At 40.5% G+C, this 141,389-nt stretch overlaps 2 protein-coding genes across 15 annotated transcripts; both read left to right on the top strand.

Moving 5' to 3' along the window:
- The first annotated feature begins 34,536 nt into the window (after window positions 1–34,536).
- On the top strand, window positions 34,537–120,604 carry LOC118934031 (zinc finger protein 772-like). 14 transcript variants are annotated; one of them, XR_008995102.1, is made up of 6 exons: window positions 34,537–34,700; window positions 37,796–37,916; window positions 51,623–51,830; window positions 100,157–100,203; window positions 109,506–109,566; window positions 111,921–112,178. XR_008995102.1 is itself a non-coding variant. In XM_057495554.1 (5 exons), exon 5 carries the CDS (start codon window positions 114,896–114,898, stop codon window positions 115,970–115,972), a length of 1,077 nt encoding a protein of 358 aa, XP_057351537.1. In that variant the 5' UTR covers window positions 34,537–34,700; window positions 37,796–37,916; window positions 100,157–100,203; window positions 109,506–109,566; window positions 112,659–114,895; the 3' UTR covers window positions 115,973–120,604. The 14 variants fall into 14 exon arrangements, 11 of the variants coding, with proteins under 11 accessions (XP_057351537.1, XP_057351534.1, XP_057351533.1 ...); XR_008995100.1 differs by lacking the exon at window positions 100,157–100,203 and having other exon boundaries at window positions 111,921–112,177; XM_057495554.1 differs by lacking the exons at window positions 51,623–51,830; window positions 111,921–112,178 and adding an exon at window positions 112,659–120,604.
- Window positions 120,605–130,214: 9,610 nt separating this feature from the next.
- LOC130681773 (zinc finger protein ZFP2-like) lies at window positions 130,215–132,449 on the top strand. Its single transcript, XM_057495344.1, has one exon. The coding sequence runs from the start codon at window positions 130,215–130,217 to the stop codon at window positions 132,447–132,449; it is 2,235 nt and encodes a 744-aa protein (XP_057351327.1).
- The last annotated feature ends 8,940 nt before the right edge of the window (window positions 132,450–141,389 follow it).

Here is a 141,389-nt window from a genome sequence, read left to right as displayed (position 1 = left end):
GATCTAATTGACACAGTGAAGACATGGGCTGTGCTCAGATACTTTTCCTTATCTAGAGAATATTCAAACATTCAAGGCCAAGTTTTGTTAGGTAGAAAGATAGACATGAACAGCTGGGGAAGGGGAGCTTTAACTGATTAACTCATTAACTCTGAGTCTTTTCTGGCTTTCTAGTTTTAACTGGTTAAATGAGTCCTCTCTAGGGGGCTTTACTGACCTTGTTCTCTTTCCACCGCGCTCCTATCTATTTTCCCGCCTAACATGAAGGCAACAAATGCTGTGCAAGGAGGTAATTTCCTTGCCTATGGGGACCAGGCCAAACCGGCCCCAGCTAGGTCCCAATGCAGGCACAATCAAATAAAATTGTGCATGGCCCAAGCCACACCTCATCATTATCTCATTAAAATAAAATTGTGGTTTTGCTCCCCATCATGGGCTTTTCTGTGTGCATTTTGGGGAAAGCCAGGTGCACCAAGAGATATGGGTGTATAACTAGAGCTGTCAATCAAATGGCATCACCCTGTCAATCAAAAAAGTACCTCCCAGCTAGGTTGGGGTAAACAGACCCTCCCCTAAAAGTTTGGAGCCTTTGTCTATCTTGACTCTGGCCCACTCCTCCCTTGGAGTGTATTCAGATAAAATTTTCATTCTGTTTTGCTATTGTGTCTCTGCCTTTCAGTTCCTTGCTGGGGAAGGGACAAGAACCATGGAGAGCAAACTCAACCTCTAACAGATCAACCGAATTTCAGCAAAGGCCAAAGGTGTGCTTAGGGAAAGTTTCAAAAACTCCCAATGACGACTGGAGTTCACAGTTGCATTGTTTTGAGATTCAGTCTTATCAGTCCCCTCTCACTTTCAGGGGAGAATCTCAGCTGAATAGACCATTTTCTATCAACATCATAATCACACTCTATTCTTCGCATTCTTTTTACTGAATTTGCATTGTAGAGACTGACAGTGATGTGCACTTACTATGCCCCAGGTGCCACAGACAGTGTCCTATTAGATCTGCACCATAAAGGAGGCATCAGTGAGGCATTATTTTCACTTTACAGATGAGGAAACCAAGACTCAGAAAGGTAAACTTGTAGGAGATTCTAGAGCCAGGAAGCAGTGCAGCAGAAACTTAAATCATCCCAATTTATTATATTTGACTCAAAACAACCTACTCTTTCAATTACAGCATAATGCTTCACCACATCCCTAAATATATCTTCAACATCACAAAACATTTATATTTTCATTCTTTCTTCTCCATATGAAGGTAGAGCAGGGACATGGGACGAGCATCATGATTAATTTTTCCTGCCTATGATGAGAAATGCCAAGAGATGAATAGCATATTAAGAATAGGAGGGACTCCATCTTAAGGCTTAGATTCCATTTTAAAAACTAGGGAGTTAGGAGGTAATAAGATTCCTCACATGTGTTATGGTAATTAGCCAACAACCGACCCTATGTTAAGTTAGGATGAGTGTCCTCAATGGTATGTCTCCACAGCTTGAGGGTAAACACTGTCTTGGAGAAGAACAGAATCGATAAATTCCTTGTGTTAAGTTTATCTTGCAGAGTATCTGGGGACTGCCTGTGGGTAATTACATAATGTGTCTCACTGGAGATAGACATCATGAGACTGCATGTCAAGCCTAAGCCCTATGCCCCTGGCTCTTTGCCCTATTATTGAGAGCCTTAAAAGACAGAATCCTAAGCTCTAAGCACATCTCCTCTCTGAGGTTGCCTGCACTCCCGTTTTTGAGTGTGTACTTTTCCTTAAATAAAGCCTTCTTACTGCTCAACTTACTGCATTTTGTCTCTGTGCTCTTCCAGTGGTAAGTGTCTTAAGCCAAGTCTCCACTCCCCCTGTCCTACTTCAGCCAAGTAGGTTGGGGCTACTGAGATCTCTGATTTGGGCTTGCAAGTTCCCATCATCTGGGTGGCCCAGACAGGACTACAGCTGTATGATCATGCTCTTTAGTAGCCTGCCTGAAAACTCCTTTCTTTGCTTTGGGAAGTTCTCAGAAAATCTCACTCCATTCAGTGCTCTGTGGCTCCCCCAAATCCTGGGGTGGTAAGGGCTTTGTTCCCAGGCTGTGCAAATTCAAGTGGACACTGGATGCCAGGTGACTCTGGCCTCAGTAGTTGGCAAGGGATCTGCCCTATGCCTAGCAGGAGTCCAGTGAGCTTCCCTTTCCTCCCTCTGTTCTTCTCTGCTCTCTGCTGCCTGCAGGACTGCTGCCATTCCCTGCTGCTTTTGCTTTAGTGAATTCCTTCTTTACCTACACTCATCAGACTTGTTCGATAATTCTTGGTTGGAGTTAAGAACCTGCCCCTATCCAGGTCGAGGTTTCACCTAGTGCACAGGGAGCAACCACCCCAGACACAGCTCCTCAACAGCAATATCTATATAAGTAGTACTAGTTTATAGTCACTTGTTGCCTAACCATGTTATGAAGCCTATTCACATATTTTGTCTCACTAGTATATTCTCAATAGTTCTGTGAAATGGTCCAAATGATAATATTTTCTTCATTTATAGATGAACTATTTGAAGTTCAGATTGAATAAGAATAAGGAATTTTTGTAAAGTAAGACAGCGATTAAAATAGTATAAAATGTTAAAGTAAGACAGCTATTAAAATAGTAGCCTCCAGATCTGAACATAAAACTTAAATTCCAAGTCCATGACCCTCAAACATACATCACATTTTCTTGATTAGTTCTACGTTTCTCTTTGGATATTCTGGTATCTACAGAACACATGATAATTTATTAACACATTTTTCATTGTGAGATGAAGTACACACTAGAGATGAAGCAACAGGAGAGTATGAATGTTATACACAGCCAACAATGGAACCAGAGTAAAACTAGTGTATTCAAAAGATATTTGACATAAAATCTGTTTTTAAAAAAAATTTGTCAATTAGTTAATTAATATAGAAGAGTACATAAAAATAAAGGCAAAATTTTAAAATAGTTGAAATGCAAACACCTAGTCAAAACTGGAACATTGACAGACATTTAGGCTATAGGCATATTCTGACAGAAGGGAAAGGATTCCAGGTAGAAGATCTAAGATGTAAGAAGGGAGGAAGAGCACAAAATAGTAAATACACATGTGGATTCACATTGGCTGTGTTAAAATATTAATAATGTTTAATAGGTTTATAAACAGAATTCCATGCAGGGCAGTGTTCCATGTTAGGATGAGCTAAATTAAAGTACACAAGCTTATTAAATGCAACAAACATATAGGAGATCCATAAAACATCAAAGCATAGTTTAATGGAATATTGGAAGGGAATACCTATATAACCATCCCTTTCACTAATAGGTTACAACCCCCCAAACTTCCCCTCAGAGAATAAAGCCTTACCTGACTTTTATGATAATTATTTCCTTTTTTATGTTACTATTAAATTAAGTGTGTCCACTTTGTGGTATTTTTAAGTAATCTATGTGTAATTAAAAATAACGTGTATTGTGTTGTTGGGTGAAGTAATTTATATGCACACACATATGCATAGCCATTAAGCTGTGTTTTTTTATGGTGTTCATATATTCTATAACCTAATATTTCTGTGTGTGGTGATTCTAAAAGAGGCATGTGGTAAAATCTCTCACAATTATTATTGGATTTTTCCATTTCTCATTGTAAGTTTGCATCCTTTGGATTTATCTGTCTAATTGGTTTTATCTACTTAATGGAATGAGCATTTCATCGTTATGCAGTGACTCTTTATTTCCTGTGATTTATTTTTTGCCCTCACTAATTTACAGTAAAGCTGACTCATGGCCATGTGTTCTTGATTTTTTTGCTTTCCCTTTTTCTCCCACTCTGCTCAGCACCAGGATGACTTTCCTGCATCCCTGGGAATGAGTTTAGTTCTGGTTTATTTTAACACTAAGGCTGTAACCCTTTTAGACCCCAGACTTTACTGCTTAGGCAGGTCCTGGGTCCTGATTTCTATACTCCTTCCTTCTTTCCTTTAAGGGTAACAGTACACGCCACCTCAAAATGTGCCGTTTGGCATGTGCACTGTTTTGAGCAGAAGGCAATTAAGACCCAGCAGAATCAGAGAAAGCTTTTTATAACTCCCTTGACTGCCTAAAAGAATTTATATAGGGGTTCTGTACCAGGAAGAGAACTGTTAAAAGAGATAACTTTTTCTATCAGAAAGACTTACCTGCGTGACATGCAAACATCTGATTACCAAATACTTGATCTTCTCATCTTCCTGCTAACTGTCTCCCTCCCCTTTGAAACCCGTCTCCTACCTCATCTTCTTAGCTCAGGATGATATATAAGCCTCAAATGCCTGTGAGTCTCATGTTTTTGTGGGGCTCCTGTACATACATAATTAAATTTGTTTTTCTATTTATCTGTCTTATATAAATTTAATTATTAAACTGGCCAAAGAACCTGCAAGGGAGAAAGAGAAAGTTTTTCCACTCCAACACTCTTTATCCCTACTCAAGCCAGAGAATCTCGCCCCCAGAATAAAGGAGGCTCAAGTCTTTGGGAGTGATGGAGGGAGACGTGAGATTAATTTTCCTGCGTTCTGCTAAACTCCCTGAGCTCTCATTTTAGAAGACAACTTTAGCCTGGAGTTTTTCAAAGTCTTCTCTTTTCTTTGATGCTTTTAAAGTGATGTTTAAAAAATGTTGTCCAGACTTTTGTGTTGTTTTTAGTGGGAAAGCCATCTAAATACTTTTAACCTAGCATTACCAGAAAACAAAATTCAACAGATATTGCACTTCAGCATGGAACAAAAAAAATTAGCTACTTTTCCATGGAACTTTAAGAACTCAGACAAAATATTTGTTCTTGATACCCAAGGCTTTTGACTGTAAGAGGCAGGCTCTTTGTATTAAGGGAATAATTGAAATAAAATTTCCTGCCAACCCAGAAAACCTTTTCACAAAAGTAGAAGAGAAAAAAAAAAGGTTTTATTATTGACTATGCAGGAAACCAACTGTAGTGTGCATCATAGACACGAGCTAGTGTGATTATGAAGACAGAAATCTTACCATTTTATAGAGCCAAGCAGATAAAATACATTACATACATTTTCTTAAGATAAGTAACTAATCCTCAAGTAAGAAGACACAGCAGCACCATTTATTATACACAATTTATCCTAAGTTTACTCAGCAGTTGAGGTGGCCATTTGTATTAGCTAACTGCTTTTATCCAAAGAAATAATGTAACTTCTCATATGTATATAACAGGCAAGTAGTTACAACTTATGGTCAGATGCCTAAGTAAGTCAAACTCTCAGGGAGACTAGAAGACAGGGGCGGTATCTTTCCTGGTGTTTATATTTCAAAGAGATGTCTCCAAGCCTTGCCTGGGTTATAAAACTGGCAAAAGACTTATTTAGCCTTTAAAAAGCCTGTGTACATCTCAAAGGGCAGAAAATATACAGAATTAAAAGTTTTCTAAAGGAAATAATCTAAGAAAAAGAAGGAGAAAGCTTACTTCCTTTTTTTATATCAGGGAGAATACAGTTTTTGTTCTGATTTTTAAATTTTTATTTACCCTAACATTTGAAAGAAGACATTTTCTTCCTGTGTTCCAAAATCTCGGCTTTGAAAATTAGTGGTAAGCCTCCAAGCACTGAACAACAAGTTTGAAATAACCCATAATATTGAAAAGGCTGGTCTTGTCTACGTCTAGGAACACAGGTCCTTGGGAGAGACAATAGAACTGGGAGAGGAGAGTCATATTGACGTAGGTCCAGAAGGGGATGCCGCTAGGTGGAGCCAAAGTGTTCCCAATTCATGATGAGACAGGATTTTAGACAAGATGTAGTCCCCGTTTTCTATCTGGATTTCCAAGGGAGCAACATGCCAACATCTACGCCCTCATACTAGGCTAGCCACAGGGAAGGTGTAATTGTGGAGAAATCCTGAGACTGTCCTAAGTTTGCCAGCATTCCCAAGTTTCTTGCAGCCCAGGGTGGCTATCTGAGAATGCTGCAGGTTTTGAACCACTGATTTCTGGTTGTAGAGAAAACAGAAATTGTGACCAGGATACTCGCTGGGCCTTCATATTGCCCACTGTGTACATCGAGAGCCTGTCTGCGTATTCATGGGCAGCAGGATGCTTACTGGGGACAGAGTAGCTGGTCAGTTACAGGAGTCGTGGAGAAGGGGTGGAGGTGAAACACCCATCCTCTCTTCTCTTCAGTTCCTGGCATGTAATTGGTTGGACGTCAGCCAGTCACCATAGAGACCCACCCACAGAGTACCTCCTGGTGCTAGGGGTGCGGGAAGGGAAGAGAATGAGGGAGCAGAGAAGGGAAGCCTGGAGGGAGAGTCAGGAGAGAGCAGAGGCTGGCAGAGGGAAGCCATGGAGCCCTAGTGCTAGGAACGGAGAGACTAAGCTGTTTTTGCCACTTGTACATAGCCAGGCGGATGAGACTCTAGCACTCAACCTACTGCTGTGAGCTGAGAATGAGCCCCTTTTAACCCCTCACAATTTGCTCTTGTCTATTTGAGCTCACTGAATTCACAGTGAACTTGCCTGGAACAGGGAACACCCTCCTCCCAGAGCAACACTGGTGAACTGAAAGGTGTATGGAAATAGTCTGAGGAACACTGAGTAGGTTTGAAGAGACTCAATGTTTAGGCGAGGAAGATAATGAACGCCCCCTATAATTCTGGCATCAGAGAGCAGGTATCAACACGTCATCACGGGAGTGGTGACAAAGTCAGAGAGGCATCTTAGTAGAAGCTATAGTGCACAGGAAGTGGTTTTGGATAAAAATATAAAACCTAACATGACAATATAAAGTATCCTACAGTAGGGTAGGAAAAATGATTTCCCCTCTATCCTACAAGGTTCTTGACTGAGACACCCAGAATAAAAGGTAGATTAACAAGAGAAAAACAAACCGAAGTTCAATAACATGTCTACCTCCTGTATACATGCGCAAGACCCAGGAAAACTGAGTAACTCCACAAAATGGCCCAAGGCGCCACCAGCTAAAACCAAAAGAAGTGAGGTGGTGGGAGGGAGTCAGTTACGGGACGTTTTCAGGCAAAGCACGGTAAACAAGGGTAAGGTTGTTAATGCAAATTGAAATTGCTGTCTTCTTCATTGATAAGATTCTCTTGTGATTTAAAGCCATCTTCTCTTTCTGGTACAGAGAAGGAGATGCCCTTACAGATGGACATTTCCCATGTAAATATCTCTTATGAAAGGGTAGCTTCTACTCAGTTTTCCTGTCTGCTGTTTCTTATGAATAATCAGTCTAAAATCATGTTTATGCCAAACAGACATATTTTGGGGTGGTACCTTCTCCTCCCCATTCACCAACATGCACAGTAGAGGCAGGTCAGAGGAAAAAGATGAAGGTGAAAATCCAGAATTTCCTCTCTAAACAATTGAGTGAAACCAAGAAGTGGCTGAGTTTACCAAGAATGTTAAAGTTTGGTTGCTTTCCTCCGCAAATTGGGAAATGGACAGTAAAGTTTGCTAAGATGTAACTGATGTTCCATCTTTGCACACCAGATTTTATAACTTTGGAAATTGTATTAGCCTAGGTGGAGCCTGATCTGAGTTTCCAAATAATTTTTGTGTGGTATGTATCTATCTAAAGAACTAATACTACCATGGACGAATACAGGCATGTTGTGGGTTTGCTTCCAGATCACTGCCATAAAGTGAATGTTGCAATAAACTCAAATGAATGTTTTGTTTTCCCAGTGCATATGAAAGTCCTGTCTACACTAGACTATAGTCTATTAAGTGCACAATAGTATTGTGTCTAAAAAAACAATGTATACACCTTAGTCAAAAAATATTTTATTGCTAAAATATACTAGCCATCATCTGACCTTTCAGCAAGTCATAATCATTAATCACAGATCACCATAACAGATATAATAATGGAAAAGTTTGAAATATTGTGAGCATTACCAAGATGTGACATGTGACACGGAGACATGCAGTGAGCAGATGTTGTTGGAAAAATGGGCTAATAGAGTTACTCAGTGCAGGGTTGCCACAAACCTTCAATTTGTGAAAAAAGAAATGCATTATCTCTCAAACAAAATAAATACAATAAAATGAGGTATGCCTATGCTAAACCTGGATAAGACAGGAAGTCAGCTTGAGGCCATCTCTCTGAGTTTGTGAGAAAAATGAGATTGACTTTCAGAAGTCATAGCTGACTTGCAGAGAGCGGACTATAATGAGACTGAGTTGAAGAGTTCTTTAAGAGCATAACCCATCACCTCCTCTGGCCGACACAGGAATGTCAGTATAAGGAAAAACGCTATTGGAAGAAGTAGGAGTCCGCATCTGAACTAAGAAGCCCAGTCAGTTCCTGGGTGGGAAATTAGAAGTTCTGGTCACCAGTTCCAGTGTGCGTGTTTGTGCCTGACAAGCAATTCGTCAACATGAGCTGGGTGTCCTACAATTAAACTCAACTCTGACATTATCTACCTATCAGATAATATCCGATCCCACAGGATAAGGAGTCAGTCCTAATAAGACTGCTCCCGTGTCCACCTTAAAGTTAAAACAGCTAGTTATGTCACCACCAGAATGGGTTTCTTTGAGAACTGCAGAAGAATTGCAGTTTGGAACAGGTAAGCTATGGCAAACCATAGGCACATCCAAAGATCAAAGGAGAGGAATGTTACTTTATGGAGAAAAGGAGGAAATTGGGAAGGCCTATTTTAGACAAAAGTCCCTTGAAGGAAAACAAGAGTTCAGAGTATGACAGTTCTCATTGGCTGAGTTGTGGTATTTTGTTATTGGCTGAGCTTGTTGCTGGGCAAGGACAAATTCTTCCTTCTCCCTGCTGGAGAAGTAAAGTAGGCTTTTTCCTATTTAGAATGTAAGGTAAGATCTCTGCCTGCTGGCGTCTGCACTTGATGACAAGTGCTAAGGCATGAGAGCTCTCCCTTCTGGTCTCTGAAATCCATTTCAACTGAGATTTCCTTTATTCAGTTTCACAAGTGCCAGTGGCAAGTCCAGGTTGTCACCTGTGCCTCTGACCACCTGGCTATGGAAATCCCCGTGACGCCCTCCTCAGGTTTGATTAATTTTCTAGAGCAGCTCACAGAAGTCAGAGAAACATTTTACTTACTAGATCGCCAAGTTTATTACAAAAGGATATAACTCAAGAACAGCCAGATGGAAGAGATGCATAGGATAAGGTAGAGGGAAGGACGAGAGGCTTCCATGCCCTCTCCAGGCATGCTGGTCTCCCAAATCTCCACACATTCATCAACCTGGAAGTCTCTGAACTCTGTCCTTTTGGGTTTTTATGGAGACTTCATTACATAGGCATATTGACTCAACCTCCTGCCCCTCTTCCTTTGCTGGAGGTCAGGGGGCATGGGGCTCAAAGTTTCAACCCTTTAATCACATGGTTGTTTCCTCTGGTGACCAGCTTTAGGTGCTCTCCAAAAGTCAGCTTATTAACATAATGAAATACACCTGTATAGTTTTCATCACTTAGGAAATTCCAGGGCTTTTAGGAGCTCTGGGCCAGAAATAGGACAAAGAACAAATAAATACATGTTTGTTATTGTAAATCACAACATCACAAGAATGGTAGAACATCTCCCATGACAGCTGAAGCTCTCACTAAACCTAGTTCTTTTCTTTAGAAAACAAAAAGAAATCAAAAAAGTTATGTAATAAGCTATAGCCATTAAGAAAACATGTCCAGTAATAGGAAAGGTGAGGCAGGATTAGAAGGTCACTGAGTCCCAAGAGACGGAGAGAGTCTGAGGGTTGTCCTTGCCTTTGTTCCTTTGGAGCCAGGCAACTAATGCCAAGAGACAGACATGACCCTCCTGAGGCAAAAAAGCCTGGCTAGAGATGTGTGGTTTGGAATCAGACCACTTTTACATGCACTTTCCAAACAAAGATAACATCCTGTGCTGTTTTCTCAAGGTCATTTAACACAGAACACTACCATTACTAGGATGGAAATTTCTTTGTCGAGGTGACAGGAACACAAAACAAGTGCAGCAGTCTCATGGGAGAACCAAATATCAACTCCCAGCAGAAGAAGTTGAGACTATTCACTCAAGAGTTGAAACTGGAAGAGTTGAAACTGGCACCCAGAATCCAGATTACCTCTGTGATGACAGTAGGCAGGGGCATTATGCTTTCTACATTTAAAATTCTACACACACATGTGCACACAGATGCACACACATATAGGTAGTATGTGTATTATTTAAGTAGTTCAAACACGAACTTGGGTCCAGATATTACAATGCACAGTCTAAGCGTGGTCAGCTGGAAGTCCATACACAGGAGGTAACTACTGAAAGTGCCTCTGCTTCTTGTTTTTCAAGTAAAGCTTTGCAAATTTACATTGCCAAAAATGGAATATTATTGGTGAAATAGGCATGTTGATGAGGACGATGATTTTTGTAAATGGCCTCTCAGAGAAATAAAAAGTAGTTAAAGTTCATGGACTGGCTGAATCTAGTTTAAGAGATACTGCCCACCTCCTCACAAAGAGGTTTTAGGAAACTATTGAGGTTGGTGACAATTATAATGTTTGCAGATTCCAGTCTCTGTGATGGTTTTGGACCTGTCTAGAGTCATCTTTTCATGCAAGGAGATAGTCGAAGCATCTGAAGCCAGAGTAATCCGGACTTCACGGAGCCCACAGAATAGGTATGAAGACAGTATCAACTGTTTGGTGCCTGCCTGAAAATCAATGTTCGATTGATCATCGTCTGTGTATGTGGCAGAATTTTTTCTAAGACTTAATATATCCTGGCAGAAAAGTTTATAGAAAAGCAACTACCCTTACCCACCTCCACCTTTTGGGTTTGACGTGGGTTAAATGTTGAATAGGGCTCACTTCCAGGTTATAATAAAAGCAGGCTTCAGAGAAAATTCTAGTATAAACCCGTTTATCCATTATCAAGTGTCCATAAGGCAGTCCATGCATCTTGGGAGTGGCACCTGACAATTACATTTTTTGACGAGTATCCCAGATGATCCTGAAGCACACAGGGGTGTTAAGACCACTGCCATAAGCTGTGCAGCCATTTGCACTAATGCTTGCCATAGCTGCCTCTCATCTGAGTTTTGGGAGCTGGAAGAGCCCAAGAAAACAGCGCTGGAAGGACACCCAGGGCAGGTAACATTGGAGGCTGAGTGGATGTGCATTGTGCATGCTCGTCAGCTTTGTTTATTTTATAAAACATAAGAATTATCTGTGGAGATTATTTTTAACTGCAGAGGCACGGAATCTAATCCAGCCCTCGTAAATCTGTATGCTTGCTGGGGGAGTCTTGCGTATTTTGCAAACGCTCTGTGGTTAACTGTAATGTACAGCCATGTTTGTGAATCACTGATACTGAGCTAGCCAAGAGCCACTTTCCATTTCTCCAACCCAAGTTCAGAGTTTCCAAGAACAGAAAAACACTATACTTTTCTGTACCCATAGCTGCTACTAATGAGCACCGTGAACCCAGACATATCACTTAACTTATCAGAGCTTTGGTTTTCTCATAAGGCACCCTAAACACAAGCAAATACAGATATCCTGGTGAAATATTATCCCAAGCCCAGCCATCCAATTAGCCACAAAGCAACATTTGCCCATCTCAAACCCTTTGGCTGCCCTTGTTGTGTATCTACCCGAAATAGCTTCATAAATGTGCATGACGAAGTTGATTTAGGTCATAGGACTTATTTACCCAAGAATTTGCCTCTAGTGATTGAACCTTCCCTCCTTTGGAAGCTGCCAACAGTCTTATTTCCTGGCCTTGCCTTTGGAACACAGCCTGTCAATGAGTAGAAAGTGAGCATATGTGTCTATTGGGGGGATTTGGTAGGAAGGCTTGTAAAAACATTTCCCCAAGTATAGAAACACCAACATTCTTCCACACGATATCCCAGCTGTGATATTTGTTAAGCGTTGAGTTTGAAAGCACTCAGTTTGCTAACTGATAGATGCCTGTTTGGAGAACAGAGAATCCCCACCAAGCACAATCTGCCACCCAGTTTTCAGGGAATACAGATGACAAGAGTGTTTGGACCTTGAAAGCTCTGATGACCCAGAGGATTTGTTTGCAGTTCAATTATTTTGCAGGTAAAACAGGGGACAGATGAATCACACTAGATCCAGCAGCAGGATGAACGTAGGCATTGGCCCAAACCACCATCTTCCCTTGCATGAATCCCTGGGAACACAAAGGTAAGAGTCCAAAAAATCTGTGCAGTGAGCCACATGTCCTGTACTGCCAGACAAGGCAGGTGAGAGCCATTAGAAGAAGTGCATCTGTTAGGATAATTATTAGGGCAGCCTCCTTACCAAGAGAAGTTGACACCCAATGGGGAGAAATTCTGAGAGGGGACAGAAAGATAAGGGAAATAAAGCTGAAGAAGAACTGGAAGTTAAAACTGCAAAATTAAAGGTGATGCTGGCAAAGACACTAAGGAGATCCTGTTTTAGCCAAGGACAGCATACGTCCTTCTTCGCTTTCTGTCTGCTCCAGATCCAGAGGAGGCTAATAGTAGTGGAGAAGTCAAGACATAAAAGAAGCGACACCTGAAAAGCACTGAAAGGAAACAAAACAGGACAAAAAGCACTTTCTTACGGAAAAAATACCGTCCTCTTTGTGACTAGTTTTCCTCACTGAAGTGACAGCAATGTAATTGTCTTTTTTTACAAATGACACTAACTGCACTCTGAAAACTTGGAACGAAGGCACAAAGGGATATTGATTGTGGTATCCCAACACAAAGCATAACATTTACAAATGGTAGGTGCTTAATACATGTTTGTTGAATGAATGGACATACTGAAAACGTCTCTGTTTAAGTGGAAGAGTAGAACCAGGCCAGAAGATGAGATAAGAATCTAATGGTATATGTAATAACACCCACATTTCTAAACATGTGTCTCTTTGTTCCTTATTTATTGCTTCCTTCCTTCTTCCCTCCATTACTTATTTCCTTCCCTTCCTGTCCCTTTGTTTGCCTTACTTCTTTCTGCTCTCCCATTCATTTCGTTCCTTCCTTTGTTGCCCCCCTTCCTTTCTCTCCCCACTCTTCTGAAATTGAAAGACCCAAGGTTGAAAGGGGCTAGATGACATTTCCAAGTTCCTCTATTGAGGTGAAGGCAGAGCTGGGACAAAGGCAACCTCTTTTGTCACCCAAACCAGGTCTCTTTTCGCTACATTATACACACTGCCCCCAGTTGAGATTTATGTCCAGTTGAAGAGAAGCTAGCTGTCACAATGGCACCAAAAGAAGCTCCCAACGGCACTCTATGCATTGCTCTGAAATTATTACATTTAAAGAAATTAGTGGCACTTCACACTCTTCTGTATCTCAGGAAGAAGAAATGCTTAGCCGCAATGGCCATTAAAAGGACAGACGAGTGATAGGAAGCAAATTTTGTTAGTAAGTATGTGTCAAAAAGTACAATATGCACGGGTTATCAACACAGTAAGTGTTCTCTAAAACCGACTGCTGTGAATTTCAGTTACAGTACGGAGCTTTGTCACACTTCAGCTGTATCCTCACAACACCCACATTAATTGAAAATATGAAAAATCTGTCAGTTCATACCGGTTTCTGTGTACAATTCCATAAACGCGCATGTAGGTTCTCCAGTTAAATCAGTCTGTTACTTTGGTATCACGTAGACATGGCCACAATTATAATTTTATTTTTTCTATTGGCCAGCGAATATTTTGGGAGGAACAAAACCTGAATACCCTTAGGACTTTGGCAGCCTCTCGGCCTGGAAACAAGTTAGTTAGCCATAGTCCCACCCAATAACATAAAAACTAATCATAAATACCCTTAGAGTATTTCACAGGGGTTTATGAGGGTCGGTTAAATGACAATCAATGCATAGAGGAAGTTTCCAAGGACAGTACAAAGCATTAGTCATTTTATTTTTTAAGTGTAGTGAAATGGTAATATTTGCTGAGGAAATAGGAAGTACTGTGAGGACCTGACCAACTTTATTTTCCGCCATGCACATTCTTACTTTTCCCCAGTGTAAGACCCACCGGCCTTATTCCGACGCCTTATTCCGGTCTGCGCTTTCCCCCCAGTGAGGAGACGAAGGCCACGGTAGATCGATGCAACAAGCAAGATGTTTATTGTTATTCCAGCTAGCTGGGGTCCAAGTGTCTGCCCGACACAGCGGGTTTCAACAAGGACCCCGAGCACTTAGAACTAAGGGTTTATATAGCATTTTCAAAGCATTTAACTCAGAGTAATTTCCCACAGCTATTATTCTTGCAAAACATACATCCTGGGGTTAGGCAGGATAAGACCATTCTTCAATTGTCAGGGCTGATATACATCCTGCGGTTAGGCAGGATAAGACCATTCTTCAATTGTCAGGGCGGTTCCGCCTTATTCCGGTGTTTATGATTGATTAACTTGTTTTTCTAGGCCTTACCCAGCTCCAGTTTTTAAAACGGCTTCTAGGCCCTTAAAATGGCTACTCTTATGCTTATTTCTATTCTTACACCAGAACTAATGAGCCCTGATTCTGGGAACAGTGAATAATCACATCTGAGGTTCTTCTCAAATTTTGCTCTACTGTTGACTTTTTTGCCTGCATTTGTACCTTCCATTTAAATGTACTTTCTCATATATGTTTCACTTATTAGAAACTGCTTTAGGAAACCTGTTTTAATTTTTTATTTTTTTACCTTCAGTGATGATTATTAGCAGATGCAATTTCATTTAAGGAACTGGAAGGGGAGAAGCTGTAGGCAGGAATGATAATTTGGAAGCTACTGCTTGTGACTCAGTTAAGTTCTTGATGAGTGATAATCAAGAAAGCCATAAGGTATAAATAAGGAACATAGTACTGTTTTGTAAAATTCTGACCCAGAGTTATCTTTCAGTTTTTATCGGCTTTTCTAAAACATGATGAGTATTAATGATAAATTGGTATTTCAATAAAACATGATAAATTAGTATTTTCTAAGAACTGGAATTTTAGAACAAAGGTTATATCTAATGATAATGTCCAGCCAATGTACCTCATTTTTCTTTTCCATATTGATAGGAAGTGCTGAGATTGCAAAAACAACAAAAACTATAGAATAGAATAAGTCTAATAGAAAAAGTGTGTAGTTGAAGACAATTTATTGACATAATCTGCCTTAGAAATTCTTTACTACTTGTAATGAAGAGAACATAGCAAAGTTGAATCTTAAATATTGGAGATAAAATTCCAAGTCAATGTGCATCATGGGAAAGTTGACTGAGATGTGAGGTGGAGAGGACAGGGGTGGATGGAACCAGCTTGTGGGGCTTTTGCTGGTTTTGGGGGGTCTATCTTGAAGTTATACTGGGGGGAGCTAATATGTCATAAACCTCTTCAACTGATTGGGCTTGGAAACTTACCCCTGAGCATGTATGGAGGTTTCCTAATGCACATCCAGGATTCCTTCAGATGCAGAACTACAATCCCATGTAGCAACTAGTAGAAATCCATTTCTCCTTGAATGGTACGCTTAATCAGATTTAAATCACCTTTAAGGTAAATATTCTACCTTTCCCAAAGTCTAAGAACTCCTGAAAATATTTTGTATGTATTGTATTGTTTTATTTAATGCTTTATTACTTGTGACTTTGGTGTCCTATGACATTAAGCAAAAAAATTCATGTTAACTCACTAAACTACTTCCTGGCTTTTGCTTTTTTGTTTGTTTTTGGCTTTTATTGAATCCTACAATTTTAACTACTAAAGGCTTTGAAGCAACTTGTTAAACCAAGAGGCCATGGGTTTGGATTGCCTTGTTGCAAATCCCACTCCTGCTTTTGACTAGAAAGGCAATCTTAGGCAAACTTGATGAATTCTTTCAGTTGTATTTGGTAACTTGTGGGAGAGAAGTGTTATTTGGACTCCTTATTGACACAGTTGTGAGATTTTCATTATATACCATAGCTCATAGTAAGCATGGTGTTGAGCTCATAGCACCATTCAAGAATGATTAGCTATTATAATAACTACAGAATATAAAATGTATTTCTCTTCTCCCAGTGACTTGACTCTTACCATAAAACATGAATGGAGACTGAGGAGTGATGTGAGCAAGATGGCACAATAGGAACCCTCAGACCCCATGCCCTACAGAGACACCAACTTAACAATATATGGTCCAGAAAGACTGTTTAAGACTCAGTATCCCAGGAAAGGACAAAGCCAAGAACAACCACACTGAAAGGAGTAAAAAAACAAAAAATGGTGTTGCATTTCACCTGCAATAGCCCTTCCCCCAAGCCACTCTGGAAGCAGCCCAACCCACCACCTTAAAAAGTATCTCCAGCTAAAAACAGAAGATGCTGCTGGTGGGGAGCCAGTTATGGGAGGTGACCAGGAAAAGCACAGTGAACAAAGGTGTGGTTGTTAGGCACCTTTAATGTCATTGCCTTCTGCATTGATACAAGCTTCCAGAGCTGTATTGCACGTCCACTTTCTGGTACAGAGAGGGAGACACTCTTACAAATGGAGATTTCCCTTATAAATGTAATTTATCTTATAAAAGAGTAACTTTGACCCAGTTTTCAGAGCTTCTCCTGTGTGTGCTGTTTATTAAAAATAATCAGCCCCTAAAATCCTTATGCCAAAGAGGCATATTTTGGGCTGACATGTTTTGTCCCTCTTCAGTATAAACCAGTTTTAAAACCAGGAAAGGTATAATAAAATATACCTTCAAAGTTAGTAAAGGCAAAAAATACATTATAGAAAACAAAAAGTAAACCAAACCATGAATTGGGTGTGCTTATTCAAACGTTAGTTTTTCTATTTGGGTGTTTTTATCTTTTTACCAGTTGCCTCCCTTCTCTCTTTGAAACCTGTCCTGTAGATTTCCTTTATCTTGTGTGAAATCTTGCTCGGAGAGTAGAGAATGTAAGTCTGACCTCCTATGCAAAGTAAATTTCCCAGTGCCATTTAGAAGTTATTGTTTTGCTGGGGTTATCAGTGTATTTAGCATATCACTTTACCCTGAATATTCACTCACTGAAGCAGGAAGAGGCAGTGGGCAGTATTTGAGGCCACTTTTTATTTTTTATGTTTTTATTTTTGAGTTTCTATGTGTCGCTCCAGGAGGAGTGGGTTCCCTGCTCTGCACAAGTTCACTCTTGTGGGTAAAATTGCAGTATTTCCATAATGTCTCGCCTGGCCTTTGTGCATCTCCATATCAATAGGTGTTTACAAGGGGTGGAAAAGAGGAGCCATCTCCATATCAATAGGTGATTAAAAGGGTGGGGGAGCAAGGGTATATCTGGACCAGAGAGGGTTGCTGGGGTCTGTTTGTATGGTGGGGTTGCAAAAGACACAGGCAAGCAGAAGTGGATGACTTGGATGACTGCTTGTAAGCAATAAATGAGTTTCTCCCACTTTATTTCTCCCTTTGACTGATTTCAGCTTCAGAGGTAATTTGCCCCAGGCTGGGAACTTATTTTCCCCTGAGAGTTACAGCTATGTATTCAGGAAGACCAAATGTAAGTCTGGGGAAAGGAAATTCCGGGGAAAAATACCTCTAAAAACAGAAATCTCTCAAAGGGAGAAATAAAGTTTAAAATCCGCTTATTGCTCACAAACTGCAGTCCCGGGCTGTCACTCTTTCCTGCTCCAGGAGAAGCAAAACCGGGCCTCCCCTCAGCTCTCAGGTACAGATAAGCCCTCCTTGCCCAGGTAGTTGCCCAGTGATACGGAGATGAACTTCTCTCCACCCCTGAGGGGTGATGCAAATGCACTAAAGCCATACTTCTTTCCACCTTTGAACACCTATTGATATGCAGATGTACCAAAGGCAGGTGAGATAGTCTGGGAATGTTACAATTTTACCCACACCAAATAACAACAATGGAACATTGGGGTAAAAAGGGATTCATACCAAGCTTTATTCTCACAGCTATGTACAAGCAGCAGGCCCGCTTCTGTCTCTGGCCCAGCTACAGCCTCTGCTCCCCAGGCGCTACCTCCGCTGGTGGCTCTGCCCTCATTTCCTCCTGCTTCCCGGCACCAGGCTCTCTTCTCCCTTCTTAGAAACAGGGCTCCAGGTCTTCTCTCCCCTACTTCCTAACATGGGGCAGAACTCTGTGGGCGAGTCTCTCTGGTAACTGGCAGATGCTATGCCCAATTACATCCAGGTGCTTGTGTTTTCTCTCCACCCTTCCCACTCCCCCCACCCCTCCCCTTTACTTCTGTGACTTGACAGTTTGCCCTGGGCAGCTCTAGCAGCCAGTAAACAGCTCACTGCCAATGGGCATGGAAATAGGCTAAGTATCTATACAATGGGTGATATTAGAGTCAGGCAGAATCCTGGCCATAAACTTTCCATTTTCCTTACAATATGCCATGTCAAACACTGTATTAAAGAAACAACAAAGACAAAAACAAAAGATCACACGGTCCTTAGTTTTCTTAGGGACTACTATACTAGAAACTCAATTTGAACAAATGTAGGCACAAAGGGGACTTTACCAACTCCACCAACTGTAGGAAAAGGGGGAAGTGGTATAGCCAGGCCTCAGAGAGAGTGGGAATAGTGGCATGCTCTTTGCCAGGCTCCATTTCTCTGGGTTGGTGATGCCGGGGTTCTTGTTCACGAAGCCGAGGAATGAGCTTCACAAACACTCAAGGTAGGAGAGCAAGGTACGGGCTTTTATTTAGAAATAAAGTGAGAGAATAGAGCTCCTGGCTCATGCCAGGAGGGGACAAGAGAGCCCGTAGTGGTGCGTTGCCTAGGGGTTTTTATAGGCAGCTGAGGATTTTTCGAGAACATCAAAAAAAGGCTTAGGGGTGTGGATTTGTACCTCCTGCCCTGCCCTCAAGGTGGGCTGGGTCATAGTCTGATTGCTGGGGCTGACACCAGAGTCATGGGTTATGCTGATACCCTTGAGGGACACTCAAACATTCCAGGCCAAGTTGCTCCTGGCCTTTTGACCTGTAACTGATCTCACTGAAGATGTCTATATCTTTACCCTAGAGGATTAGTGTGACCTTGACTTTGCATAATGCTTAGCACAGAGTTTCAGTAGGGACTTCTTTGCCCATTGTTACATCGCTCTGACTGTAAATATTCCGCCCTGCTTTTCCCCGGAGGCCCTCACCCTACTCTGACTACACCCACGATCCCTATCTCAGTGGTCTCCCTTCATCTTCTGTAAGCCAGCTTTATCCACATGTTTTCTAGTAGCCCTCCCTCTCCCCCTTTTTTTGCATGGTTACTTATTTTTTATTCTCTTCTCTCTTTTCTTTTTCTCCCTCATTTCATTGAAATAGTTGATATCCAATATTGTGTTGGTTTCAGGTGTACAACATAGTGATTTAACAATTATATACATCACTAAACAGTCACTAGGATAAGTGTAGTTGCTGTCAACATACAACAGATATAATATTACCTACTATGTTTTGTATACTGTACTTTCATCTCTGTGACTATTTTATAATTGGATGTTTGTACCTCTTTATCCCCTTCATCTGTTGTATCCATCCCACATCTCCCTCTCCTATGGTAACCACCAGTCTGTTCTCTGTGTTTACCAGTCTATTTCTATTTTGCTTGTTTTGTTCTGTTAAGTTGCACATATAAATGATATCATATGTTTTTGTCTTTCTGTGTCTGACTTATTCACTTAGCATAAGATTCTCTAAGTCTATCCATGTTGTTGCAAATGGTAAGATCTCATTCTTTTTTATGGCTGAGTAATATTCCACCGTATATATGTACCACTTCACCTTTATCCATTCATGTATTGATGAACACTTAGGTTGCTTTCATATCTTGGCTACTGTAAAGAATGCTGCAATAAACATAGGAATGTATACATCTTTTCAAATTAGTGATTTTCTTTACTTCAGGTAAATCCCCAGAGGTGGAATTACTGGATCACATGGTGTTTCTATTTATTTTTCAGTTTTTTTGGAAACCTCCGTAGTGCTTTCCACAGTGGCTGCACCAATTAACATTCCCACCAACAGTGTAGGAGGGTCCCCCTTCCTCCACATCCTCACCAACACTTAATATTTCTTGTCTTCTTGATTTTAGCCATTCAGGCTGGTGTGAGGTGATCTCTCATTGTGCTTTTGATTTGCATTTCCCTGGAGATTAGTGACGTTGTGCATCTTTTCATGTGCCTGTTTGATCAACTGTATGTCTTCCTTGGAATAAGGCCGATTCAGGTCCTCTGCCCATTTTCTAATCAGATTACTTTATTATTTTTGGTGTTAAGTTGCATGGGTTCTTTATATTTTTTCGATGGTAACCTACCTTATTGGCTATATCATTTGCAAATATCTTCTCTCATTCAGTAGCTGAGTTTTCATTTCTGTTGGTGGTTTCCTTTGCTTGGCCTCAACAGCTCTTGCCCTCACAACCTTACCACTAGTGAAGGACTGACCAGAGCTAAAGTCCCAGAACACATTGTACAACTGTGATTGGCAGCCTCCACTAGATTCCATTTTTTGCAGTGAAAGTGCAAATGACTGAGCTGTGGTGTGTGCTTTCAAGTGGATTAGTAAGTATTTTGTTGAATCAAAATAGATTTGGAAGAAAGTCCTCTCCCCCCAGGCCTATATCAGTTCAGTAAGATAAAATGGTGTGGATGGATTCAAATATTATTCCATGGGGCATTTCCCAAATTTATTTTTCACCCATCTATTACTCCCTTTCACAGAGAAAGTTTAAAACAGCTTTGTTTGGAGTAAATACCGAGTTTTCTGTCTGGATACGATCATTTTTCTTTGAATGACTACTCGTCTATAAGTCCTTGATTTAAAATTACTGCTTGGATCCTGTAGTTTTCTCCTCCTCCTCTCCTCCTTCCAATATACAGCTAAATACTGCTTGTGATATTTTATGTCTAGGTATCTATTCAAGTCAATTTTGTTAACTTATTTCTCCATAGGAAGGAGAAAGCCGTGCCCCTTCTGGCTCATGGAAGGATTTTATCTCATTTTACAGAATGTTCTATGCAGCATTCATTTTAGTTTCCCTTCATACGATGGATTGCAGATACCTCTCTTCCTAGGTCATGTCAGTTTGTCGCTAAAGTATAAAATGTGAAGATTTGCAGGTGTCTTTCCAAAATAAATATTTTCCATTCACCCTAAGGCAATTATAAAGATCACTGGAAAATGTAGAATGAGGGAGAAATCTTTATGGTGGGAAAAAAACCAGAAATACCCTTTGGTTTATCCGACCAAAGGGGACGGTCCGAAATGGTGAGCAGCATAGTATGCTGAGGGATTTGTTACAACATTATGCACTAAAAAGTGAACCTCCCCATGACAGGTGTTTAAACCAGGTCATAAAGGGCCAATTTGGACATGAGAGACTGATTTCTGCATCACAGAAACATCCTCAAAGAGTTTGTGCTGAGGAAACTACCCCATACAGGCTGATCTGCAAATGCGCGATGATTTCCAGTCCCCCCTCGAGGTATAATCTCCTGCAGCCAAGGAATCCCTTTCCCCCTGGGAATCACAAGCGGCTTTAACAGTGACGTTCTGTTCTGTTACTTTCCCCTTGATTTGCTAAAGGTGGTTGTGAAACGATGAATCATCTGTGAGCACTGTGAGGCTATGAAACTCAAGACTTCAGTGCCTGGTTTACTGAGCACTACACGCCGGGTACAGCAGCGCCGATGGCAGCAAGGGTCCAAGGGTCGTTCCAGGGAAACAGAGAAAGCCTGTTTCCTTCTCAGTCTTGTAGATGGAACTCTACCTTCAGCTGCCAACTGCCGGGCTGCTACACTACCTGGTTAGGGTGGGAAGTGCTTCTTCATAAGAATTAACTGACGAATAATAAGTCATAAGAACATCCCTGCAGCCAAAACCTACCAACACATATGCCCAGCAGGTAAGGCTCCCCATTGCTTATCTTACAAAGGCGTTTGGTATGTCCTCTGTTCCTGGAAATAAAACTAGATGTGGGCCACCAACTCGGGCAACTTACCTTTTACTTGTGCAATCAAACAAGCTTTTTTTTTTTTTTTTTTTTAATTCTGAAAAGGGTGTAGAAGTTTAGTGCACTATCCCAAGCCAATTTATTAGTTCCCTGTTAGCTTCTTTCTTCTTGTACTTTCTGTCCCTTCATTCCAAGAGCACTTCGAAGGTTTTCCTTACTCTTCACCCTTAGCCTCTCATTCTTCAGCATCACTGGGTCACACATTCATTTAGTACATATTAAAGACCAGGTACGGAGCAGCCCTGACTTTCAAGATGCTCAGCATAGCATTAGGGCCAAGGGCAGTCTGTCCTAAATAGAGCACTTTGGCATATTTATTATTTTGAATTAAAAGTTACTTAAGAAACAGCCAGTGCAGGAGCAGCAGTCTGACCCACCTCTGTCTCCAGAAAGCAGGAAATAAATCTCCCTTATGAAAGGTACCCTCCCTGTACCAAGAGGTAGAGAGACATCCTTATCACCACAGATCAGGGATTCTGAGCCAAGAAGCCTGAAAAAACGAACCTGGTTACTTTTTACTAATTTATGACTTTAGCCCAAATTCTGTTTAGAATTCCTTAAGCTCCCAAACGTAAGTTTCCTTTGTCCTGTCATTTCCTCACAGATTTTTTTTGTCTCTTTGTCTAAACAGTATAAAAATTACCTGCCTTGGTAATTTCTTGAGGTCTCAATATCATGATTGGGCCTCTGTGCCCGTGTAATTGAACTTTGTTTTTTCCTCCTGTTAATCTGTCTTATATCGATTTAATTCTTAAATCGGCTAGAAGAACCTTGAAGGGAAGAGGAAAATGTTTCCTCTGCAACAGGAGAGAAGAGGACACGGGGAAGAGAATCAGCCGTTGCCCTGCTGTACGAGGAGACTAGAACAAAGCATCTCCTGCGTCAGCCTGAGGACGGTGAGGACGCCTCAAGTGAGCTGATTCTTGAGGGACAGGCAAGGACTAGGCACAAAGATCAGCATACAGGCAGAGGAGGAGAAAAAATTCCAGCAAGCGGCATTGCATGGCCAAAGCCTCAGAGGTTTGAGGGACCTCAGCACAGTGAAGAAAGATAGACAGTGGGTCTGAAATAAGCGGGGTGTGTGTTCGTGTACGCATGTGCATGCTCACACACATGCAGTGATGGTGGTGGTGATGGTGATAATATAGTGGAAAGTCTGTGACCTTATCAGCCGCCTGCCTCAATACAGCTTTCAATGTTCTCAGGGATGGGGATAAGCCCACTGCCCACAAGGCACATGAAAACATTTCCATTCTCCCATGAATATGGGCATCAAACTGGGAAAAAAAAACCAGAACCAAGCATGTGATTGCCTTTATGCAGGCATAAATCCAGAGAGAGATGGGAGACGTTGAGGACTGAGGTAGAGGGGCAATTTCTAAGCCCTTCCTGTGCTGGATTTCTGCAGTGTGACTTCTTATTACCAGTATTACTGTACCTTTTTTGAGGTGCTGCATGTTTACACTGCTTCTAATAACCTCCAATGTTCAACTAAAAATCCAAATATAGATGGACACCAATTTATAAATGCACTGTGCCCCCACATCCCCTTTCTCAGTGAGCTGTTTTATCCACAGTGCGCTTGCCCATAGAAGCAGTGTCACAAAAGGCAGCAAGCCCTTCACTTCAGCTTATCCACTGCACACGTAAAGCCTCCCTCGTTCTACTGAAAAGTCCCATGGGTTTTAACAAATGAGTAGTGTGATGCACCTAGCATTACATTACACAAAATCGCTTCACTGTCCCCTCAAATCCCCTTTGCTTCACATATTGACTCCTCACCCGCACTCTGAACATCTGGGAATCCCTGATAATATTTATTATTTCTATAGTTTTACCTTTTCCAGAACATTATATAGATGGAAAGATTCAGGATATCTCCTCAACCCCCTTCAGCCCCCACCCCATTTTCCCTATTTTTAATATCTTGAATTAGTATGGTACACTTGTTACAACTGATGAACCAGTATGGATACATTATTTTTAACTGAAGGCTCATTGCTTGTGTTTTATATTCTGTGGGTTATGAAGTATGTATAATGACATGTATCCATCATTACAGTATCATACAGAATAATAATTTCACTTCTCTAAACATCTCCTGTGCTCCACCCATTATCCTACCCTCTCTCTCTCTGAGAATCCCTGACAACCACTGATGTTTTTACTTTCTCCACAGTTTTGCCATTCCAGAATGGCATGTGTTGGAATGATACCTTACATAGCCTTTTCAGATTGGTTACTCTCATTTACCAATATGCACTTAAATTTCCTCTATGTCTTTTGGTGGCTTAATAGCTCATTTGTGTTTTATCACTGAATAATATTCCACTGCATGGATGTACCACTTTGCTCTTCCATTCTCCTATTGAAGTGCATCTTGGTTGCTTATAACTTTGGGCAGTTATGAATAAAGCTGCTATAAACCAATTTTTGTGGGAAATAAGATTTCAAGTCAATTGGGAAAATACCAAAAATATGATTATTGGATCTTAGGCTTAAACCTTGTTTCTATAAGAAGCTGCCAAACTGTCTGCCAAAATGTCTATACCATTTTGCATTCCTATCAGTAATGAATGAAGGTTCCTATTGCTCCACATCTTCACCACTACTTGATCTTGTCAGTATTTTGGATTTTAGCCATTCCAATATTTGTACAGTGTTTTAATTAGTGATTTCCGAATGACATAATTTTTAAAATTTTGGTATCATTAATCTACAATTACAGAAAGAACATTATGTTTACTAGCTTTCCCCCTTCACCAAGTCCCCCCCACATACCCCTCCACAGTCACTGTCCATCTGCGTAGTAAGATGCTGTAAAATCACTACTTGTCTTCTCTGTGTTGCGCAGCCCTCCCCGTGCCCCCCACGCACTGTACATGCTAATCGTAATGCCCTCTTTCTTTTTCCCAGCCCTTATCCCTCCCTTCCCACCCATTGTCTCCAGTCCCTTTCCCTTTGGTAACTATTAGTCCATTCTTGGGTTCTGTGATTCTGCTGCTGTTTTGTTCCTTCAGTTTTCCTTCGTTCTTATACTCCACATGTGAGTGAAATCATTCGGTACTTGTCCTTCTCCGCTTGGCTTATTTCACTGAGCATAATACCCTCTAGCTCCATCCATGTTGTTGCGAATGGTAGGATCTGTTTTTTTCTTATGGCTGCGTAATATTCCCCGAATGACATAATTTTGAGCTTACTTTCATATGCTTTCTTCTAATCTGTATGCCTCTTTTGGATGAGATATTTACTCCAAACTTTTGCCTATGTTTTAGATAAGTTTATGGTTGAGTTTTAAGAGTTCCTTGCATATTTTAGATTTTATCATATATGTCCTTTATCTTATAAATGTTTTGTGAAGATTTTCTCTATGTGTGTGGCTTTTCTTTTCATCTACTGATAGTGTCTTTCACAGAGACGTTTTACTTTTCAATGAAATCCAATGTATCAATTTTTTTCTTTCATGGATTGTGTTTTTGATGTTTTATTGAGAAGGTCATTGCCAAACCCAAGGAAACTGAAACTTTCTCCTATGTTATTTACAAAGAATTTTATAATTTTGCATTTTATATTTAGGTCTTTGATCCATTTTGAACAAACTTTTGTGAATGGTGTAAGGTTTGTTTCTGGATTCAGTTTTTTGCACATGAATGTCCAGTTGTTACAGCATCATTCGTTAAAGAGACTATTTCTCTCTATTGTATTGCCTTTACTTTTTTGTCAAAGATTTGTTGATTATATTTGTGTGCATTTATTTCTAGGCTATTCTCTTCCATTGATCTATATATTTGTTCTTTTGCCAATACCACGCTATCTTGATTATTATAAGCTTTGTATCAAATCTTGAAATTGAGGAGCATCAAGTTCTCCAATTTTGTCCTTCTTCAGTATGATGTGGGTTTTTCCAGGTCTTTTGCCTTTCCACACAAATATTAGAATCAGTATCCCAATATTTACAAAATTCCTTGCTGGGATTTTGGTGGGATGGCATTGAAACTACAGGTTGAGCTAATAGATACTGTAACAGTATTGAATCTTCTAAATCGTGAACATGGCCTAACTCTCACTTATGCTCTTCCTTAGTTTCTCCAACAGTGATAATTAGTTTGCTTTTCATTTTTATTAAAGTATCATTGATTTACAATCTTACAATGATTTCAAATACACAATACAGGGGGTTCAACATTCACCCCTATTATCAAGTCCTCACCCACTCCATTGATGTCACTATCAACAAAGTAAGATGTTATAGAGACATTAATTGTATTGTCCGTGCTGTACTACTCTCCCTGTGACCAACCTGTAATGCGATTGTGAATTATACCGCCCCTTAATCCTCTTCTCCTTCCCTCCCCACCCTCCCCAACCCCTCTCCCTTGGTGATGACTAGTCCCTTCTTAGTGTCTATGAGTCTACTACTATTTTGTTCCTTCTCTTTTGCTTTGTTTTTATTCTCCACAAATGACTGAGATCACTTGATATTTGTGTTTCTCTGCCTGGCTTATTTCACTGAGCATAATACCCACTAGACCCATCCTTGTTGTTGCAAATGGCAAGATTTCTTTTATTTTACGGCTGAATAGCATTCCAGTGTGTACATATACCACCTCTTTATCCATTCGTCTATTGATGGACACATAGGTTGCTTCCATATCGTGGCTATTGCAAATAGTGCACTGTTAAACTTAGGGGTGCATATGTCTTTTTTTTTTATTAAGGTGTTATTGATATACACTCTTATGAAGGTTTCACATGAAAAAAAATGTGGTTACTACATTTACCCATATTATCAAGTCCCCACACATACCCCAATGCAGGCACTGTCCATCAGTGTAGTAAGATGCCACAGATTCACTATTTGCCTTCTCTATGCTACACTGCCTTCCCCGTGACCCCTCACACTATGTGAACTAAACATAATACCCCTCAATCCCCTTCTCCCTCCCTCCCTACCCGCCCTCTAAACCCCTCCCCTTTGGCAACCCCTAGTCCCTTCTTGGAGTCTGTGAGTCTGCTGGTGTTTGGTTCCTTCAGTTTTGCTTTGGTGTTAAACTCCACAAATAAGTGAAATATTTTGGTGTTTGTCTTTATACACAAGGCTTATTTCACTGAGCATAATACCCTCTAGTTCCATCCATGCTGTTGCAAATGGTAGGATTCGTTTTCTTCTTATGGCTGAATAGTATCCCATTGTGGATATGTACCATCTCTTCTTTATCCATTCATCTACTGAAGGACAATTAGGTTGCTTCCATATCCTGGCTATTGTAAATAGTGCTGCGAAAAACATAGGGGTGCATATGTCTTTTTGAATCTGAGAACTTGTATTCTTTGGGTATATTCCAAGAAGTGGGATTCCGGGGTCAGATGGTATTTCTATTTTTAGTTTTCTGAGGAACCTCCATATTACTTTCCACAGTGCTTGAACTATTTTAAATTCCACCAACAGTGTAGGAGTGTTCCCCTTTCTCCACATCCTCGACAACATTTGTTGTTGTTTGTCTTTTGTATGTTGGCCATCCTAACTGATGTGAGGTGATATCTCATTGTGGTTTTAATTTGCATTTCCCTGAGGATTAGTGATGTGGAGCACCTTTTCATGTGCCTCTTGGCCATTCATATTTCTTCCTTGGAGAAGTGTCTGTACAGGTCCTCCACCCATTTTTTAATCGGATTATTTGTTTTTTGGATGTTGAGGTGTATGGGTTCGTTGTATATTTTGGATGTTAACCCATTATTGGATAACTAATTTATGAATATATTCTCCCATAATGTAGGATGCCTTTTTGTTCTACTGATGGTGTCCTATGATGTACAGAAGCTTTTTAGTTTGATGTAGTCCCACTTGTTCATTTTTGTGTTTGTTTCCCTTTCCCGAGGAGATGTGCTCAGGAAAAATTTGCTCATATTATATGCAAGAGGTTTTTGCCTATGATTTCTTCTAAGAGTTGTATGATTTTGTAACTTACATTCAGGTCTTTTATCCATTCTGAGTTTACTTTTGTGTATGGAGTTAGACAACAATCCAGTTTCATTCTCTTACATGTAGCTGTCCAGTTTTGCCAACAACAGTTGTTAAAGAGGCTGTCTTTTCCCCACTGTATATCCAGGGCTCCTTTATCATATGTTAATTGGCCATATATGTGTGGGTTTATATCTGGGCTCTATTCTGTCCCATTAATGTATGGTTGTGTTCTTGTGCCAGAACCAAATTTTTTTGATTACCGTGGCTTTGTAGTGGAGCTTGAAGTCACGGAGCGTAATCCCCCAGCTTTGTTCTTTCTCTGGATTGTTTTGGCTATTTGGGGTCTTTTGTGGTTCCATATCAATTTTATAACAATTAGTTCTAGTTTGCTGAAGAACGCTGTTGGTATTTTGACAGGGATTGCATTGAATCTGTAGATTGCTTCAGGCCAAGGCCAGATGGCCATTTTGACAATATTAATTCCTCCGATCCATGAGAACAGGATAGATTTCCATTTATTGTTGTCTTCTTTAACTTTTTGCTTTATCTTTGTTTTTGTGCAGTTTAGATATGATGTGCATAGATGTGGCTTTTTGGTTGTTGTTTTTGTTTTTTGTTTTTGGGTTTGTTTTTGTTTTCATTTGGTATTTAGCCTGATTGGTGTTCTATGAGCTTCTTGAATCTGTGGTTTGGTGTCTGTCAATAATCGGGGGCTTCTAGGCCACAAATATTTCACATATTTTATTTTCCTGTACTCTCTCTCTTTGGCTTCTGATACTCCAATTACACATAATGTACAGCTTTTAATAGTGTACCCATGCTCTTAGATGTTCTGTTCTATTTGTTCTTTTATCTCTTTGCATTTACACTTGACAAGGATCCAATATCTCCTGATAAGCCAGTGAAAGTTTTCTTAATTTCTGATACTTTTTTGTGTCTAGCATTTACTTTTGATTTTCTTAGCATTTCTAACACTTGTCTTATTCTACCCATCTGCATCCATTTTTCATATTGTCATTGTTTTACCACTACAACCATGAGCTTATTAATCACAGTTGTTTTAAATTTCCTTTCAAATAACTCCAACATCTATGTCATATCTAAGTCTGGTTCTGATGCTTGTTTTATTTCTTCAGACTGTTTTTCCTTGTCTTTTGGCATCCCTTTTAATTTTGTGTTGAAAGCTAGACATGTTATATCAGGTAATAGAAACTGAGGTAAACAGGCATTTAGTGTATTTATGTTAATCTTGCTAGGAGTTTGGCTGTGTTTAATGTTTGGTGTAGCTACAGGTACCAGAAATTTCAAAGTGGTCTACTATCCTTGGGTTTTTTTCTCCTCTGGACTTTAATTTTCCCTAAGAATTCTCCCTCAGAGAGACTCTGTCTTGCAGCTCTTTCAACTCTCATCCACTGTTACTATACTGGAGCCCTGTTAGTAAAGTGGTAAGATATGGGATTGGGAGCATATTCTACAATATTTTGATTAAATCTCAGTCTTTTAGCAGCACTGTGTGTCATGGCCTTTGCAAGAGTGTCTTCAGTGATATAGCTTCCCCTCCCTGCCTGAGATCTGTATTCCCTTCCCTGGCTGCATCATCACAGTCTGTTCCTGTGAAGCCCAGAACCTTGTTGACTATGTTTTTTCCCCGTTTCTGTGAGATAGGAATAGCAGAGGAGGCTGGAATGGAATTCCTTTCTCTTAACTGTGATAAGGCTCTGGAAAAGTCTTTTTTCCTCATAGAATCATTATAGAGAAGGCTCAGAGCATATTTCACGATGGTTACTCTTGTCTTTTCCTTGCCAGAGCCATGAGGGGATGTTTTTTGGATTTCACTAGGACAGCCTAGTAAGGTTCCTGGAGATAAAGCCCACAAAAGCATAGAGGCTCTCCTAAGACTGTGGCCCTCCAAGAATTTCCTCACTCTCATGCTAATCCATGCCTAGCTTCCAGCTGTTCATCAAAGTTACTATTTACATGTTCATACCAATTTATGATTCCACCAACTTCTTGTCTGGTTAAACAGATCTTGGCTGTGTCTCTCTGGATATGCTTGCGTCCTCAGATTTTGGGATAGCAATTTGCCCTGTGACCTTAGTTCTCTGGTGCATCCAAAAGAAGTCATTAATTTTCAATTTGTGCAGCTTACTCTTGTTGGAAAGATGGGAGCAACAAAGTGAAAACATTTCTATGCATAGATTAGGCTACTTATATTCATGAAGGTCAAATAGAGAATATGTAACTTATTCTAGTTTATTCATAGAGTTAATATTCAAAGTTGAAATATTTTTAGGAAGAAAGTTTTATATGCAATGAGAACATACATGGCAAACCTGAAATAAAACTAAGCTTGCATTAAATTTGTGCCAGTATAATTCCATCTGTGTGAATTTGGTTCCCAGCAGATATTTACATACTTCAGACTATGTGTGAAACATGCCCCACCAATACCCAGATGCACAAGAGTAAAACCGCCCAACTCAGGGAGCTGACATTCAGTTGCAGATAGACTAGTGAATAAAGAATATGACAAATATGGTATAAGGAAATAGCAGCATGATATGGGAAGCATGCAATGATTCTCAATTTGAAATTACAATTTTAGTGTGAGTTTTCTATATATTCATTTAGATTTCTGTTCTAAGCACTTTGCAATGCACTTGGCAAAGAGGTTTGTCCCCAGGAGACCATGTGACTTTGGAGGATACTAGGGACAATGTAATGAGGAGTTCTGCACATAAACTGCATTAACATCAGTGTTAATCCCCATTTCCCTAATCAGCTTATTGAAAACCATCTCCAATACCGATATTTGTCTATGTTATCTTCTAAGAACTTTATGGTTCCATTTTCACAGGAATACACTTATTTAATTCTCAAGAAAAGGACATAGATTTTAGACATCACAAGCTTAAATGGTAGAAAACAAAACCAAAACTGTTATTATTGTTTCCTTGGAGAACTACATATAATATATTGTCTCAGAAAGCAGAGCTTGGCACTCTACAAAGAATAACAGAGTCACCTGACTAGCACCAGGACATGTGTCGCCCTGATTTCCATTGATTAAATCAGCAGGCTCCATGGTATCCAAGGCTTAAGGAAATCTCTGTACTGTGCTGTAAAATCGTTACTAGTTTTTTAAGCTCCTAAAGTTTGTACTCAATTATTTCCTTTGCTTTTATATTGTCCTCCTGATCTGGACCTAGACTGATATGTGAATCTCCTTTGCATCTTGACAATACATACGTACCACTTGCTGACAAAAAAGTGCTATAACTCTGAGCTATCTCTCAGGCCACTTAATGAAACTCATTTTTTCTATGCCTCTATTATTTTAATTTTCCTTTTCTCAGACCCTCACATCACAGACATTATGTGTCTCACAAACTCTATCAGGGGTACTGATTTTTCTTAATAAACTAATAGTAGTGCCTCAGATTTTATACTCTCTAAAAGGCTAAGGAAAGGAAGACTAGGGCTTAGAAGAAAATACTGAAATGCTTCCGTAATGTAAAGCAGAGTCACATATCTTATTTTTATCCTTTAGGGAACTACCATTTGTTCTTTTTGCTAGACCAAAGAAATAGGACAGACAGATGTGTGCCCAAGTACATGACTTAACAGAGTCCTTTTCAAGAGAATAGTGGTGGTGTTTTAGACTCAGTGTTTATGTTGTTAAAGCCTCCTGATGAATAAGCAGGGTCCCTTCTCTGCCCTCTTTTCGTACATGAAGGCTGTGAAAAATTTTAAAGGACCAAAGGTTTTTATAATTCATGGCACATGGTGTTCCTCTCTGTGTGTGTCTGTAATCTTAAGTGGCCTTTAAGATGTCTCTTTACCTCTGGCCTCCCTGTTTTAAATGCTAGAGCATGAAACCTGAATGGCTTCTATGGCAGTCCCCTGGCCTTGCCTTGCAAACACTGGCCGGCCAGCCAATCTAGTTACAACAGACCTGATGCCGACCTTTGTGATAGTCAGTAATCCAAGGTGTCACACCTGAACTCAGTCTCTCCATTGAGCACCACACTGGATAGAGAAGGAGTCCAAAATGGTGGTATAGGAAGACCCTTCCATGAACACACTGTACCTACACAAACATCTGGGGCAATCCCTCCTGTAGAAGATCTGAAGGTTGACTGAAAAGCTTCCGCACAACAGAGACTAGAGACACCACATAGGGAACAGCAGGAGAAACGGAGACACGGTAGTGATGCGAACCCCACTCCCAACATGGCGACTTGCAGTAGGAAGGGGTATCACTGAGGAAACTGTACACGGATTCACCCACCCTGGGACATAGAGAAAAATAACTGTGTTTTAAAGGCCAACTGGTATATAAGTAAAGGAAACCAAATGGTGGGTGGGGGAACTGCTGGACTTCTCTCTAGGGTCAGAGGTGCTGGTGAGTGCCATTATATACATTCCCTCTCCACCTTTAGTGTGATGGGGAGTAGGGTCCAGGCCCTCTAGCTAGATTGCTGCCTCAGTGAGCTCTAGGCCACTAGCCTGCAACTCCAGGCCACCCCAACTGCACCCCAAGTTGGCTTCCCTGCCAGCACCTACCCAAGCTTCAAGCTCCAGGCATCCCACCAGGATGGAACCAGTGCAGAGCACACTGGGACACTTCTAGCCCATACCAGGTCCAGCCATAGTGCCAGTGTGCACCCTGCACAGAACACCCAAGTCCCCCCCCGAACCATGCCCAATTGGGTCAGCTTCTGCCATCCCACCGGGGTACCTCCTATGCAGAGTGCCCTGGGATCCCCCTAGCCTATGCCTGCTTTGGCTTCAGCTGTCCTGCCAGGGTACCCCCTATGCAGAGCACCCCCAGATCCTCCAGTTCATGCCTATTTTGGCACCAGCCATCTTGCCTGAGATCTCCCTGTATGGAACACCCCTGGACCATTAGCCTAAGCCCATCTTGGCTCTAGCTATCCTGCCAGTGTGCCCCAGGACCCTCTGGCCCATGCCTGCTTTGGCTCCAGCTGTCCCACCAGGGCAGCACCAGCACAGAGCACCGTAGACCCCCTAGGCTGTGTCTGCTACAGTTTCAGCCAGCCAGCCAGTCAAAGCTGCGAGGCACACACAGTCTACACAGGAGATGTTCCTATACAAGGTCACTGCTTGAAAACTGGGAGAGGTAGCTATTTTGCCCAATTCATAGAAGCTAACACAGAATGTCAACACAAAAAACAAAACAAATGTGAGACAGAGAAATATGCTTGCAATGACAGAACAAGACAAAATTTCAGGAAAAGAGCTATAAGTAATCTACCTGATAAGGAGTTCAAAGCAATGGTTATAAGATGCTCACTTGACTTGAAAGAAGAGTGGATAAACTCAATGAGAACTTGAATATAGGGACAGGAAGTAAAAAAAGAACCAGTCAGAGCTGAAGAGTACAATAGCTGAAAGAAAAAATATACTAGAGGGAACCAACAGATTAGAAGATGTAGAGAATGAATCAGTTATCTGTAAGGCAGGTAGTGGAAAGGAACCATGCTAGACAGCAAATAGGAAAAAAAACATAGTAAGGAGGGTTAACGGATCTCTGTGACAACTGCAAGCATAATAACATTTACATTATACAGGTTCTACAAAAAGAAAGTCAGAGAAAGGGGCAGAAAACTCATTTGAAGAAATAATAGCTAAAAATCTCCCTAGCCTGGGAAGGACACAGATATCTGGGTCCAGGAAGCACAGAGAGCCGCAAAGAAGATTAAGTCAAGGAGGTGCACACCAAGCCACATGACTAAAATGCCAAAGGTTAAAAATTAAGAGAATCTTAAAAGCAGCAAGAGAAAGGCAGACAGTTACATACAAGGGAAAATCTCATAAGGCTATTGGCTGATTTTTCAGCAGAAACTTTGCAGGCCAGAAGGGAGTGGCATGATATATTCAAAGTTCTTAATGGGAAAGGTTATGACCAAGAATATTCTACCCTGCAAGGTTATCATTCAGAATTGAAGGATATAAGGAGTTCCTTAGACAAAAAAATTAAAGGAGTTCATCTCTAGTAAACCAGCTCTATAATAAATGTGAAAGGGACTTCTTTAAACAGGCCATAACTAGGAGTAAGAAAATTATGAAAGGTTCTCGGAAAGAGGGCAGTGGTCAGCCTGCTCCGGTGTCTCTGGACGAACACAGTAAGCCCGATCTGGGAGTGCGGAGCAAAAAGCTGGAGACTGGAACCAGTGTCTCGGTCTTGGTGAACGGCTGTCATCGGGATGGTTTGCTTCGGCCAGCAGAGAGCGAACTGGAAGGAGTACCGCCCCTTCCAATCCCCGCCTCCCTCGCTCCTCCCCCCCGCCTCCCCCGCCACTCCTCCTTCCCGCCTCTCTCCGCCCCTCCCTTCTCCCCCGCCCCTCCCTTCTCCCCCGCCCCTCCCTTCTCCCCCGCCCCGCCCCCTGCACGCCTCTCCCCGCCCCTCCCATCGCCCCCCGCCCCGCTTACTCCCGCCCCGCCCCCGCCCCGCCTCCTCCTCCCCCTCGCCCCGCCCCGCGTTCAGCCGCCCCTCCCTTCGCCCCCCGCCCCGCATACCCCTGCCCCTCCCTTCGCCCCCCGCCCCTCCGTTCTCCTCCTCCCCGCCTCCCTCCGCCCTTCCCTTCTCCCCCGCCCCGCATACCCCGGCCCCTCCCTTCTCCCTTCTCCACCTTGTGCCCCCGAGCCTCGGTGCCGAAGTTGGAAACGCCAGCAAAGCTTCTCGCCGGAAATGTGGTTTGCGGAGTCGCAGCCATGGCGTCGCAAGGCATCGACATTAAATAGAACGTAGAAGGTGAGTGTGAGACGATATCTCAACATCTGGAACTTAATTGTTGGCACAGAGGATCATAGTGAAAAGGCAGGGTTCTCTCGTCTCCTGCGCTCCCCCCGCCATTAATATATGTGGAACTGTCGGTGACGCTTACGGCAGAAGAAACGAGTATTTCTGTGGGAGGTGGAAGTATTTTAAATCCCCGTTTCTGATCCTCAGAGGATCTCTTATACGCCTTTTGGCTTAGCGGATCCTGGCTTCTGTTACCATCGCTGTATTGCGACTGCTCTAAGATCATTTCATAACCCTTCGCTAAACCCAGCGGCTTCTTTTTGACGCTCATCCTAATTTCCTTTGGCAAGTAATATTGTCAACAATTTCCTCCCTAAAACTCTTTCCAAAGCACATATCCCGTTTTGTTTTTTTCTTCCTAGTGCCATCTTTTCTCAGCTTTCCTTCCGCCTCCCCTCTGCCTACCTGCCAGGGCTTGGTGTTTCTTGGTGTTCTGGCCTAGATTTCTTTCTGTTTTCACCTTTCTTGGGTATCTCAGCCAGTCCTACACTTGAAGCTACAACCTATATATCAACGACTGTCTGTATTGGAAACCCAGACTTCTTCCTTGAAATGTGATTACGTATGTCCCTCTACTGAATAGCTCTACTTAAATGACCCATTGCCGTCTCAAACCTAGAATGTCCCAAACAAAACTCATTATCTTCTCTCCATATGAAACCTCTTCTGCCTCCAGCATTCTCTTTCTTTCATTAATAATATCAACACCTTATTAAATCACCCAGGCTAGAAAACTTGGAATCATTTTTGATGAATTTCTCTCTCCCTCAGCTCCTGAATGCAATCAGTCATCAAGTCTATTGATTATCCTGTCACTTAAATGCCACTTGATTCTGTTTCAGCCTTTTCATTCCTGCAGGCCCTGCTTAGTTGAGGCTCTCACCATCTCTTGCCCCGACTTAAAATAACCCCCTAACTGGAATTCCTGCCTCCAGTTTCTCTCTTCTCCCAGACATCGTCCATATTATTATCAAAAGTAGTTTTCTGAGAAACAGCTCTGGTCGTGCTGCCCCCCTACTTTTAAAAAAGTCACAGCTCCAATGTTTTGCACTTCCTAGAGAGGAAATTATTATAAAGTCCCTACCAGCGTTTCGTCATGGCTCTGCTTTGGCTTGTATTAGCATTCATCCCTTTGAATTGCACTTACTGTTTTACCTGTCTGCTACCATGCTTGGACCTATGAGTTCTCTAAAGGGCAAGAACCTTGTTTCAAACTGTATTTAAACTTAAATACAACTTAGTATTCACAGCATCTGACATAGTGCCTGGACCCTTCTGGAAACTTAAAAATACATTTATTAAAGGAATGAATAAATGCACTCATTCTTATGTACCATGGGACAATCTCTGGGAACAAGTTGAAACCTCACCCAACTTTTCTCTTCCACTCAAGAGAGTATATTGGAATGCAAGTGAGTGGGAATAAGTATGAATTGGCTCATTAAATAAATCACAGATTTTCCTTTCTAAAAATATTATTAAAAAGATACTACTTGCAGCATATCTCAAAATTGATCTGTGCCACAGTGATGTGTCCTGGAACATAATCTCATGGTTGAGAATGGCCCTAAAAAACCAGGGAAGTGCTCTTCCTCTCGGTTTTTCTGAAAAATGTAGATCCAGTGCTTTTTAGGTTTGGGAATTAAACCTTAATGTATACCTTTTAGAGGTTTTTTTTTTTTTCCCCCATGCTTTGGTGCTTTGTGCATACACACACCCTGAAGCCTCTGATGATGGACGCATTTTTAAAAATCAAATACATACATCATTGCCCTTTCTCATAAATGCAGCCCTCCAGGTCAGCACTAAAGTCCACTGCAAGATGTTTGCAGTATTTTATTTCTTGTAATGCTTGTTCTACGTGCAAACAGCTTTTTTGCACTTCCAGTGTTGTCATTGCAGGTTCCTCAGAACATTATGCAATTTTCCAAAGACATAATGAAAATAGCAAATTGTTTTTAAAGAGAACTTAGCGAAAGGGTTTATAAAGTTTTATCTGTACTTAGAGACTCCAGTGGCCCTCCTAACTCTAAATCCTGTGATTTTATGATTAAACTCTTGCTTTAGGCTAAAGGGAAAGGATCATTTCTTGTTCTGAAAGGAGAAACTAAGTCAAGTAGAAGTGACATAGGCAGTGCAAAGTCTTTGATTGCATTCAGTTGCCCCTCTAGAAAGTGAGAATATGACAGTACAACTTCCTATAATCGCCCCTCTTGCGCTATTCACAAATAATGTGAACTTTAGTATTTTGTATTCTTACTAAGGTACATTCATGCAGCGGATTTTGAGCCTTGAATACATATTGTTTGCAGGAAGTACCTTCTTTCTTGAAGAGAATTCTATTTTTGGTGTGCCCATCTATGTGTGTAAGAGAGGATTTGGCACAGGCAAACTGTCTACGGATTTTTCTGAAGATTTTCAGAAGGCTTTTAGAGAACTTGCTCTGTTTTTTAAGGGAAAAAGTAAGAAGCTCAAGGATCTCCACTGAAGTAAACAACATGTAAAGATAATGCACAGAGTCCTTTTCTGAAGGGGAGGGGCAGCACACATTAAAGCAATTGTTTTTCTTCCCTGGATGAAAACTAGAAGATGCCACTGAGTTCAATGGAGTTATTGTATAATAAACCACTCACTGTGCTCCAAAACTGGGAGCTCTTAGGTCAGGTGCAACTCTCCTCCAACAGGAACCGTGCGTGAGCAGGTGAGATTAGGAAGAGTTTTGCTGTGAAACACTGGGCACCAGACAAATGGTGGTCAGTTAAGTAACATCTAAGGGACCTTGTACTGGAGCTCCCACTGAATTCAGCCCACAAGGAAAGGTCAGGAAAGGTGGGAAAACTACACATCGCACCTGCCACTTGATTATTAGAACTCTACTAAAGGAAGCTTAGAATTTCCCCTGTAGCAGTCTAATAAGGGCTTGGCATTTGTGTTACATGATTTTATTTGGTAGTGTGAAGTAACTTAATAGACTCATTATACTGAGAAGATTAAGGCAAATAACTTTGATTTCGCTATCCTAAAGAATGTACTGTTTTTCCTAGCATATTGTGGACACAGTGCAGGCTCTATATTATTGGCACCGGGCACTTACTGCAGCTAGGAGAGCTACCCATGGTGGAGGCAGTACCTTGGCATCAGTGAGGCGTGCACGTGTGTATCCAGGTTGGTATTCACCTTCGACAGCTTTCATGAAGGAGCCAGAGAGCTCTTTTCAGTTCTACACATTTTGTAAATGCTCTGCCTTTGAAGAAGCTGATATCCTTGGCCCCTTCATGGCCTTGTATATTGGTGCTTGTGGCGACAATCTCATTTTGAGGACAGAGGGAACAAATTCTCACCAATCGGTGCATCTTTTGACCGTCCTAGACCTACATATGAAATCACTAGATTTCTCGGTACAGAAGAACTGATAAAATTGGAATGGCTTTCTCCCCTAGTTGTGTCCTGTAAAGGGTATGTTGCTTATTTAACACATTAACATTAGATACTGCCCGTGGGAAGAAAAGCAGAGGGAAAGTCGGAATCATGGACCTTCCTCCTCTATAGTGCCTTACTGCAGGGTTAGTATGAAGAGGCTGTGAGATGCAAGAGCCGTCTTTGAATGTCACGGCTCATGGGTTACAGTCTGCCAGTGAATCAGACTCCCTTGCCTTAGAAGTATTTCTTTGGTGCTTCCTGGTTCACAGGACAGAAAGAAGTAGGGATAATTCATTTTATATATCTCTCTCTCTATATATTTTTTTCAATTTTCTTATTTTTCCATTTTTCTCCTACCTCTCTCTTCTTCTGCCCCTCTCAGTTTTTGGCTTTCCTCATGCCCCCTCCAGCTGTCTTCCCACGGGAATGGTTGGCTCCTAAATTTAAATGACTAGTGCTGGGTGGATAAGCAAGTAGATTCTGGGTCATGTGACCTCCACTCCAAGCAACAATAGTTTCAGTGCTTATCCATAGAGTCTTACAACATATCTGAACTTCTCTGGCCTACCCAAATCTGTCAGACTGGAAATGCCTGAAGACTGGGCTATCCTGTAAGATGTATGATTCTCCTCGTTTGTAGTCACAGGGTCTGCGTCTATCTTCTGGTAGATAAGTATTTTCGATTCCTCTGTAGTCTGAAACAAGATGGTACATTTTTTTTTTTGGTATCATTAATCTACAGTTACATGAGGAACATTATGTTTACTAGACTCCCCCCTTCACCAAGTCCCCCCCACAAACCCCATTACAGTCACTGTCCATCAGCGTAGTAAAATGCCGGAGTCACTACTTGTCTTCTCTGTGCTACACTTGTGTTCACTGTGACCACCCCCCCACACCATGTGTCCCAATCATAATGCTCCTCAGTCCCCTCCTTCCCTCCCCAGCCCCTTTAAAAATCGCTAGTCCCTTCTTGGAGTCTGTGAGTCTGTTGCTGTTTTGTTCTTTCAGTTTTGCTTCGTTGTTATACTCCACAAATGAGGAAACTCATTTGGTAATTGCTGTTCTCCACCTGGCTTATTTCACTGAGCATAATATCCTCCAACTCCATCCATGTTGTTGCAAATGTACGATTTGTTTCTTTCTTATGGCTGAATAGTATTCCATTGTGTATGTGTACCACGTCTTTTTTATCCATTCATCCACTGATGGACACTTAGGTTGCTTCCATTTCTTGGCTATTGTAAATAGTGCTGCGATAAACATAGGGGTGCATCTGTCTTTTTCAGACTGGGCTGCTGTATTCTTAGGGTAAATTCCTAAGAAGTGGAATTCCTCGGTCAAATGGTATTTCTATTTTCAAGATGGTACATTTTTAAAAGAGACAGTGCAGTATAGAGAAAAGGGCTTTGGCCTGGAAACCAGTGCTCACTCAGCTACGAACTATTCATGTGAGTTTAGTAACCTTGGATTAGTCACTTACTCTTTGTGGGACTCAGTTCCCTGATGTGAGAAGAAATATCTGCATCAGTCTGGGTAAATTTTAGATTGACATTCAATAAATACTTTACAATGTCAGCAATTGATCTTTCCTCTACACAGATTGAATCTGAACTAAAATTAGGTGCCTATCGTACAGGATAAATAGAGTACGTATTGGACACAGCCACTGGGCATTCCAACAGGAAATAGGGTGTGTGTGTGTGTGTGTGTGTGTGTGTGTGCGCGCAAAAGTGCAGGTACAAGTGTGTTATAATGCCTTTAAAAATAATGTTGTTTTCATATTATATGAATAATACATGTTCTGTTTGGTTATTCACTAAATAGCCTGCTTATAAAAAAAACCTCATAAATAAACTGCTTCACAAATTGCCAACATTTAGTGTTTTCAACAACGGTACTTTATTTTTTATCATCTTTTTGTGAATGACTTGACCTCACATGAATGGTCCTTCTGTTCTATATACTGGGGCTGTAGTCATCTCAGAGCTTGACTGTGTTGGGGAATCTACGATGGCTTCACTCACATGCCTTGGAGGGCCCAGCTGGAAGGGTGCGCTCAGCTACGACACTGGGCTCAGCTAGGACTCTCCTTGTAATCTGGGGCTTCTCTTCTTCCATATTCTCTCTCCACTTAGCGTCTCCATGAGGATAGCCAGACTTATTAAATGGTGGCTCAGGGCTCCCCAAATCACAAAAGTGGGCACTTCTAGGCCTTCTTAAGTCTTAGGTTTTGTAACTCACGCATTGTCACTACTGCGTCATTCTTCAGTTCAGGAGAGTAACGGAGGAAGCCAAGATAGATGCACAGGTAGAGTTCATTGGGATCGACTTTGGAGATAAACTGCTGTATGCTAATTTTTTTTTTAATTGGAAAATACAGAAAATTACAAATAGGAAAGTAAGGTAAAAATTATCCAGAAATATCTTAAGCTTTACTGTAAGAAAATAGTTACCAAATAACATGCTCCCTATAATGCCATTTTGGGTTAGAAAGGTGTGTGTGTATGTGCATATCAGGTAAAAAAAACCTGCAAGGAAAAACAGCAAAGGATTTAAAATAGTTATTTTTGTTTTGTGGAATTACGGATGATCATTGTCTTATTTTTATTTGTCTCTATTTTCTAACATTTTAATAATGCACGTGCATTACTTGTATAAAACATTGAATCAATTTAAGTCTCACCCCTCTTAGTGATAACAACTATTAATATTTGGTGAATTTCTTCCTACTCATTAAATATTCCTTGATAATGTGATTTTACTTGTTATATCATGTGTTAGATAGATGTATTATGATGTATCTAATCATTTCCCTACTGTTGCCCATTTAGGTTGTTTATCTATGTATGTGTATATTGTTATTTTAAACAATACGTGAACATTTTGGTACATATTTGACTGTGTCATTTATCATTTTCTTAAAGATAAAGTAATAGAAGTGAAGTTTCCGGGTGAAGAGGTATGAGTTTTCAAATCTTTCAGTAAATGTTGCCAAACTACTTTCTAGAAAGTTATAAAAATGTGTCCTACTTTTTTAGTCAGTGGTAGAAGCCCTAGCGTGACTCAGGACCAATAGTTGTAGATTAATTGAAAAAATTAGATGATAATAAAATATATATGTATACATATGTAAACATACATGTATACATGTTTTTTTGATTTTTTAAATTTTTTTAGGAGAACAAGGTACAGGCTTTTATTTAGAAATAAAGTGAGAGGAAAGACCTCCTGGCTCACGCCAGGAAGGGACAAGAGAGCCCCCATATGTATATAGTAGCATTTCATTTTAAGCTAAAAGTTATAAATGCATGTGTGTTCATTTGCCAGCCTTTTGCTGTATGGTGAAGGATTTTTCTTTGAATGTGGTCTCATTTACTCAATATTGCTTTTGTTTAGTGGTACGATGATAAATGTTTAACAACCAACTTTGTGGAAAAAAATAGCCCTGATTATGGCGTTTGATGGTTTCTGTGGTGTAAATACTCCCACTGTGGCCACTTTTAAGTTATGACTTGACACTGAATGTGGAATTGGGAAGACATGGAACAGCACCATTACACTGTATTTCCACTAGCGAGAGAATGAATATAAATAACCTTAAGAGTATCGATCATTGTACAATGTAAAATATTTACAAACTGATGAGTCTTCAGGATTTAATAAGTTTGTTTTAAAATACAACTTAATTCTAAGTTTGTATCATGTAATTATTAACCTGGCAGTTGTTCAACAACAGCTCAACAAATTCCCAGAAACTTGATAATGGGCTCCCGTGAGCTAGTACAAGCTGGCTCCAGCACACTGCTCGTTTTGTCTTTTCCTGAAACCACAGCATAATGCGTCCTCTTTGAGTTCCAGTTTGGGTGTCTTTGAAGTAGAAGGCCGATTTAAAAACACTTGCTATGAAATTTGAGCATAGAGTCCTCCTCTCCAGCTGCTGTTCCCAACCAATACTTTATGGTTGTTTCATCCACAACTAATTTGACATCTGTTTTTTGGAATTGTGTTTATTGAGTTACAATTTAATTTTCATGGAAGTGAATCATTTCTTTTTTTCTTTGTGCTTATACTTCGCCATCACCATTTTATGAATATATAAAGGAAAGCTGTCAACAGCAAGCTTATGAATAATCACAGCTGGTTCTTAGTAAACCTCTAACTCAATTGAGGGGAGCAGAACTGCCGTGGCATCCACGACCATGAAAGTCTCTTGGCTCTGCGCATTCACATGCCACGGACATGGGCATAAGGTGGGCAAGTACTGTATTTTGTATTCTGTTTCTTTCATCTGAAGGACAGTTTTTAGTAAAATACCTGATACTGAGCTGGGTAATGCAGATTTCTACCATATTCTTTCCAGTGGGGATTTATTTTACTGATTCATCCATGCTGTTTCTTCCATGACCAAAAATCGGGGTTTGTGAGACGGCTAGGCAGAGTCATAGGGACGGTATTTCACAGCCAAGTAGTCCAGGAAACAGTCACATGTCTGACCCTGTGCTCTAGGGGTCACTAACACTGAATTCTAGCAAAGTGAGCTAATGAGGCTCTTGACATTATGTTTTTCTTGACATTTGTTTGTTCTCCTGCTTTCCATTCCACTCAAGTAGTTATTAAGTCAAACAATGTGAGAGTCAGGGTGCTCCTTACAGGGCAGTGCCAGTGACCTCCTTTGATGGAATTTCTCTCAACCTCTGTTCCAGGTCCATGCTTCTGTTATATCGATGTGTATATCTTGGGAGCTTAGAGTTGTAATGCTAGCAAAGAATTTCTTACAGAAGATTGGTAATTTGTGTTAACATATCTGAGCTGCCCCCTCAAATGCGTGGACGGAAAACTGAGGTTTAATAGTTAAGCCACTGGAGAAGACTCCAGTGCTATTTATCGGGAACCTTGCAATCGTATTAGGAAGGTAAACAAGATTCCACTCAGTGAAAATGTCAAGAGATATTTGTGAAGCTTTCAAATTTCCCCTAAGCCTCAAGGTAGCCAAATGACCAAAGGCAGTTTGAAAGTTTAGTGACTGGTTCCTTTGTTTTAAGTAATTGTTGCCAGAAATGCCATTTCCTTCCGGCTTTCTGGCTGGAGGCTTCTCCATAACCTTCTGTAGAAGAGGTTTTAAGAATTCTTGGAACTTGAAACATACTTTTTGTCTCCGTGTTCCCCACTTCAGTGACCCTTACTGTTTTTCTTTTCCTGCTAATTCTGTCAGGTCGGAGAACTAGTCAAAAAGAGCTTTTTATAGGTCAAAGACATTTTAATAAGTGTTGACTTTAATGATAAGTTTCAACTGTTTCATCTGTTGAAGCTATTAAAATTCATTTTTCTGTAGGATCCATATCTCAGAATTCGCTCAGTAAGTTTCAACATTTTATCCTTTGACTTTTCTATACACAATTGCTAATTCCAGTCTTATCTTTATTCATGTCATTCTCCCAACCAGGTAATTTTTTTCCTTATCAGTCATTCTTTTGATTTTGACAGGATCCTTTCAGTGTGAACCTGAAGTAAAAGTAAAGTTTTTAGCACAGCTTAAAGAGTTAGTCTAACTATGCTGTTTAAAGTCAAGATGGGACATAAAAAATGATCAGGGCCCATGAGGTATCTGTGGTGGTAAATGCTTCCTGGTCATAGCCAGGAAGGCTCACAAAGATAGGTGCTCCTTAGGACTGAAAAACTGGGAACGAGACACCAGTTTGAGATGGCCCAGTTGTGAATCTCTTGAGAAAAATTACATTATATTATTCAATCCTTGTGGCTTTGAGGGTGTCAGAGTCACATAGCTATTAAGAAGCAGTGCCAGGACTCAAACTTAATTTTATTTTTATTTTTATTTTTATTTTTATTCATTTTTATTTATTTTTTATTTGGTATCATTAATCTACAATTACAGAAAGAACATTATGTTTACTAGGTTACCCCCTTCACCAAGTCCCCCCCACATACCCCTCCACAGTCACTGTCCATCTGTGTAGTAAGATGCTGTAAAATCACTACTTGTCTTCTCTGTGTTGCGCAGCCCTCCCCGTGTCCCCCACGCACTATACATGCTAATCGTAATGCCCTCTTTCTTTTTCCCCACCCTTGTCCCTCCCTTCCCACCCATCCTCCCCAGTCCCTTTCCCTTTGGTAACTATTAGTCCATTCTTGGGTTCTGTGATTCTGCTGCTGTTTTGTTCCTTCAGTTTTCCTTCATTCTTATACTCCACATGTGAGTGAAATCATTTGGTATTTGTCCTTCTCCGCTTGGCTTATTTCACTGAGCATAATACCCTCTAGCTCCATCCATGTTGTTGCGAATGGTAGGATCTGTTTTTTTTCTTATGGCTGCGTAATATTCCATTGTGTGTATGTACCACCTCTTCTTTATCCATTCATCTACTGATGGACATTTAGGTTGCTTCCATATCTTGGCTATTGTAAACAGTGCAGTGATAAACATAGGGGTGCATCTGTCTTTTTCAAACTGGAGTGCTGCATTCTTAGGGTAAATTCCTAGAAGTGGAATTCCTGGGTCAAATGGTATTTCTATTTTGAGCATTCTGAGGAACCTCCATACTGCTTTCCACAATGGTTGAACTAGTTTATATTCCCACCAGCAGTGTAGGAGGGTTCCCCTTTCTCCACAACCTCGCCAACATTTGTTGTTGTTTGTCTTTTCGATGATGGCGATCCTTAGTGGTATGAGGTGATATCTCATTGTGGTTTTAATTTGCATTTCTCTGATGATTAGTGATGTGGAGCATCTTTTCATGTGCCTGTTGGCCATCTGGATTTCTTCTTTAGAGAACTGTCTATTCAGCTCCTCTGCCCATTTTTTAATTGGATTATTTGCTTTTTGTTTGTTGAGGCGTGTGAGCTCTTTATATATTTTGGATGTCAATCCTTTACCAGATCTGTCATTTATGAGTATGTTCTCCCATACTGTAGGATACCTTTTTGTTCTATTGATGGTGTCCTTTGCTGTACAGAAGCTTTTTAGCTTGATATAGTCCCACTTGTTCATTTTTGCCTTTGTTTCCCTTGCCCAGGGAGATATGTTCATGAAGAAGTCACTCATGTTTATGTCCATGAGATTTTTGCCTATGTTTTTTTCTAAGAGTTTTATGGTTTCATGACTTACATTCAGGTCTTTGATCCATTTCAAGTTTACTTTTGTGTATGGGGTTAGACAGTGATCCCCCCCACTTTATTCTTCCTTCTCAGAATTGTGTTGGCTATTCGGGGTCTTTGATGTTCCATATGAATTTTTGAACTATTTGTTCCAGTTCTTTGAAGAATGCTGTTGGGAATTTGATAGGGATTGCATCGAATCTGTTGTATATTGCTTTGGGCAGGATGGCCATTTTGACGATATTAATTCTTCCTAGCCAGGAGCATGGGTTTTGTTCTTGGGTAGTTTTTTGATTACCGCTTCAATTTCGTTGCTGGTAATTGGTCTGTTTAGATTTTCTGTTTCTTTCTGGGTCAGTCTTGGAAGGTTGCATTTTTGTAAGAAGTTGTCCATTTCTCCTTGGTTTTCCAGCTTGTCAGCATATAGGTTTTCATAGTATTCTCTAATAATTCTTTGTATTTCTGTGGGGTCCGTCATGATTTTTCCTTTCTCGTTTCTAATTCTGTTGATGTGTGTTGACTCTCTTTTTCTCTTAATAAGTCTGGCTAGAGGCTTATCTATTTTGTTTATTGTCTCGACGATCCAGCTCTTGGTTTCATTGATTTTTGCTTTGTTTTATTCTTCTCCATTTTATTTATTTCTTCTCTGATCTTTGTTATGTCCCTCTGTCTGCGGACCTTAGGCCTTATTTGTTCTTCTTTTTCCAATTTCGATAATTGTGACGTTAGACTATTCATTTGGGATTGTTCTTCCTTCTTTAAATATGCCTGGATTGCTTATATACTTTTGCTGTGTCCCACAGAAGTTGGGGCTTTGTGTTATTGTTGTCATTTGTTTCCATATATTGCTGGGTCTCCATTTTAATTTGGTCATTGATCCATTGATTATTTAGGAGCATGTTGTTAAGCCTCCATGTGTTTGTGAGCCTTTTTGCTTTCTTTACAATTTATTTCTAGTTTTATACCTTTGTGGTCTGAAAAGTTGGTTGGTAGGATTTCAATCTTTTGGAATTTACTGAGGTTCTTTTTGTGGCCTGGTATGTGGTCTATTCTGGAGAATGTTCCATGTGTAGTTGAGAAGAATGTGTATCCTGTTGCTTTTGGATGTAGAGTTCTACAGATGTCTATTAGGTCCATCTGTAGATGTGCCTCTGTGTCCTTACTTATTTTCTGTCTGGTGGATCTGTGCTTTGGGGTGAGTGGTGTGTTAAAGTCTCCCAAAATGAATGCATTGCGTTCTATTTTCTTCTTTAATTCTGTTAGTATTTGTTTCAGATATATTGGTGCTCCTGTGTTGGGTGCACATATGTTTATAATGGCTATATCCTCTTGTTGGACTGAGTCCTTTATCATTATGTAATGTCCTTCTTTATCTCTTGTTACTTTCTTTATTTTGAGGTCTATTTTGTCTGATACTAGTATTGCAACACCTGCTTTTTTCTCTGTGTTGTTTGCATGAGATATCTTTCTCCAACCCTTGACTTTTAATCTGCGCATATCTTTGGGTTTGAGGTGAATCTGTTTTAAGCAGCATATAGATGGGTCTTGCTTTTTTATCCATTCTATTACTCTGTGTCTTTTGATTGGTGCATTCAGTCCATTTACATTTAGGGTGATTATTGAAAGATATGTACTTATTGCCATCGCAGGCTTTAGATTTGTGGTTACCAAAGGTTCAAGGTTAGCTTGTTTACTACCTTACTGTCTGACCTCACTCGCTTATTGAGCTGTTATAAACACAGTCTGATGATGATTTCTTTCCCTTCTTTTTCCTCCTCCTCCATTCTTCATATGTTGGGTGTTTTGTTCTGTGCTCTTTTTTGGAGTGCTCCCATCTAGAGCAGTCCCTCTAAGATACCCTGTAGAGGTGGTTGCTGGGAGGCAAATTCCCTCAACTTTTGCTTGTCTGGGATTGTTTAATCCCTCCTTCATATTTAAATGATATTCGTGCTGGATACAGTATCCTTGTTTCAAGGCCCTTCTGTTTCATTGCATTAAATATATCATGCCATTCTCTTCTGGCCTGTAAGGTTTCTGTTGAGAAGTCTGATGATAGCCTGATGGGTTTTCCTTTGTAGGTGACCTTTTTTATCTCTCTGGCTGCCTTTCATACTCTGTCCCTGTCCTTGATCTTTGCCATTTTAATTATTATGTGTCTTGGTGTTGACCTCTTTGGATCCCGTCTCTCAGGAGTTCTGTGTTCCTCTGTAGTCTTAGGAACTATTTGTTCCCCCAGTTTGGGGAAGTTCTCAGCAATTATTTCTTCAAAGACACTTTCTATCCCTTTTTCTCTCTCTTCTTCCTCTGGTACCCCTATAATGTGGATATTGTTCCTTTTGGATTGGTCACACAGTTCTCTTAATATTGTTTCATTCCTGGAGATCCTTTTATCTCTCTCTGCATCAGCTTCTATGCGTTCCTGTTCTCTGGTTTCTGTTCCATCAATGGCCTCTTGCATCTCATCCGTTCTGCTTATAAATCCTTCCAGAGTTTGTTTCACTTCTGTAATCTCCCTCAGGACATCTGTGATCTCCCTCCGGACATCTGTAGTCTTCCTCCGGACTTCATCCCTTAGGTCTTGCATATTTCTCTGCAGCTCTGTTAGCATGTTTATGATTTCTATTTTGCATTCTTTTTCAAGGAGACTGGTTAGGTGTGCCTCTGCAGATCCTTTCTCAGGTGTAACTATCTTGGTCTGGACCAGATTTTTTTGCCTTTTCATGTTGATTGCAGTGGCTGTAGGCAGGTTGCGGGTGTGTCAGCTGGGAGAAGAAAGTCCTTTCCTGCTTTCTGGATGCCTTGCCCTTCTCCGCTGCCTTTGACGGCTACCTGCACTCCTGGAGCATCCACCGAGTTAATCTCCTAAGCTGCTACGGGCAGGGTGTCCGTCAGAGCAGCGCGGAGCCCTGCGGGGAGTGGCAGTAACGCCAGGTGCGCTCCTCCGTGCTAGTGGCGACCCTGCTGGGCAGCTGTGTAGCAGCAGCGGCCTTTGGGTCTGGCCCGGGCGGCTGTGCGTTGGGCTGGGATTCCGGTTGGCTCCTGGGTGCGCGCCTGCTCCCTCTGTCTCCGCTGCTGGTGCGCGCGGGGCTTTTCCGTGCAGCCTTCTACCGGGCTCTGGCTTCACTGCCGCCGCTGTGCGCAAGCCGCGCCTGGGCTGTTTGGTCGCGCCGCTGCGGGCTAGCCCTGCGGTGCACGGATCTGCTCTCGGTTTCTTCTAGCGCTTCCGTCCCCGGCGCGCTCTCCCACTCTCCTGCTAGTGGGCCCGTTTGTCGGGGTCTGCGCCAGTTGCAGGAACGACTGGCAGGCTGCCTAGTCCTGTGAGGGGCTTCAGAGGTGCACTGCCTCCATTTAGGGCACCTTAGTTTCCCCAGTATTCCCAGCTGCCGGGACAACTTCGTCCAGCTATGGGGTCCCTGTCTCCTTAAGACTTGCAGAAAGCACTCGCTTTTCTTTTGTCTCAGGTGCGCCGGTTGCAGGGACCTGCCCACAGGTTTTGCTTTTCCATTTCTCTAATATCCAGCACCCTGTACACCTTGTGTCTGCGTTGCGGGTGCGAATTTCTAGAGCTGGTTGTTTAGCAGTCCTGGGCTTTCACTCCCTCCCCATTCTGACTCCTTTCTTCCCGCCGGTTTTTGGGGTGGGGGAATGTTCGGGTCCCGCCTGGCCGTGGCTTGTATCTTACCCCCTTCATGTGATGCTGAGTTCTCGCAGATGTAGATGTATCATGGCTGTTGTACTGCATCCACTGGTGTCTCTTTTAGGAATAGTTGTATTTTCATAAATATATATGTTTTGGGGAGGAGATTTCCTCTGAACTACTCATGCCGCCATGTCCCCGTGATCCCTCAAACTTAATTCTTTCAGCTGTCAAATTCATCTTGCTTTCTAATTTTCAGTTACTATTGCACTAGTAGATAGTAAATGCTGCTTTGTACTGCTTTGATCTGATTGTTTGATTTTGTAAAAGAGGATTTGCAAGTTTTCTTTATAATGACTCAGGCATCCCATTTGAGGGCTAGGCAAGATTGGCACATAGGAATCATAGATCTGTTCTGCCCCATGCACTGAATCTATAGCGGGAAAGAAAAAAAGGCACTTCTGGTATCCAGGAACAGGTCTCCCAACATGGTCTCACACATGCTTCTTTAAGCTGGACTATCACTAACAACTAGGTCTTGTTCTAGAATGCCAACACCAGACAAGGTCACTCTGAGACTGGAATGAGAGGAGAAGAAAACAAGCTTACTGTGCAACTCACACAACACCAAAGGCCTCCCTCTCTCAGCTAAAATGAAAGATTGCTACTCAATTAACCAATTTTAGCTTTAACCTTATCTGGCTTGCCCTCCCTCTAGGTAGAATTCATTGAGACACCCAATCATAGAATTGCCTTGCTTCTGGTAGCTCTAATCTAGAGGAATGTCCTTAGACCCTTCTGGGCATCATCAGCTGTGGTTCCACGGCTGGGTCTCTTGAGAGAGGAGAGGCTCCCAGTGGGAAGGTGGGATTACAACACTGGACAGGTTGTCAGAAAACAACAGTTTCTCTATTCTTCTGCATTTTCTCACTTCTGTTTTTATTTTAATTTCCTTGTTTATTTATCAGGACTTTTTTTCCCCCCCTTTCCCTTTTAGTTTTTCATTAAAGAAAGCCAGGCTCATAAAAGAAAGGACAGGGCTCGAAATAGAAATCTGGAATGGGAGATTTATAGGTTTGTATACAAGAACCCATCATTGCAGTTGTGGTTGGCTTCATGCCAAGAAAGTAATGTATAATAAATCATAAGAGACTAAATTAATGCGAAAGCCTTTGGAAATAATCAGAAAAGATTAAGTTCTCAAAAACTGACAGTAGAAAGTAAGTAGTTACCTCTGAATGATGTTCACAGGGATAGATAATATTTGGAAGGCATCAGTTAGAAGAAACTCTCTCTCTTTATTCAGCCTACATTGCAACTCAGCATTTGGGATGTCCTAGCAACTTGAATACATTCGTTGTTTGAAGTGATTTTTGGTTAAGCAGTCATAGAAGGCTTTTATACACTTGTTACCATACATTACATAGGCGCTTCTGTCCTCAGTTTCTTCAGAACAAAATTACATTTCATTTCTCATCTTTTTCATTATACTAAGACTAAAGTACATTTTGTCACATTGTGCATAATGTACAAGTCTATCAGATGATGCATTTGTTAAATAGTTGAACTTTGCCATCTCAACGGATTAGAGCAGTGGCTCCTCAGTTTTTAAGGATGAAGATTTCATGCACATGTCAAAATAGTTCTCCCCCCTTCACCTTTGCCTCCAAGAAAATAGCTACCATATTCTCTTTTTCTGTTACAGTGTCATACAGCTTCTTTTAATTCAGTATTATTTTAAGGAGTTTGTCTTTTGTTAATAACTGTAAAAACTTCTGCATATATTGAAAAATATTAGCACATATTGTTCACCACTTAGCAGAGTAGTGTACTTGTGGGTTGACAAACTTTGTAAGAACTGATTAGTATCTATGGTACTCAGATTGGGAACTGCTGGTTTAGAGCTTGACAAGGCTAAATTTTCACCTCCTTGCTTTTGCTGATTTAATTTCCAAAGTAGCTTACTGGACTCTGCCTGCAAATCTGACTATGTAATTTTAGGTGGTCGGTTAACTAAAATGGCAGTAGTATGGAACAATATTATTGGGCACCCTCCTATTTTTGATGTTTGTTGTGGGAGGTAGGTATGGGAAGGCTGGCCCAGACGGTCACCAATCAATGGGAAATGATGAAGGTCAGGTACTGTGTGTTTTGAGCTGAAGCAGGGCATTTCTTCCCCAAGAGAAAAGGAGTTGAAAAGAGCAGGGTTGGAGAGCCAAGTAAAATGATGTGGATGGTCAGTTGGAGTTTAAACATTGAGAAAAGCGCAAACAGATCCCAAGGTCGAGTCAATGGCAGGATGGCTGGGACAAATGTTCAAGAGTTGAGTTTGCAAAGGATTGGGGTAGAAGCAGGAGCAAGTATGATACTGCTTTTTATTCATCTGCTTTTTGAATCCATCCGGATTTGGTTGTTTGTTTTTAATGATTGGCTTACTGTGAAATGTTTTCCATTTGCTTTCCCAAAGTATACTTCTCAACTCTGATTAGAAACTAGGTTAGTTTGTTTTCCTTTTTATAAGTGAAAGCCATAACATTGGTTTGATTATATCAGAGGACGCAGGATAACAGGCGTTTGGAGTGGAAAATCCATCTCCTGATCCCCAATTCTCAAACCTACACTTTACACAGTTTTTCTAATACAAATTAAATAGTTTATCTTTTCTTAAACCCTCTCCTATGGGTTTTCTCTCCCACAGGAAAACAATCTGTTTTCTAGCTACAGGCTGTTCAAACATCTGCATCTAGTGGTCATGCGGATATGTGATGTTGGACTTCAGGGGATTCTTTGTAAATTTGCGATCACTACTCTGATCCTTCTTTTCTGGTGTGGAAGCTGAGACTGGTTCAGATGAGTTCACAGGGCTGGATCAGCAATGAGAACCATTTCTCTCCCACAACTGTGATGTATTGTGCCAATAGATGAATATCAAACCATCTGAATGTCAAAGGGCAAACCTAGAGAGGTGAGTGTAAGTGGGATGTTAGAGCAAGAAGGCCTCCGTTGAGTGATGTTAAATGGATTTCTATACTGCATTCCTATGATAACGTCAAGTGTGACTCTTCTGGATGGGGATAGGTTATGCCCTCTTTTCCAGACTTATTTGATCATTAACACGGGGCACAGTTCCACAGAAGATGATATGGAGAATGCTGCCATAACACAAATAAAATTTAAAACATAAGTTCCACTAGCAGGGCAGTCATGTTATTTTTGAATGTGGAGAAGTAGCTTTGCTTTGAAATGAGCAGAGCAAAAATTATATAATTTAATTTGTTAATGTCTGTGAGGTGATATGGCACATCAATATAACATACTAAAACTGAGATGGTTGGATTTTGCACCGTTTCAGTAAATTTCAGATAATAGGGAACTGGGATGGTGGCCACAGTTGAAACGGAGACACACTTTGGCCCCCCTGGACATCATGACTTGGTCCCTATTAGTGTAAATAGAAACTCAAATTTAATTTCAAGCAAAGCCTTAGTAATAGTGGTGAGAGTCCAATAAAATTCACTTCTCAGATTCAAATTAGTTCCTTTCCTCGAAGTACAACAAAACATTATTTTAAATTCCCAAGGTGTTCTTTTTTGTACTCAAATATCTCTCAGTGATTGTGTTTTTCTAGGACAAAGACAAATCTGTTTACATTGAAACATACTGCTTGAAAGTCCTATTTACATCACTCACACCAGTAGGTCTGGAGGCACTTTTCCCTATGAGAACTTACAAATGTCACAGTCTTCTTTACTTCTCTCTAGTCATCTTTCAAGGACAAAATTCCTCTTAATTAAGATTTTAACTTGTGAAGTGGAATGTTTCGTTGTCCGAATTAATGTCAGTATGCGTTAGTGTGCTGATACATCTGTTCAGAACACAGGTCACCCTCCTGTCCAGTGAATTTACACTGCTAGGTATGGCTTCTACTTTCTCTTTCTAAGGAAATCATAGTTAGCTGCAGGCAACCTTACCAGTGGAGAGTACCATTCTGCATATTTCCACACTGTTTTCTTTTTTTTAAAAAATTTTTATTAAAGTATTATTGATATACCCTCTTACGAAGGTTTCACATGAAAGAACCATGTGGTTACTACATTCATCCATATTATCAAGTCCCCACCCATACCCCGATACAGTCTCTGTCCATCAGTGTAGTAAGGTGCCACAGATTCACTGTTTGCCTTCTCTGTGCTACACTGTTTTCCCCGTGACCCCCCACACCATGTGTACTAAACATAATATCCCTCAATCCCCATGTCCCTCCCTCCCAACCTGCCCTCCCACACCCCTCTCCTTTGGTAACCACTAGTCCCTTCTTGGAGTCTCTTGAGTCTGCTGCTGTTTTGTTCTTCAGTTTTGTTTCATTGTTATACTCCACAAATGAGGGAAATCATTCGGCACTTGTCTTTCTTCGCCTGGCTTATTTCACTGAGCATAATATCCTCCAGCTCCATCCATGTTACTGCAAATGGTAAGATTTGTTTCTTTCTTATGGCTGAACAGTATTCCATTGTGTATATGTACCACACCTTCGTTATCCATTCATCTACTGATGGACACTTAGGTTGCTTCCGTATCTTGGCTATTGTAAATAGTGCTGCGATAAACATAGGGGTGCATATGTCTTTTTGAATCTGAGAAGTTGTATTCTTTGGGTAAATTCCAAGGAGTCGGATTACCTCTAGTCAGATGGTATTTCCATTTTTAGTTTTTTGAGGATCCTCCATATTGCTTTCCACAGTGGTTGAACTAGCTTACATTCCTACCAGCAGTGTAGGAGGATTCCCCTTTCTCCGCATCCTGGCCAGCATTTGTTGTTCTTAGTCTTTTTGATGCTGGCCATCCTTAGTGGTGTGAGGTGATATCCCATTGTGGTTTTAATTTGCATTTCCCTGATGATTAGTGATGTGGAGCATCTTTTCCTGTGTGTGTTGGCCATCTGAATTTGTTCTTTGGAGCACTGTCTCTTCATATCCTCTGCCATTTTTTGATCGGGTTATTTGCTTTTTGGGTGTTGCGGTGTGTGAGTTCTTTATGTATTTTGGATGTTAACCCTTTGTTGGATATGTCATTTACAAATATATTCTCCCATACTGTAGGATGCCTTTTTGTTCTGTTGATGGCATCCTTGGTGGTACAGGAACTTCTTATTTTTAGTTTGATGTAGTCCATGAGTTCATTTTTGCTTTTGTTTCCCTTGCTTATGGAGATGCGTTCAGGAAGAAGTTGCTTATGCTTATATTTGGGAGATTTTTGCCTATGTTGTCTTCTAAGAGTTTTATGGTTTCATGACTTACATTCAGGTCTTTGATCCATATCGAGTTTTCTTTTGTGTATGGGGTTAAACAATAATCCAGTTTCATTCTCTTGCACATAGCTGTCCAGTTTTGCCAACACCAGCTTTTGAAGAGGCTGTCATTTCCCCATTGTATGTCCATGGCTCCTTTATCATATATTAATTGACCACATATGCTTGGGTTTATATCAGGGCTCTCTAGTCTGTTCCCCTGGTCAATGAGTCTGTTCTTGTGCCAGTACCAAATTGTCTTGATTACTGTGGCTTTATAGTAGAGCTTGAAGTTGGGGAGCATAATCCCTCCAGCTTTATTCTTCCTTCTCAGGATTGCTTTGGCTATTCAGGGTCTTTTGTGGTTCCATATGAATTTTAGAACGATTTTCTCTAGTTTGTTGAAGAATGCTGTTGGTATTTTGACAGGAATTGCATTGAATCTGTAGATTGCTTTAAGCAGGATGGCCATTTTGACAATATTAATTCTTCCTATCCATGAGCACAGGATGTTTCCATTTATTGGTATCTTCTTTAACTTCTCTCATGAGTGTCTTGGAGTTTTCAGAGTATAGGTCTTTCACTTCCTTGGTTAGGTTTATTCCTAGGTATTTTGTTCTTTTTGATGCAACTGTGAATGGAATTGTTTTCCTGATTTCTCTTTCTGCTAGCTCATTGTTAGTGTATAGAAATAGCACAGATTTCTGCATATTAATTTTGTATCCTGCAAGTTTGCTGAATTCAGATATTAGATCTAGTAGTTTTGGAGTGGATTCCTTAGGGTTTTTTATGTACAATATCATGTCATCTGCAAACAGGGACAGCGAAATGTCTTTCTTGCCAATCTGGATGGCTTTTATTTCTTTGTATTGTCTGATTGCTGTGGCCAGGACCACCACTACTATTTTGAATAGAAGTGGGGAGAGTGGGCATCCTTGTCTTGTTCCCGATCATAAAGGAAAAGCTTTCAGTTTCCCGCTGTTCAGTATGATGTTGGCTGTGGGTTTGTCACATATGGCCTTTATTATGTTGAGGTACTTGCCCTCTCTGCCCATTTTGTTGAGAGTTTTTATCATGAATGGATGTTGAATTTTGTCAAATGCTTTTTCAGCATCGATGGAGATGATCATGTGGTTTTGGTCCTTCTTTTTGTTTATGTGGTGGATGATGTTGATGGATTTTCAAATGTTGTATCATCCTTGCATCCCTGGAACAAATCCTATTTGATCATGATGGATGGTCTTTTTGATGTATTTTTGAATTTGGTTTGCTAATATTTTGTTGAGTATTTTTGCACCTATGTCCATCAGGGATATTGGTCTGTAACTTTCATTTTTTATGGTGTCTTTACCTGGTTTTCATATTTGAGTGATGGTGGCCTCATAGAATGAGTTTGGAAGTGTTCCCTCTTCTTCTACTCTTTGGAAAACTTCAAGGAGGATGGGTATTAGGTCTTACCTAAATGTTTGATAAAACTCAGCACTGAGGCCATCTCGACAGGGGTTTTGTTCTTAGGTAGTTTTTTGATTACCAGTTCAATTTCATCACTGGTCATTGGTATGTTCAGATTTTCTGTTTTTTCCTGGGTCAGCCTTGGAAGGTTGTATTTTTCTAGAAAGTTGTCCATTTCTTCTAGGTTATCCAGTTTGTTAGCATATAGTTTTTCATAGTATTCTCTAATAATTCTTTGTATTTCTGTGGTGTCCATAGTGATTTTTCCTTTCTCATTTCTGATTCTGTTTGTGTGAGAAGACTCTTTTTTTTGTGCTAAGTCTGGCTAGGGGTTTATCTATTTTGTTTATTTTCTCAAAGAACCAGCTCTTGCTTTCACTGATTCTTTCTGTTGTTTTATTCTTCTCAATTTTATTTATTTCTGCTCTATTCTTTATTACATCGCTCTTTCTACTGACTTTGGGCCTCATTTGTTCTTCTTTTTCTACTTTCGTTAATTGTGAGTTCAGACTGCTCATATAGGATTGTACTTCTTTCCTGAGGTAGGCCTGCATTGCAATATACTTTCCTCTTAGCACGGCCTTCTCTGTGTCCCACAGATTTTTGCGGTGTTGAATTATTTTTGTCATTTGTCTCCGTATATTATTGCTTGTTGTCTGTTTTTATTTGGTCATTGATCCATTGGTTATTTAGGAGCATGTTGTGAAGCCTCCATGTGTTTGTGGGCTTTTTCATTTTCTTCGGGTAATTTATTTTTAGTTTTATACCTTTGTGGTCTGAGAAACTGGTTGGTACAATTTCAATGTTTTTGAATTTACTGAGGCTCTTTTTATGGCCTACTGTATGATCTATTCTTGAAAATGCTCCATGTGCACTTGAGAAGAATGTATTCTCCTGCTTCTGGGTGTAGAGTTCTGTAGATGTCTGTTAGGTCCAGCTGTTCTAATGTGTTGTTCTGTGCCTCTGTGTCCTTAGTTATTTTCTGTCTGGTGGATCTGTCCTTCAGAGAGAGTGGAGTGTTGAAGTCTAGAATGAAAACATTGCATTCTATTTCCCCTTTTAATTCTGTTAGTATTTGATTCACATGTGTAGGTGCTCCTGTGTTGGGAGCATAGATACTTATAATGGTTATATCTTCTTGTTGGATTGATCCTTTTATTATTATGTAATGTCCTTCTTTGTGTCTTGTGACTTTCTTCGTTTTGAAGTCTATTTTGTCTGATGTAAGCACTGCAACTCCTGCTTTTTTCTCCCTATTGTTTGCATGAAATATCTTTTTCCATCCCTTCACTTTTAGTCTGTGTATGTCTTTGGGTTTAAAGTGAGTCTCTTTTAGGCAGCATATAGATGGGTCTTGTTTTTTTTATTCATCCACATTGTTTTCTTAGTTTCTTGCAGAATGGAAGAAGAGCTAGCAAGTACAGATAGCTCAGTATTAATGGACTTTCTTTGAACAGGTCCATTATCTGGGGGTCTGTGGCCAGCCTCACAAGAAGGTCGAAGATCTGCTGCAAACCCAGTTTGATTTGAGGTGTTGCTGATAAGGCACTGTACCTATTCCTTCCAGTGCTCAGCACAGTACCAGCACTTCTTCTGTTGTGGAGTTTATTCCTTTGGCTCTTGAAAATTTCAGTCTCTCAAAAGATCTTTACTGAAATGGAAATACACCATGCAGGGGGTATGTGATAAGGTTTCTTATCATCTAATAATTTAAATTATTTGGGCTTGACTCTCTTTGCAAGTAGGGTCCAGAGCAGGGATGCATCCAGGTATTGTGGGACCTTAACTTACACAGTTTAGAGGAGGGCTCTTTAAGAAAAAGAATAAACATTTACCAATACAAATTAGGTAAAGGGTCTTGGAAGGGATTCAGGCACGTTGGGAGCCCTGAAGCTTCATTACCCTCATGGAACATCCACCTCTGCTCTAGAGTAGTGATTATGAAACTTCAGGGTACAGTAGAAGCATGTGAGTGGTTCCTTCTAAGTATAACTTCACGATTCACTTTGAGTAGATCTGAGTTGGAGCCCTGGAACCTTGTAGCCCAGGAGAGTCTAATGTATATACTCTATGCCGTACTTTGAGAAACTTTGTCCAGAAAAGTAGAACACAGAGTAGGCACTTGAGGGAAGGAGTAGGACCTCGCTGTCCAGGGAAATGAGAAAGTAAGAAGAAGCCCAAATGAAGTCCTAAATAAGGTGGTGGTGATTACAGCTCTCTGGCTCCAGAGTCACATCCACAATCACCATCACCACATATGTCCCCTTCATGTCTTGATCTCCTCTGAACTCAATATACAGATTCCCTTAGATAGCCACAGAAGTGAATGTAAGCCACAAAACGTCTCAATTTAGTGAATTTACTTACTGCATTTATTTTTATTTTTTGCATATCTAGGAAAAACAATGGGAAATGTAAGTTTTTCTCATTAAAAAGTGTTTTTATTATAGTAACGAGGACCTGTATGCTGTTATATGGTATATGCCTTCCTTGGAAGGTTTCAGGAAGGGTAGATGAAGGCTGTGACCTTACTCTCTGCAGTGAGACAGCCGATGGGCAATGTGCCTGACTTGTGGCCCAAGATACTCTCCCATTCTTGGAAAACTGAGTCAACTGGGCTCTTGGGAAAGTTTCCCTAACATTTGGGGATAGCGGGAGTTTTATAGTTATTTGCCCTGGATTATAACTACTAAAAGTAAGATGGATATATGGGTATGCATATGTTAAAACAATGTAAGAAGATGTAAATTGTAGAATGTAGGTGGCTATATCGGCAATTAAAAAAAGTTGGAGCATGCCTTCTAAACAGTAAATACTTCATGTACATTATCTTATTTATGTGTTATAGGTATTAATGGTCTCATGTTACAGATGTGGAAATTAAACCTCAGAGAAACCTTCCTAAATCCAGATAGCTAGAACATAGTTGAACTATGATGGGAACTCAAGTTTGTCTGCCTCCCCAAGTTCACCATAGGTGAAAGTGCTTGCTCCTGTTGCGCTTTTATACCCCTAGGACCTGAACTTCTCACAGTTGGAGAATGATAAGGAAAAGCTGATCATTTGTTTGACTGGTGTTATAGTGAGAGGCACATATGATAAGAAACATCGTAGTTCCTGGACTCTTATTATCATATATTACTCTTATACACAAATCTGAGCTGCATGCTGCATGCCAAGGACTCATTATAATTAGCCAGGGTTCTCCAGAGAACCAAAAGGGTGAGAGTGTGTGTGTGTGTGTGTGTGTGTGTGTGTGTGTGTGTGTGTGAAGATTTACTATAAGGTACTGGCTCACGTGCTTATGGAGGCTGGCAGGTCTAAATTCTACAGTGTGGGCTGGCAGGCTGTTGATCCAGGAGAGCTGATGATGCAGAAAAAGTCCAAAGGCGATCTTCTGGAGAATTCCTTCTTGCTCAGGGAGGCTGGTCTTTTGTTCTGTTCAGGTCTTCAACTGATTGGATGAGGCCCTCTCTGGTTATGGAGGACACTTTACTCAGAATTCACTGATTTAAATGTTAATGTCATCCAAAAGCACCCTCCACATTGGCATAAAATTAGCCATCACAGCCATGTAAGTCTTGGTCTTAGAGGTGGGTGGGGCAGTGGGCCTCCCAAAGCATCCATTGGAGTCAGGTCCCTGGCATATAAACGGTTTCTACAGTTGGCAGAGACCTTCTGCTCCTGGTTCTGGACATTCAGAAACCACCCAGCAAAAGTAGGTCCCAAACTCCTGAATGCTTTCTTGTCCCTGAGGTCACTGTAGTAAGCACTGGCATGCTTCCCAGCAGTCACAGTGCTGAGGTACTCATACTTTTTCCTAACTCCTGTTTTTCTCCCTACCCAAGTATGATTTATCCTGCCTATCCATAGAATATCATTTTGTTTTCACATTTGTTGTGTCGTTTATCACACTGTATGCTCTAATACAGGTGGTTCTAAGCATATTATCCTCCTTTCCCTCCCCCACCATCCCCATCAGCCACTAATTTATAAGCCACTTGAGAGCAGGTTTATGTGTAATTTTTCTCTTTGTCCCTCACTGTATCTAGCCATGGGCTGTACTCATAGTAGGTGCTCAAAGGATATTGGTTAGAATTACTTGGAACATATTTGTGGGGCTCCAACACAATGCTGACCATTGCCTACTCGAAGGAAATTGGAAAGGAAAGACAGACTTAGCAGTGACCCACATCTGGCTTTTTCAATCTTGTTCCTGTAGCTCCCCCTAGTGGGAAGGTTGCAAAATCTCTTGGCTACAGGATTACTTGTACCATCACTGCCAGAAACAACAGAAACCACCAAAGGAAACACAAACCCTTTGTAGGAATCAGATATTTTTAATCTTTAAAAAAGTATTTTTAGATTTATACCTGGGCCTTAAGGTTCTAGAAGGTCTATTCAGCGTCTGTGAGAAGCAACTTGGACTATTTGCAGGGGGAGATTTAATCTGAGAATATTGTTATAGACCATGGCATTCCTTACAGGCTGGGAGCCAGGCATAGTGGTAAGAAGAGAGCTATTTGGCTACCTCTTAGAACTTAAGTGGGATGAGCAACAAACATCTTTCCCCATGTCCCTGAGCTCCATCCTGCATTGCAGCCCAGCTGGGGAACAAGGAAGCTGCTGCGGTATGCCTCTGGCCCTGCACGTCTCCCGCCTTTCCCCCTTAGGCCTCGGCAGTACCTTCTGCTTTGGTCCTGACAGGTAGAGGTCAGTTTGTTGCAGTCTGCCTGACTGACAGATGCTGCTTAAAAACCCTTTAAGCTTATGCTTCTGGTAGTCTATACTTCAGATGAAAGACAGTATTTTTGATTTTTACATTTCTCTGTAGAAATCATAGCCTCTTTTCTTTAATCCCAATGTTTTGAGTGGCTGTCTGGGTGTTCTGTATGCATGTTTAATGATTCATACTCCTAGGACTTTGCATTTGTTCTTAACTGAACTGTATCTGTTCTTTTATGGAATTTTAGAAATATTAAAAATAATGTAATAAGCCTTTGGAATGCCTGCTTTGAAGAGGTTGATCGTAACAGTTCCTTTTTTTTTCCGACCGACTGATCCACAGAACTGCACATTCCCCAAACCTACTATATATAGAGTAAAAATCTTCAAATGGAAAAATTTTTCTTCACTGTGAGGAAAATAATTTGACCACTGACCCATACCAGTGAATGTGATGCCCGTTAGCTTTCCTGAGGTTATGCATAACTGTTGTCTATCCAGCTTCCTAAACTGTGGAATAGGCTTCCTGGAGACAAAAATGGGAGAGTGAACTTTACAGCATGAATCGGCCCTAGCTACAAATTTGATGTAGTGTTTGCTGGAATTGACAGCAAAAGGGCAACATTAATCCACAGACTAGTGCAGTAGTGGTTTGATTTCATCCCTTTGCAACTACGTGACTTGGAATATATTTGTGTTTCCATCTTATTTCAGTGCCTTTGAGCAGACAACATGGCACCTTTTGAGACATGACGTAGGTTTGAAGCGATTACAATCTATACCTACCTGTGCAGTGCTGTTCATGAGAGAAGCAGTTCAAGGTTAGGATTTTAGTTTCACTACCTGAAAACAAAACATAGTATCATGTGGTAGGGACAAAGGCTTGCCATGTATGCTTGGCCCAGTTAACCAGGACTTTGGTGTTTCCTCTAGTTGTGTTCTAGTTGTCAGGGGCTCTTCTGTGCTCTTGGACAAGCTATGTGATTTAATTTTCTACTCTTAGATTAATTATGTGGGATTTGATTGTACATTGTTAAATTTACCTGGGAGTTAAATATGTGTTCTCCTTTTCATTTAATCTAGTGATTTCACATTTGATTACCATGACATAATTAGAAATGGAATTTCTCTGGTTGGCGGTGAGCACAATCAACAGTTTAAAAGTTTTGTTCCAGATTATTACACCCATGTATTTATTGGAGAAAAATAATACAAAATGGAAGTGGTAATTTTTATTTTCACGAAAAACCCCACGATTGGCTAAATCTTTGATCCTGAAGCTTTTTTTGAGAACCATGGAGGAGTAAGGAATACTTACTCTTTGCTCCTCTATGCACATATCATTGGTTCCAGTGCCCGTCTGTGATAAACATTTGACATTTTTCTTGTGTGTACACTTTTCAGCATGTTGACAACTGGTTTTAGCAAAGAATACATAGGAGCCTATGTACAGTTATTAGTTTGTGTTAACGACTAAGCTATCACCATACCATTATTTTGTCAAGTTGTGTTTGAGGGGCCCGCTGAGTTCTCTTGCATTAGACGGGGGTGGGGGCGGGTGCTTTCTGGCCTGATGTTAATTAGTACTTGTCAGAGAAGACAAGTCTGTTGGCCTGGATACTTACTCCGTCTTTGGACGAGTGGTACGTTAGTCTTTGTCTGACTGTCGGCTGCCTACAGCACATAGCCTGTAGGTGACAGAGTAAATTGAAGACTGAAAAATGCTACCTGAAAACTAATAGCTAATACGGAGTGATAGTGTAGGGAAAACAATAACTATTTCTTCTACCCTGCTACGTTCTTGGCTCAGAGCCCCTATTATTATAGGACAGATTAACCTGGAAAGAGTGAACGAAGTTTAATAACATGTATGCCTCCCATATATATGGGAGATGCCCAGGAAAACTGAGTAAGTGCCCCAGATGCCTCAAGTTACCACCTTAGATACCATCTCCAGCTAAAGACAAAAGATGCTGGGAATGGGGAGCCGGGTGTGGAAGGTTACCAGGAAAAGCACAATAAAGAAGTGTAGGGTTGTTACACAGATTTAAGCCAGTGCCTCCTCCACTGATAAGAGTTTCTAAAGATTGGTCCATCTTCCTCTTCCTGCAACTGGGAGGGAAACACCTTTACAAGTGGAGATTTTCCTTGTAAACGTAAATGCCCCTCACAAAAGGGTAACTTCTACTTAGTTTTCAGAGCTTCTCCCGTGTCTGCTGCTGCTTAAAAATAATCTGCTCAGTATAATCCGTATGCCAAAAAGACACATTTTGGGATGGCATATTCTGCTCCCCTTTAGCAGATAGAGTCATAGTGCTTGTCTTGTCTGTATGGCTGTTGGGGGGTGCGGTAGGAGGATGATTCCTTTTGATACAGACTTTAAGGGACGATGATTGCTCTGGGAGGAGTTTGGGCAGGTCTGGATCACGGTCCGTGTAGGGGAGCATCGGACTACATGCTAATTAAATACCTCTGTTTATCTCAGTTAAGGTCCTTAAATTTTGGACGAGCAAGGAGTTATCCTTAGAAATGTGTCTTAACTTGATTCCTCTTCCTGGATCTTCTCAAAAGAATTGCCTGGCTTTTTCCTCACTTCCAGATGTTTCCTCGCATGTCACTCTTACACTGAGTCTCTGGAGAGCATGCTGTTTCAGTTTTTAACTTGTCCCACCCTGATACACACACACTCTTCATATTCCTTTCCCTGCTTTATTTTTGTCTTCTTAGCACTGACAAATCTAAAACTCTAGAGAATGAGAGATCTCTGAAATCAAACGAGCTTACTGTGCTTTTACAGATGCTAGTCAGGTAAGGACTGAGTACTGGGACAGGAAGTTTCTACTTCATCAGCAGCAAGGCCAGTTCACAGAAACAATCTGTCCACCAGGCTGAAGAAACAGGGCACAATTATAAGGAATCTCAAAGAAAGAAAGTTTTCTAAATTTACATTGGCTACAAATGAGGAAGGTGGGCTAATGTGAAGTAGGGAAAGTCCAGGGACAGGTGTTTAGTCCACAGAGAAGGCTCATAGATTGGTTGTTGATTCTGGTTAGACACTGTTCACTCACGAGGGAGATGTGGTGGTTCTGTGGACCTTCTAGATGATTGTTAAAACGACTTCATCCAGGAATGTGGAGTTCCTGGTTAGCTACGGTACACGGCTGTTGACTGATGACCTTCTCTTGTCTCTCTCCCTCATTCTCTGGCAATTATGTCACTTGCTTTAGGACATTTCAGTATTTTTCCTTATTAGTATGTACCACTGTGTAGAATATAAGGTATTTTGTTTGTTTGTTTGTTTGTTTGTTTGTGTATTAGCTGTATCCCCAACTAGAATGTAAGTTGTGTGAGAGAGTAGGGACGTTGGTCTGTCCTGTTCACTCACTGTTGTAGTCCTGGTACCTTGAATGGCACATTAACAATGAAAAAGTTGTTGAATGGATAAATGGGCAAAACAGGAAGAAGGCACTAGGAAGGCACTGATGCCAGGGTCCAGAGGTTATTTCTGCTTTCAAAATTTGAACCAAATGTTTCAATCATTACGTTTCATTAGGATAGAGGTGGTTTAAGGAATATCATACCTCCTCTTGAATGGAAAGGACCACCCACAATCAAAGAGAGCTGTCTACCTTTAGATGGAGGGGGCTTCGGTCAGTTGGGTTAGCAAAGAAGGAGAAAGGATATAATAAATCATTAGGGATGCCAAAGAGCATGTTGGTTGGGGGTATTATGTAATATCCCAGTCACTGAGTTAGAAGTGGAGGCAGGAAAAAGGGTTAGCACGGCAATGAGGGAGGGGAGGAAGATGGAAGGGAAAGAGGTATAAAGTACACAGTAAATCAGTTTGGTCATAAAAACAAGGTTTCTCAAGTAAATTGATTTTCATATTTTTAACCATTCGTTCTGTTACTGGTAGATGTTAAAAGACTTACTTCAAACCTCAAAACAGTTCAGGAACTCCTGTGCTTGCAATGAATTTTATTACTGGCAAAGGTGCTGTAAGTGAAAATTAAGTTAAATTGGATTTTACCAATCAAACGATAAGTCGTTCCTTGCCAAGGATCTGTTTTTATTTTATTTATTTTACTTTTTTGGAAATGACCGCAAATACCACACTTAATTAACTAAGATGATAGATCCATATAGGAGAGCAGCATATGCCACCCCAAATATGCCTTTTTGGCATAAGAATGATTTTGAGGTGATTATTTTGAGGAACAGCAGACTTAGGAGAATTCTGAAAACAGAATAAATTACCCTTCTGTAAGGGAACTTTACATTTGTAAAGGAAATTTGTATTTGTAAAGGTGTCTCTTTTTCTGTACCAGGAAAAGGATGACCACAAATCTCTAGAAATCTCTAGAAACTCTGTCTATTGAGAAGACATCCCCTTAAATCTGCATAACAAACTTTACTCGTGTTTGCTTACCTTACTTTTCCTTGTCCCCTTCCCATAACTTGCCTCCCCCACTCATCCTTTCTCCTCTGTTTTAGCAGGACACGGTATATAAATTAAAATTCTGAACCACTTCTTTGAGTTACTCACTGTCCCTGTTTTTGTCCAATGTACATCTGAGATACACAAGTTAATAAACTTGTGTTTGTTTTTCACTTGTAATTTGTCTTTTGTTACAAGGGCCTCAGCTCAGAAGTAGAGCAGTAAAGGGAAGATTTTTTTTTTTCTCTCCTACATCTACATGTTACAAAGATTTTCAAAGTATATTGAAGGGCCAGAAAAAGTTTCCTTTCTTCTGGATTCTTTGGCTGGTCAAATAATTAAATTGATATAAGACAGATTAACAGAAAAAATGCATTTTTTACAAACATAGTCTCATAAAAATACGTGACCCAAAGGGCAACCAGGTAATTGAGGCTTATATAACATCCTGAGCTAAGGAAAAGGGTAGGGGGGGTCTGGTGATAGAAAAAGAAGGAAGGCCATTGGCAGGGAGGTGAAGGAGATATTTGGAAAATAAAGATTGCCCTGTTGTGCAGGTAAGTTTCTTAGGTAAAAAAGTATCTCTAGTAACAGCTCTTCTCCCCATACAGGCCCCCTTTCCAATCCTTAGTTGATGGGGACGTAAAGAGCTTCTTCTGAATCTGCAGCTTCTTAAAAACACACTAAAAGTAAACCTATGCCAAAGAGGCATGTTTTGGGGTAACAGATTCTGCTCCTCTTCAGTATGTAAATTGGTTAGTCAGGATAATAGAGAAAATTGTGCTTTAGTAATACAATTATAGTTCTTAGCTTACTTTCATAATTCCCATTTCATTTTCACAACAAAACAAATTAGAACTGGAAATAATACCTTCATTAGAATAGGCTCATTCTGATTTCTGTCCTGGGGCGATTTTCCCAGGCATTTTTAAGGAGTGTTTTGTGGGGTCCCTAGGGCCACTTGATGACACCTTATGAAATGATCGTGGAGGTATCTGCTTTTTTTGCTAATGCAAGTTGCCGTGTAGCAAACAATTTCTCACCCCTTCTGCTGCCTTCAAACAGAAAGGCTAAGCCGAGCTGCCATCTCCTCAGTACCAGATGTTTCATTCATATCCTGACGCTACGTAAGAGCAGACCTTAAGAACAAACCTTGATTTGCACTGAAATTTTCATCCTTTGATCTCTTCTCACCGTCAAAAAGCAAGCCTCAAAGCCTTGGTTTCGCCAAACCTAAATGCACCCAGGGCTGAGTTTGATCCCCAATGCATAGAACAAACTTCCATCTCAGGCCCAAGTTCTTCATGTTGTCATTGAGTGGTAGATTACAACTGTCACTAGAGTACTGTTTTTCCTTTTGAGAAACAATTTTAAGGTTTGAATACAATAATGTAATGACACATTTTTGGTGACAAGTGTGCCATAACTTCTTTATTCAAATGAGTATTTCTCTTAAAAATAATCACATTGGGCCAAGATAAACATTTAAAATGCTATTGCTATAGTTCAAACATTTTAAGACCTTTATTAAAGTGCTTTCAGAGATAATTTACTGGCAACACAGAAATGCAGTAAGACCAGTCTCATTACTTTATTTTAACGGGATTCGTCTTTTGGTCCCTCATCCTCTCTCCTCATCTTATTATTATTCCCTTGTATTGCTTTTCCTTTCAAAAGTCAATATGTATCAACCGTATGTTAGGTTCTGGGGATGCCATGGTGAATAAGCCTCTCCTATATTGTCTAGTATGGAGAGAGGAGGAGTGGGCCCCTCTGGAAGTCGACTGAGTACTGCTGGGTTATGAGGAAGGGAGATGTACATTGCTTGCTTCTCTCTCTGTAGCTTCTAGCACAGCGACTGGCATATAGTAGGCACTCAATCAATATTTGATAAATTGGTTAGTGGCCTGTTAGTTTTAAGTGCCATAAGTTAATAATATGGGGATAGTTGAAGGATAATTGGAAATTGATATTCTTTGATCTGAGGACTGCCAACATAATAATAATAAGTGTTCTTCATTATAGACTTTGTTGTTAGGAACCTTGCTACTGGTAGAAATGAAAAAGGTAAAGTTATACGCTTCATAATCTCAGAAAAGATATCCAGTGATCTCCTTCTTTCTTGTCTTCAAGTATGGTGTGATATGACTCTTGAAACAGACAGTGTTTTGGATGGTTCCGTAAGCGTCTGCTCCTTGCTTCTCTTCCTTTTTGTAACAAAGCCAAGGTTTTGTCCATCCTTCTCGATGAGGCGGACCCCATTTCAGGCCACAGGAGGTGTGTCCTAATTGATCTAAGATAGTCTTGGCAGTCCTATTATCCTTGCCAAAGACTGATTGGTCTAGGCACAAATACATGGCGTAGTTCTGGAAAGGCTTCTGGAAAACGTTACTTTATTCTGCCTCTCGGAACTGCTGCTAGCAATCACGCTACATGCCTGAGGGGGAAGTCCACAGACAGAGAAGGGTAGAGAACAGGGAACCACAGAGGAGAGACAGAGCTGACATAACATACATACTAGCATCTGTACTACCGGTGGACTTGTTAATATGTGAGATTTAAAACATCATCCTGTTAAAGTCTGTTTGGTGCAGGACTCTCTGATTACTTGCAACCAAAGGCAATCTAACTGATTAGCTCCTCTGTCTCTTGACTCACGTTGGGGGTGTCCCTCCTTCTCCAACAGATGGCATTATCACAGTGATGAAGAGGCTGTAAACCATGACTGGTGGTTAGTTACTGTCCTATGCGTAGGTGTGTTTTTGGAAACTTCAGGCTGCAAGGAACAGCAGCCATCTCAATTTTCCCCTAAGTCACTGTGGCATTGTGAAGGTAAGTGAGAAAATAAGGAAACAAAATAAACCACATCAGGGCTCAGACAGTCCATCCTCACAGTTGACTAAAAGATGATACTGAGAATTCTTTACAACCCTAGTGTACCAAAAGTAACTTCAGTAGTAAACCATTCTCATGATTCAGGTTCTGTCTTCTGTTTCTACTTCTTCCCTACCGTGATTCTGCCTATTTCTGTGGCTGTCAAATACTCTCAGCTGTCAGCCATGGCTTTCCACTGCCTTGTGGGTTCTGCTGACTGCCTTTTTGTTATGTGCCTTTCAGCTTCTGTCACCACTCTACTGTCTGTCTCTTGGCCCTTTCTGTGGTGTTTGGAGTTTTAAATCCCTAGGTAAGTTAATGTCCTTATCTCCGGTCTGAACTTGTCTTGATACTTGGGATGGCACCATCTTCTGACACAGAACTACCCTGACGGGCCAAGCCCTTTTTCCACTTCCAATGAGCAGGTGTTCTCCCCTCACGTCCAGCTGCTTTTGGGTCAGGTGCCTAGCCTGTTCCATCAGTGCGTCCAAGGTTGCAGTGTCACATAGTACAAAGCATGGAGGTTTGCTAATGGGAAACTTCTTCTAGATGTTTCATTCAGAAGATGACTACATGTAGTAGATATGTTAGAATATCAGGGTGTCGTGGCTTATTTAGCACACTGGGAGATGAGGAAATACGAATCAGAAGAATCTGCCCTCCCTTTAAGTTACTCACACTTGAAATGATGTCACGATTTCTTCTTCTCCTACTATTCCTTTGTCTTCCATTTTCCAAACATTTTCTCTTGGCCAACTAGCCCTGCACAAGTCTAGCAGCCTTCTTGCCCAGATCCTCCCCCTTATATACTACCATAATTAGCTAACACAGCATGCTTTTCATTGTCTCTACGCTGAACATAACCACCTTGTATTCTCTTGGTCAAAACCTGGCAAATAGAGACATGTGGTCAACCACTGGAAATTTGTATAGGTGCACTAGTAGGTGGAGGAGGAACTAACATTTACTCACTAACTACCATGTACTAGCTGTTGTACCAAGTGCTTTGGTAGGAAAATAGCAGGATCGTAGGCAGCTATCATGTCTATCCAGTACGTTGTGAAAAAGTGGCCACACTAGACATTTAAAAATGACTTTTGATGATTAAGTACTTTTGTTATTGTTTGTGTTTTTAGTGCTAAATTGTAAGTGGATTCATTTTCCTCAAAAGCAGTCCAAATGTATTTTGGGGGGATACTATTAACATTATATTGTGTTTTCAGCCCCTTTCCTCCTCACTTTGGACACAGAACTTTTTCATTCTTCTTTTAAAAAGTAAGGAAGATAAAAATAAGTGAAGGTAGATATCCTTAGCATAGTGATTTTCTTTGCTTCCTTCTCTGATTATTTAGTTTCTCTTTGCATTCTGAATATATCAGGTGCCAAAATGAACATGCACCTTCTAGAGGAGTTATATTTTGGAGTAAGGAAGACATCGAATCTTGCAATTTTAGAAAGTTGTTTGTAGTGTTCTGAGGACTCATTTCCAGACATAGAATTAGTTGAAGAAAATTCACTTTTAGAAAATACGAAAGCTCCAACCCAGGGAGCAGACAGGTGTTCTCATGCTGATTTGTTAGACCACAAAAAGGGGATAGAGATAAGACCACTTGTAAGTGAAGCCATACCTGTCTCAAGGCTATTCTTCAATAAGCACACAATTCATTTGTAGGTTTATTTCTGTCTGTTTTCCTTTCTACCATATTATGGTGCCTGTCAGTAAGGCATAGATGTAAGCCTGGAATTGCACTATTGCAGTTGCTTTCTCAATTACCTTTCTAAGATAATTACCTTTGTACTAGAGAGTTTTAGAAATCAATAAAGTGTCCTTGGCAATATCTTTGTAACAGTTAATTAATATTACAACTCGTGTTAACAAACAGTTATTCTGCTTAGTAAAAATAGCCATACTTTAATGTCTCCAACCAGTAAGAAAAGTGTCTGACTAAAATATATTTATGGAACAATATAATGTAAAATAAGTGCCCATTTCTGGTAAAGTTGAGAGCAGACTCCACAAACACCAAGAACTTCAACTGAAGGTAATGATGAATGAACTTGTCATTAATTATTTTAATATCAGAGGCTCTTCTAAATATTCTAACATGTCTTTGGTCTGTGCAGAGGCTTGATTTCTTTTTTAGTTTGTCTGCCATTGTATTCTTGGAGGACTAAGAATCCTGTTATTACCTGATAGAATTGGAAGTAATTTAATATACCAATTCTAATGATATAAGTAGCTATTTCAGCCCTTCTGATATTGATCAGTACGTGTTAATGATTGTTTTCTAGTGAATGGTCAAAAATTCTGGCTATCTATAATTGGTCTCAAATTTTTCATCCCTAGACTAGGGATAGATAGACACTGGAGTCCTTCCTCATTTGGATTGATGTTACCTTTTGGTTATTGTGAATAATGCTGCTAGGAATAACGGTGTACAAATATCAGTTTGAGGTTTGGCTTTTGATTCTTTTGGATTTCTACCCAGAAGTAAAATTGCTGGATCATGTGGTAATTCTATATTTACGTTTTTGAGGAACTGCTGTCGTGTTTTTCATAGCATCTGCATCATTATACATTCCTACCAGCAATGCACAAGGATTTCCGTTTCTCTACATCTTCACTAATACTTGTTATTTTCTGTTTTATTTCTCTTTTACTAATAGCGTGCTAATAGGTATATAAAGGGTATCTCATTGTGGTTTTGATTTCCATTTCCATAATGTTTACTGATGAACATCATTTCATATCCTTATTGGCCATTTGTATGTATGTCTTTGGGAAAATGTCTGTTCAAGTCCTTTGCCCATTTTTGAATTGAGTTGTTTTTTGTTGTCGAGTTGCAGGAGTTCTTCACATATTCTGAATATTAATCCTTTATCAGATACATGATTTTAAAATGTTTTCTCCCATGCTGTGGTGTGCCTTCTCACTCTCTTCAGAGGCTTTTATATAAAACTTTAAAATTTTGAGGAACGCTGGTTATCTATATCTTTTCTTTGGTTGCCTGTATTTATGGTATATTCAAGAAATCATTGCCAAATACAGTGTCATGTAGCTTTTCCCCTCTGCTTTCTGCTAAGAACTTTTAGTATTAGCTCTTACATTTAGGTAATTTACATTGGTGTATTACATTGAATGACTTCCGTGTGCTGAAACTGTTGGGGGAGCATTGTGTATTTTCCTCGATCCTTGTCCCCGCCGCAACAAAGAATTAAAGGGCTGAGACACAGTAGTGAAGCAGAGTAAGCTTTCTTTAAAGTTACTTAAAGAGAGAAGAAGTGGAGCAGGCAACCTCAACAAGGAGAGGCGCGTCCAAAGGGTGGAGAGAGAAAGTTTAAGATTAAAAGGTTATGCACTTAGAAAGTGCGGGCAACCTCAGAGAGAGGAGAGCCCCCTGAAAGGGCGAAAAGAGAGAGTTTAAAGTTAAAGGTTACACACTTAGTGCGGGCGATCTCAGATAGAGGAGCGCCCCAAAAGGTTGGGGGTTTTGGGGGTGCCCCTTTTAAGGATTCTTTAAGAATGTGACTATGGGCTGGGGGTGCAGACTTGTTAAGCGGTCTTTGAATACTTAGAATTAACACCAGGAAGTTCCTGCTCTGATTTCTCCCTGGGATACCGGGGTCTTGGTCTGGGAGCAGATCGAACCAAGGTGGGCTGAGCTATTGTCTGTTTGCTAAAGAGTAAGTTAAGAATCTTCCATTTTTAACTTCCTGGGTATTAAAATAAAATCTTTAAGATGCAATCTTTCCTGCCTCTTACTGTGTTGTTTACGGCTGGGCCTGCATGCTAAATTAGTTGTCTAGTGTAAGGCTGGAGGTACCGGAGGGAGGAAAAGCGAGGATAGTGCAGGCGGAGCAGAGACAGCACCAAGTAGCTCTGTGCTGTATGGGGAAGGAATAAACAGCTCTTCCTGGACTCCAGTCCCATGACGTGCCGACAAACCCCGGATGCAGACCCCTTCCATCCGGAAGGAGGAGACCTCTGGCTGTCCATCACCCGACCCTGAGCCAATAAAAATATCCCCACACACCCCTGGCGTGGCCTACTTCCCCCTCCCTCCCCTGTTCTCTTACAAACTCCCCACCTCCCCTGCTGGGAGTGACTTCTCCAGCCTGCGTTCCTGCAGAGTGGTGAACCTCGCCCAGGATTGCGCTCAAATAAACTGCCTGGCCCTTTGTCGCCTCTCGTCGCCTGCTTGTTTCAGTTAGAATTCATCTTACATTTGGTGCCGAAACCCGGGAAGGAGTGTGAACGCGTGACCCCGACCGGCCACCAGTGTCCCTGCCCCCTCCTTCCCCGACGTAGGACCTCAGCCTGCTCTCCGCTGCGTGGCCTATTTTCCAGTGAGTCCCTCAGTTTCCCCCGGTCTATTTCCCTTCCTAACTCCGTTTCACCTGGTTGGTTCAAAGTCGTAGCTACATCCAGGTTGGGGCATCCTGCCCCTAGACATCTGGCCCACCCTCTGCAGGCATCCGGCCCGCCCCTGGCCCTGCGGTGCGGGAGACATCCCTAACCCAGGCCCCAGGACGTCTGCGGGCATCTGGCCCGCCCCTGGCCCTGTGGTATGGGAGATGTCCCTACCCCAGGCCCCAGGACATCTACGGGCACCCGGCCAGCCCCTGGCCCTGCGGTGCGGGAGACATCCCTCACCCAGGCTCCCAGGACGTCTCCCCTGACTTGGCACCCTTGGGACGCTGAGCGCTCCTCTCAGCGGGATTAGTTGGGGGGGGGTGACACAGACATGGGGAACCAGCCCTCAAAAGTAGAGGCTCAGAACCCGTTGCGGTGTCTCACTTCTAATTTGGCTACTCTATATTTGTCCCGGGAAGTTCGCAAATGGAAGCTAGTCTTCCTTTGCTCTCAGGCCTGGACTCAGTATCCGTTGGACAACCAATCTCGCCGGCCCCCTGAGGGAACTTTTGATTTTGGCCTCCTCACCAACTTGGCTAATTATTGCCACCGGAGCGGAAAGTGGAGTGAAATCACATATGTGCAGGCTTTTTGGACTTTGCGTGCCCACCCAGATCTATGTGTTAAGTGTACTCCTTCCCAAGTTTTGTTAGCCCAGGCCTCCGCCAAGGACCGCCAATCTCTACCACTCCTATTACTGGGAGGCTCTTCTCTGATGGACTCGGCCGAGGATCTCAGCTACCCCTCTTCCGGCTCCTCCAGACCCACCGCGGGGGCCAGCTTCCTTCCTCAGTGTTCATGTCCTCACCCCTCCTCCTCTCTCTCTCTCTCTCTCCACCATCTTGTTCTCCTTCTCTTCCGGTCTCTCCACCACCTTGTCTCTTTCTACTGGCCTGGACCATGGGCTTTACACAGCTAGAGCTTTTTGCTGCTTCCTCCTCTGCCAGGAGGTCATAGAGGCAGCAGCATGCTGAGCAGAGAGCCTCCCCCAAGTAGCTGGGAGGGGAGGGACCCCTCATTGTCCAACAGCCAGATCTGCCTTGGTGAGACTACAGCAAATTCAGAATTGGAGGAAAATGCAGAGTTGGAAATAGGTCTACCATTCTTAAGACAATAAACAAGTCTCACCTGGTTTCTAAACAGTCCTTTAGAAACAAGTCTCCAACCTATTATCCGATTCCTGGTTCAAGGGTTAAAATTCTTAACTGTTTGTTCTCTGCCTAAGGTGCAATTACTATGTTTAAGACCCTGTCACTTTACTACTTAGTTATAGAGGATTCACATACAAAAATGTGGCCAAAGAAGGTCATTTGGTCCCTCATAGTACTTTTAGGTTTTTTTAAAATTTATTTTTATTTTTTATTTTTTATTTTGGTATCATTAATCTATAATTACATGAAGGACATTATGTTTACTAGGCTCCCCCGTTCACCAAGTCCTCCCCACATACCCCTTCACAGTCACTGTCCATCAGCATAGTAAGATGCTGTAAAATCACTACTTGTCTTCTCTGTGCTGCACAGCCCTCCCCGTGCCCCCCCACACTATACATGCTTATCGTAATACCCCGTTTCTTTTTCCCCACCCTTATCCCTCCCTTCTCCCCCATCCTCCCCAGTCGCTTTCCCTTTGGTAACTGTTAGTTCATCCTTGGGTTCTGTGATTCTGCTGCTGTTTTGTTCCTTCAGTTTTCCTTTGTTCTTATTCTCCACATAGGAGTGAAATCATTTGGTACTTGTCTTTCTCCGCCTGGCTTATTTCACTGAGCATAATACCCTCTAGCTCCATCCATGTTGTTGCAAAAGGTGGGATCTATTTTTTTCTTATGGCTGAGTAATATTCCATTGTGTATATGTACCACATCTTCTTTATCCATTCATCTACTGATGGACATTTAGGTTGCTTCCATATCTTGGCTATTGTAAACAGTGCAGTGATAAACATAGGGGTGCATCTGTCTTTTTCAAATGGAGTGCTGCATTCTTAGGATAAATTCCTAGAAGTGAAATTCCTGGGTCAAATGGTATTTCTGTTTGGAGCATTTTGTGTTTCCTTGAACTGCTTTTGTGGGTAGTTGATTTTATTTTTTGCCTTTAGTTAGTATTTGTTTGGTCTGCTTTCTTTGCTGTGATTTTATTTTCTCTGGTGACATCTATTTAGTCTTAGGAGTGCTCCCATCTACAGCAGTCCCTCTAAAATACCCTATAGAGGTGGTTTGTGGGAGGCAAATTCCCTCAACTTTTGCTTGTCCGGGAATTGTTTAATCCCTCCTTCATATTTAAATGATAATTGTGCTGGATACAGTATCTTTGCTTGAAGGCCCTTCTGTTTCATTGCATTAAATATATCATGCCATTCTTTTCTGGCCTGTAAGGTTTCTGTTGAGAAGTCTGATTGTAACCTGATGGGTTTTCCTTTGTAGGTGACCTTATTAGTCTCTCTGGCTGCCTTTAATACTGTGTCCTTGTCTTTGATCTTTGCTGTTTTAATTATGATGTGTCTTGTTGTTGTCCTCCTAGGGTCCCTTTTGTTGGGAGTTCTTTGTGCTTCCGTGGTCTGAGAGGCCATTTCCTCCCCCAGTTTGGGGAAGTTTTCAGCGATTATTTCTTCAAATACACTTTTTATCCCTTTTTCTCTCTCTTCTTCTTCTGGTACCCCTATAATGCAGATATTGTTCCAATTTGATTGGTCACACAGTTCTCTTAATATTCTTTCATTCCTGGATATCCTTTTATCTCCCTCTGTGTCAGCTTCTCAGCATTCCTGTTCTCTGGTTTCTATTCCATTAATGGCCTCTTGCATCTCGTCCATTTTGCTTTTAAGTTCTTCCAGATTTTTTTTTTCCTGTATTCTCCCTCCTTAGCTCTTGTGTAATTCTCTGCAAGTCCATCAGCATGGTTATGACGTTTATTTTGAATTCTTTTTCAGGAAGATTGGTTAAATCTGTCTCCCCAGATTCCTTCTCAGGGAGGATGTCTGAGTTAGTCTGGTCTGTATCAAATTCTTCTTCCTTTTCATGGCAATGGAGGTAGTCATAAGTAGTTGGTGGGTTTGTCAGCTGGGGGAACCAAGTCTCTTTCCACTTGCTCCTGGCCTTTCTTTCCTGGGAGAACGGCGACCCCTAGCGGCTTGTGCTGGGCAGTTGCATGCAGACGGGGTCTCTGATTCTTGCTCGGCCGCTGTGGAATAAGCTCACGGTTGCTGTGGCCACGTCCACTTTCAGGCCGCTGCTCTGCCATGGTGGGGCCGTGCTGGAGGGTGAACAGGCGGGAGGCTGTTTATCACTGTGAGGGGCCTCCAAGCCGCGCTGCTGCCCAGGGGGTTAGGGCGCTCAGAGTTCCCCGGTATTCCCAGCTGCTGGGATGAGTGTGCCTGGACGCTTCCATCCAGCTGTGAGGCTCCTGTCCCTTTAAGTCTTTCAAAAAAGCACTCGCTTTTCTTTTGTTCCAGGGGCACAGGTCACAGGTTTTACTTTTCCATTTCCCTAGTATCCAGCACCCCACACACTGTGTGTCTGTGCTCTGGTGTGGATGGCTAGGGCTGGGTATTTAGCAGTCCTGGGCTTCCTTTCCTTCCCCACTCCAACTCCTCACCTCCGACCAGGAGCTGGGGTGAGGGGCGCTTGGGTCCCACCAGGCCGCAGCTTGTATCTTACCCCCTTCGTGAGGTGCGGGGTTCTCGTAGATGTAGATGTAGATGTAATCTGGCTGTTGTCCTGTGTCTTCTGGTCTCTCTTTTAGGAATAGTTGTATTTGTTATATTTTCAAAAATGTATATGGTTTGGGAGTAGATTTCTGCTGTTCTACTCATGCCACCATCTTCCAAATCCACTTCATCAGTAACCTTTTTTTTTTTTGTAGATAATTGAAGGGTAGTTGACACACAGTATTACATTAGTTTCAGGTGTACAACACAGTGATTCAACATTTATATACATGATAATTCTAGGTACCAGCTATCACCATACCAAGTTGTTACAAAATTTTGACTATATTCCTTATGCTATACATTACATCCTGGTTACTTATTTATTTTACAATTGGAAGTGTGTACTTTTTTTTTTTTTTTTGTGAGGGCATCTCTCATATTTATTGATCAAATGGTTGTTAACAACAATAAAATTCTGTATAGGGGAGTCAACGCTCAATGCACAATCATTAATCCACCCAAAGCCTAATTTTCATCAGTCTCCAATCTTCTGAAGCATAACGAACAAGTTCTTACATGGAGAACAAATTCTTACATAGTGAATAAATTACATAGTGAACAGTACAAGGGCAGTCATCACAGAAACTTTCGGTTTTGCTCATGCATTATGAACCATAAACAGTCAGTTCAAATATGAATACTCATTTGATTTTTATACTTGATTTATATGTGGATACCACATTTCTCTCTTTATTATTATTATTTTTAATAAAATGCTGAAGTGGTAGGTAGATACAAGATAAAGGTAGAAAACATAGTTTAGTGTTGTAAGAGAGCAAATGTAGATGATTAGGTGTGTGCCTGTAGACTATGTCATCAGTAACCTTTTAAAAGATGAATTTCTTCCAATCTGAAATAGTGTGCCCAACTGAATTATGAAATATGAGGGAAAAGGTATTTTAGAATGTGGATGGTCACTCTCTAGTGGATAAGGAAAGTTACTGGAGGGCGTGTTCCACCAAAAGTTAGAAAGTAGTTGATCAAAAAAAGAAGACATGGCATGTAGGAACTAGAGGGAAGACACAGGTGTGTGGTTACTGAAATTCTGAGGCTGATGCCAAAGGGAAGTTCCAAGAGTACAGCTGTCAGCAAGCTGAAAGCATTACCAGTCCAGACTGGAGAAGGAGGTAAAGTTTAAGGAGAGGCAAATTCAAGAAATTGGTGAAACTGATAGGATGGATTTGAATACTTGTTTGAAGGTTTAAAGTTCCATTGAAAAGACTGGAGAAGAATTAATAGGGAGATATTTAAGTAAACGTAATTGTGTTACACCGAGGCAGATCTTATAATCAAATTCTGCACTAAATGCTTTGGAATTTATAGGTGAAAATATTTCTGCCTGTGGAACTATCTGAAAAAAGATGTGACCATGTATTCAATAAATGCTGGTTAGTGTCTAGTATGCAGCAGGCATTACTCTAGGTGCGAGGGATGTACAGCAGGGAAGAACGCAGACAAAAATCCATTAGTCCTTATGGAGCTACAGTCCTGTGGGGGAGAAGAAAGAAAATTAGCAAACTGAATAAATGAAGTCATGCTACATGGTGATAAATCCTAAGAAAAATAAAGCATCATTTAGGATCAGGGACTGCTAAAAGGGTGAAGCAAGGGAAACGGGTACGGGACTCAGTGGAGAAGCCACTGCTGTGGTAAGGGAGCCTGCGGGCCGAAAAGGAAACTCACTGTTTTAGAAGAGTCTGCCAAATGCAGAACTATCAATTATGCTGTTCCCTGGATAATTCAAGCCACTTGCTCAGAGATCTGAGAAAGCCTAGTTAGTCCTGTAACTAGGGCTATAATAATTATATATATAATATATATATAATGTATTATATACATTAGTATACAGTCTTGTAACTGGGTCTAACATAATTCAATGGCAGTCTTTTCATCATCCCATCTGATCAATAAGCATCAACTATAGACATTTATTTGACTGTTTCTTAGAAAACAGGCCTTTTGGGTAGTTGTCAGACCATGGAATAATTTTGGTTGAAGTGTTATCTTGAATTAGTCATAGTTTGGTATAAAGATTTTTCAAATATACTTTGTAGTCAACAGATAGGAATTTTAAATTCAAGCTCTGACACTTACTCTTTCAGTGATTTTGGACGAGGGTTGTGAGTTGGATTCGACAGGTTGGCAGGTGGAATGTTTAGTAAGGAGTCCCCTGGGGATCAGCACCCCATGAACAGAGAGAAAAGTCAAGCTTCAGTACAGTCTCAGAGGAGACCCTGACCGTCCCTACAGGGAGCTTGGGCACTGGGAAAAAACCCTTCAAAAATGTCCCGAAGTGGGCCAAGTTTGGTGTTTTTGTACACAATCTCTCTCATTTATTTCGAAAGAGATTCACTGAGTATAGAAAATCCATTTGATGCTTTGATAGAATAAGGATTATGTTAACATGTAGATTCAACTTACTGGCATGGTTAGAACTATTCTGAAGTGTTCTGAATAACACAAAGTTCGCAAAAAAAAGGAAATAACCTTTTACAGAAAGGAAGATTTTCCACCTGGGAATTTTATACCATACCAGGATGGGAAACTTAGCCATGGATAGCACTTACAGGCTACCCTGAGTGCATTCAGATACTTAAAACTATTTTTAGGCCTCATTGTCTCCCTGACAATGCTTTTCTATTTTGAGGTCATAAGAAAATTGCAAACCATCCTGTATAGCAATTGCATTTTAACTTGCATCTTATAAAATACCCATTTCCAGATGAAAACAAGGCTTTGTAATCAACATTCAGTTTTAAAATATGGCTTTGTTTTTAGAGAAAGACATGTTATGACTACCATTAATCATTTAGTCCACCAAATTATAAAAATAAAATAATTAAAAAAGTTTTTTTTCTAGGACTCTGAAGAAAAAATAAGACCAATATTTAAAAGAAATAAAATGTAATTGGCAACTGTAGTTCTTGTAGATTTACAGAAACGGAAACTCCTCACTTCCTATATCAAGAATAGACAAAATTAATTAATCTATATACTGACAAGATTATTGATGAGCTCCTACATGTTCTACACTGTCCTGAGCATTGTGATGCAATTCACCTTAAATATAACATATAGTCTCTCCCCTTATTTTGCATATTACCTAGTTATTCAAGAACTAAAGAATCTGAAAAGGGTATGATTAAAAACTGATATGTATCTGTCAGGGTTCTGTATTGCAAACGGACACTGACATTGGCTTATTTAAGCAGAAAATAAATGTATGGCAAGGGTGTCTGTCAGCTCACAGAACTGACAGCATGTCTGGAGAAGCAGGCTCAGAAAATGGAAACACAGGGATGCTTGTATAAGAACAAAATGATACAAGGTTTTTTCACTGCTGCTGAACCCAGCCCTTTGTGCCAGATGCTGCCATAGCTGTGCATCAGATTTTTCCTTTCTTTGTCTTTGTGACACTCTCTCAAGATTCAGATTCCCTAATCGCAGAGTTAAATCGTGTTGGGTTGGTTGCCAGCAACAGAGAAAGAGAGATTCTTCTTTTTTGGTCTTTTCGGTGGGAGTGTGGGTCCTGTCATCTACAAAGATTCCCGGTAGGAAGGATTCCTCCAAATTAAAGAGGAGAATTGGGTGCTGGGAAGTCAAAAAATTGCAAATGTGAGCATTTTAAAGTTTATTGGAGTCCAGTGTATAGAGACATATAAAGGTGGAGTAGCCAGAGGAAGGCTGTGTGAGAGGAAGGCATTGGCCCAGTGGCAGCCCGTGGGGTCAGTCGACTGAAGAAAGGCTGAGGAGAGGCTCTACAATTCCCCGAGAAGCTCCAACCCTCTTGGTTCTCCCACTCTGAGTGAGTATGCACCCCCAAATCATGATGGGGCTTCTGCAACCTTGGCTAAAAAACATGGTGCTTGTGAGCTTGATTGGACCGTGGAGATCACCTAGTTTGAAAAAGGTCCCTTATATTACAGAAGCCAGATCTGAGGCCCAGAGAGGGAGGATTACTTACTCAAAACTGTCCCGTGAGCAGCGGCATCACAATCAGAACTTGGTTCCAAGGCTGGTGTGTGGTCAGCTAAATTTGTTAGGCCTGCCACATCCTTGCTGTACCAAAGGGCACACCGCTTTGTTGGGATCCTCGTTTGGACTTTTGCCTTGGCTTCCTAAACTGTCTGTTCCTCTTGCGTCATTGCAGCTTTCTACTGATTTAAGATTTATATTTCAAAGTGGAGGAACTGACCATGCTTTAACCTGCAGTGGTTTCTCACATGAATGAAGGTCAGATCCCTGAGCCTAATTCCAGGCCCTGCTGCCCCCTGTGCCTTATCACCTACAACTCCCTACCTTTCACCCTGAGAGTTAAATCCTTCTCAAACTCCTTCCATAGTTTGTAGCTGCATGTGCTTTGCCCTCTCCCTATAACTCCCCCATTCCGTTTTCTCCTGTGAACTCATGTACATTTCAAAAATCAACCCAACTAAAAAATTACCGGAGATGTTGCTGAGTCTCTCAGAAAAACATTGGCCTGGCCTTTCCCATAGCATCCTCACACACACAGCCATTGCAGTCCCAACTGGAAATCTAGTATATGCATCTTCTGGCCTCACACCCAGTCAATTTTTGGAAAATACCAGGCATTCACTGAGTACCTCTAAGAAATTGAATCAATCCACCTTGCATAACTTCTGAGAACTTCTGTGGACCCTGGAGCATAGACTTGGGAAGCATCTTGTGCTTTGACCTCAATTTCTCCTGCAGTAATTAAAGAGCTTTTACACTTTGGAGTTCTAACCCAGTTGTAACAGCTTTAGCGTCTTACAAATCAAAGAGTAAATGTTTCCACAAATATAACTTTGTCATTATTTTCCCTTGGAGAATGGACTCAGTTGTGTCCATTTTTATGGACACATGATTCCCCAAACTGAATTGATGCAGTAATCAGTTCAGAGTCTGAGTCATGTCATGAGAAGCAGGTTTAAAATAAAACCTAACTAACTCACTAGTGTAAGAATTTGAGAGTTTTATTTAAATTCTGGAGGCTTGGAACACTGTTTAAATTCTAACATGTCAGTGTTCTTTGTGCACATCAAGTTTTACATGCTAATTCTTCAACAGAGCTGTCAGTAAGAATGATAAAATAGTATTTTATCTTCCCTTTTCCTTTCTTTACTTCCTAACAGTAACATAAAGAAGTAGGAGATCAAGAAAAAAGGTAGACGAAGAGGAAAGAGCAGTGGGAAATTACTGTGGCAAAGTGAGCATCGGGGATCATTTTAGTGTCTCAACCAGAGTTATCCACATTTCAGAAGTGAATGGATCTGGAAAATAAAGATTTTACAGGAGAAGTACCCAGATTCTTGAAGACTAGAACTAAACTCTTATTTTCCATTGTAGTAATGAGGGGCATGTGTCGCCCCATCAGAATCTGGACATACAAAATGACTAAGACCAGTTAGAACACTAAATGCCACAATGGCAAGAAAACCACATTGACAGGTTTATGAGAGCTCTTAAAGGACAGCTGTGCCCCCCTGCTGCCTTTCCATGGAATGCAAATCAATAGAAAATGGCATTTCGGCATTGCACTCTAGTGAATATTAAATATCAAATGCTTCCCAATGCTGTCAGGAAGCGGGTCACATTGATTTCTTCCCCCTGACTCTACTGCCATCCTGCTAATGAAGCCTGCCTCTGTGGACTTTTACTGTATATGCTAATATGCACCATGGGAAGAACGCATCATATCAGAACCCCTAACCCCGTGAGAACAGTTGTGGATAAAGAACATTTGCTTTTAGAACCACGGCCCATATTAAAATACCTGACTTGGGAAAGTATCGAGCCTGCCACAAATTTTTATCTTAGCAAAGTGAATTTGCATCTTTGGAGGTCTACAGTATGTCAGATGTCTGTCCACTAGAGAGGCATAAACTACTGCAATAAAAGACAATAAAGAGATAATCCTCAAGAAAGTTGCAAAGGATTGTGTAAAGCCCCTGTTCTTTAACCTGGCTGCACACTGGAATCACCTGGGGAGTTTATAAAACTGTGGCTGACTGGGCCCAATGCCCTGGAATTCCGATTTAATGGTGTGGCCTGTAGCTTTAGCATCCAAATTCTTAACTGCTTTCTGAGTGATTCTAATGGGCAGTCCAGGTTGAATGCTACCTGTGTAAAGAACAAGGGCTGTAGTTCAGGTTTTGGAGAAGGCATTTCTTCCACTGAGGTGGTCACTGAGTATGATCATCTTTGTTTCTGTCCTGGCTTACACTCAAGGTCACATGCTTGATATGCTCACCCTGCTTCCAGCAGTGATTGTGTGTGTGTGTGTGTGTGTGTGTGTGTGTGTGTGTGTGTGTGTGTGTGTGTGTGATGAGAGGTGTGCATTACCAGAATTTGGAGCATTTTGCTTTGTTCATACTTAACTTGCTGATATTTTTCTAGAAACCTAAAATGAACCAAGAATTTTTCAGAAAATATTGATAATAGATGGTCATCTTTTTAGACTATGTATTGTCATAAAACCAAAATTGATTGTCAGGTTGAACAAGGAATTTGACTATTTAAAATAAATGGTTTGGGCTAGCATGAAGGGATTTGTCTACTTCTTGGAATTCACAGTCTGGGTGCTCTGCAGACCACAGAGGGAGAAGGCCTAGAAGGGTGGAGAGACGCTTCCTACCTATTTCAGTCCTGTCTGGCCTGCTTTTCCCAGGATCAAGGTACATGTTAGCCCAGGTGAAGTTGTAAGAGGGTCACAACTGGATCAGATGACTGTGCCAAAACCAAACAGATTGGGGTGGAGCGTGGGTGGGGAAGGAATGCAGCAGTCTAGCAACACTCCCGGTCCTGCACGCAGAGGCAGGCCACACTGCCTGGGTCACTGTGAGCCACGGGTGAACGATGGGCGTGGAGGGATTGGGTCCTCCCTGGATACCCCGGAGGCTCCCTCCAGCACATACAGGATCCTTCTTGATGCTGCTCACCTGCGCATTCCAGCTCCTTTCCCAGTCTTCTCATGCAGCACTTGGGTTTCTGCGCTTCCTCTTGTCCCAATCTTCCAGGCTGTCACCTCTGCCTAAAGAAATCAACTTGTTCCTTAAAACTTGCAAATGTGGCACTTAGATTTTAATGAATGTAAATGTAATTTTATCTGGTTCTCACCTGAAGGATAGTGGTAAGGGATTTCCTTTGGTCCCAAGAGTGGGGAATGGAACAGTAAAAGACTTCCATTCTGTTTATTTTTCTTTAAAATATGTGTGAAATTATCATATCGCAACTTGCAGGAGACAATTTCCTTCCAAATATTCCCAACTGGGCCGCAGAAGAAGTTCTTTTTCCTTATCTACTTTTTGACTTTGACTTCATTTCTAACTAAATAGTATCTTCTTATATGAAGAGAGTTTTTACCCTTTCCCTGACGTGACGATATTATAAACTTTCTTGAATTGACTATTAGTGAAGGGCATCATGCCCAGATTGCTTCACTTTGATCCCTAACTCCAATGCATCTAAGAGAAGCAAAGGAACCTCAGTTCGCCCCACCACACTCCATTATCAGCATAGGCCACTTATTCCTACCGATGTCTACTTAAAGGTGTGGCGTTCAGGCAGAGAAAGACAGAGGATAATGAAGTACAGCTGCCTAGTACTATTCAAAACAAGTATTATCTACCCAATGATTGTAAGTACAAAAGGTTAAAGATGACTTGCAATTTTAACAGGAGCAATAGGTTCCACAATTACCTCACTACCTATGCTTTTATAGCTAATGATGACAAATCTCTCTTGCTGCTCTTTTGTAGGAAATGAAAAGCCAACAATTAATCTGTCATCATACACACAGGCACAATAATGGGGTTATCACTTAGCATAAGGTCCTGTGTAGAACAGACATTCAAGAAATACTTGTTGCAAGTATGAAAATCAGAGTATTCTGTTAGAGTAATTATGACTTCAGGTTTGTTCACAGTCCTACAAGTGTTAGGGGGAGCGTTGTGTATTTTCCTCGGTCCTTGTCCCCGCTGCAACAAAGAATTGAAGGGCAGAGACACAGTAGTGAAGCAGAGCAAAAGTTTTATTTAAAGTTACTTAAAGAGAGAAAAAGTGCGGACAACCTCAGGGAGCAGAGGCTCCCTGAAAGGTTTAAGAGAGAAAGTTTAAGGCTACACACTTACAAAGTGCGGGCGACCTCAGAGAGAGGAGCGCACTGAAAGGTTTAGAGTCTAGGGTTTTATAGGCTGTTGAGGATTTTCAGGAAAGCGACAAAGGGCCAGGTGCGGATCTGCCAAATTATCCCAGAATGTTCATCTTTGTTAAGGCATTCAGTTTCCTTTTTTTTTTTTTACTTAACACGAGAAATATACTGCTTTGATTCCTTTCAGGATATCAGCTTCTGTCTGGAAGTGTATCAGTGAAGACTGTGTGCCCTGCCTCCGAGGTGGGCTGAGCCACCTTCTGTTGTATTAAATGCAATCTTAGCTTTAAGATAGAATTCTTCTTGAATAAGCGGGGCCTTTTAGCAGGTGCTAAAGTAAATCTTACAATGGTGTGTGCTAATTGACACAATGAAAGCATAGGCTATGCTGAGATACTTTTCTTTATCTGGGGAGTATTCAAACTTGTAGGTCAGGTTGCTCCTGGCCTTCTGAGCTTTCTCTTTTTAACTGGTTAACTATTTCAGTCCCTTCTAATGGACTTTACTGGCCTTATTCTCTTTCTACCCTGCTCCTATCTATCTTCCTGCCTAACATAAGTGCTATATCCATTGATTGGAGTCAGCTAGTGAGCATGCTGACAAGTTGAAGATATTCGTGACTCACCTTCATTTGATTACATCACAAAGTGACTTGCTTAGAATTGTATGTGTGTAGAATGTGAAAAGTGGAGAAAATACTATATGGAGTCAACCTGATCAAAGCCAAAGATATGAATAATCTTTCCAAAAATGGACAAATTATGGGGAAAGCCCATTCACTTAAAAGAAGGCAGTTGTCATTTTCTTAGCTATATTACACGCAATACATACTAAAACCTTCTGTTTGGAAAAAGAAATGGATGTTAGACTATTACTGATCTTCTGGGATTAGTAAATAATGAAAAAAATTAGAAAAGAGTAAGGCACATACTGGGTCATTCATATATACGTGACCAAGAAGTCCGAATTGGCAATTCAAACTTAAGGAAAAGAGAGCCTTGCTGAGATTGCCCCTTCTCAGAATGACTCAGGGAACAGGTGGTTCTGTATCCAAACATCTGTTGCTACAACCCCTGCTTTCTATGTTATTTACAATTCATAGCCATATACAACCATTTTTTAAAGTGTTCGAGTTTACCTCTGTTGAGATTATGAAAATTGCCAAAAGGAAATCCATCTCATTTGTGAATTGCTACAACTCATCACATCAACATAAACCACACGCCCCCAACGCATACAGAATTTAGGCCAAACTATTAGTAAAAGTTATTAAGGATGCCATCTTACTCCTTTTGGACTAGTATAACAAAAAGTTGTATAGACTGAATGGCTTGTAAACAACAGAAATTTATTTCTCACAGTTCTAAAGCCTAGTCCAAGATCAAGGTGCCAGCATATTCAGTGTCAGGGGAGGGCCTGCTTCGTGGTTCATAGATGGCTGTCTTCTCACTGTACCCTCACATGTTGGAAGGGGCCAAGGAATTTTCTGGGCTGTCTTTTATAAGGGTACTAATCTCATTCACGAGGGTTCCGCCCTTATGTCCTAATCACCTCCTAAATGCCATACCTCTAAATACCATCACTTTGGGCTTTAGGATTTAATATATGAATTCTGGGTGGACACAAAATTTAGTCTATAGAGGATGCCCTGACGTAGATTGTTGGTCATTAAGAATTGCTGGTTTTTCATCTCGTGTCCTACTCTAGGAGTCAGTTCCAATAAATGGCATTGGATCTCAGAGTTGACTTCAATCATATTTATCTTGTCTCAGTTGAGAAGTTATGTCATAAAAAGATAGTTTTCAGAAAATAAGGCTTAATTTATCTTCTTCACTCAGTTATCACCAGAATTAAATCTTCAGGAACCATCCATCCAGATAAGGTGGTTCCTAACCCATTAATTTTTGAGTGTTAGAAGGGGGTAAGCTGCAGGGAATATATGAAGAAAGGAGTATATCTGGGACCTCACTGTGCCTAGGGAGATGTTGCAAAGGGCTGTTATGAATGTGTCAAACTAAATGGACAGATGAAGTGTACATGGTGAAAAATCAACAAAAATGATGACAAAATGAAAAAATGAGTTTGCTTTAGGAAAAAAGCAGAGTTAGGAGAGAGGTAGGATCAGATAAAAAAAATAGTTTTTTCATTTGTTCTTTGAACTACTGCTCTGTGTCAAGGTTTCTGTTCGCTGTTCAGCAAAGTTGATGGCCAAGAAAGTCATGGTCTCTGTCCACAAAATGTTGGGTGAATCTTTGATTCCTCTCTGTAGGTCATCTCTGCAATGCCAAGTCTGGCAGTGGATTAGGGTCACAAGACCTGTTCCTTTCAAAACACAAGGTACCTGTATGTCCCTGGGCAAGCATTTCTCTAAAGGTGACTTGACAACAGTAATCCCATTAATTACATCTTTTCTGGAGTCATTAGACTTCTTTTCTGTTGAACTTGTAGCAATTTCATTTTTACACCCCTTGAGGACTCATCAGCTAAGAAAATAGAGGGAAACATTTTCCTCTAGTTCAGTACAGCATCCACTAGATAGCATCCTCAGACAGCCTTGCAAAAGGAATTTCTTGAGTTGGAGAAGTATTATACCAAATAAGAAAAAAGATATACCATATACATTCTACGATCCTTTCATGGTCCCACTGTTGCTGACTTTGATAATTCTAGGAAGCAAGAATGCTATTCAGAGACATACACTAAAAAGCATACTGCATTTTAAAGTCTCTTTTTTGCATTCTTTTCATTTCTTTTCTTCTTTAGGGTGAATCAGAGCAGTGCTCTGTTTGAAAATAAATTCCCATGTTGAAGAGTAGATCTTGGAAAAGTTCAGGAAATCCAGAGAATTAGTGGTGTTATCTGGGCAATTGGCCAGTCACCCTTATGTTATCTAGACTTATACTGCATATGGTGATAACACCAGATGGTCTGTTTTCCCATCTGTCCAGAGCCACTCAAATTCCTTCCAAAGAGAAGCACTTAGGGATTCCCAAGCTTCATATGCCAAAAGAAAGAATGTGAAATGCAAGTGGAAAAATAGGAAAAATGAAAGTTCCTTTAAGGGTACATTTTTATTGTTTTATTTTTTTTAATTTTGATATCATTAATCTACAATTACAGAAAGAACATTATGTTTATTAGGTTCCCCCCTTCACCAAGTCCCCCCCACATACCCCTTCACAGTCACTGTCCATCTGTGTAGTAAGATGCTGTAAAATCACTACTTGTCTTCTCTGTGTTGCGCAGCCCTCCCCGTGCCCCCCACGCACTACACATGCTAATCGTAATGCCCTCTTTCTTTTTCCCCGCCCTTATCCCTCCCTTCCCTCCCATCCTCCCCAGTCCCTTTCCCTTTGGTAACTATTAGTCCATTCTTGGGTTCTGTGATTCTGCTGCTGTTTTGTTCCTTCAGTTTTCCTTTGTTCTTATACTCCACATATGAGTGAAATCATTTGGTATTTGTCCTTCTCCGCTTGGCTTATTTCACTGAGCATAATAAGGGGTACATTTGTTTTAAGTCACCAAAAATTATTGGGAGCTTGCATTGTGATTAAATTGCTAGTATCCATTTGGGCTACCAGGAATACTGACCAATCATTGATCTATTCACTGTGTGCTCCTCAGTTTAATAGGAAGGTCCATCCCTATCGTACCAGAGCTTCACTCAGCTGCCCGCACTGAGATTGCCCAAATTGTAGGCTCAGTCACATCTAGTTTGTGATCTTCACTAGATCTTGACCAAGGTTGGTAGCATATTAGCCTCATACCCACATCTGTCAAACATCTTACGTCTCTAAGCCTTGCATCTGAAATGCCAAGGGTTCGCCAAGGTACAAGTTCCCTTATTTTGAGTTTCATAGAAAAGAGGAGGCTTCTGCTCTGGTTTCCTATGTTGCATGCTAATTTGCTTGCCTTTTCTGAGTTAGGCCCCAATGGCCTTAACTCTAATCCTTCCCAGAGAGCTCTTTGACCCCCGCCTCTTCACAGCCTGCTGATCTCAGTCACCAGGAAGCAACACTGAGGCCCAGGAAGGGATGCCCAGGCCATTCTGACTCCGGAGGTCTTCTGCAATGCCCCATGGGGTGACAGCCTACACACCCCCTCCAGCAGACTTTCAGTGGGCTATCTGAAGAAACACTAATGCAGAAGCGCCTCACAAAACAGCCAAATGAAAGGACCGCCCCTTCAAAACCCCCTTCCCTGTCGACGAAGTGTACCGGGGCAGTACATGGGATTGCAGATTTTCCCCATTGCACACACTATACCTCATTTCCCTTCTTGCCACTTCTTTGTTCCTGTCTCTGCTTAACTCTTTAAGGATGAATTCTTGAATTTTACCCCCAGACTCCTACACCAGTCTTGATTTCCCAATTTTGGATCATTTCTTCTAGTACAGGACTTGTGGAATGAAAACTTCTAGTAGTGACACCTCAGTTGGCATGCAGCAAGCCCTGACTACTTCCTCCTCTTATTTGTATCCTCAAAGGCAGCTTCTTTCACAGGTAGCCCTGGGCAGGCTTAATGAACCATAACAATGATAAAGTCCCCAAAGACTAACTTGAATTGGGAGACATTACCACTCATGCCTGAGGTGGCACAGAGAAGAAATGGTATTAGAAGAGTCTGGAAAGACCTGGCATGCGGACTAGAGGCTGCTGGAAATGAGCTGTGGTCTTAGAGGGATGCAGCTGCTACCAAACTCTGGTGAGGTAGAGAAGGATCTGGAATGGGAAAGAAAAAAGGACTCCCTTCCCTTCCTTTGATCTCCTGCTGGTTCCTCCCACTGGTCAAAATCAATACTGGACAAGGGAGCTTCCAAGACACGGTCCATGGAGGTCAGCCTCTGAGGGCACAGAGCAGCATCAAAAGGTAGAAGAAGTAGAGACCATGCATTTTTTTTTAATCAGTCTTGACTTCCCTCATCCTATTCACACTAGTGCTTTCAGATTTCAGTAAGTACCTGTTAACTGGTTAGAACCCATCATCATTCTTTTTTCTATTCCCATTACTATTTCTCTATTTCAGGCTCTTATTACTTCTTCATTGGACAATTATCTAATTTACTTACCTCGTTAACTGCCTCTGGCCCAGTTCTGATCATGCCACTCCCTTAATGTGAGTGTGTCTCCATTGCCTACTATCTAATGACCTAGATCAATGTAGACTTTCTACAAACTGTATGTTATGTCCTTGTATCTAGGGTCTGTGTATCTAGAGACAATATTTTATTGAACAGAATCATCTGCGCATATTACAGTCCTTTAGTGAGAGAGTCCTATTTTCTGTGGAAAGAAATTTCTTTTGAATAATTCTCAATAGGTTTCCAGTGGTATTAAATAATTGGGATCACTTCTCAAGTCTGTGGCTCCATAGATCAGTGGGAAATATATTCTGGCTTGAACCACTCACTCACTCATTCACCCATTTGTTTATTCATTCGGTAAAGATTCATCCAGGACCCACTATTTATCAGACTTTGCCAAGTACTATGGGTACAAAATGCATATCAAGTAGCTTACCCTGTAGCATGTATTACAGCTGTGTGAATCGATGACTGCATTGCAGGGTACTGGGTGCTAAAGAAGGCTTATGCCCCAGATGAACACCAGCATGTGAGGGGAGCAGCTGTTCCACTTGGGAAGGGGACGGCATAGAGACATGGAGATGCCTAAGCTCATATTTAAGGAATAAGTACTGAAAATCAAAGTACAGAAGAAAGACCAGGATAATGTACAGGATTTGGGGTGGCAGAGCACGCCACAGGTGCTTCAGGATGGGTACAGAGTGCAAAGGCCATATATGACAAGCCCACAGCTAACATACTCGATGGTGAAAATCTGAAAGCTTTTCTTCTAAGATTAGGAACAAGACAAGGAAGACCACTCTCACCACTTTCAATAGTTTTTGACTGGTTAAAACCCATCTTCATTTTTTTCTATTCCCTTTGCATTATTATTATTATTATTATTATTATTATCACCATTCTATAATTACAAAATTAAAATACATAAAATATTAAGTGATTATGGATAGTGGAGTGATGAGGCTATAGGTACATCCTTCAAATCTGTTTTTGCTCTTCTAGCTTATCTAAATTCCCTAATAATATTGTCTATATAATCATACAAATTCAGTAAGAGTTATTTTTCTAAGATACTGACAATTGTGAGGAGTAACTCGTGAAAAGGAGAGCCCCTCTTGGACCCAAACAGAGTTGGGTCTGTGATAACACCTAAAAGAGTCTGAATGATCACTTTTAAAGTATTTAATATTTGAATAATTTCCCCATTGTGGAATGTGTGGAACCGCACGAAGAGAAACCCATAGACAGACACCATGACGGCCTGTTGGCATACAGTCGCAGGAGGCGCTGTGAGCAACGTGTGCTGGGTTAAGGGTGGTGGTGACACGACGGAGGCAGTGCTGCCACTTCGGGACTGTCCCAGCCCCACTCCCTGCATCATGTCATGCAAGACTTTGCGAGCAATGCGCGTGGTGGGCTCTTCAGGCCAAAGAGGGAATGCCTTCATGCGGCCCCTCTCTCACACTTCTCTTTTTCCAGTCAACTTTTCCTAATTCCTCTTCCTCTTTCTCTTTTTTACTTTCTTCCCTTTTCTCCCAATCAAGGCTAAAGGCATAAGAACCAATTACTAAGTAAGTGAGCCTTCCCTCCTGGGCATTATTTAAATTTGAATAATGTTAATGCAACATAGCATATACTGGTGTGTGTGTGTGTGTGTGTGTGTGTGTGTGTGTAAACTCATCTCAGGGAATTTTAGGGAAACTACTGTTTTATGCTTGGAAAGACTGTAGAAAGAATCGAGAAGATTGATGCTGCTCTAGTACAAATTTCCCAGTTCAGATACTTTGAAAAAAATCATCCTCTATTGCAATGAATTAAAATCCTACCATCCCAGTGTTGGACTTTAAAATACTTAAAAAACATATTGGTAGAAGGGGTTAAGTTGTTGCAGATAAAGTCAGAGAATATACTGTATATGCTATACTATGTATACATCATACATAATACACTATCTAATATATCATTAGTATATATACCAAATATGCTATACTTCCAATGAACTTCTGGAGGGTGTCTTGCTCACTCTGAAGCCAGAGTGATAGTTTCTCTTTACCAACAATAAAGTGTTTGTAATAAGAATTCACATTTGTAAAGGGAAAGAAGGGAAAATGCATTAGCACTGTGCTGTTTCAAAGGGCAGAAAAGGCATTTATCAGGTGAGTGACTCCCATCTGTCACAAAAAGCTTTCTTATAAGGACAAAAACAATCTCACTGTGTTTCTAATAGTAAAATGTCTGTTTCTCATTTCCTGCCTAATGAATTATTTACATACGCCATTGAAGGCAATTTATGCTCCATCTAGATTTAGGTAATGTTCCAGAAGGTGGCACAATCATTTAGAAGAGAATCTCCTCAATATATTCTCTACATTCACTCTGTGAAAATGTTGGTGTGCTCCACTTCAGAGGTGAATGAAGATCCATGTTATGATACATCTGCTCTTCTGTGATCACAGAGCAACGGGTGAAATGAATTTTGGCAAGGGGGCCATTATTCAATCAATGGAAATAGAGTAGATCATTTCTGAATGAGAAAGAGCCATTGTAACTCTAAGGCCTGGGCCAGCCCTTTGCTCAGAATACTTTGAGGTCCTGTTGCCATTTCCTAACTCTCCTGCCACATTCTTAGTCTCTGACTGGCTCTTCCGGGCGCCAGCACTGCCTGATCCGGCAGATGTTTGGGGGAAATTGGAGGCAATGGCAGCCTTTAAAGTGAGGATGGTGTTTTAAATATTTTGGGAAACCTTCCAAGTGACAAACTGGTCGTTATTTTTAGGCTTCCTTCTTCCCAAGGCACGTGTTGACAGTACATAGCTCGTTCCTAAAGAGAATGGCAGGTTTTCTCCTCACAGAAAAGCCCTGTTCTCGCTCCACGTGGTGTACAGGAAGAAAGATTTGCCTTGAAGGCCCTGCCGGCTGCTGGGGACCTCTGCCCTCGTTACAGACATAGACTGGGGGCCTTACAATAACAATATTAGTGTCAGGCTGGTCCTCAGCCAGAGGTCCCGTGCAATAAGAGCAAATACAAATCAAATGGAGATCAGGTACCTCTCAAAATGCTCAAAGCGCATTGTGCTTCTTAGTTCATGGGGCTGGCAATGTTAATTTACCCATTAACACATCAGCCGGGGTAACTGATTGTGATGACTCCTGATTATACAGCAATATGTCACTTCCAGTTAGCAATTTGAAAAAGACATTGCCACAAGGAATTCTAGGTGTGACTCATTAAAATTTGCTACAAGATGCTTTTCCTGAGTGGTAAATTTGGCCATATTTTAATGTGGCTGGGAATGGCTGCAATCTCCTGAGGAGTTCATCAGAATATTTAGCATTTTGTTGTAAAAAAAAAAAAGTGAGAGAGACCTTTAAATTACTAATCTAGTGGCTTTATATTGCTAAATATTTTCTGAATGTAACAGTCCAGGTATCAAGACCGTGGCTATAAAGCTTTGTTTTTTATTATCCATAAATTTAAAAGTTACAAAATTCTTATTTTGGAGCCACATGGGATTTAAAAGATATCCTTAAAAGTAAATTGTGTTAATCATTTTATTTTTAGATTATCATGCCATAAAATTGACTTTTTGTTGTACAGTTCTACGAATTTTCGCACACGTGTAGATTTGTGTAATTATCATCACAGTCAGGACCAGAAACAGTCCTATTACCGCAGAAAACTCCAGGCAGCCATTTGGAGTCAAACGGTGCTCCACCCAAACCCCTGGCAACCACTGATCTGCTCTCCATTCCTATAGCTTTGCCTTTTACTGACTTGCGTATGTTATATGGAAACATAGGTATATATTTTATGACTTTGAATTGTGTATTTATTATATAAAAGCGTGCACAGTGTATGATTACATGTGGTATATATTGCCCGATGATATATATGCACACAAAAACCATATAATATATAACCCTCTCGGGACTGGCTTCTTCCACTCCGCCCTTACCCAAGTTGTTATACACCTCGGTAGTTCTCCCACTTATTGCTGAGTAGTAAACTTGTTGTATGTACTGCACTTCCGTCTATTCATTCTCCTGCTGGTAGACATTTGAGTTGTTTACAGGTTTTGTTGCTATAACAAATGAAGCTGCTGCGGTAGACGGACTAACACAGTGACTCCTAATGATTCTCAGCCTTGTATAAATGCCCAGGCCTTTAGCATGGGAGCAACTTGGGAATATGACCAGATACCCAATCTGTGATTGGGTTATCTTACGTGGCATGGTTTACTCTAAGAAAAGGAGATTATTCCTGGTGCATATATCAGTCTACTCAGGCTGCCTTAACAGAATATCACTGATTGGGTGACTTAACAGAAATTTCTTTTTTCACGGTTCTGGAAGGTGGAAATCTAAGATCAGTGTGCCACAGGGCTGGTTTCTATTGAGGTGTCTCTTACTGGCAGATGATGGCCTTCTCACTGTGTGCTCACAGGGTCTTTTCCTCAGAGCACACACTCTTCTGGCATTCCTTCCTCTCTTTATAAGGACATCCATCAATCCTTTTGGATTAACACTCCACCCTTATGAATCATTTAACCTTAATTACCTCCTTAAAGGTCCTGTCTTCAAATATAGTCACATTGGGGGTTAGGGCCTCAACGCAGGAGTTTGGTGGGCATAATGAAGTTCATAACAGTGGGTATAATTTAATCAGCTGAACCCTTGCAAGGGATAGGGCTTTTCCTGGTAAGAGGTTTAAAGAGTGAGAGGAATTTGACGTAAGGGAGGTTGTTCATTGGTGGCTCTGAAGATGGAGGGGACATACAAGCAAGGAATGTAGGCAGCTCCTATGAGCTGACGTGGCCTCCAGCTGACAGCCAGCAAGGAAACAGGGTCCCAATCCTAAACTGCAAGGAACTGAATTTCACCACAACCTCGTAAGCTTAGACGATGACCCTGAACTCTGGGTAAGAACACAGCCTGACTGACGTCTTGATTTTAGCTTTGTGTGACCCTGAGCAGAGAACCCAGCCATGCTTTGCATGGACTTAATACCTATAGACTGTAAGCTAACAAATGGATGTGATTTTAAGCTGCTAAGTCTGTGATGACTTGTTATGCAGAAATCGGAAACTGATACATGTTTTGGTACCTGGAAATGTCCTTTGTGTCATGCTTTTGCCAGTAACGCATTGCCTTGGTTACTACAGCTTTATATGGTCATCATAAAAATGGCTAATGTGAGTCCTTCAACTTTGTTATTTCTTTTCAGAAGTTTTTTGGCTATTCCAGTAATTTTGTCTTCTCATGTAAGTTTCAGAATCAGTTTGTAGATTCTTTTTTCACAAAAGAAACATACTGAGGTTTTTATTGGGATTGCATTAAGATCTTTAGATCACATTATGAAGAATTGACATTTTCACCATATTGAGTCTTCCAGTCCATGAGCCAGATTGGAATTATTTGTATCTCTAATTACTTGTGTCTTCTTTGGTTTCTCTTATCAGTGTTTTCCAGTTTTCACGTAGAGATCATGCACATGTTTTGTTAGATTTATACCCAAGCATTTTATTTTTTGGTGCTGTTATGAAAAGTACAGATTTCTTAATTGAAAATTAAAATTGTTCATTGCTGGGATATAGGGAAGCAATTAACTATTGTACATTGACCTTGTTTCTGAAACTTTGCTATATTTGCTTATAGTCCCAGGAATTGTTTTGTTTTGTTTTTCGTGTTTTCCATATCATGGCATCTACAAATAGAAATATTTTTATTTCTTTCTTTCCAAACTATGTATGTTTTTATTTCTTTTTCTTGCCATATTGAATGAGTTAGGATTTACAGAACAGTGTTGAATAGAAGTAGTTTTATTTTTTAATCCATAAACTCCAAATTAAACCAACCACATTCTTGAAAAGTCCCTTCCTCCTGATTAGCAAATAGTCCTTGTCCCTTTTTTTCACATATCAAGTGCTTACATATGAGTTGGTCTGTTTCTATATTCTCTAGTCTATCTTATTTGGTGTATTTTCTATTCGAGCACCAACTCCACACATTAAGGATTATCGTAGCTTTATAATAAACGTCAGTATCTAGTCTGGCAACTTCTGTACCTTGTTTTTCTCTGGGAGAGTCTTGACTCTCCTTACCACTTCTCTCCTCCACACAAATTTCAGAACCAGCTTTTCGTATTTCACAAAAACACTTTTTGAATTTCAACTGGGATTCCGTGGACTCTATAAAACAATTTGGGCAGAATTGATATATTGACAATATTGAGTTTTTCATTCATGAAAATGTATATCTCTCCATTTGTTGGTTTTAAATTTCTTACCTTAAGGCTTTATTCTAGAGGCAAGGACCAGTAATACAGTGTTGGATAGCCATGTATACAGCACCCTCACCTCCAATGGAAGCGTTTCAAAATGGCACTTTTTAACAGAATAAAAAGTTTCCTTTCTACAACTAGGTTAACAAGAATTCTTTTCCTTTCTTAAAAATTTCACTGTGGAAAGAATACTTAACATGAGCTCCACCCCTTAACAACATTTTAAGTGTATGATATTTTTTCATTTTTTAAAAAATTCTGCACATAAGTTAATTTTTATCAAATGCTCTTTCATTAAAATAATGATTAGAATTTCCTATGTTAAATAATGCAATAAATTACATTAGCTTACTTCCAGTGGTAAATTAACTTGTTCCAAGTGAATCATTCTTTTTATATATTGAAGATTCCATGTATTACTATCATGTCTAGGATTTTTGCATCTATGTTCATGAGTGAGATTGACCTATACGTTGGCCTTCTTGTGCTCTTCTCCTGAGGTTTCTGGTAGCATGAAACTGAGCTGGGAAGTGCTCCTTTTCCCTGTTCTCCGGAAAAGTGTGTGTGAGATTAGAATAATTGGTTTTGAACATGAAGCCATTTTTTGCTCATCTTCAGGTTCCTTGCAGTTCTGAGGGTACATACAGCAGAGTCATGTTTAACCCTAGTTTTCTCTTACCCTTCCGGGATGGCTGGCCCTTATCATATGCCAGATTTATGAGGGGAAGATTCCTTTCAGCCTCAAGTTCCTGGTAGGCCTGCGTTTTGCCCTTTGTTTGCTAAATCAAGATTTTGAAAACTTAAAGTCAAATTCAATAAATGCCTTCAGGGCAAAATTTGCTTCCAGGCTCAGATTAATTATCTGGTTGCAGTCTTCGCTTAAATTCTGCTTGATTATTCATTCCTGTTTTATCAGCTCAGCAATATTTTTCAGAAAGTGACTTTTTATATTTCATCTGGCAGTTTTGGTTGTTTTTGGCAAGAGCCTCAGTCTTGGCCAACACCTGGCCAGCTCTGATACCAAAATAGAAGTCAGATTTGCACTTAGATTTCCATAAACTCTGGGCAGTTTTTCCTTACTAGAAAAGGAGTTCGTTTTGGATAAAGAGGAATTTCAGTTCGCTTCAGTCCCTCTTACATGCCAGCCACCATGTTAGAATGTGGATGATACATTTATGAGTAAGACCTTCAGAAATTTCCATTCTAACAAATCTAACAAACATTAAGGACTAACAAGAAATTCTTATATGTATATTGCTCTTTTAAGACTTTTTTTTTTAGAGCAGTTTTGTTAAGGGTCAAGTTTGTTCTCGTTTCTTGTCCCTGATGAAACAAAGAATTGAAAGGCAGAGACACAATAAGGAAGCAGAGTGAAAGCTTTATTTGAACTCACTCCAAGGGAGAAGTGGGCCAGAGTCAAGAGACAAAGACCCCAGTCTTTTAAGGGAGGGTCTATTTGTCCTGTCCTAGCTGGGAGGTGCCTCTTTGATCGACAGGGTGAGGTCATTTGATCGACAGTTCGTTTTACACCCGTTCCTCCCAGTGCACGTGTTTTTCCCAAAATGCGCAGAGAAAAGCCCAAGGGGTGGAGGGGGGAACAAAACCATTTTATTATAATAAGGTTATGGTGAGGGGTGGTTTGGACGGTTCTTAGTTTTGTTGGATTATGTCTGTGTTGTGATCGGGTTGGGACCTGTTCGGCCTGGTCCTGATGGGCAAAGAAGTTACCTCCCTGCAAAGCCTTTGTTGTCTTCATATGGGACCCGGACCTGGGCGGTTTTTCTCCCTTGAACCTTACCTTCCCCTTCCCTAGCTGCTCATGTCTTTCTACCTAACAGTTTTAGGTTTATAGTAAAATTGAAAGGAAGGTACCCTGTACAGAATATCCTTGCCAGCATCTGCTGTTGTCAGTGTTCTGGATTTTGGCTTTCTAATAGGTGTGTAGTGGTATCTCATTGCTCTAGTTTGCATTTCCCTGATGACATATGATACGGAGCATGTTTTCATATTTTCTTTGCTATCTGTGTATCTTCTTTGGTGAGATATCTATTAAGGTCTTTGGCGCGTTTTTTTTAAAGGTTGTTTGTTTTCTTCCTGTTGTGCTTCAAGAGTTCTTTGTAATTTAATCAGATATATTTTTTGCAAATACTTTCTCCCAGCCTGTGGCTTCCTGAGTCTCTTGATTTTGCCTTTCACAGAGCAGAAGTTTTTAATTTCAATGAAATCTACCTTACCAATTTCTTATGTTTGTATTTAGACCTCATGTGTATTTCCATTTCTTCATTTCATTCTTCACAATTTATTTGCTGTAGGTAATTCCAGTGTATCCCCTACTCTTGGGTGCGAGAGTCAGACTCAGATCCTCATTTCTGATTCAAAGTGATTAGCCTGAATTTTGCTTTTACCACAGAAATAAACAGAGGGGTGCTTTATAACCAGAGAGTACAGGAAGATATGAGGAGAGTATCCACAGCAACGCTGTGCAGAACTGTCAGGAGTGTGATAGTGTTCAGACCAGTTTGAAGCTTGGGTAATGAAGGGTTCGGAGGTGTGAATGTTTCAGGGTGAACTCCTCCCTGGTGAAACATATTATGAACACTGGCTTGTAGGAAGAAAGAGAGGTGTCAGACTGACTGTAATGTACCTCTCAAGCTCCAGAACTGCAGGGGAAGTCCACAGAGGTGGGATTTGGGGAAAAGCCAAAAAGCACCCCTTTGTAAAAAGGGTCTTTCTGTACTGTATAAAGAAAGAATTTAAAATATAAGCTTGTGTGGAACTGAGCTGAGTCCCTACAGGTTGGTAAATTCCTACTGACAATTGGGAGAGGGCAAATTCCTTTAAAGTTTCTCAAATTTTGTATCTTCAAACAGGCCAGATTTTACAGTTTCCTACTGCTAAAATAAACTAGTCTCTATTGACTTGCAATAATCAGTCTTTTATGAGTTTTGAAGGCAGTGGGATGTTTATCTTTCCATTTCCTTCAGTTTGTGATTGAACACATCCAAGTAATATAAATATTAGTCTATAAAGATCTATCAACATATCATATATTTTTGGCAGCTGTTTATACAAAAAAATTTCAAAAACTGATTATATATTCTTTTTTTTTTGTAGATAATTATTTTTTATTGAAGGGTAGTTGACACACAGTATTACATTACATTAGTTTCAGGTGTACAACACAGTGATTCAACATTTATATACATGATAATTCTAGGTACCAGCTATCACCATACCAAGTTGTTAGAATATTTTGACTATATTCCTTATGCCATACATTACATCCCGGTTACTTATTTATTTTACAATTGGAAGTGTGTACTTTTGTTGTTGTTGTTGTTGTTGTTGTTGTTGTTGTGAGGGCATCTCTCATATTTATTGATCAAATGGTTGTTATCAACAATAAAATTCTGTATAGGGGAGTCAATGCTCAATGCACAATCATTAATCCACCCCAAGCCTAATATTCGTCAGTCTCCAATCTTCTGGAGCATAACAAACAAGTTCTTACATGGAGAACAAATTCTTACATAGTGAATAAGTTACATGGTGAACAGTACAAGGGCAGTCATCACAGAAACTTTCGGTTTTGCTCATACATTATGAACTATAAACAGTCAGTTCAAATATGAATACTCATTTGATTTTTATACTTGATTTAAGAGAGAAATGTGGTATCCACATAGTTATATATTCTTATGGGGTATTTTCTAGCTTTGAGCAAATAGAAGCTTATATCTGTAAAGTTTAAAAGGATTTTCTTGTCTACCAACTTTATATTCAGCAAGGGTTGGAAGCACAAACCCACATATATCCATTTTCTCAAGCTTGCTAAAGTCAATACGATAGTATTTTTAAATGGGGACTCATTTTGAAAGTCTTGCTTACATTTGAGGAAATAAAAATCTAAAGTCAGGGTTCTGTTAACCAGAAATGTTAAGTGAGGTAAGTAAGCCAATTTGACGTCTGGAAACTTGAGGAACTAGTTATTCCTTGGTACTGAAGAAAGGAGACGTGATCCTCAACCCAGCTTTGGGCTTCGGAACTTCCTGGGTGTAGGTAAATTGACCTCAGAATGGGTCAACTGACCTTCAGAATGGAGGTTCCAGTACTGTAGATCTGAGAACTGAGCAGCTGAGAAGGGGTGAGGGGACATTTCCCTTTCTGTCCCTCCTGAAATGGCACATATTTTTCCATAAGCAAAAAAATAAATGTAAAGTGAGACTGATGAAAGCCCGCTTCCTGAGTTTTTACCGTGTATTAGGCACATTGTCTACATTAGTTGTAACCTTTGCCACAAGCAGGAAAAATAGACGCCATTATTACTCCCATTTTATAGATAAACAATCCGAGTCACATGTTGTCCAAAGTTACATAATCAGTAATGGTAAAACTAGAACCTGATATCATTTATTTCTGACTCCAAATCTTGAATTATTTCTACCACAGTGACAATGCTGTGGTCAAAGAAAATGTGCTATGTCGACACGTATTTAAACCTGCGTATGAGTCACACAAGTAACCCTGCTTCGTATGGTTTTGCATGAACTGTATTTCCAGTGCTGCTTCTTTCTCTGATATCTATGCATTCCAGTCCTGAACATTTTATCTTATTTTTGACAATAAATATTGAAAGTCTTAGGTCCTACTTGACGTCCTTTGTCTAAGTCCTTTACTTCTTGCTCTCTTCTGAATAGGCACAGTTAGAAATAAATGCCTTAACATGCTAATGTTGAGAATAAAGTATTGGACTGAAACTTCTCACTGTAGTCATTTTATAAACAAGTATAAATAACATCATTTGATCTTTGTTGCACAGAAGGAGGAGAAATGGAAAAGTAGTCAGGAGAAAAAGAAGATAGAAAGGTGATGCAAACAATGTCAAGAGAAAATATAATGACTTCCCTTTTGGACCCCAATGCTCACACATGGCTGGATGGGATTTGGACATTTCCGGTGACATGAGATTACTGCTTATTTGGAAATTCTCGTGGGTGTAATTTTAACTGATGTGGAGAGATTTCTGGACTAGCAGTTCTAAACAGGCTTGATTAAACAAAAGAATGGCCTTGATTCAGTGTGATAATGTATGTAACAATCCAGTAGAGACCCAATGAACAAATATTCCTATTTCTTTCTCTCCTTCTTTATTTTTAAAGATTATTTTCTCTAGAAGCTCTGGTCTCACACAGAAAGCACTTTTTGGGATATTCCATACAATTGTCTCCATACCCTGATTCTGCCTCCTCATAACTATACAATACAGTGGGAGACACTTAAATTCTCTCAGCCTCATCTAACTCATCTGAAAAATGGGTTGTTATGAGGCTCTCACATGACACTATATATTTAGGGAAAAATGCATACTAAAATGTCTCTGATTGCATTACAGTTATTCAGTGGTACACCTGTTAGTAGGGAAAAAGATTTCCAAGGAACTAATTTACATTGTCTCATTTATTTAGGTCTCTATGAGATTACAGGTAAGAGTCAGGATCCTGTGAGAGACCTGCAGCCAGCCAGGACTCCCCAGCTAAGCCCCTCTCAAATTCCTGACCCACAGACACTGTGAGAGAACAAACGCTTGTTACTTTAAGTCACTCTATTTTGAGGTAGTTTTTTTATACAGCAATGTATAACTAATATGAATGTCTTAAAGGACGTGAGGGACATTTCTGAATGTAATTTACTACAGTTCATGTAAATGGTAAAGTTATCAGTGAAAGAAAGAAAGGCCTAGATACTCGATAAAGGGATGTAGGCATGAGGAATGGGATGATAATTTGAGAACATAAGCGAGACTATATTCAAGGATGTAGGTTAACCCCTCTCGCTTTTGCTTGTGTGTTTTATTTCAATAGCATTTCAAAGTAAGGGTGCTCTCGTGACTAACGGGAGTATCTTTTGACAGAAGATGCAGTTGATGCTGCATGAATGATATTTTTGATGGTCAAAAGGAAGAGTCAGAGCTCAGTAGTCAAAGGGCCAGGAAACCCGCCTGCTGCCAAAACTGGGCTTATTTACTAGACTGCAGCAAAGGAGAGCAGACCCCACATGGAACCTTGGAGCATCCAGGAATGCAGATTTAAGAGGAAGTGTTTATAAGTATGGGTTTGTGCTTGATTTTCCCAAGGGAGATTATGGAATCCTGTCTTGGATTGCATCTTGTCAAGAAGGAGCAGTTTAGCAATTAGATTCTCAGTAATCTTCTTTCCCGAGAGATAACGCTGGCCTGGGGACAGCACTGATAGGAAAGCAAAAAATCACTCAGAAAGAGGCATAATTAGTCCTATTTCCAGCTGTGGTGTGTGGCCTCGTGTATAAACAGTGTTTATATGACCTTGTCCATGCCGCATTGGAAACACTCTTTTACCAGGACCTGATTTTCACTTTCTCAAAAGAATATTATGACACAACCATGAAGTGGAGAATTTTAAGAGCCAGCACAGGTCCACTGGGTTGGTGCATGTTTTTACGTGACTTTTGGTCGGTTAAGCAGGACAAGACCTTAGAAAGTGTCATTTTGTGGTTGGGGAGCCCAGAGTTTAGGAAAATGGTGATTAGCTCAGGATCACTCAGGCGGTTTGTGTCAGAGGCAGGATTAGAACCTAGATCTCAGACAGTTAGCCCAGGACCCTTCACGTGAGAGCAGTCCACCCTTGTACGCACAGTGACTAGAGCACGAGGGTCAGATGTGGAGTGTTTGCAGGTGACTTGTTACTGCTCAGAGTTAAAATACGGACGTGGTGCTCTATCACTGTTTCCACATTGTAAAAATTTCAAACATACCGTTGAAATAAAATTATCTCTTGACTTCTCTTCAGTCCCCTCTTACCTACCCTACCACCATATATGAGTTCATTCTTTGTGGATATAAATGTGCATCTGTTACGTAACATAGTAGCACACATTGTTTTGCAGTTTACTTCCCCCACCCCCAATTACTAACACATCTTAGAGACTGTTCCATATCAGTGTGCATAAAGTCTGGATAGCGTTATTTTATTATTATACAGAGTGAAGATGTCCTTGATCATACCCTATATATTTTCTATACCTCCAGACTTTATGTACACTCTATAAATAGACCTGCATTTTTATCTTATATTAAAAAATTTAAATAGCTAACTAACCACTTAATTAAAACACTTGCAAGTATTTTCATTAAAAAATTATCTTTAGTAGTAAAGGTATTGAGATACATAATCAGTGTGCTAGGTTTTGCTCGTAGTAATTTGTAGACTATTTGTCCCATGGGTCATGGGAAATACAAGAAAAAAATAGTTTGAATACTGCTTGTTTCAGTCTGTTTGGGCTGCTACAACAAAATACCACAAACTGGGTAGCTTATAAATAGCAGAAATTTATTTTTCACAGTTCTGAAGGCTGGGAAGTCCAAGGTAAAGGGGCCAGCACAGCTGGGTAGGACCTTCTTCCCAACTGCAGACTTCTGATTGTGTCCTTACATGGTGCAAGGGACCAGGGACCTCTGTGGGGTCTCTTCTGTAATGCACTAATCCCATTTCTAAGGGCTCCACCCTCATGGCCTAATTACCTCTCCAAAGCCCAACTCCTAATACCAGCCCATCAGGCATTAGGATCTCAACATGTGAATTAGAGGGAACACAGACATTCAGACCATAGAACAGCTGTATTTTATCTGTCTGTCTTGAAAGAACTTGTCTCTGCATTTCCAATTCCTGATCTTCAAGGTGCAGCTCACAAAATCCTGCTGATTATAAAGAACTATGATGATAAAATATCAAGTAGCAGATTGAGAAAGACACACAATACATGATATCCTAGTCTTGACCTCCAAAGGCTTAAATGCTCCAATATTGAACTCAGGACTAGTGAGGGATTTTCCATTTGTCTCTTGAGAGCTTGTTATATCATCGCTATGCTGTATTTGGATGAAGCAGTTCCTTAACCTAATCCAACTTACTATGGAATTGTTTTACAGCCCTCTAGGCTTATTTTATCTTATTTACATTCTTTTTCTGAACCTGGAAACAAGAGTACAGCCAGCCTGCAGAACCAAGTCTCTACCTTTGGAATCCAGCTTTTATGTCATTTTTCTTTGTTCACCCACATGCGTTTTGTTATTAATCCAAAATAGTTTGTCTTTCCATATGTGTCTCTCTTTCTTATAAGATATGGGTTTCATACAAAAAGATTCCTTATGCAATATGTGGAATTAATTCCACCATGGGATTTTAATACTTTCTTCTTCATTTGCTCCCATATTTGGCTCTGCATTATGCTTCATTATAAAGCAATCAAGCTTTAAAATGGATAAAATACAGAAGTAGATAGTGTAGCATTACTTCATTTAATTTAAGGTGTTTTAATGGCCCATTAAGCACATGCAATTCACAATGGCCATGATATATGTTAAGTAAAAAAAGTGAAATAGGAATGTTTTTGGTAAATAAAACAAGTGAACTTATAATCACAGCTACTGTTAATGTGTTTACTGTTCTATAAAATTATAACATGGGAACTGTCATTGGAAACCTCTATTAAGAACAGTAAATTAAGAGTATTAAATTAGTTTTTCGTGGTTACTGAGATTAAGATAAAGTCAAAAGCGCGTACTGCTCACATAGCTTTTTAACTAAGATGTCTACAATTATTGTGTGTCATAAAATGGCACGTTACATGCTTAGTTCCATTTCCCCATGCCACTGTACGTAAAAGAAGTTACCATCGTATTTGCTTTCACTAGGCAAACTCTATCCTCTGTCCAGCATTTTAAAATAGCATCTTCTAGAGCAGCAAACAGGTCACTGAATGTTAGTTTACAAAGGCTGTGCGTCCATTCGGAAGTTGTTTACCTTAACTGACCATCAATTGCTGATAAAATGACCAGTAAATAATTGGTTAGTACCAAACTATCTGACTGAGTTGAGACTGGTTTCTCCTGGAATTAAAATACATTCATTACATCAAAATGATAGACTGATGGACTGTAGACTAACATAGGATTATTAGTTCACTGAATTTTAGAGATAGATAAGACCTTAGGTCAAAGTTTCTCCATCTCAGCACTCTTGATATTTGGGGCCAGATAGTTTTTCGTAGGGGGCTGTCCAGGGCGTTGGTAGGTGGGTTGGCAGCATCCCTGGCTTCTCCCACTAGAACCACCAGCCGCACTCCTCCTCACGTGTCACAACCCAGAACATCTCCAGATTTCTCCCGAAATCGCCTCCTTGTAAGATCCTCTGCTTAGAGAATATCTGATCCAATACACCCGTTTGTCAAAGGACAAGAAAGCCAGGGAGGTAAAATTACTTGGCGAAGATCACTAAAAGAATTACCTGAACATTATTCTAATTGAATAATCATTTACCATTACTACTTTCGATTCCACATCCATAAGATATTTTACAAAGCTCACGTAATAAGCATATATTTACTCGATTTGGGGGTTACTACCTAGATTGAGAATTGAAGTAAACACTTCTCACAATGCAGGTGTAAGATGTGATGTTCTCCCAGATGAAACAAGGTTTCGAGATGCATGTGTTTTATTAAGGATTTGTTCCCAGGAGAGACTATTAAGGGGGTGAAGGAGGCAAGAAAAGGGGAAAAAGCCGAGGAAGTGTGTAATTTCAGGTGAAGTGTCAGACTCAGCCTAATCCTACAGGGAGCTCTGGAACATAAAGTACACCTCAAAAGTGTTTTGGCCTTGAGGCAAAGAAACTGTTCTGTCATTGGCTGACCACTCTGGCATTAGATGTAAAATTCCTGTGCACTTCCAGTTCTCTGTACTGGAAAGGAGGCCATGGATTGTCTGCAGATTTGGAAGGGATGGGAGGGATAGAAAATTACTAGAGGTTTTTCTGAGTGAGTGTGAGCAAACAGACTCTAATGCCAAAGGTAATCCTCTGGGGGTTAAATGCGTGACTCCTCAGCATAAAGCATGCAGAAGCTTGGAAAGGGACGCACAAAGCTGGCGGGAAGGTATCTGAGGGTATCTAGGCCAGGCACTAACAGTGTCTACTGCAGTGGTATTGTTGAAAAACCAGGGACTTTAGAGACAGAGAAGTATATATTCAAGTTCTGCCCTTGCCACTTACTGCATGACCTTGAACAAATTACTTGGATTTACAGACCCACAGTTTCTTTATCTTTAAACTTGAGGCAGTAACACCTAACCTATCTGATACGATATTGTGAGGGTTAAAATACATAATAAATCCAAGATGGAGACCACATAACAATATTGTTACTGTGCTTTTCAATTCATGACAAAGCATATCTTCCCATTTGTTTAGGTCTTTTAAAATTTCCTTCATTAAGGCTACAAAATATCTTTGTAAAGGTCACATGCATGTTGTTTTAGGTGCATTCCAAGGTACTTGACACCCTTAATCCTTTTGCAGATAGTCTTAATTTTATTTCAGCTTTTTTTCCTGATAGACAGAAATACAATTGATTTCATTATAAGGAAGCACTATCCAGAAAACCTTATTATTTCACAAACATTATTCACAATCATATCATTTATAAATAATGACAATTTTGTTCCATCCTGTACAGTTCCAACGTATTTTGTTTGTACTGTCTGCCTTTGTGTGGAGGTGAGGATCTGCAATACAATGTTGAATAGCCATGTAGAACATCATTGTCTCAAATGAAAATCTTCCAGTATCTCACCAATGACTGATAATCTTTAGCAGGTTAAAGATGGTCTTTCTTTTACTAGGCTGCATAGAGGATTTTTCCCCTTTAAAAAAACCTGCATGCATGTTCAGATTTATCAAATGCTGTTTTTCATTTGATTATATGAATTTTCTTTCATACAATAAAGGAAAAATTTACATTAACTGATTTTCTAATGATAACTTACTTTGCTGAAAGTGTATCATTCTTTTTACATACTGCGGATGAAGTGAACTATTATCATGTCTGGGATTTTTGCATCTGTGTTCGTGATGGAGATTGACCCATAAGTTAGCTTTCTCGTCCTTTTCTCCTCAGTTTCTGTGCCAGGGTCTGCTAACATGAAACTGAGATGGGAAGTGCTCCTTTGCCCTGTCCTCTGGGAAAGAGTAGAAGCTTTTGTTCTTGATCATCTGAGAGCACTCGAAGCCACTTTAGCTCATCATCCGGAGCAGTGCCCCCTTGTGGTTCCTGAGGGTAGGTACAGTACAGGCAGCCTTACCTCTGGTTCTTCCTTAGGACTGACAGATTTAGCAAATAAAACTATAAGGCACCTAGCTAAATTTGAATTATTTTAATTTTGCTAGTCTGCTAGTGCTACCATAACGAAGCGCCACCGACTGGATGGCTTAAACACAAACTTATTTTCTTACCATTTTAGAGGCTAGAAGTCCAAGATCTAGGTATTGGCAAGGGCTGGTTTCTTCTGAGGCCTCTCTCTTCGGCCTGTAGTTGGCCACCCTCTTCTCCCTGTGTCTTCACATGGTCTTCCCTCTGTGAATGGGTGTCCTAATCTCTTCTTCTTATAAGGACCCAGTTATACTAAATGAAGGCCCACTCCGATGATCTCATTTTAACTTGTCGCTTTAAAGACCTTACTTATCTCCAGATACAGTCACATTCTGAGGTACTGGGGCTTAGGATGTCAACATAGGAGTTTTGAGGAAACACAATTCAGCCCATAACATTTTCTATGCATATCCACATTGAAATAAAAAGAAAAAAAAATATTTCATGGGATATACTTATAATAAAGCATTACTTGTTATTTATCTGAATTAAATTATAAATATCTAAATTGTATACCTCTTTCTTTAGTTGTATTCCCCTGCTGGTTTACCTCTCCGTAACAATTTCCTGTTTTGCAGAATTTGCTTATACAATTCCTTGCAGTTTCAGTCTTCCATTTACACTGTAGCAGCATAGCTTTTACAGTGGGCACTTTCAACCTATTTCATTATTTTGTCCTTTGAAAATTCATTAATGAGAACATATATTCAACATTAGCTATATGGGCTGATATACTGAATATGTACCAGCATAGTTCACAATTCTGGGAACCACTCTTCAAATGTGCTTTGTTGACTCATGGAATGCCATCTTTCATGGCATAGTTCACATTTTCATGGTTCAGGATTGTGTTGCATCTCTAAACATTTTTTTTAAATGTCCATTGACAAGAAAGGAGCAGCCTCATCAATTGTTATCCTCTCCTTCTCTTGCCATGCTGAAAGAATATTCAGTAATATCCATATGACTAAATCAAACCCTTCAAGTGATGAAATCCCTTCCAAATGATAGTCTTGATGAATCCCATACTAATTATCCACTTCAAGTCAGAAATTTTCTTCTTGTTCATAAGCAATGCTGTTCATTTAAAAAACAACCTTGACACATAAAGGGGAACATTTTCCATCAATTCTTTCTCTAACAAGTTCAACAAATTCCTTTAATCAATGGAGTTCTTTAATAATACTGTTTGCTCTTCTTTCAATGCACATGAGCCTATTGCTAGAGAAATAGTGAAAACTATGAATAAGAAGCAGACTTTGCTCAGTAGCTTATTTAAAAAGTCAACAAGAATTTTGGGGGCCTGTCCTTCAGAAGTGAAATATTTTATCAGTGCCTCAAACAAACTGAAGAGTCTTTCAACTGTATTTGTTAAGAAGAGCCAATGAATTTTTGAATGAGAATTGAAGAATTCTAAATGCTAACAAAATCACCCAAATCCCTTAATAACAGAGTTCAAAGACTATAAATGCGGCACAAGAATCGTTTTACGACTTTTACTTCTATTTCAACAGGAAGGACATCAGATACTGTTTGAGTTGCGTTACTCAGAATATGGGCAGTGCATCAGTCTACCACAGAATCGTGTACTTTCTGTCACCTTTAACTTCTTTAATTCATGAACTCCTAAATAAAAACAAAAAAGGAAGTCTCTGGAAACATTTGCTGTTGTGTCTGAAGTTTCATCTGAAAAGGACTTTGCTCATAGTAGCCCTATTAAAAAGCCCTTTTTTCAGGAGAAAACTATTTCACAAGGCTTTAAAGTAAAAACGTATTCTGTTTTGTCATTACATGCGTCTGTGGTCATGACATAAAAAACGGAGGCATTTAGATCTTTGATAATCTCTGTAGTGGTAAATGGAGCTATTGTATTTTTATTAGTGCAGTAGATTTGGTCCCAGAACTTGAAAATTTGCTTCCAACTTGTGATGATATAACTTCTGCTGTGATTATTTTGTCTTCTTAATCTGAATCTCTCAAGAAAAATGTATTTTTTTGTCATTGGTATTAGTTAAGGAAATCGTCTCTCATGTCCTCCTGTTAACGTATAGTGGTTGATATCTGACTTTCCACCCTTTTCTATGTGGAATGAACAACTGCGTACTGCACAAAAAGCTTTTAAAGGGATTGATCCTCATTTAATAAAAGTCCACTGTTCATAAGATTCATCCCAACATTTATGCTTATGTTGGGCATTCCGGAAGTTCAAATATATGCAAATGAAAATAGATGAAAGCGACCACTGCGAGAATTGAAAAGACTGAATTTGAAACTCTCATGGCCACATCAGTTAGCGTGCCTGTCATTCGCAAATCCAAGCAAGTCTGGAAACAGAGACTGAATGGTTGAAAGTTGTGAACTTGAGAATTAAGAATATTTGATGCCAAAAGGTGAACTTCCCGTTTGCTGAAAGGGAGAACTGTCCTTGCAAGGTACAGTCTTCCTGAACAAAGCCAGAGCTGGCTATACGGTTTTGGTCAGCTTGGGGATTGGACAGTCAGAAGTGGGAGTGTTTGGGGACTGCCGGCCTTTAGCTGCGTTCCTGTGGTCACTAGAGTAAGGTTGCTATGGACCCGCTGCCTTTCACAAGTATGGCCCCGGGACAGAACTTGTTGATTGGATGCTTTCTAGAAATGTGAGCTGTCGCTGATTGGCTGACTTTCAGCACAGGTGTGTGTGGAGGGAGGGAGGAAGGTATCACTGATCGGCTGATTTTCAGAAGCCTGGAGCTATCGTTGACTTGCTGATTTTCAGAAGTTTAATTACTGGAGAGAGGCAGTCATTGACAGTCTCATGCTGATTGGAAGTTACATGTGATTGATGGTGGTTACTTGTTCAAGACTTGGGACTGTGTCCAAAAAACAGGCATTTCCTCTCTTTAATATTTCCTTAATTTAATTCTAATTCTCCCCCTTTTGATCTTCCCTCAGCCAGACCTCTGGAGACACCAGATCTTTATTTGTGGAGATATGGTTTTCAGCTAGTGTTGCTGTAAGTGATTTAATCGCTAATTGCTGTGATTGAAAACTAGCTCCAACTGCTGAATGTTTGTAACTTACTGAACAAAGCTGAATACAGGACATTTAGGTTGTGCTGACAAAGTCAATATAGAATGCAGGACAAAATCACATGGGAGACATGTCCTGTGTGTTCAGGATGGCTGGCACTGCTAGATGAAGTCCATGCCTGAGGCAGGGTCCTGTAGCACCCAGCGTTCTCAGCAGTGCTCAGAGGGCACCCTAGAGTTCTGTGCCTGCCAAGAGCCCATGGACCAAGGGGGAGGAAGGGGCTGAGTGGACAGGACTCTGGGCCTGCAGTCCCCACTTTACCCAGACTGCTGGGCCTTCCTTATGTTCCTGGACTGGGGAAATTTTCAGTTGGAATAAGTAGTCTTATGCCTAAAATTTTGACAATCACTGTCCCCTAGTTAGATAAAGGATGTGTCATGAAGTTCCAGTCTCCAGGGACCTGGGCTCAGGATTGCTTCCAGCCCCTTGCTCTGTATGTCATGAGAAACTTGAATTACTGCAGGGCTGTCAGCTGCCTAGAACAGACAAGTTAGTTAGAGTGGACGAGTGTCTATGAACTATGGTTGTGAGCTCAGCCTTGAACAAAGGCTACCAAGAGTAGAGTCCTAAAGGGGACCTGAGATAGCATATTTGAGGCTGAAAAATGATGATGTATAACTTAACATATGCTATAAGCCGCAAATTTACAGGCATAGGCAATGCCTAGGCAAAGGTACAGATATATGATTAAAACAGAGAGATTAAGGCAACACAGGAAAACTTCCTCTGATTGGTGAATTTCTGGTTGAGTGCTTTCTCCCTCTGAACTCTTCCCTGGACTTATTAAGGTTTGTGTAATCTTGGTTTCCAATAGTGTTTGCAGAGGAGACACACTATGGAGGCTGCTATGTGCACACGCTTGATTTTACCTACACCTACGGCCTCACATGACCTCTCCCGATGCAGCCAAACCTAAATCTGCAGCCTGGTTCCCTCTCCTGATAGTCTGACCTGTGTATTCTACTCCTTACTGGACACCTCCACTTGGACAGCCAGTAGAACCTGATCATCTACATGGTCCATACTGACCTTATCCACCACACCCTTCCTAATCTCTGCCTCTAATTTAAAATCGCCAACTCTTCTTCCTTTGTCCTCAATCTCAGCTAAGAGGAGCAGCTTCTGTGTAGTCAGCCCATCTTCAGAGCTCAGAATCACCATAGGCTGTCCCCCACCCTTTCACATAATCCCTAACTTCCTAAGAATCCAACCTGTCCCCTCCTCGCCATCCTCACTTCCATAGCCTGAGTCAAGTCAAACCTCACCCTTTCCTTTTGTTCTGTTTAGTGTTTGCCCTCAGCATTTATTCAGTGCATGCTTGCTGGATAAATGAATGAATACATCAAAGTACGAGAGGTAACATTCACTGTTTCAAAATAATCCCTGGTAGAGTCTTCTGCCTCCGTGGAAGAAACCTCAATTATTACAATGCTTACCCAACTTGAGAATCCCCATGGGAAACTGTCGCTGAGAATGTGATCATAACTGTGTCCTTCCCAGGCCCCAACACCCTCATCTTGGAGGTGGAAATGCTGGTAGCAGGACAGGGCATCATGCTTCCCTCACAGAATCCCACACATCTCCATCATCCCCTGTCAGTTTTACAAGGAAGTGGGCCATCTCCGTCAGCTCACCATACGCTCTGCAAGTGTCTGCTCCTTGGCCCAATCCCTTACCTCAGGCAATACCTGCTGGCAACACGGGCCAGCAGACGTAGTCCTGCAAACCTCTGGTGTGTCAAAAATTCTGGAAGCATGAGAAAGCATTCTGAGTTAGGGGCACCATGTGGATTGCTTTTCAAAGCATGTCACTGAGTTAATGAGCCCATAAGGCATCCCCCTTCCAATTTCCCTCTCCTTGCACTACATAGCCCCTTCCACTACTCTTGTTACTCCTGGCCTGTCTCGACTATCTGTCATCATTCACTAACCCCACCCGTTCACATAGCCCCAACCTCAGTGGAGGGGGTCCACTGTATACAAGGATACAAGGTAAGAAATAGCCCTCTCCAAGAGACATAATGAGAGCTCCCAGCCCAGGTATTTTGGCAAGGGTACACTGGGCCCCCAGGGTCCTCAAGAGATGTTGCTCTACCAGAATCCATTAATAACATATACCATCACCAGGTAATGCAGAGGAGCCAGCCATACTCTGCCTGACAATACATAGAGGAGATTCTAAGGTAGGGTGTGTAATGTCCGAGATGGTTTGCCTTTTTTCATCCAGGAGACCTGCACCTTTAGATCACTCAATTCTAACCAAATCTTTGTTTCTCAGTGTAAGATGAAAATGTGATGTGGACATGAGAATTTTAAAGCTTGTTCAGAGGAGCCCTGTGACTCAGAGCATCACTGCAGAAATCCAACTTTATATGGGCAAGAGATTAAGTTAATTTTCTGCTCAACCTATATAGATAACAGGGAAGTACAAATTAATATAACTGTGATACTTGATTTTTTAATATGTAAGTTTGGCCAAAAGTTAAAGGATTGAAAAAACAAAATGTGAGAGTATAGGGTTTTTACATACATTAATTTGTAAGAATACGAATTGGTAGATTTGTGGGATGATGTTTTGTGTTGATGATGTGGGATGATATTTATAAAAATTTACATTTTTAAACCCTCGCCACTTTATCCCAATTTCTGTTTGCTATGTCTTTTCTGTGCACATTTGACCAAAATGATGTTCAAATATGTTGACTTCAGTTCTTAACCAGAGAAACTGAAGGGAACTACTTATGTGTCCATCAGGAAGAGAATAGCTAAGTTAATTATAGAAAATACTTACTTTAAAATCCTACAGAGTAGTTAAAATAATGAGGTGGATTTATATGTGTTGTCTTGGAATGGTGTTGCATTCATTTTATTATGTGACAAAGGCAAGTGGAAGAACAGTATATGCATCACTACTCATCATGTTTAAAAAATCAGTATACTTTTATAGCACATCTATGTATTAAAAAGCTTAAAATGATCTTTAAAATAATACACACCGTATTTGTTTTTATTGTAGTTACCTCTGAGGAGAAAGCTGAATTTTGGAGGAACACTGTAAAGCGGCGGGAGCGGAGCCATGATATTCAAGCTGTGTAGCGAAGTTCAGGCTGGAGGAAGACCCCCACAAAGCAAGGACCTTTGCAGCTGCCTCCCCCTATCACCCACCTTGATTTTGTTATTCTCCATTATACTGTTGGCTTTCTTTTGCTTGCATTTTTGCCAAGGGTGAAGCTAACCTTTGCTAAGCAGTATGGAAAAATTGAGAACATACGTTTCCCAGAAGCTTTTCAGGCCAGTGCTCCTAAAGAATGGAACACGCAGGGGCCAGATGGCGATCTTGGCATGAAATACCGAAACCTACTGTTAGCTAGTCAAGCATTGACTGCCCCATCTCCACTAAGTGGGAATGCCCCCCTTTTTTATTACAATGCCAGTGAAACTAGTGATGGAGAGTCTTATAGAAAGATTAGAGAAACAGAGTTATGTGGGAATATTGAATAGAATAACCCTGTCTGATACTTAATCCATCTTCTCATGTTTTCTTCTATTTGCTACTTCTATAGCTTCTCTTCTTCCTTCTCAATTACAGCCCTTTACTAGAATTCGTGCCTCATACTTTAAATTACCAAATACCATAATTCTTCCAAGTAGTAAAGATACCTCAAGACGAGTGCTGGGCCTGGAAGCCACAGGGCATAAATCTGCAAAGAAGTAAAAAGCTAACCTTTTCAAAGAATATTGCTTCTCTCTCACTTCCCAGCTTTACGTCTCCCTGTATGGCCCCGGAGGATGGCTGTTTAGCCAGAGACGGGTAAGATTCCTCACGGGAGGAACAACCTAAGACAGGCACAGTCGCAGGGGGGGCCATCAGGTGAGAAAATGGGGGCCAACAGAGGTGAGGCTCAGAACCTCACCCCCCCCACCCCAGTTTTGAGAGAAATTGTCTACACCCGTGGATGTTTCGTTGCCCTCGTCTAGCTTGGATCAATACCTGGTCTGTAGGCACAGACCTGAGCATCTACACCTGCCTTCTTACAGTACTAAATTATGCTTTCTATCTTTATCTTGCATCTACCTATAAATGAATAATCATATCTGACCTGAGTGTTTATAGTTCATGATTTGTGATCAAAACAGAAATAGTTTCTATGATATGAAGGCCCTTGCATTGTTCAAGTAAACCTTGTTTAGTCCCTACAGTAGTAGAGCCATGGAAACCTGCATATTATGTATCAAAGAAATTTTAGTATTCACCCAGAAGAAAGAGAAGTATAGATAAGAAAGGGAAATTTATTTTGCTGCCTTCTGTGCCCTATGAAGGGGTGCGTAATGAAGATATGAGTTTATGATTTTAGATTGATTATAAATTTATTAAAGCTTTTAGAATATTTTTGTGGAAAAGAATCCTAGCTAACTGTGGCAGTAGGTGACCTGTATTTCACCCTGAGCTGATAGACTCCATAGTCACTGCTACATACTGCACGCTCCTGCAGTCACATGCGCTACTTAGAAACTGCGGTGCATAGAAACGTAAAACACGATAGAGTACATGGTGCTAGGAAAATGTTAGGTCAAGAAACAGAGAAAAGATCACCTAACACTTGACTAAGCATGTATAGATTAGAAAGAAATAGAATTAATCAACAGAACAATAAGAAGTAATCATATCTTGGTGCAAATGGTATAAATAAAGCTGTCATTGGCACTTTGTCGAGAGACCACCTCCATCTGACTCCGTGTCCTATCTCTCCGTGCACCGACTCCTTCTCATTGTTTTGGGCAACACCCCCCCGCGGGAGCTGGACTCCGGCAGTAAAGAAAGGGAGTAAATGGTCTCCAGGGGTGACTTCCTGTCTCTGTCATTTTGGTTCTGGTTCATGCCCAAGCCCGTGACGGGAGCGCCAATAGAAGCTGTTTCTCTGCCGGCTCATCCACTCGGAGTAGAGAACTTTTTCGAACTTGAGACCTGCCTTTCTGTCTTGTGGGAGCCTTGATGTCCTTCTGCAACTTCATGTAAGGGAGACTTGCGGTTTCTGACTGGGCTGCAGAGGTCTCGTGCCTGGTGTTTTCCGGCCTCTCTCCAGGCGGCATCTCACAAGACCTTGTTAACTGTGGCATGATAATGGCAGAGGCAGGAGCTCAGAATGATCCCAACCAGCACATTGTGACTTTTGAAGATGTATATATATATACTTCTGCCCAGAGGAATGGGAGCTACTTGATGTTGTTCAGCAACACCTATGCTATGCTGTGATGCGGGAGACCTTTGAACTGGTGGCCTCACAGGGACTTGCAGTTTCCAGATACCACCTAATTCCCAGGGCTGAGCCACCGAGAGTCCACCAAGCTCCTGGCATGGTAGACATAGCTCCAACCGTGGCAGAGATAATCCAGGAGAGCCCTCGCCCTGGTGGTTGTCGTAAAGTGGAGGATAAAGATGCATCTTCTGAGCAAGGTGTTTCTGTGAGAGTGTCACAGGTGAGAACTCTCAAGGCGGGTTCTTCCTTCCAAAAGAGCCACCCATGTGACCCACTCTCGAAGGACATCTTCCATCTGACCGGGCAGCAGGGAACATGCCCTGAGCAGCAACCATACCCACGTAAGTCACGTGGGAGAACCTTCTGGGTCACTGAAAACCTTGTCCAGAGCCGGAGGCAGCAGAATGGAGAGACATTATCTCGAACGGAAAAGGGCCAGGCCTCCTCCGTGAAGAGCGGCCAAAGCCACATGTCAAAGAAGGCCTGCACTCGCCAGGAGGATGCGGAGGACTTGGCCAGCTCTGGACTTGTCCCGCACCGCGCCGCTCACAATGGTAAGAAGCCACGCAGGAGCACTGAGTGTGATGAGGCCTTTCACACTGCACAAGGGGATTACAAGTGCAGTCAGTGTGGGGAAGCTTTCAGCGACAAGGACGAATGTGTTCAGCACCAGAAAGTACACACAGAAGAAAAGTCTTGTAAGTGCAGTGAATGTGGGGAATTATTTAGCCACAGCTCCGACTTTTTGTTACATGAGAAAACCCACAGCAAACCAACACCTTCTGAGTCCAATAACCATGGGGAATGTTTTAGCTTTGACTCCAGCCCCAGAATACAGCAGGCCTCTCACATGGGATTAAGGCCTAATGAGTGTGCTGAATATGGGAGATCATTTAGCACAAAATACAACCTTGTTCAGCACCAGACAAGTCATACCGGAGCCAAACCTTATGAGTGCAGTGAATGTGGGAAAGCTTTTGGCCGCAGGAGTACACTGACTCGGCACCAGGAAATTCACTGTGGAAAAAAGGCCTTTCGTGTGCAGCAGCTGTGGGAGGGCCTTTCTCCATAAAAGTGCTCTTACTCAGCACAAGAAAACCCACACTGGAGAAAAGCCTTATCAGTGTGATGCATGCGGGAAAACTTTAGCCGCAGTTCCTCCATGAAAATACATAAGAGAATAAAGCAGGTGCGATTATGCTCCCTGACTTCAAGCTCTACTACAAAGCCACAGTAATCAAGACAAGTTGGTACTGGCACAAGAACAGACCCACAGACCAGTGAAACAGACTAGAGAGCCCAGGTAACCCCAGGGATATATGGTCAATTAATATACGATAAAGGAGCCATCGATATACAATGGGGAAATGACAGCCTCTTCAACAGTTGGTGTTGGCAAAACTGGACAGCTACAAGCAAGAGAATGAAACTGGATTATTGTCTAACCCCATACACAAAAGTAAACTCAAAATGGATCAAAGACCTGAATGCAAGTCATGAAACCATAAATCTCATAGAAGAGAACGTAGGCAAAAATCTCTTGAATATAAACATGAGCAACTTTTTCCTGAAAGCATCTCCCCAGGCAAGGGAAACAAAATAAAAAATGAATAAATGGGACTACATAATGCTAAAAAGCTTCTGTACAGCCAAGGGCACCATCAGCAGAACAAAAAGGCATCCTATGGTATGGGAGAATTTATCTGCAAATGACATACCTGCAAGGGGTTAACATCCAAAATATACAAAGCACTCACATGTCTCAACACCCCAAAAGCAACTAACTGTATTAAAAAATGGGCAGAGGATATGAACAGACACTTGTACAAAGAAGAAATTCAGATGGCCAACAGGCACATGAAAAGATGCTCCCCATCGCTAATAATCAGGGAAATGCAAATTAAAATCACGATGAGATATCACCTCACACTAGTTAGGATGGCCAACATAGAAAAGACTAGGAACAACAAATGCTGGCGAGGGTGTGGAGAACGGGGAACCCTCTTACACTGCTGGTGGGAATGTAAGTTAGTTTAACCATTATGGAAAGCAGTGTGGAGGTTCCCCAAAAATCTCAAAATAAAAATACCATTTGACCCCAAATCCCACTCCTTGGAATATACCCAAAGAATACAAGTTCTCAGATTCAAAAAGACATATGCACCCCTATGTTTATCGCAGCACTATTGACAATAGCCAAGAAGAGGAAGCAACCTAAGTGTCCATCAGTAGATGAATGGATAAAGAAGATGTGGTACATATACACAATGGAATATTATTCAGCCATAAGAAGAAAACAAATCCTACCATGTGCAACAACATGGTTGGAGCTAGAGGGTATTATGTTCAGTGAAATAAGCCAGGCGGAGAAAGACGTGTACCAAATGATTTCACTCATCTGTGGAGCATAAGAAAGCAAAAACTGAGGGAACAAAACAGCAGCAGGCACAGAACCCAAGAATGGACTAACAGTTGCCAAAGGGAAAGGGACTGGGGAGGATGGGTGGGAAGGGAGGGAGAAGGGGAAAAGGGGGCATTACGATTAGCACACAATATGGGGGAGGCATGGGGAAGACCCTATATATAGCACAGGGAAGATAGTGACTCTAGCATCTTAATACGCTGATAGACAGTGACTGTAATGGGGTATGTGGTGGGGTATTGATAATGGGGGAAAACCTAGTAACCACAATGTTGCTCATGTAATTGTATATTAATGATACCTAAATAAATAAAATACATTGATTTTTTCCTTAAAAAAATACATAGGTATTTTTCAGAAAATACACAATACAGATCCAAAGTTGTGACCCAACGTGTATTTTGTTACTCATTTTGAAGTCAATCTTATTTGTGCTTAAAAATATTTTTAAAAAGATTCATCTCCATATTAAAATGATTTAAAGTAAACTATTATTTCTCATTGGGAAAAAAGAAAAAAAATTCAATTTACAGAAGAAAGTAACCATTAAACCAAGGGAATCAATTGTATTTTAGAAACGACATGAAGTTGTAGGCAAGAGAAATAACTAAAAGTCATACAGATTGGAAAGGAAGAAATAAAACTGCCTTTATTTACAGATGAGGTGAGTGTCTACTGAGAAAAGCCCAAAGAACCTACAACAAACTTCTGAACTAATATGCAAGCTTAGGAAGGGCACAGGATACAACATCAACATTAATATGCAAAGTCAATACCTTCTCCATATACCAGCAAGGAACAAGTGGAATTTGAAATACACACACACATATACACACACACACCATTTATAATAACACAAAAAAATGAAGTACTTAGGTATAAAATTAACTAAGTAAGAGAGCACTTATAAAACAAAGGTATTGGACATGTTAAGGGACACAGGAGCTAACTGAAAGTGCTCCCAATGGCCAAAATGGAAAAACTTGAGCAACAAAAGAAATCCAGTAGTACTGGATTATAACCTTAGGTATAGAATACATTTGTGTAAGTCCCCACTGGTATAAATAAGTGATCAAATAGATAAATAAATGGGAGAGAACAAACATCTCCCACGCAGAAGCATTCCAGATAGTTTAATTTGAGGGATGAGAGAGTTAGTCCTACAAGTTTCTGAGGAAGAGTGTGCCACAGGCAGAGGGAAGCACCAATGCAAAGGCCTGAGGCAGGAGTGTACTTAGTATATTTAAAGAGCAACAAGGTCAGCTGTAAATGCAGCACAGGGAGCAAGGGGTTGGGAAGTAGAGGAGTTTGGAGAAATGGTCAAAAAGGTATTGGTAGTGGAGGAGAAGATGATGGAGTAGTCCACTGTAGTCCACTGTGGGACGTTGGCTTTTGAGTGTAATGCTGCGGCATTGTTGAGTTTTGAGCAGAGGAAACGCATCATGCAACCTAAGGTATCCCTCTGATTGTGGAACAGAAGAAGACGTTAGTGAAAAAACTGGTGAAATCTGAATAAAGTCTGAAAATGACAGTTAATTAATAGAAATGCACCTATGTTAATTTCTTAGTGTTTATAAATGCAATATGGATGGTCATGTAAGATGTTAACATTAGAGAAACAGTGAAAGATGTGGGCACTGTCTGAACTATCTTTGCAACTTTTCTATAAATCTGAACTTATTCCCAAAGAAAAAAGGTTTATTAAAAAAATTAATTGCACACAAAGAGACCAGATACCGTGTTAAGTGTTCTTACCACCAAAAAGGGGAGGTGGGGGGATGCATGACATTTTCTGGAGGTGATGGGTATGTCTATTACCCTGACTGTGGTGTAGGCATATGCCCAAACTCATCAAATTGTATATATTAAATATGTGTGACTTTTTGCACATCAATTATACCTCAATAAAGCCTTTACAGTAATAAACTATATTATAATCTTCGAAGAAATAAAGAAACTGCATTATAGTGAGGAAGGAGAGATCGATAATTCCAACCAGAGGCTTGGACCCACCACATACCAATCTTTAACACACCAAAATCAAGTTTTCATTTCATACAGAAGGATAGCCAGAGATCCAGTCTAACACTTCCCTTGTGATCAACAGTGGAGGGGGATCTCTTCTGAGACTCAGACTGGGAGCAGAGATTCTGAATACACAGCAGGAAAAGGGAGGTTGGAATTGTGTAGGTCATAAGTAAGCAAACTTCAAAAGAGTATTTGAAAGGGGACTGAGAACATACATGTACAGAACTCCTGGTATGTGTCCAGTAGAACATTAGGATCTCCGAGTGGGGAGGCAGTGTTTGCCCAGGGAAGGGAATCCTTAAATGCCCCTTAGGTGACAACTATACTGCATTTCTCCAGCTACAGTCCTCCACTGAATTCACATTCTCTCTAAACTTCAAAGGGATGATTACTTCATCACTTTACACTCCACTACTTAATTTGCAGCCGTGGGACTCGAACTGCATCTTAGTTTAGATAATTTGCCTTATCTTTAATACTGGCATAATGCCATGATACCTCATGGTCAAAACGCAGGGATTTAAAATGGATGGCTATTGACAGTTCTTACAGAGCTTCATCTCCTCGCATCTACAGCGTACAATTAAATTGTCACTTGCTTGAAGTTAAAGCTTTTCTGCAGTTACTCTGGTCGCTTTTAGGAAATCCTTTTGGAAATCCTCTTGGAATCCCTTCTTTCTATGTTGCATTGGTTAAACTTCTTATTACTTGTAATTTAGCAATAACCAAATAATGGCATTTGCATTAATATATAATTGATACCTATTTGTAGAGGGTGAGGAGGAAGAATTTTTAATCAGAGAAAAGAAAATGGATCTTTTCTGTTAAGCTTCAATGTCATCCTCATTCCCAGCAGTGAAAAACCTTTCCTGAGAAGGTAACTCATCCCAAGGAACTCACACTCATGTGTGGTACCCTGCATAAGGGCAACTGGTCACTGTTGCTTTTTCTTTTTCTTCACACCATCTCCCAATTAACCTTCCCTCAGGACAAAAAGAAATATTCTGACTTACAAAGTGATGAATTACTTATTGAAAACTGCATGAATTATTTTCTTTTTTCTGTGTGAAAAAGGGATACTTCCTTAGAATTGTTTGCGTTTATCCCCAGGAACTCCAAAGGCTCTGAAAACCATGAATGAGCTTTATCAGGGTCAGTATGTTTTTTACAAAACCATCTATTCATTATTCAGAGTATGCTTGGGATGTTTCAGAGACACAGCCCAGTATTAAATAGATCCTTCTAGATATCTTCTATGGTTGTTTAATATTTATGCTGCTTCTGCAGTGAATTCTCACCTTTATAAAATGCAATGACCCTAGATCTCTTCTATGGCATGTCACCTGCCTTGCAATAAATAAATGGGTATAAAAGCTGGGCCAACTAAGGTTTAGATCATCCAGTTTGTCTTTTATAAGATTCACATCTTAAAGCAACATGCAGACTAGAGAAAAAGGTAGACTCATCTAGTGTTAATAAAAATAGGACCTTATATTTTAAACACCTTTTCATAAATTGACTTGTTTGAGCCTGACAATAACACTGAGACACCACTAAAATAGATGTGTTGTCTCCATTTTATAGATGGGGCAATTGAAATTCAGAAAATGATCAGAACCCAAAAGTATATACATTAAACAGGAGAATGGAAATTTAAAAAAACTAGTCTTTGATATTTGATCCAATGATCAATGTCAGGCTACAGAACTTGAATGGAGTTACCTATACTAGTGTGTGAACATTGTATTACCCTGTCTTCTCCTTTCCCAGATGAAATTGGAACAGAATTTAAGAACTTGATTTTGTGATCATATATCTTCCTGTCTATATATTAGAAATTATTTACAAGTATACTTACTTGGTTTCACATCACTGTTTACAAAGAAGTATAAACTGATGGAACTCACTGTGACAGTTGACACTACCTTAAATGATGGACAGCTGTCTCCCCAAATTAATGTGTTTGGAAGAAATTCTACCCACCTCCCAGATATTCATCTTCTAAGTCCATAGATGCCCAGCAGGTGCTCTAAGATTAATATTCCTGGAGATTCTGGTGTAATCTGTGTATGCTAAAGAGGTGACTTACCCTGATAAATACTCTAAAGGTGAGGATGGGAGACTGGAGGGGACAGTGAGGTTCTCACAATGGCCACATTTTCCAGGTAGGGTGATATACGGATAATAGAAATAGAGGATAATAAGAGGAAGATCAGGATTAATACAGTGCAGAGTCTTTTGGTTACATTTCTGTAACTACTTCGCTAATCAACTTTCACCCTTCACTGTTCAATTTAACCCAGGTTTTGCTCCAAGTTTGAGTAGAATATAGTGTTCACCCTACCTCCTGTACATACATTCCAGACAAGCACTTCCTAATATTTTGATTAGTCCAGATCACTCACTGTTTACTTAGAGAGGCCTAACTTGCAACAAATGATAGTATTTCCTAGCAAGTGAACATAAAATGCCTTGCCATGAGCTCTAAGTACTTCTTTTGAAATAAACGAACAGATCTTTATTGCTCATCTATTATGTACGAAGACCCATCCTTCACTGTTGTTGGTTTTCAATAAAGTTAATTAACAGTAGAATCTATAAATTCCTGATTATTATATCAAAGTTTATAACTAGCTAAATGAAGATAAAATTAAGTTTTATCATCTAACCTTAGAATCTGCTGAATCTTAATTTTTCCCATGATATTTGATATGGCTTTAATTTGTAACTATGAAGCAGGGAAAATTTACTTTTTATCAGCAAATAATTACAGGTTATAGTGAAAAGGAAAACGTTTTTTGCAATAGGGGGATCAGTGCAAATTTTGTAGTCCAACACATGTGCCAGTGGGAGTTTTATTTCATTATCAGTATTTAGAATTGCATTAAAGAAAATAGTAGTGGAAGAATCCATTCTGTGAATTTTTCATGTTAAACTCCCAGTACATTTTTTTAAATCTTAGAAATAAATGTCTGATATAAGAAGATGTAAACTTCCTTTCCTGAAGTTAGATTAAAGGACATAATATTTCTTAGTAACAGGTATGCTAATGATAGATTTTAGAGGCATCAACAATATTGACTGTCCTTGTAGAAAACCAGTCTGTTCACACCTATCCTAGAGAGTATTATTCAGAGCTCTTCTCTGTCCATAACTGAAAAATTTTGTCAGTTTTGTAGAGATTGATGTATTAAGCTATCTTAATGTAGGTGTGATATTTCTCTTTCATCACTGTTTTTCAGCCCTTTCAGGATTATTTTTAACAATGCCATCAAGGTTTGCCACCTGAATATCATGTATGACTCACTGCTTTGTCAGCTCTCTAAGTATCTCCCAAACATACTCATTCTTCAGCATTCCCTTGATAATAGATAACCCCCACTCAATTTCTCTTCCTCATCACAGAAAATCTTCTTGGAAAAATTTTGGACTGTTTCCCTACTACTCCTCAGGAACTCAACTGCCAAAGGAAGATGACTTCACTGTTGCTAAATCCAACATTCACATCTCTATTTTTTTAAATGTATTTCTCAGCAGTAGTCAATATTAATTGACCAACCGCTCCTTCTTGAAACACTTTCCTTCCCTTTCCTTCATTAAATTACACTTCTTCCTGCCCTATGGGCCATTCTAACACACTCTGTTATCTTGGTTTCTCCACACGGTCTCCAAGACTCAGTCAGCAACCCTCTGGTTTTCTGTATCTACCCAGTCACATCTTGGAGCTTTTAATACCATTATGTACTTTCAGCTTCCAAAATTACCTGCCTGTGCCTAAGACCTCCCTGGTATAACAGACTCATGTATGCATCTGCCAATTTGTTATATCCACTTGGAAACTGGCTTGGGAATGCACGTCACAGAACTTTCCAAAAGAGAACTCTTGATTTCACTCTCTACTAGATCTGCTTGTCCCTAACACTTCCCAGTCTTAATACATGAATTTATTTTGCAGGAAAGGGGAGAGATTATGGTATCAAAGTACTTAAATAGGCAGAAAGAAATCAAATTTACTGCACAAGTGGAAGTGTTCATCTTTGCTAGGAGAACGGTCACTTCATAGTGTCCGTAAAGAAAGCAGGGTGTACATGCAGGGAGTGGTGGTGGGAGTTTGTGGAAATGATCTTCTTTCACGTTAACTAAAATGGGAAGCAAAGTCTTGAGCTGAGAGCCATTGTGGAGGAGGAGCTGAGCATGGCACCAAAATCACATCAAGCTCCAAGACAAACCAGTGGATTTCCTGTGCAATGGTGGGGCATCCTTTCCGTAAATGAGACATGCGTCCACCACTGCTACCTGCCAGCTGGAATATTTTTATAAACTTTACCGAGCATTTTTATACACTTAAACAAACTACTCTTTGAAGGCTAAAATCTTTCAGTGATTTGTCCTTGAAAGAGTGCTAGTCCACCAATACATAAGTATATTTCATATATAGATATGAAAAAGTTTGTTGCAACCAGGTTCAATAAATTTCAAACATATTCCTTTAGGAGATCAATGCCAAGAATCTAGCTAAATAACTGCTTTAGGAGATCTGTTTGGAGGACAAAGAAAAACAGTAGGAAAGCACAGTGGCAAATTATGAGGAGCACAGAAATGTGCTGTATGAAGAATATATTCTCAGGGAGCAGAATATTAAGACATGCAGTATTTTCATTGAGCAAAGAAAAGGCTGTGCTGTCTAAAAGATAAAGACACTAATAGGCAAGCAGTAGGAATATACAGATATGTATCCTAACCACAAATCAGAAGATGGAATTTCTTGACTTGGCTTAAAATAAAGGTCCAGTATATTACTCTTAGCTTGTGAACTAATTACTACTGACTGATCATAAACTTACCTCAGCAGTATCACAGACTCATAATAATAAGATAGAAAGGTCTCAAAGGTCACTTAGAACATCCTCTCAACCTAGGCAGTATCACTTTTAACGGATCCCCATGGAGATTGTGTAAGAATATTTTTTGTCATGGGGACTATATCTGGAGAGGTAGAGTAGCTTAGTGGTTAAAGCATGTTTTCTGGAGTTAGACTGAATTCAAACTGTGATTCTACTACTTGTTAGCTGCCTGCCCTTTGAGCAAGTCACTTAAACTTTCTATGCCTCGGTTTTCTCATGTATGAAAGCAATAATAATAGTATTAACAAGGAGGATTGTTGTGATAATTTTTAGTTAATACAAGGCTTACCTCAGTGTAAAATCTCTGTAAAACTGACTGATAAAATCATCAGAAAGATATTTATTATACCGCTTTTGAAAATAAAGTCTTGTTCCTTTAACCCATTGTCCCTCGTTACGAAATCTGAAGCAACCTAGAATATGTTTCAATATTTCCTTCCTCACATGATCTCCTATCACTTTACAGGGCTGTTTTTGCTTCGATTTACACAATTATAACAGGAATTATGATTATTTGGAGTATTTTTTGAAAAGCGCACCCCCTTCTTATTCATGATTGCTCCCTTCAGGGCCTCATACTCAATACCTGATGTGGGCTATTTGCTCAAGGACTGTACTCTGAATGACTGGCAACCCTTCAAATTTTTTCTTTTTGGTATCATTAATCTTCAATTACATGAACAACATTGTGGCTACTAGACTCCTCCCATCACCAAGTCCCTCCCACATACCCCATTACAGTCACTGTCCATCAGCACAGTAAGATGCTATAGAATCACTACTTGTCTTCTGTGTTGTACAGCCCTCACTGTGCTCCCCCCTACATTATCTCTGCTAATTGTAATGCCTCCTTTTCCCCCTTATCCCTCCCTTCCCACACACCCTCCCCAGTCCCTTTCCCTTTGGTAACTGTTAGTCCATTCTTGGGTTCTGTGAGTCTGCTGCTGTTTTGTTCCTTCAGTTTTTGCTTTGTTCTTATACTCCACAAATGAGTGAAATCATTTGGTACTTGCCATTCTCTGCCTGGCTTATTTCACTGAGCATAATACCCTCTAGCTCCATCCATGTTGTTGCAAGTGGGAGGATTTGTTTTCTTTTTATGGCTTAATAATGTTCCATTGTGTATATGTACCACCTCTATCCATTCATCTACTGATGGACACTTAGGTTGCTTCCATTTCTTGGCTATTGTCAATAGTGCTGCCATAAACATAGGGGTGCATATGTCTTTTTCAAACTGGGCTCCTGCATTCTTAGGGTAAATTCCTAGGAGTGGAATTCCTGGGTCAAATGGTATTTCTATTTTGAGTTTTTTGAGGAACCTCCGTACTGCTTTCCACAATGGCTGAACTAATTTACATTCCCAGCAGCAGTGTAGGAGGGTTCCCCATTCTCCACATTCTTGCCAACATTTGTTTTTGTTTGTCTTTTGAATGGTGGCCATCCGTACTGGTGTGAAGTGATATCTCATTGTGGCTTTAGTTTGCATTTCTCTGATGATTAGCAATGCAGAGCATCTTTTCATGTGTCTGTGGGCCATCTGAATTTCTTCTTTGGAGAAGTGTCTGTTCAGATCCTCTGCCCATATTTTAATTGGATTATTTGATTTTTGTTTGTTGAGGTGTGTGAGCTCTTTATACATTTTGGATATCAACCCTTTATTGGGTATGTCATTTATGAATATATTCTTCCATACTGTAGGATGTCTTTTTGTTCTATTGATGGAGTCCTTTGCTGTACAGAAGCTTTTCAGCTTGATATAGTCCCACTTGTTCATTTTTTCTTTTGTTTCCCTTGCCCGGGGAGATACATTCATGAAGAAGTTGCTCATGTTTATGTCCAAGAGATTTTTGCCTATGTTTTTTTCTAAGAGTTTTATTGTTTCACAACTTACATTCAGGTCTTAGATTCATTTTCAGTTTACTTTTGTGTATGGGGTTAGACAATGATCCACTTTCATTCTCTTACATGTAGCTGTTCAGTTTTGCCAACACCAACTGTTAAAGAGGCTGTCATTTCCCCATTGTATATCCTTGGCTCCTTTATCATATATTAATTGACCATATATGTTTGGGTTAATATCTGGACTGTGGGTCTGTTCTTGTGCCAGTACCAAATTGTCTTGATTACTGTGGGTTTGTAGTAGAGCTTGAAGTTGGGAAGCGAGATCCCCCCTGCTTTATTCTTCCTTCTCAGGATTGCTTTGGCTATTCAGGGTCTTTTGTGGTTCCATATGAATTTTTGAACTATTTGTTCCAGTTCATTGAAGAATGCTGTTGGTGTTTTGATAGGCATTGCATCGAATCTGTAGAGTGCTTTAGGCAGGATGGCCATTTTGACAATATTAATTCTTACTAGCCAAGAGCATGGGATGAGTTTCCATTTGTTAGTGTCCTCTTTAATTTCTCTTAAGAGTGTCTTATAGTTTTCAGGGTATAGGTCTTTCACTTCCTTGGTTAGGTTTATTCCTAGGTATTTTATTGATGCAATTGTGAATGGAATTACTTTCCTGGTTTCTCTTTCTGCTAGCTCATCATTAGTGTACAGGAAAGCAACAGATTTCTGTGTATTAATTTTGTATCCTACAACTTTGCTGAATTCCAATATTAGTTCTAGAAGTTTTGGAGTGGAGTCTTTAGGGTTTTTTATGTACAATATTATGTCATCTGCAAAGAGTGACAGTTTAACTTCTTCTTTACCAATCTGGATTCCTTGTATTTCTTTGTTTTGTCTAATTGCCGTGGCTAGGACCTCCAGTACTATGTTAAATAACAGTGGGGAGAGTGGGCATCCCTGTCTTGTTCCCAATCTCAGAGGAAAAGCTTTCAGCATCTCACTGTTCAGTATGAAGTTGGCTGTGGGTTTATCATATACGGACTTTATTATGTTGAGGTATTTGCCCTTTATGCCCATTTTGGTGAAAATGTCCATTCTAACCTTAATCAGGGAAAATGTAGAACTATAAGGAGGAATTGAAAGTGACAAACAGGTAACATATATCTCAAAAACCATCAATTCAAAGAATTGGATAAAGGATTTAAATAACCCAACATCAGCTTTAAGCCAATACATCTATTATATATGCACCCAGATGAGGGAACAAAAATTATTTTCAAGCACTTGCAGAAATTTACACAAACATGAATAAAAACAGAAACAGTTTCAAGTTTCCCCCCAAATACCATGCAAACATCACAAACAAAATATGGTAAAATAATATTAGAAAAATCAATGACCAAAAGGTAACATACACAACAGACTAATCGAGATGTTTAAAAAAATAAATGCACAATTTTGAATGATTTATAGATAAAAGTGGAACTCAAAACAGTAATAACAGATATTTGTAAAAATAAATAACAAACCACTTTACATCTTAAACCTGAGTGTTTCAGCTAAAGCAATAATAAAAGGAAGATATGGGGTCCCAATGGCATTTACTAGAACACTAAAAGGCCTGAAAATAAATGAATTAAAATTTCACTGCAAGAAGGTAGAAAAAGAACAAGAAAATAAAACACTTTAAATTGAAGAAAATAATTATTAAACAAAATAATGAAACCAAACCAAACCAAAGTATAGATTCAATCCACAGATACATAAGTTTTTTTTACTAGAAAAATAAAAAAAGACAATACTTTGTCTAGTGTGATTTTATTTTTAAACACAAGGTAGGTGTGAATAAACCATACCAGTAATGAAAAATGGGTAACTAGTTATTAAGTAATCTATTACTTAGCATTAAATACCACATGATCCAGCAATCCCTTTTTCTGGATATGTATCTGAAAGAAATGAAATCAGTATCTTGAAGAGATTTCTGCACTCCCATGTTCATTGTAACACTATTCATAATAGCCAAGATAAAGAAGCAACCTAAATGTCAATGGATAAAAAAAATGTGGAGATATATATATATATATATATATAAAATATCATCAGCCATTAAAAAAAATTCCTGCCATTTGTGACAAATCTACATAAAGCTGGAGGACCGTATGTTAAATGAAACAAGCCAGACATAGAAAGACAAATACTGTATGTACTCACTGATATGTAGACTCTTTAAAAAAAAAGTTAAGCTCACAGAGACAGTAAAATGGTGGTTGCCAGGGGATAGACGGTGGGAGAAGTAGGAAGATATTGGTCAAAGAGTCCAGCTTTCAGTTATAAAATGAATAAGTTCTTGGGATCTAATGTACAGCCTTGTGACTGTTAATAATACCATATTGTAAACTTAAAATTTGCTAAAAGACCAGAAGTTAAGCGTTGTGACCACGCACATAAACAAAGTAAGTATATAAGGTGAAGGATGTGCTAATTAAATGATGGTGATAATCATTCAACAATATATACATAAATCATCACATTGTGTACTTTAAGCATACACAATTTTATTTTATTTGTCAATTATACCTCAATAAAGCTGAAAAAAGAGTAAATAAAGGTAAAAATAATATAATGCAGTGAGCAATATTCTAGGAATACATATGAACATCTAGATAACATGAAAAAAATTCTAGGAAAATATAAATCAGCAAAGTGGCCCATCAAGAAGAAAATCAAGTCAAGGAAAGAGTAGTTAAATTTCTTCAACCACAAAGATATGAGATCTACTGAACTTTTTAAAGCTAATTTCAATTGTATAAAAACTGTTCCAATATATAGAAGAGAAAATAGATCATTAATTATTTTCTGAGTTTAGCAATGACTGTGGCCCCCAAGACAGAAAAGCACAAGAAAGTAAAAATGCATATTAATCATATTTATAAACATAGAAGCAAAAATTCTAAATAGAATATCAGCAAATCACAATCAACAGTTCATTATAATAATGACATCATGGTGAACAGTTTAATTTCAAAACTGCAAGGATAGCGCAATTAAAGAAAATCTACCAACAAAGTTAATTTGCTAAAATTATCTAAATGAGAAAAGATATATGGTCAAGTGAGTATGTGTCAATGTATCATTGAATGATACCCAGCTATCATCATGATTTTTTCAAATCTTGGCAAACAATTTCCGCAAATGTTCCTACCAGATAGAAAAATATATGTACAGTATAAGATGAAAAGTCTAGAATAATTTACATTAAGCTCAGAATTTTTTTAATGTCATCTTTTATCACCACTGCTAATCAACATTATTCTAAAGGTTCTAGCCACTGCAGTAAGATGAGAGAAAAAAATAACAATATTAAGGGGAAAATGGACAGTAAAACTTGGAAAGTACAAAATAAAATATTATTTATAGAGGATATGATTACCTATATAGCCAATCCAAGAAAATCAAGTGACAATTAAAACTAAAGAGAGAATTCAACAGTGCCTAAAACAAGATAAACCCAATAAAAAAAGAAAAAGATTATAACTACCCTGTCTAGCAAGAATGAGATGGATAAAAGAAATTCATGCTATCAGCACTTAGTATCAACTGCACGTGAGACTGAACACAGGACTATGAAATTAGGAACGGAGACATTTGGTTGGAGTTAAAAGAAGCTGAAAACTACGAACTTTGAGGTTTCCTCAAGTCATCTTCGCCAAGCAAAGTCTCCCGTCCTCTGTCCAATCAAGGGAAACCTGCTATTCCTCTTTAAGAAAAACATCTTTAGGACGGCCTCCAGGGGTGACTTCCGGTTTCTGTCATTTTGGTTCCGGTTCACGCCCGAGCCCGTGAAGACGGGAGTTCCGACAGAGGCTGTTTCGCTGGGGGTTCTAGCCCGTGACGGGAGCTCCGTTAGAGGCTGTTTCGCTGCCGGTTCTTCCAAACGGAGTGGAGGAGTTTTTCGAGCTTGAGACCTGCCTTTCTGTCTTGTGGGAGCCTTGATGTCCTTCTGCAACTTCATGTAAGGGAGACTTGCGGTTTCTGACTGGGCTGCAGAGGTCGCGTGCCTGGTGTTTTCCACCCTCTCTCCAGGCGGCATCCCACAAGGCCTTGCTAACTGCGGCGTGATAATGGCAGAGGCAGGACCTCAGAATGACGCCAACCAGCACGTTGTGACTTTTGAAGATGTGTGCGTATACTTCTCCCCAGAGGAATGGGAGCTACTTGATGTTGCTCAGAAACGCCTGTACTATGCTGTGATGCGGGAGACCTTTGAACTGGTGGCCTCACAGGGACTTGCAGTTTCCAGATACCACCTAATTCCCAGGGCTGAGCCACCGAGAGTCCACCAAGCTCCTGGCATGGTAGACATAGCTCCAACCGTGGCAGAGATAATCCAGGAGAGCCCTCGCCCTGGTGGTTGTCGTAAAGTGGAGGATAAAGATGCATCTTCTGAGCAAGGTGTTTCTGTGAGAGTGTCACAGGTGAGAACTCTCAAGGCGGGTTCTTCCTTCCAAAAGAGCCACCCATGTGACCCACTCTCGAAGGACATCTTCCATCTGACCGGGCAGCAGGGAACATGCCCTGAGCAGCAACCATACCCACGTAAGTCACGTGGGAGAACCTTCTGGGTCACTGAAAACCTTGTCCAGAGCCGGAGGCAGCAGAACGGAGAGACATTATATCGAACGGAAAAGGGCCAGGCCTCCTCCGTGAAGAGCGGCCAAAGCCACATGTCAAAGAAGGCCTGCACTCGCCAGGAGGATGCGGAGGACTTGGCCAGCTCTGGACTTGTCCCGCACCGCGCCGCTCACAATGGTAAGAAGCCACGCAGGAGCACTGAGTGTGATGAGGCCTTTCACACTGCACAAGGGGATTACAAGTGCAGTCAGTGTGGGGAAGCTTTCAGCGACAAGGACGAATGTGTTCAGCACCAGAAAGTACACACAGAAGAAAAGTCTTGTAAGTGCAGTGAATGTGGGGAATTATTTAGCCACAGCTCCGACTTTTTGTTACATGAGAAAACCCACAGCAAACCAACACCTTCTGAGTCCAATAACCATGGGGAATGTTTTAGCTTTGACTCCAGCCCCAGAATACAGCAGGCCTCTCACATGGGATTAAGGCCTAATGAGTGTGCTGAATATGGGAGATCTTTTAGCACAAAATACAGCCTTGTTCAGCACCAGACAAGTCATACCGGAGCCAAACCTTATGAGTGCAGTGAATGTGGGAAAGCTTTTGGCCGCAGGAGTACACTGACTCGGCACCAGGAAATTCACAGTGGAGAAAGGCCTTTCGTGTGCAGCAGCTGTGGGAGGGCCTTTCTCCGTAATAGTGCTCTTACTCAGCACAAGAAAACCCACACTGGAGAAAAGCCTTATCGGTGTGATGAATGCGGGAAAACCTTTAGCCACAGTTCCTCTGTGAAAGAACACAAGAGAACTCACAGTGGAATAAGGCCTTATGAGTGTAGTGAATGCGGGAAAACCTTTCGCCACAGTTCCTCCATGAAGGAACACAGGAGAACTCACAGTGGAATAAGGCCTTATGAGTGTAGTGAATGCGGGAAAACCTTTAACCGCAGTTCCTCCATGAAAGAACACAGGAGAACTCACAGTGGAACAAGGCCTTATGAGTGTAGTGATTGCGGGAAAACCTTTAGCTGCAGTTCCTCCATGAGAGTACATAAGAGAATTCACAGTGGAGTAAGGCCTTATGAGTGTAGTGAATGCGGGAAAGCCTTTAGCTGCAGTTCCTCCATGAAAGTACATAAGAGAACTCACAGTGGAGTAAGGCCTTATGAGTGTAGTGAATGCGGGAAAGCCTTTATCTGCAGTTCCTCCCTGAAAGTACACAAGAGAACTCACAGTGGAACAAGGCCTTATGAGTGTAGTGATTGCGGGAAAACCTTTAGCCAGAGTTCCTCCCTGAAAGTACATAAGAGAACTCACAGGGGAGTAAGGCCTTATGAGTGTAGTGAATGCGGGAAAACCTTTAGCCGCAGTTTCTCCATGAAAATACATAAGAGAATTCACCGTGGAATAAGGCCTTATGAGTGTAGTGAATGCGGGAAAACCTTTAACCGCAGTTGCTCCATGAAAGTGCACAAGAGAATTCACAGTGGAATAAGGCCTTATGAGTGTAATGAATGTGGGAACACCTACATCACTAAGAGCAACCTTACTAAACACAAGGAAGTTCACAGCACAGCAAGGCCTATGGGTAATGTGAATGAGGGAAACACTTTGGTGGCAACTCCAGCTTCAGTGGACACCAGAGACATAACACCGGAGCAAGACCGTACGTGTTTAGGAAATGTGGGAGAGCGTACAGAAGATGCTCCCATCTTCCTTGACCTGTGAAAGTTCACACAGAAGTTCTACAGACCTGTTCATCTCCTGGGTCTGAAGTCAGTGTGAGCAAGTAAGCTAAATGTTTTTTGTATTCCCCTTCCCCCCTGGGCTGTTGACCTCATGGCCATCACTGCCCAGGCAGGAACCCCAGGGCAGAGAAGAGATATGTTGCAGTCTTGATTGGGTCTTGGGACCCAGCCAGTGTTTGGGTAGACGTGGTAATAATTGTTCTCCAGTTTTTGCTGCCACTGAAGCAGCAAATGGATGACCCTACCAAGATATGGGAAGTTGGAGATGGTTGAGTCAATGTAGGGTTGGTTGATTCCAAGAGAAAAGGGAGAACCAGATTTTTGTTTGGAACCAATTTATTTCTTAACAGCTTTAGTGGTGCATAATTGTAATACCATAACCTGCACATATTTAAATTGTACAATTTGATCAGTTTTGTCATATGTATGCACCTGTATGTGGTACCAGCAGCACAATTAAGATAATGAACATTATCATCATCTTACTTTATCTATTGCATTTTGAGGTTCCTTACATCCCTTAATAATCTCTTCACATCCCTTACTAATCTCTTCCTCTTGTCCCTTCCTGATCTCTCAACCCCATGCACCCACTGATTTGTTTTATTTCACAGTACTTTAATTTGCACCTCCTAGAATTTTCTGTAAATGTAATACAGTATGAGCCTATTTTTTTCCTACATTCTTTCAGTAAGCGTAATTGTTTTGCGATTGCTTGTTATATATAACTTGTTATTCCTTTTGAGCATTCCTTGTTGAGCATATAACTTGTTATTCCTTGTTATTCCTTTTGTTATTCCTTGTTGAGCATATAACTTGTTATTCCTTTCTATAGCTAAATAATATTTCACTGTGTATGGATGTAATACAATTGTTTACCCATCAGTTGTGAATGGGCATCCAAGTTGTTACAAAACTCTGGCTATTAAAAATAAAGCTTGTTTGAAGGCAAAAAAGGATCTTTAATGAATTCACAGAGGCAGTTGCAAGGCAACTCCTCAAGAACAAACACCACTACTCCTATTGCTGCCACTCCTAGGCTCCAACATGGTCTGTACAAGATTTTCTCGAGATCTGGGGAGGAGATAGCACTCGTATCCCATGTAATTGCAAAGTTCTGGCTAATTTGTATAAGCAAGAAATAAAAAGGTATTGTGGGAATGGATGTCAAGTTTGCAGGACCAAGGACTCTTTACGGAGCTGAGGGAAAGGACTATGCAACGCGATAGAAATGGTGATGCCCCCGGAGCCCTAACAGTGTGAAGCCTCTCTTGGCCTGACAAAAGAAGACAATAGAGAGAGCAGTTTTACTGGAATTGGCAAGATCTAGAACTGTGGGGAAGGGCCCCCCCAACAGGAGTCGTAGCATAGGTAGAGGAGCACAGCCACCGTTAAATTGCCATCTGGCAGGAAAGGAGCATCAGGAAGGGGGAATAGACCCCTGACCTCTCTCTGCTCCTGACCTTAGACCCCCTGCCAATACCTGCCATTGGCAAAATGCAATTGTAAGCCAGAGCTCAAGGGGGCTCCAGTGCTCCAGTCCACAGAGGTCATCCTCCCAGGGTGTAGAGCACAGCAGAGACACATGCTGGATCTAGAAAAGCAAATAGAGATTGATCAGTTCACCCAACTTCTGAACTGAAAATTGAGGGTACTTGCTAAAACATAAATCAAGAAATAGCTGTAAAAGTATGTGTCTAGGTAAAAAACACACCGTTTTCCTTTACTCACACACATTTCTGACAGCAGATGTGTAGGTTTCTTCTCACACTGACCAACTCTCCAACACCAGCTGAATGTCCTGCAATTCAATTCAATTCTGATGCTAAGGGGAGTTCACGCAGATCTCCGCAGGTTAAGGAGTCACAAGACTGCCTCCCCACCCCTCAGCGCACCATTCAGATACCAGTTGGAAGTAGTAGGTCACCCGGTTACTCGCAACTTCTGTCTGGCTTGGCTACAGATCAGAGGTTCCTACGACCCATACTCAGGTTTGATAATTTGCCAGAATGGCTCACAGAACCCAGGAAAACAGTTTACTTACTAATGCCGATTCATTAGAAAGGATATTTTCAAGGTTACAAATCAACAACCACATGAAGAGAAATATAGGGCAAGGTCTACAAAGTCCTGTGAAGAGAAATATAGGGCAAGGTCTACGAGGTCCTGAGCGTAGGGTCTTCTGTCCCTGTGGAGCTGGGATGTCCCCCCCTCCAGCATGAAGATGTACGGAAGCTCCCTGAGCCCCATACTCTTTGGATTTTTAAGGCAGCTTCATCATGTAGGTGTGATAGATGATTAACTCAATCTCCAGCCTCTCTCCTTCCCAGAGGATGGCACTTAGGGCTGCAAGTTCCAAGCTTCTAATCATGGCTTGGTCTTTCTGGTTACCAGCCCCCAGCTTGAAGCTATTCAGGAGCCCACCAAGAATTCCCTCATTAAAACAAAACAATACTACCACCCATGAGAACCCAAGGGATTTGGGAGCTCTGTGCTAAAGACCAAATATTAAAAGATGCTCCTAGTGCCCTTAGCATTTAGGACATTGCAAGAGTTTTCAGGGGCAGACCAATATATATAACATATCATTTCACAATATACTATATAAGAAATATAGCTAAAAGTGTTGAAACAAAAGAGCAGGAGAGGAGGTTTTCTTTTAATCTGCCATAATGAACTATTTGAATATTTAAGCTGTGTGTGTGTGTGTGTGTGTGTGTGTGCGCGCGCGCGCGCACACGTGTACATATGGTTTTGTGTGCTGGTCTCAGCCTGTTGATAACCAATAGGCTGTTGTGAACAGGCCTTGTGGTTCTTATGATTGCAAGAAGCCTTTCACCACACACTGAATGACGAGAGGGAAAAAATAAACACCATTCATCCATTCTTGCAACAAGGTTTACTTAGAACTTACTGATAATGGGCAGCTTGCCAGACACAGTGGAAAGGATGTATGGTACAATTTAGGTATCAGGGTCAATTAATGCCAAATGGATAAATTTGGGGAGATGAAAGAATTATCTTAGCCCCCACAAAACTTGCTTCTGAGCTGTAAGGGACCGCGAGAGCATTTTGTCCTAAATCTAGCCTGATTTTATAGAGGTGGAAACTAAGTAGGTTGGGAAAGCTTTCAAGTAGCAACAGAGCTGTCAAGGGGATTTAAATGATGGGTGGAATTTTATGGAGAAGAATGACAGAAAAGTACCAGCAGAAAAAATGAACAAAGGACCTGAGCTGGGCAAGGATATGACCTGTAATTGGGCCTAAGAGGTAAGAGCAAAAGATGAGCATTTACCCAACGTCCAAAAACAGAGAAAAAGTTTCTCTACTGATTCACAACAAACACAAGGCATTAGAGAATACAGCTCTTAAGGACATTTTTCTCCCTAAAAAGAGAGATGGGGAGTAGATAAACAGCCTCAAATAGTTGTTTGCCTTTATTCCTAAAACAAAACAAGACAAAAGTAAGGGTCAAACAACATGAGCAATTATCAAAAACCAAAAGTTGGGGGAGTAAAAGCCATGCAGTTTTCCCAGCTATACAGAAAATTTTCACAAGGATTTTTTTTTTAAGAAGGACTGAAAAGAGTTGGACCTGAATTCCAGTTCTACCACTTATTATAGCATTAAACCCTCTTGAAGTTCTCAGTCTTGAGATAATTTCTTCATTTAAAATGGAACGATCATATTTCCACTTCTATCCAAGGTAGAGCAAAATGGGCCAGATTTACATTCCCACCTGAAACAACCACAGAACCAGACAAAATATATGAAACAGCAGTGTTCAAGTCACTGGAAATCACAACAGTGAAGGACAATGATCCCTGAGAGAGGGAAAGAAATGCGGTGAAACCTATGATTACCCCCAAGATATTGTTTGAGAGTGTTTCCAGGCTGTGGTGCAGAAAGGGGAACCCAGGTACAGCCTGATGGTCTCTCAGAGTTGAGGAGACGGAGCTAAGTTTCTAGGTGCCCAAGGCAACTAGAGATAGCTGATCAGAGTACCAGAGAGGAGAGGTGTGCCCAGTGAGAAGGCTGTGAAGATCAGTAGAGGGGCCCACTTGAGTGCTTAGTACCGATCAAAGAATGCATGTGAATAAACCTTCTGAGGCTGGGGAGAGAACCATCAGACAGAATCAGAGATAACAATGCCCAATGCATATACTGAGCCAGGACAGTGTGTAGTCACCAGCCAGGCTGGGAAAGGTCATAATTCAATGGGTGCTGTGTAGAGTACTCAGGAAATAATATTAGTTCTAGACTCAACACTGCCCCAGACCTGCCTAACAAATCATAAAAGCACTACCTGAAAAGACTGCACTGTTTCCAAACCCTGTAACTGCATCCCTGAGCAAAGCTCAAGAATACCCATAGGAATACAAAATATCCAGAACCCAAAAAGGTTAAAATTCACAATGGCTGCCATCAAACTAAAGATTGCAGGGCATGCAAAGAAACAGGAAGACAAGGCCCATAATGAGAATAATCAATCAATCAACCAAATCCAACCCAGTGTTGGCACAGGTGTTTGAATGAGCAGACAAGGACCCTAAAATAGTTATTATCAGAGTATTCTATATGTCCAAATGTTAAGTAGAAACATGGAAGATATAAGGAATCAAACTTCCAGCCTGGGAAAACCTGGAAACTACCATGGAAACTACCATGTCTGAGATGAGAAAGAAAAAATCCACTAGATGACATCAATAGGAGAGTAGAAATGGCAGAAGTAAATACACGTGAACTTTAGGACATAGTGATAGAAACTATCCACAATGAAAAACATAGAGAAAAAATAGTCCAGAAAAGGAAAGGAAGAAGAAAATGACAGAAATAAGGAAAAAGAAAGAAAGGAAGAAAGAAAAGAGCATCAACTAGAAAACAAATAGCAACTTGGCAGATGTAAACTAAAGAATGTCAAGATAACTTTTTAGACATGACACTGAAAAAATTAATCACCAGCATACCATCAGTACAAGAAATATTTAAGGAAGTACTCAGGCAGAAGGAAAGTTAGACTAGAAGGAAGTTGGACCTATACAAAGGAATGAAAAGCACTAGAAATGGTAACTACCTGAGTAAACATAAGAATTTTACTTATGGTACTTATGGTTTAAATCTCTTGAAAAGATAACTGATTGCTTAAAGAATAACAAAAACAAAATTAAAAACCCCAGTGTATAATGGAGTATTTAACATATGCGTAAATAAAGTGTAGGACACCATAACATCAAAGCTGACAGGAGAACAATGGAACTATGCTATAACAGGATTCTTACACTACACGTGAAGTGATACAGTATCACTTGAACATAAACCCTGAGAAGTGAAAGATGCATAGCATAAACCTTAAGGGAACCACTGATACAATAATACAAAGTTATAGCTAGTAAGTCAGCAGAGGATATAAAATACCTATTTAAAACACTCAGTTAATACAAAGAAGGCAGAAAAAAGAGGAAAATGGGGCCAAAGGACAGATGGGACAAGTTAGAAAACAAATAGCAAGATGGTAGATGTGAACCAGAGAACATCAATAGTCACATTAAATGTAAATAGTCTAAGGATCTGATTAAAAGGCAGATTATCACATTGAAAAGGAAAACAAGACCCACTTATATGCTGCCAACAGAAATACAAATTTCAATATTATAAATAGGTTAAAAGTAAAAGGGTGGTAAACACCAGTCAAAGGAAAGCTTTAGTAAAAGTAGATTTTAGGGCAAGAAATATTACCAGGGATAGAGAAGATCATTTCATAATGAAAATAGGGTTAATTCATCTGGAGGCCATATAATCCCAATCATTTATTAACATAATAAAATAGCTTTAAAATACACAAATCAAAAGTTGATAGAGTTGTAAGGAGAAATAGACAAATCCAGAATTATAGCTGGAGATTGTAATACTTCTCTCTCAATATGATAGAAAGTATATGAAAAATCAGCAAGGATATAGAAAACTTGAATAACACCATTAAAGAAGTTTATCTGACTGACATTTATAGAACAAGCCACTCAATAAGAGCATCAAAACATTTCCCTTTCAAGTACACAAGGAACATTTACCAAGATAGACCATATTTTGGGCCATAACACAAGAATCAATTAATTTTAAAAAGTGCATAAGCCATACAAATTAGGTTCTCTAACCACAATGGAATTAAATTAAAAATCAATAACAGAAATACTTGTAAATTCCCCAAATGTTTTGAAACTAAATAACACAACACACTTTTCTTTGTTTGGTATCATTAATCTACAATTACATGAGGAACATTATGTTTACTAGACTCCCCCCATCACCAAGTCCCTCCCCACATTCCCCATTACAGTCACTGTCCATCAGTGCAGTAAGATGCGGTGGAATCACTACTTGTCTTCTCTTTGCTGTACAGCCTTCCCCATGCCCCCACCATATTATACATGCTAATCATAATGCCTCCTCCTGTTGTAATACATGGAACTTTTATTTGTTTCTTTGTTCTGTTTACTCTATAGCTTTAGAATGTACACAACAAAAGTTATCTGAGGACACTGAAGAACCTATTATAAGTAATCAGGTTGGAGAAGTCTCCACGAGCACATAAATATTATCTATGATTTATGGAGGTAATGTAGCATAGAGCTTGAGGGGAAGACTCTGGAACCAAGGAGTTTTACATTCAAATCCTGACTCAGCTACTTAGTAGTGGTGTGACTTTGGACAAGGAAGGTAATTTCTGTGTCTCAATGTATTTACTTTCAACATGAGAGTTAAAAATAGTTCCTGCATTTAGGATTATTGTAAGGGCTAAATAAAGCCATGCATTTGAAAAAAGGAGCACTGAGCTTAGCATACAGTTGGCACTCAATAACTGCCATGCTATTATATGATTTACTGGGCTCTTGCTGTAGCATAGAGATCACTAGATCACTTCTGATTGAAGAATCTGGAATTCAGGGTGCATTTGGTTATCATTCAGAACTTTCTACCCTATGATATTACATTGTCCTAATGATACCAAGAATCTGATCGTGCTTGTAATGTCTTTTAAGAACATGTTTCACCCTTTTCCCTCATACCTATCTTCTCTCGGGGGTTGATCCTTACAGTTTTGACACATTCCTTAGTAAACACTACCATTCTAGTTTTATGGTAACCCATTTTCAGGTAAATATGATGTATTAGAGGAAGAATCCCTGCATGTACCAAGCTTGAAGGGTGATTTATGTACAATGACAGGTTAAAATGAGCTAGTTTCCCATGCTGATATAAAACAGGTATTGGGAATCTTGTCCTTCCTGGTCCCTGACTCTGCTCACTTAAAAGATGATTTATTTTCATCCACTTCTCCATTTTTCCTGACTTTGTCATTATTTTCCCATAAGCAGACGTCATCTAAGTTTTCTTACTACTTTGTCCAGGGGCCAAGTCTCCAGAAATCACTTGCCTTTATTTTGATGAGGCTTGGCTTACCATCTTCAGCAGAGTCAGTTTACATTCTTTTTGGAATATATGTCAGCCTCAGTCTTGGGATTCGGGGCCCCGTTCTCCCTCTACTATCCCTCCTATGTTTCCACTTGCATCTGGGACCAGCCAGAGTGGACTGAAGGGACTAAGGACTCCTTTTACGCTGGGTGTTCCTGGGAACTTCGTAGCTCAGTGTTGATGTTTATCTGCTCCTGTGAGTTCTTGTTAGTTTGATGCGTTCGGTTGCCTGGAGCACAGGAAATAACATGTGTTTTGATTGATAGCTTTGAGTTGTAATAGATAATCGATGCTGCTCATCCTCAGCCAGTTCCTGCTACCCCAACAGTTGAGTTTTGTATGACAAGAATAGTACCTTTGACATAAAAGAAAACTGGATATCAGCAGGTTACTCTTGTAAATATGTGTGCTTCCCGGTATTCCTTGAAAATGACTGAACTAGGCTTTCACTCTGGAACTTGAATACACTCTGTGTTTAACACTGCTGAAGAATTTAAAGCCAGTCAGCCTCTTCTGTTGTGCTGAGAGTTGCACCCCATGTGGAATCAAATAGAGAGGCTGGGGTGTCCAGGGAGTCAACAATTACCAAACATTAACTGCGTGCCAGGCTCTGAGCCCAGTACTTTACCTGGTAGCTTAGCGGACGCTCACAACAACCTTGAGAAGTAAGTTTTGCTATCCCCATACTACATATAGGAAAACTGAGGCCCAGGGAGGGTGCCAGACTTACACATAAATGGTGATCTAGGATTTAGTCTCAGCTCTGTGTGAATCTAAGGGCTCATCCTGCTATGCTGAACAGAAGGGTACTACGCTGGGCAACACTGGTGAGGGCCAGCTGCGTGTCACAGTAACAATAGCTAAAATCTATATTGCGCTTCCTAAAGTTCCAGGCACCGTTGTAAGTTTTCATTAGTTAAACCTCGTAAAACTCTGTGAGGTAGTTATTATTATCTCCATTTGACAGATGAGAGAACTGAGGCATGGGCTGCTCCACATCATAGAGCTTTAAAGTGGCAAAGCCAGAATCTAAAGGCAGGCAGTATGGAGCAACTAACGTCCTCTATTCACTAGCATATTTGATTAATTAGCCAGGTCATTAGCATATCACTTGCTTCAGTTGTCTATCGCTACATAAGCACCTACCCAAAAATTCAGTGATTGAAAGAATCATTTTATTTCATTCATGGTTTTATGAGTCAGGAATTCAGGAAGGACTCAGCCGGGCCCTTCCGGGATCCACGCATCATTAGTTGAGGTGAAAGAGGCTAAAGCTACTTCCAAGGCGACCTTTCACATACGTGCTCGCTGCGTTGTTTTCTCCCTCTCTCTCTCTCCTTTTGGGACTTCATCTTCTATGCAGCTTGGGCTTCTCACAGTAGGGTGGTTTCAGGGTGGTTACACTTCTCACCTGGTGGCTGGCTTATAAGATGCAGGCACAGGCTTTACC

This window comes from Manis pentadactyla, chromosome X (genome assembly GCF_030020395.1).
Source record: "Manis pentadactyla isolate mManPen7 chromosome X, mManPen7.hap1, whole genome shotgun sequence".
In the NCBI taxonomy this organism is placed as follows: domain Eukaryota; kingdom Metazoa; phylum Chordata; class Mammalia; order Pholidota; family Manidae; genus Manis; species Manis pentadactyla.
The sequence above is the reverse complement of the archived record's forward strand: the minus strand, read 5'-3'. Positions and strand labels throughout refer to the sequence as shown.

Coding starts and splice junctions, on each gene's coding strand:
- LOC118934031 (XM_057495552.1), top strand. CDS start 114,896: ATGCGGGAGACCTTTGAACTGGTGGCCTCACAGGGACTTGCAGTTTCC.
- LOC130681773 (XM_057495344.1), top strand. CDS start 130,215: ATGGCAGAGGCAGGACCTCAGAATGACGCCAACCAGCACGTTGTGACT.